We start from the raw sequence: 144,179 nt of genomic DNA, 5'->3' as shown, positions 1-144,179 counted from the left end.
GTTGTTGTTTGTCTCTTTAATTTAAAAAAATATGGCATTGAAATTTTTTTGTCAAAAGTTATATTTCTGTGGTTAAGGGCTGATGTGAATTTGATGATTGTTGGTTGTAGGTCCCAATTCTGTTTCAAATATACGGCTAGTAATTAACACTCCACGCCAAGCATTCTTTTATGTATATTGTATAACAATGCATATGGACTGCATAAGTTTACATAGAAGATTTTAAAGTTGAGGAAGATTTACAATAAAGGAAGTAGTACTGTGTTTTTATCTTGGTGTTATGTCATTGATATAATGTATGTTAACAATGGATTACTACATGATACCAACGTTTTGTTTTAGATGCGTGAATGAATTGAAATTAAAACATATCGTACATCAAAATAGGCGTGTCTGCTGCATGGCCCTGTATGATAGTGTGCAAGGCCATGCAGCAATGTTTTTGGCAAGGTACATAATGACATGTTTTAAGATGGACATAAAGATTAACTTTCTTGCCTTCTTGTTCACTTAAATTAAACTTTCAACTGCCGTGCTTAGTCTTGGATACAAAAAAAAATCAACTTTGTTTTTGTACCGCTGCTATGTAACAATATTTTTGACCAACATTGTCAGAGTGCTTTTTCTGAAATAATCTTATTTTTCATGTTATTACAAGTTAATGTTGCAACAATTCTTTGTGGCGAAAACTGTTTGTCTTTGCATCTGGATAAGTCATTTACTTGTGTTCTTTTCATAGAAAATTAGATGGAAGTATTGATGCACTGGCAGCTGATTCGTATGCAAACCAACAATTGGATGGTGACATGAGCACTTCAGAATCGCTTCTCATCCATCGTGGACATGTGGTGTTCTTTCAGTGCACTTGTAGAAATACTACCTCTGGCATTCAATCAGTTTTAAGTGTCTGGGTCTATCAGTACCATCACGAAAGCAAGTGCTTCAAAAAATTCAGTCATGAATCCAAAGATGCTTTGGTAACAGCTATTTTAGGAACATGTAATATTCTTTCTTCAGCAAAAGTTGCCTGCCATGTAACCGGTGTAATGGAGCCATGTGTACTTTTGAGTTGCAACGTTGACGGATTGTCTTGCTACAAAATTTTCCAGCTCAAAAACTTGGTTTCATTAATTGAAGTATTAGATTCTGAAAGAACTGCTGTCTCTCATTCTAAAATTAATCAATGTTTTCTTGTGGATGGTCCTTCATTACTCTGCATAAATAGCAGTGATAGTGAAGTTATGTATATGACAAAATATGCTAACACAGTCTTGATAAAAAGTTGTTTTCCTTACGTTAAAAGTAAAGTATTTTTGTTGGAAACTGAAAGTTGTGATAATGACACAAAGTTCACATTTATCGGCCAGAAATGTCTTGAAAAAGCCAGTTCAGAAACTTGCTTGACTTCTGTAGAAGAAAGTGGTTTACATGAAGGTTGGGCTTATTGGAACGTTGTAATCAACATCGTACTTCGAACTATATCCGTAAAGTATTCTAAACATTACTCCCAGCTTCCTGCTGTTTATGCGCCAATCACAACAGCAGTGTATTCAACTCAAGCATCCAGTACAGGTAATTGTTGAATAAGTTACCTATGCAGTGTAAATATCTTCAGAAAGGTTATAAATAAATTGTAAATTTCTGTAAATAAATACAGTGTATGTTTGTAGGAAGCATGCAAGTGTTTAAGCAACAATGATTTTAAAATTTTTTACTGTCAAAAACCTTCCATCACAACAATGCATTTCAAGATATGAATGCGCACAATATTTATGAATGTGGTTGTTTTAAGTGTTTTAAACAGATTGAGAATAATGTCACTTCTTCGATGTGACGATTTGTTTCAGGTCATGATTTTTTGCTTGCAACGACTTATGGTCAACTTGTGGAAATAAGTGATGGAAAAGTATCCAATGTTTGTGATATTCCGTTTCCCGGTTGTTCGGCTATTCATGTTGTTGGTGGCGAAGGTTTTGAAGTTGCTGTTTTGGCAATCCAAACTTCAAAATGCTCATGTGTTGTTAATTTAAGAAGCTTCACAGTAAGTGGAACATATTTTAAAGATGCAGGTATCAATGTTGTGAAGCATTGTACACCAAGTTAAAAAAATACCATGTTGTTTAATTTATTGTTCTAGTAACTACAGGTTGCTATTATTTTGAAATTATTACGCATTGGCCTACACTTTACAACCTTGTAAAAATTTTCATATGTGCTTTTGCAATACTGTATTTAGAAAATCGATTCCATAAATACAGTATTGCAAAAGCACATATGAAAATTTTTAACCCTAACCCTGTATTTATGGAATCGATTTTCTAAATACAGTATAACTCGCCACCTCTAGGGGAAAGTAAAAGTTGACGACTTAGCCGAACTGGTACAAATCATGTGAAAAACACAACAAAAACGTAGCGATAACAGGTAGTTTTATTTTAGTCCAAAATAATCCAAAATTGCTTTTTCATAGGTAGTGATTGTTTTATTAATTAACCATCTATTTTGTTATTTACTTAATTTCTTGCGTTCTTTCTGTGGCTTCTGACCAGGCTATCACAAAATGTTGAAATGATTACCATCTTTTTATTTCCGACGTTTCATCAGTCCAACAACACAAGTCTTGACTGACGAAACGCCGGAAATAAAAAGCTAGTTTTTTTGAGTCCATGTCATCATTGGCTTATTCCCGATGAGTAACTGAGCTTTCTCAGAGTTTCTCCAAAATACTTCCCAGACAACAATTTTCTGTCTGGGTTGTTTCTGTGACAGTTTTCCTACTGTGCATCTGTTTCAGTGTACTCAACAAACCAACCAGCAATTTAAACGGCGGCGTAAAGCTCACAATTAACAAGTTTATTCAACTTTGAGCTGACTGACTGAAACATTGACCGAGAACGACTTCGGAAAATTGACTTAAAGTACACAAAATAGAAAAGTTAGATTGGCGACCTTTAAAAAGTGACTAGTTATGCAAATCGATGACTTTGGCGAATTCTGCGTACTAAATAGTTACCATTGTTATTCTAGATTGCAAAAGTGTGGAATTCTGTAACGCATGTAGCCTCTGGAACCTTGTTGTCTGATTGTCAAGTTGTAGAAACTGTTGCAGTATTTCACTCAAACCTTGAAGAGAATGTCGTGAGTGTTTCTTGCGTTACGTTGTATGTAAAAGTTAAGAATCTGAACACATTGCCTTTAGATTTACAGCAGAAATGCTACATTATTTTATACAATTTCACCATTTTAAAAATTTTGGTGCACATTGCAATACATTGCTGAAGGCAATATGCTTTTTTGCCAAAATGTTATGCTGTCAGAAAGCCTGTGACGATGTGAAACTCGATTTTTTTTGGTTTAACGCCCTTGTCTTGAATGTGCAGCTTTGATTTACAATACTTTGTGTTCAGATCGATCAAACTCTTCACACATTGGTGTCAGATTTGAAAGATATTTCGAAGAAAAAGGTCCTCACAGGTTTGTGTTGTCAGTTTCCCAGAAAAAAGGTTTTTATTTTAATCTTTTCAATGTCTGATGACGTTAAAACTATATAAAAGGAACATTTTTTTCCAAATTGCGATGGAACGTTAAATAAATATCGGAATGGCCCGTTTCGGTGAGTCCGATTCGGAGAGTTCCCTATTCGGAGACAGCCTTTTTCGGCGAGTTCCCTATTCGGAGATTTTTTGAAATTTTTTTTGAAAATTATTGAGTACCGTAGCCTAATTATCATTGCCGCTTTTACATCGTTTTAACGTCGCTAAACGTTCAAATCGTGCAGAAAAAACACTGCAAAAAAACTTCGCTCTGTCAATCTTGATAATCGGCCCTGCGTCAAGAGCCTCTACAAGTAGTTATGCGAAACTACCAGAAATAACCTATCAAGGCTTTGTCAGTCCGAGGATAAAGATTCAAAACCAACCAACCAACGATAAAAAATCTGCTGAGAATGAGAAGCGTCACCAAAGTCAATTCTGAAGCAACGTTTTCGGTACTTGGGTTTTTCGTCTTCCCAACTTTATCTGATGGAAAGTATTAAGTTTTATTGTATTGATTTCCTCAAATCCTCAGACTCAACGTTCCGATTAAAAAGCCTCGATGATCATCACATGGACACTGAGTGTGATTTGTTTACTTCTCCTAGCCATGATGGCAGCCCTGCAGAGAAATCGCCGGCGTTGATGAAGGTGATCGAAAGTTTCGGTCATTCCGTGGACAGGCAAAGACGGATGGTAAATGAGCTGAGGTAAATAGAATTTATTTCTTCAGCTCTTCATCGATGCACGGATATTTTCGATATCTTTTAACACTTAGAGTGGCATTAGTGTGGAGCTGAGTGACATATTACACCATCAACTGTCGCCTAGTGGAGCGGAAGTTCTGCTTGTATAAGGGCAAAGATCGGCTGCTCTCGTAGTTCTTTGGTATAATTCTGGCAAACATTGCAAATTCCGGTTTGGCAAAAATGTAACTTCGTCCCTACAACACGCTTCAGCGATTATATGAACATGATTTATGAAAAGTTATGTTGTTTTCGTGTCTTGGATGATGACACCAAAGACTGGCTGCTCTCGACTCCAGAAGCTCATACGACGAAGAAGAAGAATGGAAAAGTTTTATAACCGGAATTTAAATAGCTCTTAAGAAGTTGATAAATCTCAATTTATTATACTTCGTGGATCACCACTGAAGCACTTGATTGTATTTTCAGACGAACATTATCACAGCACGATCAAGTATTGTCTTCTGCCACTCAGGCTCTTGTTGAAATGAACAGTAACTTGAAGTCTACAGAAAAATCAGAGGATAACTGCTTGGAGGTATGGATTGATTGATTATAGGAATCTTTACTCGGAGTTCGACTGAAAAAGCCTTTTGAGAATCATGGCAGTTTCACATACATGCAAGTGGTTTTAATAAACAATGACGCAGACCAGGGAACTTAGATTGACGGAATAAAGCTTTCGCTTGTTGAATAATAATTGTTGTCGGTGAATTATTGTGGCTTCTTGGTGCCAGAGCTGACCTTGGATTGCGTTGCTTGAGCGTTCACTCCGAGAGTCGAACTATTGTTTCTTGATCTTGTCACTTCTTTGCTCTCAATGTCGTTCTCCGGACCGACTGCGCCACAGTGAATGAAATGAAGCAGTTGCAATATAATTTCTCATATCATAGATATAATCCTTCAATTTTGAATCACTTTGGATGACCCGTCACATACAGATGACACCTCGCATGGGACATTAATCGAGTTTCATTTGCGTCTAGTACTCTAGTTTATTTGCTTTTTGAAGGCCTCGCTATCAACTGAATTAGTGTAAAACAACGAAATCAAACTTCGTTTATTTCTTTTTTAAATATGGAGGTTGCTTTCCGGTAATATAACTGATGTTGTTCTAGCTGAATGCAACATAGTTTATATCTTGTTTTCTGTACCGTAATAAAACGTTTTTCTTTATGTTTGTACCAAAAGCAAAAGATCTCGTTTTCATTACCTATAGCTTGCGTTTTTAGAGATACCACCCCTCAGATTTGGTTGATCTCTTCAGTGCCGAGCCCTATGTTCATCCTGCAGTTGGAAATGATTCCCTGCGTTCTGAGTCGTTCCTTCATCTCAATGGTACCTGGCAGCGAGTAATTGAAGGGCAATGGGTAATTGGGTTCAATCTAACCAACTGTGGCAAAAGGTATCTTGGCTTTGGGGTTTGTTTTTTACAAATTAAACCCCGAAAACTCTTTCATTGAATTATAATTTTTTTTATGCAGCCTGTATCTGCCAGTTCAAATGTGCCGTTGGCGTGTCAAGCCAATGTTTTACTTGCACAGTAGCCTGCACTGGTATGCTTTGGTTAAACCTACAAGGTTTTTGGTAGTTTCATCATGCGAGTAAACTAAAAGAGTCAATGATTATATCGCTTTAGTGTTGAGTTTTTATCTTTTACTTTTTTACTGCAGGTGGTTCCGCCACTTTTCTGTTCTCATGCACCCGTGCTCACACTGTGAGGTCACAGACGGTTTGTCGAAGCCCCAAACTATCACCACCAAATACTTCAACCTGTCAGATTTATTGAAGTTATCTTGCAAACCTGAGGATGGCACGGGAACGTCAGATGGTTTTGGTCCCGGCGAAGACTTTATCGTTACAGCTCGAATGAAGCTTCCGCTATTCAACATTGCATCACACGTTCAACCATCATACTCGGTAGCCATATTGGCGACAGCACAAGAGAAGCAGTCACAACAGAGCAACGAAAAGTGTCTGATACTTCAAGCCGAAAATGTACATCTTACCGCCACAGGAACAGCTACTAATGCTTTTGCACTTGATCTTCAATGTTTTGATGGTGTAAGTTCAGGTGAGATATCTTTATTGAAACAATTAAGGTGCGTCGGTGAACACAGAGATTTTGTCGCTTTCTTTGTACGTAGGCTACATGCAACCAGGGCTGTGGAATCGGGCGAAAAATATACGACTCCGACTCCTCGATTTATAACTGGCCTACTCCGACTTCAGTGTTGCCAGATTTTTTTTGGCATTTTAGTCCACAACCTGCCTACAACTTCAGTTTAATACTCGAAGCTGATCAGGCTGAACCATATAGTGTGGTGCTGATTTGTCAGCGTCGGCAAAAGATCATGTTCAATAATCGGCATGTGATTACGAAAACTGAAATTTTGAATAGCGTAATTGGGTTTACTTTTAAATTTTAAGTGATTCGTCATAGTAATAACCCACCTGAGTTAGTGAAACCACAAACTGTGCGACATGAAAGTCGCCATCATCATGTGCTGGTCGATTAGAACTTTGTCGTCCATAAACCATATGCAAGCTTTTGCTTCTTGAGCGGCAGTCTAAGCTGTAAATAACTGATATTTTTCAGTTACCGTATATCATAATTTTGTCTCATTACGGTTTCTAACATCAGACGAATGGTTACAAGACTACACTGCCATGCTTTCTTGCCACGACTACGCCAGTGCCACCAATCTATCATCCACTAACAGTGACGTTGAGAACCTTTGCGAGGTACCAGACCCTGTTTGATGTTGAAGAAAGCCTTTGATCAGAGGTTGCTAACCTTTAGATAAAGTTATAAGCGAACAAAAATAATGTGTGTTTTAAATACGTAGCCCTGTAGGCTATCCATCGTTCCTCAGCGCCAGTGCAGTAGCCTATTAACCGAGTACATTATTATCCTTAATCTCCATTTGCTGAGTGCCCAGCAGAAACAAGATTCAGTACCGCTTTTAAAAAGTTGTTGGTATGACTGGATAGGGCATCGAACCGAACCCATGCCTACTGATTCCGAAGCGGGAACAATAACCTGTAAGCCAACGAAACTAGTTGTTTGTACATCTAGGTTGCCTTGAAGTCGATGGGATTTGAACGCTGCCAATCATTGTACATTTGCAAACGTGTTGGATCCTTACATCTTGTTCAGGTTGAACTAAAAGCACTTGAAAGGCAGCAAGCTGTGATTTATATATCATGCAAGTGAGTTGTGTGAAAAGGACTTTGTCTTGATAGTTGTGTTACAAGCTCTATCACGGCCAGGGTTTCTGGTCTTGACACCCAAGATGTTGTTTATTTAGGACACAATTCGAAGAGTCGTTGGTGCTAAGCTGCCTTCGAGAACAATTCCCGAACCAGATGAATATCAAACGGAAGCACGATTTCGATGAACAACGATCGGTTACTCCAAACAATCAATCGGTCGTGATTCTGTGAAGAGATTTTATTAAATTCTTTGCTGATAATAAGCGTGATAATCACATCAAAAGGCTTCAATGGCACTTTGGCGTGCTCAGGGAAACAGGTTGAGCAAGAACAAAAAAGGTCGTGTTTTGTTCAAATAACATACGTCGCCCTCGACTGTTAAAGCAGGAGTGAAGAAAGCGGTATCATGCAATATTTCAGTCTAGATTTTGACGCAATGCAAGTTACATTTTGCCTTGAGCACATGTTGTTTACGTTCCGAGTGTTAAATTTCCAACACTGTACAAATATCATTGTTTTGAGAAGTCAACACCGGTATGCGAGTGTACTCCTCTCGACCTTTCAATTGCATCATTTGTTCGCAGACAGTAACACTTACGTACGCTGTATAAAATACACAAGCAATGGAGAAAAAGGCATTTGAGTTCAGTAGTTGAAAGGCTTTCGGCATCGTAATATTGTTTGCGATGAAGTGCATGAGCTTGGTTGGTTGCTTTTGTTCAATCCACTGTTGTGGATACAGAAACCAGAGTTGCGAAAACAATCGATAAGAAGTTCACTGTTGAGTCGGTAAATAACTTATATATTGTTACCAATCTAATGGTACACAATATGTAAATTCACCACATAGAGTGTTTGGTAACTTTTAGATCCACAAAAAAGCATCGGACATACGACGATATGATTATAGGCGCATTAACAAATAAAAAATTAAACGGGCAATTGTAGAATCAGTGCAGTCAGGGATTGATTTATAAGGCTTCTCAGGCATGATAAAAGTAACGAAGCAAAAAAAGTCACCGATCACTACTAGGGTGTTGCAGGTGTCCCAAAGTGCTTGAAACCTTTTTTCCTGCGGTGGTTTTATGTAAACACCCCTGAGAAGTTTTTTTAAAGATAACGGATAAAGTTCACCACTTTATTTTTCTGCGAAAGGTAAAGGCAAATAAGTACATCAGAGAAAAGTTTGCTGGCAAGAGAAGCAAATAAAAAAGAAAACCACAAATCAAATAACAGTTTCAAGTAAAATGAACGACGGTGAATGCAGAAGATCCTTTTGCATGCTTAACATTCTCATTGCTGCTACTATGAATGGCAACTAAAGTGGAATCCAAAATACATGCCAATACGTTCATTTTAATTACGTTTTCTTCAAACTTGTTAGACGCATGGCCATTTTAGAGATGAAAATTCGTCATATTCTTTTGCTAAAGGAAAATTTGATCCAGATGAGCTGAAATTTGAACTGAGGTGTTTTTTCATGAAACCACCGCAGGAAAAAAAGGTGGGAGTGATCGGACCAAGTTTAGTTTTTTTCGAGGGGTTCTACAACACCCTCATCACTACTGGCATACACTCGGACAACAAACGTTCAGTACTAAAAAAAAATAAATCAAGTTTAAATTTGTTGGCAAGGTATCAAGTGATCACATTATGACGTCAAGATCACATATAACGCGTTGGCAATGCAGCATTGTACTATTTTCTTAAGCGATAACCTTGCAGTGTTGCCATATATGCGACACATTATTCATGATGTTGAATTGTCTTCTCCAGTCCACCGCTCCGATAGCTCCCACAATCTTTCTGCGTCTTTTTTATTTAAAGCGCGGCGCTTGAGTCTTGTCTCGCTGCAATTGCTGTTGTCATAAAAGTAAGGGTATGAGCCTCGAGAAGATAAGATGTGGCCCTAACGAGAGTAGGGTGGTCAGTTCCTCTCTTTCGACCGCCTTTCCTTGAGCAACTATACCAACCCAATCTATTACAACCTGGGTAGACATGAACGCAGCATAAGCCCGGTTCGTGTTATTGTAAAGTGAGGTCGCCTTAGCCGCTCTACGCCATCCCACAGCACTAAAGTAATGAATGTAAAAAACAGGCAACGTTAAACAAAGTTCACATTTGTGCAACGACTGACCCAGGATGAAGTTCATGGAACAAAAAATACCGACAGATGTTGCACAAACAACGCAGTGCACGTCATAGCTGTGGTGGTAAATCAAAAGCATTACGGTATTCATAATTCAAAATCAGTCTCTCAACTTTTCAGAATCGATGTTTACGACAAGCAATTCATCTTACCCATTAGTTAAATAAACAAAAAACTGTACATAAAGATTACTAAGTGAATTCTTTGTGTTTAAAAATACCTGAAATATTTGCCGGAGACACCATCTAACTCTGGAGCAATGGCACAGTACAGAGTCGTTTGAGCTCCTTTCCTTGGTGGGATTTCTATGGTGTGTTTCCCAATAGCGTAGAAGAATCTTACCATGGACTTCCACATACACGACATGTGATTAAGGTCATCCATATGTCTTCCCAGCTCTGTGCTGACCACGCCAGGATGAAGAGCATTGCAAGTGACCCCCGTACCTTCAAAACACAACACACTTTGCAATTTCAAACCCACCACGCTTTTACGTACGTTTACATTGGGGGATCAAATACGACACACAAAATACCTAGAAGTGTCAATTCTTAATTCGGATATTTTGATGGTTTGTTACGAGGTTTAAAACTGATTACTTCAGGACAGCCAATAAAAAGGCAAACAAAAAAGTGACCTTTCTTGTGTGGCGGACAACGCAGTTTTGCATCTCTATATAATCCAGAAGTCCTACTTTACATGAGCAGGTAGGCTACTCATCATGCAGCATTACTTACTATACCCGAGCGGATGTTTTACAATCACTTGTTTAACAAAACTATATCGCAATGTCAGAAAAGATAAGATATTCAGACCCAGCTGCAAAATTTTTTGTAAATAGCTACCGTACCTTGTAACCTGTCGCTCAGTTCTCTACAATGCAATACATTTGCCAGTTTGCTAGCACAGTAAGCATACACTGAATGGTAGCTTTTTTCCTGCATCATATCGTCCCATTTCATTTGCCCTTGTGCGTGAGCGACAGAAGATACAATGACTATCCGGCTTGGAGCACTTTTCTGCAAAACAACAGTGATATAATATATGAAGTTTACCACCTAACTAAGCATCATATGAATGATATGAATACATCATATGAATATCACATATATATACATCATATATGAAGCATCATATGAATCTAAAATCTGACGTTACGAACACAAATTTTAATAGAAGTTTATTAACGATAAAAGTTGAATCTCGAAATCTTATCTTACATAAAATTTGGTGAAGGATTTGATCTGTGCAAACAGCAGGTGACAATCATAACCAACAATTTTGTAAGAAATTGTTAAAACGATATGACTATGATGACAAAGTTTTTTAAAACAGTGATTAAGTTTATGTTCTCCTCACAGTTTTTTGATTGCTTATAATAAAAACCCACTCATATACAATTATACAATATTCATATCAAATCGATATTAAGAAAACGTTTTGAGATATATACAAGATTATCAAATGATAAAACACATGCATCAAACAGAAACGCTAATTGTGATGCAAATAATCTCAATGAAATAAATTAAAGCCTTTGCAAGCTTTTTCATTGATAGTATGATTTCATGCGTTTTAAGAAAACTTAACAAAAAGTCGATTAAGAAACCAATAGAATCCACTCTGCAAGAGGGTTGTGCCAGTTAAGTGACAATAACAACTAGAATAAAGTTAACGCAAGATTAACAGTGCCTTTGCGATCATATCCACAACCAAGCCTAAAAACCCAACGCACACTATCGGGCATGCTGGAAAGATACTAATGCCTTGATGACGCAGTACACTGTGATGCATCTAAATGAGAGCGGGACGCGAAATTTTTTTCCCACGAACTTTCTGTCTCGTTTGCATATTTCTGTAAGTGTAGCCATTACTGGTTATCGCGTGGCTGGTTTTTTTTCGCTGAGATTTTTCGGTCATTTCTCCGAAATGACTTGAAAAAAGTCGGTCATTTTTTATTTATTTCGGTAAATTTTTCTGATGAAAATATTTCCTTTCAAGTAGCTGATACAAACCAAAATTTGCACTTCCTGACCAGCTACAACATGAAGTTTCGCTGAGAAACGTTGTCGTGTTATATCTAAGAAAAGTTAGAACAAGACAAACGTTTCTTCAACGTTCATCAGCGAAACTCAACCTTGCAACACCCGACCGCAGACATCTTATATTGCACAACGGAAAGGAATAAAAACAAGAATGACCAAATAAAAAAACACGTTATGCTCCAATGGTTCGCATTTACAAAGTGATTTAACTCGTCAACAATTTCACCGCTCACGTTGTAGCGTGCTCGCTTCGCGTTGCCGTGCCAGTGCGCGTGTGCCGCGTCATAATTGAATGTTTTGTATGATGCAGCATTCAACCTCAAACGCATAAGTTTATCTGCAGTTGAACAACGCAAGCGATTTCTTGCTGGAGTTCGCAACCGAGAAAGCAAACTGAATCCACGCTCTGCGGTTGCGATCTCTTCATTAAAAGTTAGCAAAGAATTAGCAAAAGCTGCCAAACTTGGCCAATCTATGCCACGCTTCGCAGCTATTGTTAAAACTTTCCGCCAATTGTCACCAGGTTCGCAATTACACATTACTTCAAATTTAAAGTTTTTAATGGAGTGGAGTACGACGTTGCAAAAACCATCACACAAAATCACTATCTATCGATGTGGAGTCAAACATTTCACAGAGGTTATCACCAGCTCAAAAGTTAACAACATTATGCAACATTGCAACATGCTGGGATAATTTCCCGACTGACAGATCAAACTTTTCCACGACTCGAAGAAAAGATTTGAAAACACAGTGGCATTTCTAGAAAGTTGAAGTCTTTGAGTGTGTTACTTTCATGTTTGCGTTTATCACAAGCAATGAGACATTGGATCAACGTACAAAGGTTTACTTCATTGTTTATCGAGGTCTGGTCAATAACATATCGAAAGGGTTGACCACCCGCTCAAAAATTGATAATATAATTATGCATCATGCTGAGAAAATGTCCCGATTGACAGAACGGACCGATCAATCTCTACCAAGCGGTTTGACCTTTCCAAGGCAACGCAACATTGCGTCACTCTTGAAAGCACCACGTCAGTCACGTTTGGGAAAATTAATGTTACTTCTGTATTTGCATTATCACATATAATAAGACATTGGATCAACGTTCAAACACTAAGTGTATGTCTTGTATTTCCGATTGACAAAAAATCGTGGAGTGGCGCAAGAAGCTTCTTTGCAATCACTGAAATCGATTTGCGCGCGTTGACTACATATTTTTTCGGACATTTTGACCGAATTGACTACAATTTGCTAAAAAATCGGTCAATGACCGATAAATGACCGAAAAATAAAACCCAGCGCGCGTAACTGTTTTTACCGATTTTCGCCTCCAGGTCCAAATCTAAACATTGAACTTGAAAAAATACGTAGCCTACTAGAGACACACCTAGTCTATTCAAGTTTAAAAAAGTTGAGAAAAGAAATTGATTGTGGTCACTAGTCTCAAAGTAAGATTTTCCGAATTGATTAAGAATTAACCCTACCCAATTGCCATAAGTTTACTTTTTTTTGAAAAGCTTTTGTGCACCGCAAAAAGCAATGTAGGCCAAAAGAAAAAAAAAATGACTTCGATGGGCGTCGAACCGATTTCCTCACGATTATGAGGCAAAAGGCGAAACCACTGAACCAAACGCACTAACGAAAAATATTTGCATTCACACGGTATAAATACAAACTCTATGCGAAGTAGCAAAAAGTTCGTGGGAAAAAAAATTTCGCGAGCGGGACGTAGGTTAACCGTAAGTTGTCTAGCAGTAGTTATTAGTGATGCAAGCCGCGCCGTGTCGCGTGCGCGGCCGCTTATGACTTTTTCGCCGCGTGCCGCGCCGCGTAGAAAGTTGAAATGAAACAGCCGCGCCGCGCCGTTTGCCGCGTGAACTTTCAAGAAATTAAACTTTCGTAAACTATCAACTTTTCAAGAAAATCAGTTATGAAACTTCAAATTGAAATTGGAAACACGAATCAGTTTTTTTTTCGGAAACCCTAAGCTGGAAAGCTCAAAGCTATGCTGCAAATGGCTTGCAGTTGACAGGGTTTTTGAGGCTGGCTTGTGAGGAAGCTGTACGAGTGTTTTTGGTTAATAGCCTAGCTGATAAGCTCAGTTACCAGGCTATAGGCCTAGCGCAACTACCGCATTAGTTACTGTAACAGTTAGCCTAGTGAGTTCAGGCTATAAGTTTTACTCTTGACATCTTGTCTGTCTGTGTAGTGTGTAGTTCATACAGCCACTGACATTAAAATTGCATTATTGCTTACAAAAACTGTTCAAAAGTCCTGATACTGGATCCAGGAACATTCTATTTGAAAAAGCATGATGTCTTAGAACTTAAATGCATTGCTGGTAAGAGAATATGATCTGGTTAGCCTAGTCATTATAGTGCACAACTGTACTGGTAGGTAGGTTACTGGTACCAGTTATATGCCCTGGGTACTTTTTGCCATAATTGACTTTCTAAAAAATAACGCGTAAAACATTTTTTGAAAATTTTGTAATTTGCGGTGTGCGGTGCGGTGCAGTGTTAAAGTTCCAGATAAATTGCGGTGTGCGGATAGGTGATTCAGTTGCGGTGCGGTGTGCGGATAAAAATTTTGGGTTCGCTGCATCTCTAGTAGTTATCACAACTAAATAGGAAAGGAGTTGGAAAAGGCGCACGGAACATAAAAGCTGAATAGCCAAGTCCAAATGGTTCATATTTCAAGCGGTTGAAAACATATAACTGACCGTCACAGCCCGCTCAACGCATCAAAGAAAACGTTTTAAAAACACATACTTAAGACAGAATCAACTAGAAAACCTTCGGGTTTATTGATGGCTAGTCACCAGAGCTGCAAGAATATTACTTGGATATGTTTTAGACACAGTACTACCAGTGAGCATTTTGATTACATACGAAAAAAACTCGATTTTCATACATGTAGAGGTCTTTAGAGGCTACGAAAAGGAATCAACGATGCAAGTCAAGACCCAGACAGCAAAATCCGTCATTTTATGTAATAACGAAGGGTTTTGCTGCCTGGGGAAACTCTTTAACGTGGACAATCTTTCATACAAATTACTACTCAACCAAAGGAAACTTGTTTCCAAATCAATATCACAAACTGTAGCCTACCCTAGAAAAATGATAAAACAGCCATGCAGTGAACACGCAGAAAATGTTAAGTCGCCACAAATTTACTTTCCAATAATTACCTTCAATAAATCCAACAGCAAATTTGTGAGAAGAAAATGTCCAATATGGTTCACTCCTAATTGCATTTCAAAGCCATCTTCGGTTTTCCAAGGTGGACACATCATTATCCCTAACATTCATTTAATGATGATGAGCTGTTGCATAACGTTTGCTATAAGGCAATACAGGAATCTTCCAGCAACGTTATATTATTTGTGTAATACTCGCTGCTACTTTATTAGAGAAGGGTTTTAACCTTTGTACACAGGGAAAGTGTAAATAAAGCTAGGTAGGACAACGCCAATGTGACAAAAAATTAGTGAAGCCTACTTCTTCAAAAACAGACACTGCATAGGCTTACAAACATGGCAAGCCGCAACACACCTGCGTTGTTTATAAGAATATCCAATCTATCTTCTGACTCGTTGATTCCTAGAGCAAAACGTCGAACAGAAGACAAGGAAGCAAGGTCCAGTTTCCTGATGTCCAGTTGGGCGTCTTTTACTTCTTTTAATATCTAAGTAGCAAGAAAAGTGGTATCTATGATTACAACATAAACCAAACTAGAAACATAACTTGGTTTTGATCAACTCAAGCTCGTGCTTGAAAGAAAGTTTAACATTACAAAAAATTCACACAAGCACTAACTTCTGGTATCACTTGCAGTAACTGCAGAAAGGATTCAGCAAACAGATCTATCTAGAGTTCAAAAATGAAAACCACGGAAGAGATTAACTAGGCAGAACGAACAAACTAAAATCAAGCATTTAACCAATGCAATGGTTTAAGCCTAATCGCTTTAAAGCTCGGGTCGATTCACGATTGAACTCTTGTTTTACCTTTTGCTTAGCTTCTTCAGCTCTTGAAATATCACGACAAGCCATGATGATTTTAGCTCCCCTGCTAGCTAAATCCAATGCGGTCTCATAACCGATGCCCGAATTGGCTCCAGTTATAATCACAGTCTTCCCATCTAACCTCACGTCGCATTGAACCATGCCGTTGACAGCTGACTTTTTACCTGTGGTTAAATTATTATAAAAAATAAACAACTTATCCATAAAGAGGATATTTTGGAACCGGTACAAATGAGACTCTCAGTTTGAGACTAATTTGTCAAAAACAATGAGACTCATTCGTTAAAAAACCGCGTCATACGATATACGTCATATAGCGTCATACGATTTCTTGAAGTTCTCGGGTCCCTTAAATCATCCCGGGTCCAAACCTGGTAATTTTTTTTTCGGTCATTGACCGATTTTTTAGCAAAATGTCCGAAAAAAAAAAAATGTAGTTAATTTGGTCAAAATGTCCGAAAAAAACTTTTTTCTCAGCGAAACTTAATGTTGTAGCTGGTCAGGAAGTGCAAATTTTGGTTTGTATCAGCTACTTGAAAGGAAATATTTTCAGCAGAAAAAATGACCGAAATAAATAAAAAATGACCGAATTTTTTCAAGTCATTTCGAACAAATGACCAAAAAGTCTGAGCGATAAAAAACCCAGGTCCAAACGTACCCGATGGAGCCCTCTGTCAACGCTACTGTGTATTGGCAACAAAGAGAATGCTCCTCCTACAGAAATCAAACAGCGTCATGGTTTCAATTTAAATGACGTCAGCTTTTAAGCTCAGCATTATGTAATGTGGGCGTAAAAATGAGTTTGAAGAAGTGTTTTCTTCAACAGGAAAGAATACACCTACTTACTCTAGTATAAGCAGCTTGGTCACCACCGACAATTTTTAGCTGTTTTAACTGAAGGTACAGGCTCGCTTGTGTCTTTGATTGAGAGAAAGTGAAGTTATTTCAAAACAATATTGCCCTGGGTGCGATGCACACAACTTTGACATTAGGCTTACGCATAAGTACAGTAGCTTGTGGTATAAGACTGAAAATAACTAATTAGCAACTCACCAGTCATTTTCACGTGAACTTCACATCTGCACCAACCAATCACGTGAAACCATTAATTAACTCATGTAACTACCCAATAAAGAACCTAAACAAAAGGGTTATTATTTTTCATACAAGACGTTTCTTTTTCTACCCATGGATGGATAAATGTTCCACCGGTATCTTTTGATTTTTTCTTTTCTTTCCAGCTACCAAGGTACCGGTATAATGTTTTATAGATGATCAAGCAAATAAGATAAGCTTTCATAAACTGTACGGATCAGCCTCAAAACAAAACCTCAATTACAAAATGTGACAATAAAGTTCTGAAGCTTGTCAATAAATGCAAAGCAATTGAACAAATTTAGATAAAAAAAAAACACTCACTCCGCTTAAAACTGATTTTTCAAACATGACAGCTAGTGCATCGTGAAACACAACATATTGAATGCAAATGCCCGCATTGGGGTCACTAGAGCGACAACAAAACTGTTCAAAATGAGCGTGAGTTTCACAGATATTATAAATACTTCAATAAATCACTTCTACAACAGTGGGATGGCGCAGCGGATAAGGCGCTCGCTTTCCAATCATGCAATCCTGGTTCGACTCCCGGCTTAAGCAGGTTGTTGAAAATACCGCTCACCTCCACCCAGGGTGTATTAAATTGGGTGGGCGTAGTTGCTAAAGTAAAGGCAGCCGAGAGAAAGGAACTGGCCACCCTACTCTCGTTGGTGCCGAAGGCTTAGTACAATGAGAACCTTATCTTCTCATACCCCACACTTGAATCAAGCATTACCCTTTACCCTTTTTTGCATAATGTTTTCTTGTTTCAGTCCATTAACAAGGTCGGTGGGTTAAGCCAAATAGAATCACTTGGCAACATAATGCGGTTACTTATATTCGGCACGAGCACAGATTGCAAAAGAAATTAAATGGAGAAAATGTAGCACGAACTCAGTATCGCAAGACACAACAGATCGAGTAGTCTTCAAGGCACATATCATGATGGTGGAAATTTGTGAAAAGTATAGATAAAAATAAACATTGCAGAACCAGTATCGCTTGCTCAACATTAGCACGGGACAACCTGGGACACGCCACTACCTTGTTGCTCTTTAGGTGATGAACAATTTTCAACACAAACTTAAATGCAGTGGAAATCACCAATACAGGCCAGCATTATATCAGCAACGACAAATTGGCTACCTTTTTAGGTGCAGTTACGAAGGCACGTCTGCTTCGGTAGCAAATCATTAAATGTTCTATTTAAAAGCAAAATAATCAAAGCGAGTGCGATATGGCTCAACATCATTAAATACTATCCTAAAAGTATGAATGGTGTATTGAATTGACACAAACGCACCGTCATAAGGACACCACACAAGCACCAGTTAGTACAGTTTTAAAATAAAAAATTTAGAACTTAACAAATTAAAAATATTGCAGCGTTACAAAACTGCTAAAATTACTAAATACTCTACGTCAAAACACGGAAGAAAACATGGAAACTTGTCAGAGGGCATAACTTTTTGTTCACAGTTTTGCATTCCCCAACTTCTCAGTCCACATCTCTGATAAATTCCACAATCTTTTTTCAGCCCCATCTTCCACGATATTCATCTTTACCTTTGCTTCTTCGCAATTCCTGAAACATTGTAAGCAGAGTTTATTATTGTTTAAAACTTGATAGCCTCAAAAGGGCTGTGAAGGGGTAATGAGGTCACGGAACCAAAATACCAGTTTGTTCGAATATTTTCAGCCGATTTCAACCAGATTTGTAGCCAGGAAGTGCAGGCGTCTGGTCAGCAGTCTAAACTTTTAGCGTAAGTAAAATGTAAGAAGGAGCGTACATTACCCTTTATGACATCACACCTGACACCAACTAGAAAAAGGAATGACACTTTTTCTACTCACGTGTAATATTTCCCCGACTCATTTGCCAACTCCGGAGAGATAGCACAGTAGAGGGTTGTTTGCGCCCCTTGCTTGGGGGTGAGGTACGGAACGAATCGATCAAAGGCATTGTACACCTTGAAGAGAAATCTCCAGAAAAAGTTAAAGTGACCGAGATTGTCAATGTGCCGAAAGAGATCAGTTTTAATAATCCCGGGATGAACAGCGTAGCATGTAACTCCGGTACCTGAAAAAAAGTTACACTTTTCATCAAAACAAGGATTTCGTCCCAAAATAAAACTATTTTCTTAGGTCAATTGAAATTACTGTGTGAAGCTTTTAATTTAAAACTTGACAAACATGAGTTCAGCTCATTTTCAGCTGCGAGAGCAATTCTCAAACTCTATTAGTCAGCCGTACATCCCAGCCAGCAAACCAGTCCTTTTTATAGACATTTAAAAAAAGTGTCTGCAGACGGTTTGCTGACTGGATCAGCGAAGAACATGGCCAATGCTCCTTTTTTTCGCTCAGACTTTTCGGTCATTTGTCCGAAATGACTTGAAAAAAGTCGGTCATTTTTTATTTATTTTGGTCATTTTTTCTGATGAAAATATTTCCTTTCAAGTAGCTGATACAAACCAAAATTTGCACTTCCTGACTAGCTACAACATTAAGTTTCGCTGAGAAACGTTGTCGTGTTTTATCTGAGAAAAAAGTTTTTTTCGGACATTTTGACCAAATTAACTATATTTTTTTTCGGACATTAGACTAGGTGGCCAGTTTCCCCACAACACATGAATGCATAGCACAATAAAACATAACAACGATCAACATGTGGGGTAGCTAAGTGTGAACCAAGATTGCATGGTTATTGATTACACGTCCAGTGCATTATCTGATCTGCCATCCTACCGCAAATAAGCAATTTAAAACGCAAGGGAGTTGTGCAGATGCAATTTCGCTCATGGCATTAGCATTACCTTGAAGTCTTTCGCTCAATTCTCTGCAGTGCAGTAGGTTGGCAAGTTTACTTGCTGAGTATGCAAAGGCTGCATTGTAGTTCTTCTCATGCATCATGTCATCCCATTGCATCGTTCCTTTCACATAGGCTATCGACGATAAGATTACAATACGACTCGGGGAGCTTTTCTATAAGTTTTGAAATATACTGATTAGTGATTATTGGTTAGGCCTATTGGTCAATGCAAAAGCTGTGCGGATGAATACAAAAAAGTATACGCGATCTACGATGTCTCATCTGAAATCTTTGTGTAAATCAATTTATTCCCACTCGAGTGAGTTTAACTTTAACCGTACACATTCAGCTAAAAACGATTTAGATCTGAATTGTTTTCTTTTGATTCGGTTCAAATAATATTTATAATTGAAGATAATCTAGCGAATTGAAATCTTTTTTTTTAGCAGCACAAGGTTAAATTTATTGTATTACAAGACATGTAGCAAAGTCGTATCTATCAACCATTGTGGGTTTGACAATCGTCGAAAGATATTTCTTCATTTTCTTTTATTTACGGTGTTGCAAAACTAAAATATATAGAGCTACAATACCAAGTCACCTTTGCGTGAATGATGAATTAAGGAAAGTGTCTCATTAAATTATCACATGTAAGTTCAGCTCAACCATTTCCAGCTAGCACAACTAAGCAGGAATTGTACACCAGGGTTTGAGGTTCAAACATTTATCTCAACCGTCGAGCAACACCCCAACCAGCAAAGCGTCATTTTTACATAAATTCATAGTCTGTACATGTTGAATCAACAGTAGGCTAACAATGACCTCTGAGCTGACATCCAAGCAAGGAGACAATGTCAATAGCAACTACCGGACACTCAATGCAATCGTCCGCTTGTTTGTCTATGATACACAATGTCAAACCAAAGTTGCATAATTCGGTTGTTTCAAGTTTATTTAAACGTTGTTTTACGTATATTTAATGTTAACCAAACCATTAATGCATTCCAAAAACTACGTTCATAAATTTCATGCAAAAATTCAATCAATGCAGTCTAATGAACTACATTGTTGCTAATGGAATACAAACAAACGTTCTACTGCATTTAAAACAAAGAAAAGTACATAGCTTGACTGGGTAGGTAACTACGCAATAGCAAAAAACTTAAACCTGTTTTGCACGTGATAATCTGACCATTCTTGGAAAAACAGAGGATAATTTCCTTTAAAAATGTTTTAATGAGTGTTAATTTACACGCAATAGTACTGCTGTTAATGAACAACAAGCAAGGGTGCAAGCTACCTTTAATAAGTCCAGCAATAAGTTGGTCAGAAGGAAATGTCCAATGTGGTTCACACCTAAATGCATCTCATAGCCGTCTTCTGTTTTGTTCGGGGGAGACAACATGATTCCTGGGGGTAAAGCTTGCTTCATTAAAGAGCATCAGACTACGAAATGATAAAACCATGAAATAATTCCAGCAATAGAATATTTCGCATAGATTTTACTGTTGCACAATCGCTTGTTATAAGAACAAAGCCCAAATAGACTCATGTGACCAATATTACATACGAGGAGCAATTAACACAAAACAAGCTTACTCATTTGTTGTCAATAACACATGATTATTGTTTTTGCACATATAACGTAAACAGCACAATACCTGCATTGTTTATAAGAATATCCAATCTATCTTCTGACTCGTTGATTTCTTGAGCAAAATGGCGAACAGAAGACAAGGAAGCAAGGTCAAGTTTCCTGATGTCCAGTTGGGCGTCTTTTACTTCCTTCAAGATCTAAACAATAAGAAACGCGGTATTAATGATTACAACGTAAAACAAACGGTGTACAAAGACACGACATAAAATGCAAGCAGCATTGTGAAACGGTTGTTATGAAAATATGTACAATTGTACATCGAAGTCACCAATCACAAGAATAAGATGAAAGCAGACGCAAACATGACAAGTGGAAAGTCTACCTTTTCTTTCGCTTCTTCTGTTTTTGGAATATCACGACAAGCCATAATGATTTTTGCTCCCCTGCCAGCTAAATCCAATGCGGTTTCATAACCGATTCCTGAGTTGGCCCCAGTTATAATCACAGTCTTTCCATCTAACCTCACGTCGCATTCGACCATTCTAATGACGCCGGGACTGATATCTGCATGTTAAAAATACAAACTATTTTCAATTATATCGAAATAGAAACCACACAGCTGCCTGCAAGTCGCTACTTCTTGCTACAATTGAAAAGTGTAACATTTTTCTTCTTCGTTTGAGTTTATGGGGACGAGCGTCTATCCTTCTACCACCCCAGGTTAAGGATGTTTTCAGACTACAATAAACATAATTTTGTAAAGCAGCACATAGTTTTCATACAAATAATTACATTTATTTTACAAAAAATGTAACAAATGAAGGCGAGGCCTTATCAGAAGAGGGAGTGCCCCCTGTTAGTTGCATGTGTGGTCTGGTGAGGTTGTTAGGTCAATCAGATAGTGAAAACACACAAATTGGCGTAGGATAATATCGATGAGAAGGTTCATTGCAAACAAAAAGCTTTTGACAGGCAATAGCAAAAGACACGCAACATAAATTAATGAAAGAACACCACTATCAGGTGTGGTCAACTAGCTTAAATAGTCCTTTTAACATTAAAATAACCTCTACAGATACAGACGTTGATGAGTCAGTGAAAATAACTTAGAAAAGCTAAGTCAGTTTTGAAAGCTATCGCAACAATGCAACATGAATGAAACATAACAACCCCTGAAGCATGAAAATCCCGAAGTAACGAGCAGAGTCCATTTTTTAATTGCTGCCATGATGTATCATGTGGCTTAAGATCATTGATAACAAATGAACCACTTAACCAAGGTAACAGATTAAAAACAGCATTAAGTTTATAAACAAACATTACCTTTCATTGTGAGAGCCATCGCTATAATTTCTCAGAAATCGGGATTTTGAATGAATTTAGCTATAAACTCATTTTATGAACAAATTTAATAGCACTACCAACCTAAACAGTAGGATGAAATCATTACATAATCAGCAGTTCATACCTTTGCACACAGATTTAATAATATGCAGATAAACGAAACACTCTACAGGAAAATGATTATTTTTATTGGTTGGAGAAAAGGTAGTTTTAAAATTTAACACACTATGCTACTCTACGCAAGTACGTAATGAGTTCATCAAAAGTATTGATATAAATTGAGGGGGTAGCTGTGCAAACGTTTATTTAGCAGCCCAGTGGAAAAATGCGTCATTTTTGTGTTGATTCAAGGTCAGCAAACGTTAAATCAATGTAAAAATAACGGATTTCAATAATATCTCTATCTGTACTTAATCACAGTTTGACTGATCATTCTTATGTGTTACAATTATACAATTACATGCTATTTTGGATATAATTTGCACCAAAAATATCAGTTTGCTCATTGTGACATAATGACACACAGTGACTAGAACACAAGAATAAATGAAATGTGCAGCAGAGCAGAGTACAAACAAATTTATAGCACAATGCCCCTTGTATATTGATAGTAGGTGATTAGTGATTACATGAACAACAAACTTTCCTCAGTTACAAATGTTACTACAGACGAGCAGAGTACAGGTTAAGTGCAGTTTTAAGATTTTTAAGTGCAACTTTAAGGTTTCAGTGCAGTACTAAGGTCGTCATTATCCCTTTATCCTTCTTCAGTACATGAGACCTGGCGTTTGTCCCCGCTAGCAGGGGTCTGAAAAATTGAACAGGAAGAACAGCGAAACGTTTTGCTTCAAAAGAGCTAATTCAATTTTCTGCGCAAATTGTTGCCGACCGTATAAATAGTTCCATTGATAGATGGTTGTAGCACAAATAACACATTGGGTAATACCATAAACAGAAAACGTGTACATACTGTACAAATTAAATCAGTAAAAGTATTTTGATGACAGAAATATTGCAAGTCGATAAGATTACAGGGTGCGTGACTGTTGTCCTGAAGCAGCAAGAGATCTTTCCACTTTCGAATCCGAGCAAAATGTCATGCTTAACAATGCCACTGTGAGGCGGGCAGTATGCTTAAACAAATGATGAAGATGGTAAAAAAAAACCTAGTTCGAAACTTGAATGGCATCAAAATAATCATAATAATAATTTTTCTATAATTACCGTGACGTTACACAAGCCTCCATGGGGACCTTAAAGTTCACGAACTCCTTTTGGTTACGTCAGTGAATGCAAGAAAATTATTGGTATTGGACACTTGAAAGACATGTTGGTAGATGAATGAATTTGTGTGGTACCCCAATGTTTACAAAATTACTATTTGGACGATAAGTTTCACAGAAGTAGCTTATCTAGCAAATGATGTTTTAAGTCCAAACACCATAATTTATCGCATATAACGTTGTTCATCATCATCAATGGGTCGAAACACCAACCCAGAACCGCACTTTTCCAGCTGGGACAAGTTGAGCTTTTTATATCGTTTCAACGTTGTCATAATAAGACTTTAACGTCCTTCGAGATTTGGATTCGTAACTTTGGTTTCAACAAAAAAGCACTTACAACTGTCTTTCCAGCAAACAAATTTAGACGGTTTTAAAACAACAAAGCTTGAATAATATGCCACCCCATCAGCGCAATGTACAATAAGCGTTTACAGCAGAGAACATTAAGATACACTATTGCACTACTTACTTAATAACTCAAGAGCAATGCAACATCAAGAATGCGAAAAGCTAAATCTAATAAATTCCATGCAATATCTAAGATGCTTCATCGTAATATTAATCAATTAACGACAGGAGAGAAACGGTATAAGCTTAAATGTCATTTTCTTCTTTTTTCTCATCTTTTTCTTTGGTCCATTCTTCAGATAGTTCCCACAACCTCTTTGCGTCTTCTCTGCTAAGAGCGTGACTTCGAAGACTGCTTTCCGCGCAATTGCTGAAGAAAGGAAAAGAAGATGCAAAGGTTCTAATGTGTTACTTTGCGTGGGCGTGAGGAGGACAAATACATCGTCATAACCACAAATGAAGGACTGAATATGTCGCAAAACAACCCATCAAAAAAGGTAATATCAAGAGGACTGCTTCTAATTCCTGGTCACCACAAAATTAGAGAAAAATGCGAATGAACTTCGTTAGTCAAATGCCTACGTCACTTGTTAAAGATGAAAATTTGACTTACGAGTAATATTTTCCAGATTCATTGGCCAGCTGAGGGGCGATGGCGCAGTATATGGTCGTCTGTGCACCTTGCTTCGGAGTTATGTAAAGAAAATACTTCGAAACCGCCAGCATCATTTTGGCAATCATCTTCCAGAAGAAGCCCATGTGGTTTGGTTCATGCATGTGGCGGGCGAGGTCAGTGCGGATGACACCGGGATGGAGCACGTAACAAGTGACGCCACTTCCTACAAATGATGTCAGTCATGGTATGACTTGGGAACATTATTTTTAAAGCAAATCACGTGATAATTCTCATGATTCAGAAGCTAAACCTATGGATTTTAGATCATGCAGATGCGAAACTACGTCCGCTTTGAACATATCCGCAATACTAGAAGGGTTACGTTGTTTTCTGATTTACAAAGTGATGTACTCTTGTGGATTATATAAGAGGAGTGGAGTTGGTTTGAAAGTAATTTAAGGTAATTTAGGTTCTATTGAGGGGTGAAAAATTGTTGCCGAAAAGCGAAGTTGCGCGTCCCGTTATATAATATCCCTAGCTATTATAATAGCTAGGAATATTATATTACGGGACGTTAATCACGAGAAAACCGAAGAATTTTCGAGAATTTGGAGATATTATTTGGATACGGTAGCCTAGGCGGTTTTTGTGTTTACCTTCCCATACCCATGCAAAAGATTAGGCAATTAACTTAACCTATAACACTGGTCAACAAGAAATTTTTACAAGATAAACTAACTATCATTTCCAAGTAATTCTGGTGCCCAAGTATTATAAGTAATTCAATCCTAATACGCAGCCAGTGCTATGCTTGGTCAAAATTAGTATACAGTATATTGTTTTTGGAAGCTTAAAATGTATAAGGTAGCTTTCAAGTTGTTGTATATTTTTGTTATTACTTTAGCATAGCTGGAAAGAGCGATAGCAACTTTGCACAAGTATGAGTGCTAGACCAATGATTGAACACCGAAATAAATTTTTGCTTCATATGTGGAGAGTAGGTACACATTTATCTTCTGATTCTGTAAAGCTGTCCACCAGCCACAAGCTTGCCTGGGCTAATAAAGTTAATTTATTACGTTTTAAGGAAGCGATTGCCAGATTCGCCACAAAATAAATATACACAGTATATAATACAACTGCAAAAAAATGTACGTTTTAATGGGAAGGCTATAATCTGTTGTCGCAAACAAAGCATTGATTTTATTTTGCGTTTGCTTCAATTTCGTTGGCGGAAATATATCGAATCGGATTCGATGTAGGCCTAACTAGCCAAAGCTCAAAGCTCGTTTATTTTTCCGGAGACCCAGCATGGCCTACCAGAGTTGCTTTCTGGCGGTCAAATTCTCGCGTCCGGCAGCCAAAACAAAAAATCCGTTAAAAAATGTGTTGATAAAAATCCGGTTAATTGATATCGTGTTTTCACTCGGTGAAGAACAACGCAAACAAGAACCTAAAATATATTTGCAGTATTTAAATCCACCGATTTCCACGTAGGATAGGTGTAGAGCTAGTCTTCAAGTTTTTGAAGGTCGACAGTGACGCTCATACTTTGCCTTGTTGGTGAAAAAATATTGCCAATGCGAGTGAAGCGAATAAAATTTCGAATACCAACGGAATGGAGACATGTTGCCTTGTGAAAGCCGGCCTAACATGGCCTACCGGCACGATAGTTTCGAAGGCCATTTGACGTTTCATGACTGTTTATTTTTATTTTGCTGAGACTTTTTCGCTAACACTTTACTTGCTTACTATTTGAATACTGCTTTTTTGGCTGAGAGTTTATTTAATTAACCCCTATTGTTAATCATGAAATACCGTTTGATAAGTTTTTTTTTCTTTAGTTAAGACTTTTTCGCTGACACTTTACTTGGTTAACCTCTATTATAAGCTAACTCCTTTGAATAAACAGAAGCCGCTGTGAAATTTTAGAATTCTCCGAAAAAGGCTCTCTCCGAACTGGGATTTTTCCCAATCGGCTTCTCCGAATAGTAGCAGACCACCGTCTAATCATTGTGAGGTGTGCAATAAAATGTTCAGTCCAAAACACGAATTGTTGCTAGAACACACCACACACTAACCTTCCAATCTTTCACTCAGTTCTCTACAATGCAAGACGTTGGCAAGCTTACTCGCCCCATAAGCATACATGCAATTGTAATTCTTCTCAGACATGATGTCATTCCACACTATCTGTCCTTGGGAGTAAGCCAGTGATGAGACAATCACAATGCGACTTGGTGCGCTTTTCTGAAAGGCAGCAACACTGAAATGCAACCGGACTGTTTCGCGTAACTGTTTAGTGCACACAGCAACAATTCTTTTTTTTTACATACTGGCGCCCTCGCATAGAGCTGTTGATTAATATTAATAATATTTTGACAATTTTTGAAAAATTTACAGTTAACACAAACCAAAAAGTAGTGATTTACGTTAAGTAAAAAATATCATTGTATGTATTGTACATATGTTTATACAACCGCACCTTCAATAAATCCAGCAGCAAATTTGTGAGAAGAAAATGCCCAATATGGTTCACTCCTAATTGCATTTCAAATCCATCTTCGGTTTTCCAGTAAGGGCACATCATAACGCCTGATTTAAAATAAAAAACGCGTAAATTAATAGCCTACTTTCTGTTACATGTGTATTAGTTAAGAACTACCATGAAAGAAAGATGCAATGTGAAAAAAATAAATCGAAAAAAACTTGGACAAAATTCCTAACTCTCGTGCTGACATTGCACCAAATTACGTTCACTAAAAGTGTAACCACGAATGACGTATTTGCCAAACTTGGTGTCCGACGCTGCTTTACTTCCGTGTAGTTTCAACGAATATATACGATATCATGTGCTGTTTGAAATTCTATAGTTTCGTCCTTTTTGCTGACAAGGCAATGATGAATTTATGGTTAAACGTGCTTTGACACTGTCTATAAAAGGCTTTCAGTTAATGCTACTTAGTATTTTCCATTTAGAAGCATTACTAAAAAGTTTGAACTGCTTAACAAGTTATTGTATTCATTGTTAACATTATATTTTGTGCAATATATTTGCTTCGCAGTACATGTTCCAGTAAATCAAATTCCAAACCAATTTTGATAGAAAACTTACTAAAAAGTTACAGTAGAATAAAATTAGGAAAATCTAGTCCTAGATTGTACATCAGGCTAATCATTAAGAACTTCCTCTTCACTCAGCAACATCATCTAATCATTTTAAAGAGTGAAAGGGATTGCTCATTGCAAAGGATTATGGATGCATGTTGTGTTTTTGTTCTTAATTACTTCTTCAAGTGTAAAACCTGCACCCACAGAATTGGTGGACCTCACTGATTTTAGAATAACAACATACGCAGCTCTACAATATAACGGTTTCATTGATACATACAAAAGTAAGTTTATGTTATCATTAGTTTGCAATTAAGTCTTGTATGGAAAAAGCTGAACCATTGAAAACTAACCTTTTTACCTTAAATTGGCACTTGCTCTATTTGAAAAGTCCATATAACTTTTACTGATAGTGATAAATTAGTTTGTTTTTTATTGATTCCAACTAGAAGGAACCCACAATATACGGTACCTGCATTATTTATAAGAATATCCAACCGATCTTCTGACTTGTAAATTTCTTCAGCAAAATGTCGAACTGAAGATAAGGAAGCGAGATCAAGCTTTTGAATAGTCACTTGTGCACCTTCCACTTCTTCCAATATCTGTATAATGTATTTTAATAAAAAAAAGGATATTTAATGTCTATTCTATATATTTTTGCTTTGACATGTAGCCTACCTTAGTATATATATATATAATTGGTGCAAGATTTTATGTTTTAAATTAACTACAATCACCAACATTCTTATTCATTGTTGATACTTGCAGTTAACCCAGTAACTTTTTATGACAGCTTTTAATCTTGCACACAGTACACATGTATTTACCACATAAAAGATTGATTTGCGATTTTAACTTTTGCATGCTTTATCACATATTATTAACATACAATATAACTGAAAATGATCTTGCATATCAATGGTCAACATCTGACAACCGAATCATGTCGAACTCACTTAAGATTATCATAAAATAAATGTAAAAGAGTGAAGACCTTTTGCCTAGCTTCTTCTGTTTTTGAAATATCGCGACAAGCCATGATGACTTTTGCTCCTCTGCTAGCTAAATCCAATGCGGTTTCATAACCAATGCCTGAGTTGGCTCCAGTTATAATCACAGTCTTTCCATCTAACCTCACGTCGCATTCGACCATTCTAATGACGCTGGGTTTTATGTCTGAAAGTTGTGAAATGTGAATGCCATATGTAAATGCTGAAACACCTGAGATTTTCTTGCCAATGCCATTGACAGCAATAGCTTAGAATTATATTTGCACAATATAATTAAAAAGCTTCTTAGACAAGTATTAACAGAATGGTAACTGTAAATGCATTGCATATATATACAGGGTCATCAATATTTAGCGTTACAATCTATTTCATCCATCGAGGTTCTGGCTAAAGAGTCGAGAGTGTCGTATGGGACCATGTCAACTTTACTCCGAAAGGACCTGAAGATGTCTCCATTCAAGCATGCCAAGAAACAACAACTTTCTGCTCAAGTTGTTGATAAACAACTCCAAAGATCCTAGATTCTTCTTTCCTGCATTCAGGATGGCATGCTACCAATCTCGTTTTCAGTGATAAGAAATTTGATGTTGAACATTACTTTAACACCCAAAACGATCGGGTTTGGTCGAGAGATGGGGATGAAGCATCTTGAGTGGTGACAAGGAAACAATGTGCCGCCTCAGTGATGGTCTGGGCAGCCGTGACAGAGTCCGGTAAAAGACCCCTCTTTTTTGTTGACCAGGGGGTGAAATTGAACCAGCAAAACTATCGAGATGACATCCTCATTGGCGCATTGTTGCACTGGGCCCAGAAGCACTTCAAAAAACGTCCCTGTTTTTTTCAGCAGGACTCTACACCATCACATGGGGCTAAAAAGACTCAGGAGTGGCTTTCCGAGAATGTCCCGCAGTTCATTCCCAAAAGAGGAATGGCCCCCATCTTCCCCCAATCTGAATCTCCTTGGTCATACCTTGAGAGCAAGGTCTCGGCCACTCACCATCAAAGTTTGGAAGCTCTGAAGGTGAAACTGCAGAAGGAGTGGGCCAAAGTCCCTCAGAAAGTAATTCGTGACACATGCAAGGCTTTTCCTAAACGTCTTCAACTAGTTATTGACGCAGATGGAGGACATATTGAATAATATTTTGTGTATTATCTCTCTATTGCTTTTTCCGCAATAATACATTTGCAAAAATTCTAAATTTTCTTTCATTTCATAAATCCAACCAATTTAAGTTGTAACGATAAATACTGATGACCCTGTATATATATATACATTGTAGCCAACATTTTCACACAAACATAGTAAAAGCGGTGTTGTTGCAGCACTTTCCAAAATGGAAGATATTGATAGAATAATAATAAGAAATGGCTTGAGAAAATTAATCTTAACAATTGAAGATACCAAGGATAGAGATAAGTGGTGGAGTTACTGCAGATAACTGATCAAGTTTGACGATTCAGGATGAAAACCAGACTTTTTAAAGCAACACGAGGAGACAGTAAAAATACTCAAAATCAGCCAAAAATGTAGCATCACAATTAAAAACTAATATCGCTTAATAAGGAGGAATACCGAGAGAAGCAGAGAAAACTATATATGTGTTTCGTCGACTTAGAAAAGGCATTTGACAGAGTACCAAGGAAAATGATGGAGTGGGCAATGAGGAAAAGAGGTATACCGGAGGTATTAGTGAGAGCTGTGATGTCTATGTATGAGGATGCAAGAACAAAAGTGAGAGTTGGATCAAATTATTCAAATGAGTTTTTTGTGAAGGTTGGTGTACACCAAGGATCAGTTTTGTCACCTCTGATATTTGCTACTGTGGTTGACGTTGTAACTGAAGGAGTAAGGGAGGGCTTATTGAGTGAAATTTTGTATGCAGACGACCTGGTCTTGACAAGTAATAGTATGGAGGGACTGGAGAGAAAGTTTGAGAAATGGAAAGAAGCATTTGAAACCAAGGGTATGAAGGTGAATCTTGAAAAAACAAAAGTGATGGTGAGTGGAGCAGAAGGAACAGTTGTTAAGAGCAAAGTAGATCTCTGTGGAATATGTGGCAAGAGAGTGATGAGAAATTCAATGCAATGCAAGGAATGTGGAAAGTGGGTACATGCAAGATGTGCTAATGTCAAGACCAAGAGAGCCGCAACAAGATTGGCGAAGTGTTTTGTTTGTGGGAAATGCAGTAAAGGAAGGAATGAAGTGGAAGGCCATGCCCATGATGATGAGTTCTGCCATGGCATTGAAACAGTGACAGACTTCTGTTATCTGGGTGATCGGATAAATGGAAGTGGTGGATGTGAAGCAGCGGTGACAACAAGGGCAAGATTGGGCTGGGCAAAGTTCAGGGAATGTGGGGAAATGTTGTATGGCAGAAAATTCTCACTAAGGATGAAAGGGAAAGTATATCGGAGCTGTGTGCGGCCTGCAATGCTATATGGTAGCGAGACATGGATATTGAGAGAGAGTGAACTGGCAATCCTGAGAAGAACGGAAAGGTCAATGGTGAGAGCAATGTGTGGGGTGAAAACGAGAAGGGAAAAAAGGACTGAAGAATTGTTGGATATGCTAGAGATGAGAGAGACCATAGACCAACTGGCAAGGGCAAATGGAGTAAGATAGTATGGACATGTGATAAGGAGGGAGGAAGGAAGTTTTCTTAGAAAGGCACTAGATCTAAAGGTGGATGGGAAGAGGAAACGCGGTCGTCCAAGAAGAACGTGGAAACAACAAGTGAAGGATGAATTTAAAAAAGTCGGACTGAAGGAGGAAGATGCAAGGGACAGGGTGAAATGGAGAAAAGGGATTAAAACAATTGCTGCGCGGAAACAATCGGCCACCCTCACTAGTGGGGAACAAACCGACGATGGATTATGATGATCGCTTAACAAAGTTAACATTAACATGAATTAAACTTGATTCATGATAGCTGAAACTTCCATAGTTAGTTTAGTCATAGATGAATAGCTAAAATGTTTGTGCACATTATGGTAGGCACAATGGCCATGTGCATTCTACAGAAGCCCAACTTCCCATGCCAAACTGGCTACAAAAGGGTTTAGTTAGAACTTGCACTATCAATCATCATGCTCACTACACCAGTGGTTCCCAACCTGGGGTGCACGGACCCCTTGGGGGTCCGTGAGAAAGCATTTGGGGGTCCGTGATTACCGTGATGAAATTTGGAGAAAAAAAAAAAACGAAAAGCGATCTTTTTACTTTCATTTCTCTCATTAAATTTGCTTACGTTGAAAAAGTTTCGGCATGACACTTTGGGTCACTTTAATATTCAAATACTGCTGACATTTCTTGAACAATTCATTCATTTTCTTATTTGAGCAACTGTTTGACCTGATATTTAGGGTATGGGATGGAAGACGTTTTTTCCATCTTTCATCTTGAGATTTTCTTCCATTCCATCTTAGAAATCTTCCATTCCATTCCATCTCAGAAATCTCTTCCATCTTCACATTTTGTGATCTCCGCGTTGAATATGCCACAAATAAACTTAAAAACCATAGGCTAAATTTAAGCTAAAAATTTAACATCAGTATTTTCCTAAGGATTACGTACCGTTTGAATTATTGTTTGAACGTACCGTTCGAATTGTTTCAGCAAGCAACGTAATATTTTGTATGTCTTTATAAAGCGTTAGAAAATTAATGATGGAATTGGGATGGAATGATGGAAGATTGTCTTTCATCCCATCATCAAGATCTTTCATTCCTTTCCATTTTCTATCCTAAAATTTGTCTTCCATCCCATTCCCTGCTGATATTTGCCGCAGGAGTCATAGCGGCAATGCAATATGACACAGCACAGTAGTTGAGTAGCATAATTATTACAATAGTCAATAGTAGCCTATGCTAATTGAGTTTCAGGCAAAATTTAGGTAGGGGTCCGCAGAATTAATAATTTGTCTAAAGGGGGCCGTGACAACAAAAAGGTTGGGAACCACTGCACTAGACATTGTGATGGTTCTCTTCTAATCAACCAGACAGCTCACCATGTAATGTAATTGCCTTTATAATACAGTAGCTAAGACAAGCCTAGTGTAAATAAGTTAAGGCTATCGTATCCTATCATTACAAATAGATACAAGTTTAAAATGTTTGTTGTATCCAACAGAGGAGTACAAGTTTTGGCCCATGGGCAGCAAACTATAATTTTGTCCCACAAAAAGGTTCGTATTTTAAAGTGTGGCCCACAGTGAAACTTCAGTGCCGTTATGCTATTGTTTCAAACAACAAGGTTTACTAGAGTAAATTTAAAACAACTTATCTTTTCTGATGGGCTGAGAGGGAGGTAGCTGGTAGACATGAGATAGAGGTTGATATGGTTGCTTAGTGATTTATTGCATGCAAATTCTCATTGGTTGGTTTGGTTTTTTGAATTTTTATCCTCGGACTGACAAAGCCTTGATAGACTATTTCTGGTATTTTCGCATACCTGTAGAGCATTGGTTCTTAACTTTTTTACGGCATGCCTCCCTTTGGCAATGATTACTTGCATTGCACCCCTTCCTCTATTTGAACAAGTGTAGTACCAAGAGCAATTTTATTTTGGTGTATTCATTGATCACATACATGTTTGTGACATACTGTACTGTACACTTACTTATACTTAAGATTCACAACTAGATGTTTAATGCGAGGTTTCACTCATAAGATTGTGCAATGTAGTTTAAGTCTTCAACTCACAGCCTCTCATTTGTAGTGACAGCACCTTTAGTAGAAAATGTAACAAAGGTATGTGGATCTAAGCACTGTTAGTATTTCAATATCTTGAGTTGAGAGCGAGACAAGAGAGTAAACAGAAGGTTAGATTCAGGTTTTCAAAGCCTTACTTGGCAGTGGGGCAAACCTTCAAGACAAAAACTTATTTGTGGTCTTTTAAAAATATATTTGATAGATTTCCAGGGTTTTATCTATACCTGGAAACTATTTTATGACACTTGGTTTCAAAACATATAAATGAGTTGTTGCTTGATTTGTCCACTCAAACTAATCATCAACCAGTGCAGCATCTAAGCGACTGAAACTCACTACATTTTCTTGTTCAACTCGACTTTTCCAGAGCTAGAGTTTGAATACCGTATATGCCAAACTTTCAATGGGCTTGTTTTTTTGAACAACCACTTGTGTGGAAAAGCCAACTTTGCGATCAGATTGCATGTCCTCACAGTTACACAGACGATTGAAAAAAAATGACTGCAAAGAGCTCCAGCTACAACCCTCCGGGTTTGGTAAATTTAAGCACTTTGTTAAAGGAAGTGGCTATTTTTACACAATGAGGTGTTGCCAGAGTTAGGATTAAAGGTAAGAAGGGTTAAGGTAAGGGCTAGAGTTAGGAATAAGTTTATGGTTTTGATATTTGCCCAAGACTAAAAACATTTCCAAATACAAGTTTTTGTTTTTAACAGCTTTAAACTTTGCTCAAATTAGGGCAGAATTCTGGCAACAATATTCAGGCTATTCTTACACTATATAGTGTAAATATAGCCACAGCCAGGGTTGGAAAAAATCATGATTTTTTTAAAAAAATCAAAAAAATCGGATTTTTTTGATTTAAATCGGATTTTTTTGATTTAAATCAGATTTTTTTGATTTTTTTTATATAAAAAAGCGTCGAGTCTACTTGGGGGAAGAGATCATTTTAGTAAGATAGCAGAATTATTTTTAACCCCTTGATTGATTGAAAGGCTTTGCTTTGCAAGTGTTTAATCATTTTTATTATCATATTGTAGGCTAGCCTGTCTAGTGTCTATTGCACGGTACTACGACAGTTTATCGAACGACAGTTTATTAAACGACAATTAATTGAACTACAGTTTATCGAAACGACGGTTAATCGAACAACAGTTTATCGAACGACAATTTATCGAATGACAGTTAATCGAAACCTAACCCTTACCAGTTACCCCTAGCCCCTAACCATTATCCCCTAACCCCTGAGTATTCCATTGCATATGTGCTTCGTCGTTCGATAAACTGTCGTTTCGATAAACAGTCGTTTCAATGAACTGTCGTTTCGATGAATTGTCGTTCGATGAACTGTCTTTCGATAAACTGTCGTTCAATGAACTGTCGTCCGATAAATTGTCTTTCGATAAATTGTCGCGTCAGGTTATGGCACATATTTTTAAGTAGGTGTGATATGTTGCTTTATACTAAATCATAATGTGCATATCGAGATTGAGGTATGTCTCAGACTGTCATCTCACTACACTAAAATCTTTTCTTACGTTTGAGCACACATTACTTTGCTTTTTTGCTCAACTGATGCATAGCCTACAACCAGACTTTTTGCAAAGAAAGTTTAACTGTGTAATATAATTATGTTACCGACGTATCATACCAAAACAATAAAAGTTCAGATGACACAAAATTGCAGTTTATTTTGCATTGAGAAGTTTGTACATAAGTACAAGCTCGCCAGCTTTTGCAGTGCCCAATCGATTTCGAACTTCTGATTAAACCAGACCAAAAGTGGAAAAAACTTGCTCAAAAACTATGTTTAGTGAACAACACTGTTTGTGAACTGCCAAGTAAACGAAGTTGCCTTTCAAAACATGCATAGCCTATAGCCTTAAGTATTTAAATATAACTTTTGTATTACAGAGAAGCAGTGAAACATTTGTTGATGTATCTATTTTTATTTTAGCAAATAAAAAATTATTTGATTTTTTTAATTGATTTTTTTGATTTTTATTGTTTGATTTAAATCATGATTTAAATCAATGATTTAAATCATTTGATTTAAATCAGCCAACCCTGGCCACAGCCTTGATATTTCAGGACACTCTTTTTTTGGTTTACTGCAGACAAAGTTTTGGATGCTAAGGCTTTGCGATAAATATCGCAATGAATAGCTAAACCTAACCTACCATACTAGCACTAAACAGATCTTTTATTTTGCGTATACCGAAGCCAGATTGCAGAGCAAACGCAATAAAAGCTCTGTCTGCATATAACCCTAACAGTAATTTCTAGCTTCCTTTTCCAAATAAATGTAAACTGTAAAAAATAGTAGCTACCGGTACAGGACATTGAGACCACTCTACACTGCAAAAGGATAAAGTATGCCTGGAGAGCTCGCGGCCCCTATGAAAAGTGGTTGATGCTACCTTAAGGCGGGCGTGTCCTCCACTCAGGTTAAGAACCACTGCTGTAGAGGCTCTTGACACACGGCTGACTACTGAGGTTGGCAGAGTGAAGGTTTTTATTTGTTGAAGTGTTGTTGCTGGGGACTCATTTCATTCACTAGGCGCTGTTGAATTGAGAGCAGTCCTTGAAATGTGTTGCTCAAGCGCACACCATGAGAGCCGAACCAGCACCATGTGATCTTGAGTAGGGTGCGTAACCACTGTGCTAACAAGGCGGACGATCATGGAATCAGTATCAGATCCAAAAGGAAAGTGTACCCTCAACCTCTCCTTCCAAAAAAAAAACGAGGTGTAAAATACATTTTTTGAAACTTTTCTCACTTGCTTCCCTTGCTATAATAATTACGGTACACGAGTGCGTACTGAATTAGGTAAAAGGCAGATGTTAATAAGGGGTCCTAAAGTGTGGCATGAGGTCCCAGGTGATCTCAAAGGTCTTTCTCCAACTTCTTTTAAAAGAAACTTTAAACACTACCTTCTTGATTTAAACGCCACTGTTGAATAATAACTGTTTTGTCTATATAATTATAAATACCGTACATTATTCTATTTGCTCATCTCTTTGGTATACGTTGCTTTTTATCTTTTTTACTGATTAAAATTGTCGATTGATATCTCTTAAACTCCACTCACAATTAATTCATTCAGTAGCACGGTAAACCTGCTTAGTTTGTTTGCTTTTTTTTTTTTTTTTTTTTGCATAATGAAAACATGTGTATCTGTATCACCAAATGCTTGATTTTCTTTTTTGTATGTGTGTTTGTGTATTTACTGTATATATGTTATTTAGGCCTACATCACCAAGCTTGAGGTGGCTGCTGACTAGATGACCGTTTGGTCTTTTCGCAGTCTCCTCGTCATATGACACACAACCGATTATTATTGTATACTTTGTATTCTTTTCATGTTTGTGTTTGTGACAAATAAACGAACTGAACTACACTACATTCAACCATTTATTACTCGTTGTATGGTAATCTAATATTTCAGCTTATTCACCACCATTGCAAGAAATTTGCCAAACACCATGATACAGTTTAGTTGATGAATAGTACTGAATTCTTTTTGGTTTCAGCAATTCATCACACAGTGTGTGATGAATTGCTGACACACATTACGCCGATTCCGCAATCTGCAACTGAAATCTGAATGGATTGGTTTGTTCCACTTTTTATGCAGTGCTGCCAGGTCTGAAAAAGTGAATTTCTCCATAAATCAATCAAGTTTATTTGAGTAGCCTACGTATGGCTTCTCGATTGACTTGATCTTTATCATCGAACAGGGAAAGCTCTCTTTGAGAGCTTAATCTTGGCAATTTGGCATACTTTTAGAAGCTTTGAACCACTGACGTAAGACAGGTCACTGTAATTGACAAAGTGAAGTTTTTGATTGTTGCTGGGGAATTATTCCATCCGTTAGGTGCCGCTGAATGGAGAGCCGTCTTCAGAATGCGTTGCTCAAGCGTGCACTCCGAGAGTCGAACCAACGCCGCTTGATTTTGAAGTTTTTTGTTTACGAAGTCATGCGCTAGACAACTGAGACAAAACAAAACATGTCTGCAGCTAATTGAGCGGGTGGACTACAGGTGGAAAATGAATGATTGGCGATTGGCGTTTGTTTTGTTGCGAGTATAAATAGCTTGCACACATTCATTAAGCAAGGTCAAATAGTACAAACGATCACGTAGAATCTGCGGATACTGCAATTTGAAAGAAATTCAATCAGCTTTCCATTCCGATCCATCAGTTCCAATGGTTTAAGGAGCGTTCAAATATTACGTAACGCTATCGAGGGGGAGGGGGGGGTTATGAAAAGCGTTACGTTAGCGTCACATCGGGGGGGGGAGGGTTCAAGCAAAACGTTAAGTAACGCTTAGGAGTAGCCTACGGTACGGTAGTTTATTTGTGCTGGCTGGTATCGTCGTTTGGATACTAAATTAAGCTGAAATCATATCCAACATCACCTATTCAGCACCAAAAAAATCTCTATCAAATATCAACTGCGGTACTGTAATTCCCGTAATTCCATACAGGTTCTAAGTGCTGAAAACCTCGCATTGCGAAATTGCAAGGCAGCATTCTTACATCACAAAGCTTGCTTTGATGTGAGTGAACAACATCAGAGTTGCCAGATGGCCTTTTTTTAGACCAAATTCCAAAAATCTGGCCTTTTTAAATTGCAGTTGGCTTAAAAAAATTGATGCAAATCTGGCCTTTTATGGCTGCAAATTTTGACCAGTTTAGAAAGTTTTATTTTATGTAAATTGCAAATAAAAGTATCACATAAAATATATCACAATCACACTGAAGTTTAAACGCCCTTGCTGCAAGAGTTTATTAATTTCAAAAGTTTTTCCTATTTTTAATCACCCGGAATAAAGTTTATACTGTATTTGAATAAAACCACAGGACTTCACTTAAGGATCGCAGCAGCACATGATTTTTTTTTTCTTTCATTAATATTACTGAACATCAGCCTATCTTGTTTCAACGTAATTTGCCGATGCTTGACATTTGTCACATTAAGAACTGGGAAGCAGCTGACTCGATGACTGATATAGTCTTTCGCTGCTTCCTGTCTGTTGTGGTATTTAGATAGCTATGGTACTATTTTATTCGTATTGTTTATAATTGTACCGTACTATTGTCGCAACAGACGAAATAAAAGGTTTCTCTCTCTCTCTCTCTCTCTCTCTCTCTCTCTCTCTCTCTCACATTATCACATAATTAAGCCTGAACTATATCCGTTTTAATTACTAAGTAGAGACATAGAGAGTAGAGAATGTGATGTTAGCTGTGGACAGGGTGGTTCTGTTGAGTTGAACCGGGTTTCGGGACTATTGCCAAGTAGCCTAATTAGTGAAGTCTCTTAGCTTAGTCAGTACATAGTACCAACAGCATAGTAAGGTGTAAGCAACTGATTCTGTAAACCATCTAAAAACTTCATAGACCTGCTGATTATAGGGTAGCCTACCGGTAATAGTAATAATAGAACGAACCAATTTTATCAGAAGCAGTTATATTTTAATCATTTTTTTGAAAAGTTGAGGTAGGCTAATAGGCTATAGCCTATTCTCCAAGTATTGAAAATGAGTAAGTATCAGTGACGATCGGTAAGGGAAAGCAGTGCTTACCTGAGCGAAAACTATGCAAAATATAATGACTGAATTCTAGGTTTAACTTCTTATTATTTTTATCACGTCTATTTTAACTTGAAAATTACTGTATTCGTGACTAGAATTACTCGTAACGCTTGTGAGTAGTCTAAGTCTTCACCAAACCGCATGTCTTGCCTATAAATGCCAATTAACGCAAACGCTTCTGTGAGAAACAACCACTGAGGCTCCAGGGAAGCAACTATATGCCTATCAAACTTGCTTTCCCCAGGTTCAAAAATGTCAAAAAACGCTTTCGTTTTATCCAATCCTCACCCGTTTTGCAAAACGTCACCAGCTGCTTAGCCAATCAGATGTGTTATGGTTAGAGCTGCTTTACCAGTGACGTCAATGCGTACATTCGCTAGATTATCTCGTCAGAATGGTCTCTCGTCATGGTACACAGCGTAGCATCATAATGGCGAAAAGATTGTTGCTGTTTTTTTATGTCTCCTCGCCATGTACTTTAGCCTACTAGCTTTCATAGTCATGCCTTTGTCCTATTTACAGCGTTGATATAACGTTATTTCGCCAATGAACGTTCAGGTGCGGATGCAATGCTTAGTTCGTTAAGCTTCTATACGCAGGAGGCAAACTTATTCAGCTTTTTGTACAAATTGCTTGCGGTTGTAATGTTTAAGCCTAATAAGTGTTAGTTTTTGTAGTGCAGGCCTAACTGAATATCTGAGAACGAACATTCATGACGAATTAAATATTTAGACAACTATTCCATGTCTAACACTGGATTTTGGTCCTGCAACGTTAAAATTAAGATTGTTCATGAATTCTAAACATTAAATGGATGTATGATCAGATCACGACATAGGAGAAGCACAATTTGACAGATTTTTATTTTTGATTTGTTTTGGAAATGCTCTCAGAGCGCACCAAATTGAAAGTGTTTTTCAAAAATTTCTGGGGGAGGCCCCCCAGACCCCCCGCTGGAAGTGTTGCCTTCGGCAACACGCCTTCGGGCTTCGCCCGACGGTTACGCCCTTCGTGCCTACTACCTTGCTGCAGCATATTTCCAAGTTGCTTTCCCAACGGTTTAAGCCACCGAACGTCACTGGTAAGTATACAGTAAGTAAGGCATAGCCTACTGATGATGAATTAAAGTGATAATGGTTTCTAGTTTTTCTGCTACTACAGTAAGTGTTTATTAAACAGATTATGCAAACGAACCGGTCATTATGCTCTGACAGTGTTAAATTATTTTCTGTTATGCTTGATCGTTAAATGGCATTTACAAAAAAATATTTTAATTAAGTTGTAACAGAAGAGGTTAGGCTAATACTAAACAGTAGAATTATGATAACTGCACTGCAGATATGGCTGATGACGAATACGAGACAGCAGTCGGTACAAAGTTGTTAGCGTTTATTTAGCCTTAATAGAAGTAAATAAAAAATTTGGCCTTTTTTTATTATGAATTTGGCCTTTATAGCTTGAGTATCTGGTAACCTATACAACATCATGCTGAGCATCACGCAGACCGTTCAGAAGAACGTGGCGAGCATTGCACAACATGTCTGCAATAGAACAACGACCTAATTGTGACCTTGATCGCCGGTGACAGCACAAAATATTACATCATTGTAAGCATTGCACTACCATTATGAAACTACGGACTGTAGCAGCCTTATATATAAATGACCCCATTCGAAGATGCTTAGCTTTCCTTGCGGTTTCTTTTGCGCTTTTGTGATGTTTCTTTCAATATATACTAACCAAACAATGAAAGGTTTGGATCGAAACATTTTGGACGGTGGGCTACTAAACGTTTTCAGTAGGTACATGGCAAAACGGGCTTTGTAATGGAAAAGCGTCACGTGGGGGAAGGTTGACAAAAACGTTACGTTGGCGTCACATGGGGGAGGGGGGGTCAAAAATTCGGAAAAACAGCGTTGCGTAATATTTGAACGCTCCCTTACTCATTGAAATATTTACGCGGCGGGCGTGAGGATAGTTCTTTTCCTCACGCATGATTATGAAACGTAATAAAAATGAATGAAATGTCAAGACTGTGAATTCGTGAAAGCGACGACAATGTGCGCTTAGTGCTCCAAAGAAATCCTTGTGAGTTGCATTTAGTTTCGCATAATTACCGAGGGTTTGAAACACTGACGCAGACCCGGTCGTCCACATTGAAAAAGTGAAGTTTCCTCTTGTTGTTTGTGAATTATTTCATCCACTTAAGTGAAGAGGTGTTCTTGAAAAGCCTTGCTGAAGCGCATACCCCGAGAGTCGAACCAGCGCTGCTTCATCTTGCCGATTCTTTATTTATAGTCGGGCTCTCACACAACTTAATCTAACGCTTCAAGTCAGACATACTCTCATTCTATCTAAGCAAAAAGTTGTAGAATAAACTTCAAGATTTTGCACTTGAAGATTCAATTTCCCTTTCTCCGGTTTTGTCCTACCCATCAAGCATCAATCGTGATGGAAAGAACTACCGTAATACTTTCATAGTTTTAACTTTATTGCAAAAGCGACAGTTTCTACTTCCATTGCATACTAAGCCTATACATTATAATAAACGAACATTATAATATAACAAACGAACAACTTTCACAGTTCAGGATTTCTCTCCAGTGTCACAATGCAGATTTATCATTAGCTTTATTTACTTCTTTCAATTCGACATCAATTCTTTCTTTAGCTCGATATATCTGCAATAAAAGTTATTTTATTAGTGCACGAGGTAAAGCGTAAATAGATTGCAGTAAACGGTTAACCAATTGCTTCATTAACAAGGTTGCTTTGAGTGCTTCCCAGTCAGCAGATTATATCCTTTGTTACGTTGCTTTCATGTATTATAGCTGCGTCTTTCTTGCGTAAGCTTAGCTATAGTAGTAAAGATACCCAGACAGCAAATCAACCGTTTTCTACATTGATTCAACCTGTAATTAATGTAAAAAACGGTGAATTTGCTGTCTGAACAATGCGTTCATGTCTCACACAAAATCAAAAATTGAAAAAACTTAAAGTACAGCTATAAACCATATAAGCCTACTAAATTCTATTTAAAGCAAGTTTATCGACACTGGAAACAATGGTTCAAGCACAAAAATGACAACTTGCTTGTTCGTACCTTAGATTGAATGTAAAATGATCCACCATCTGCTTTGTTGTTTACTTTCATTAGATGCTCGTAGTTCTGAAAAATAAATGAGGTTTCTTACGAGTTCATTTGTGTACACTACAAAAGTTTTCTTCTGCTTCGGTAACGTAAGTTACATGGTTGGTAGCAGATTCAGAGGCATTTGGTCTTGAGTTCTCTCAATTAAAAAAAAATTTTTTTGGAGCTGGTATACAAGTCCCCCCCCTGGTAACAAATGACAAAAACAGGACTCAACCAAAAAGAAAATTTTTTAAATTAACATTGAATTTGGTGCGTTCAGAGAGCATTTTCAGCACAAATTCTGAACATGAACAGAACTGACAAAAATAATGTTGTCGGAATGGAGAAGAATACAAAATAGATATTTATTTGACAGCGCATTGAATGAAAGACTTAATAATATCAAACATTAAGTTGCATTTCTAAAGTCATATACTTCAGTTCACTTTTTATTTCCGACCATCAAAACGAACAATATTACTTGCCATAACACAGCAGGAGTGTGAAAAAACGCAAAAGTTAAAGTGTGCTCGAGATGGAAATGATTTACTTCATGCAAGGATTAGGCACGGTCGCAACACCTTGAGAAATGTACAAGCGAATTAAAAACAAACAGGTGAAAGTTAAAACAAAAAACAATAGCAAAGCAACTCGATAATAAACAAGAAAAGAAAGTCGATTGCTATGTTGGTCGGCTGTACGTTTATCCGCCGTACTACTTAGTAAAAACGAAAATGTTTCCAACACCTCGACTACAGAAGAAAAATTCATCTATAGCATAATTCGATTCTTCTTGTTTGTGCAATAAATTTTTGAATTACATCGTCGTAGAAAGCTTGCTTTTGCTTCAGTTCTAGCAAAAGTTGTTTCCAACGCTGATCACCTCAAACTCTAATCCAACAAGCTAAAACTTGCTATTGCCTGGGATTCCCCCAATGACGCGCCAAGGTGTGCAGATCAGCGAGTGCACAGCCTGGCTGACCTAAAACCATTGCTGTTTTCGCTGCCTTGTGACGTCATTTTTCTTAATTGTTTATTTTAAATAGCACTCGCCAAGCTGTCAGTGCACACCCAGCTTAAAGGTAATGACCGAAAAAAATTAAAGGCAATGACCTCAAACGTTGGAGTATTAAAATTAGAAGGGGACGAGTTTTGCAATTGAAAAGAAAGCAATCAGCATGCAGCAAGATGTTAGAATATCATGAAACTAAAGAACATCGACAACCGATGGAAATTTTCTTTTTTTCTGGATTTCTTGGGGTGTGCAGTGCACACCTTGAACACCCTGAACATACGCCACTGATTATGATGTGCTCACAATAACAAAATAAACAGCAGATAGGCTACAAATGAAACGATATCTTTCCTTAGCAATTAGTTTCCATTAGAAAGGACTTCTTGATGATTGAATTTTCTCAAATCAGGACCAATACAGTTTGTTTTCCTCTCTCTGGCAACGACGCTAATTTACGCTGTCATGAAAATACAACAAGTAGCAAGAAAAGAGTTTTTTTTTATCAATTTTGTTGTATTGATGGTAAACGTCATGTCACTGGTAAATCATATGTAGGCTATTTAAAAAAAACAATTTCATAAAAATCGCAACAAAATATAGCTTATTTAATGCATTTCTTACATGGACTCTTATCAGTGCTGAGGTGAATCGAAGATCGATTCACTTTCTTCTGATCTTTATTCTTTCAAAGAAACTTGCTGCAGATAACTTGTTCAACAAAGTACAATAACAGAATTGAAATATCTTACCCTGAAGCTGTAAAGGGGTGACAAACCTTTTTGCGGTCGCGGGCCACTTTGCCAATTACACAGGAGTTATCGGGCCACACAACTTAGCGCTTGTCAAAATTCCAAGACGTCATAGATTGGACTCAACCAAAAATACAAGGTGAAGTTGGTGAATAGTGTTTTCACAACTTTACCTTATAGCTTTCCTATTTTCTAATTTTAAACCCTGAAAGTTAATGTTTAGGCCTTAGGGCAAGAAAATAGCAAAGGAAAGGTGTAGGCTACCACTACCAGTGAAGGCATAAAACAGCTTGGAGATGTCTTTTGTCTTTAATGCATGAATGATTGTCAAATTGTTTTGCGGCCGCACAAAATTCTTTGACGGGCCGCAGGTTCGTCACCTCTGCTGTAAACTAACGAACAAGTTGGCTCAAAAGAACAGTTAAACAACGTTGAATATCAATAATGGTCTTTCCAATTGCTCTGCAACGTAAGCTACAGTAGCCTACGTCATTACTGCTGCCAGCGATTTCAAAGCAAACTCTTCTTTCATATTATTCTCATTGCTCAAACCGAGTCATTGGGAATCAACAAGTAATTAAGTTTGATGTTGCTCAAGAAATATCAAATGTGGAATGAATTTTTTAGCTTGCGAAAACTGTATTCGTGAGATCATTTGATAGAGAAACGTGGCATTGGACAATGGACATATTGAAAAGCTAAAAGCAACTCCAAAGGCAGTAAGCTTCACTGCTCACAGATTCGTAAATTATGTGCTTCCTGCTATGTGCATTGTGCACATACTTGCTATTTATTTCAAATTTGTTTCGAAGCCGATTAAAATTAATTGTTTTTGGCAAAATATTGATCTTTAGAAAAAGCGTCAAGATTTCGTCTAAGCGTTTACTTTTGCTAAATTAATGCTGGACAATTGCACAACATCGCATCGTTTTTACGCCAACAGGATATACAATAAGGTAAAACCAAAACAGAAGTAGGCTAATGGCTAATGCTTGAAAGACAACCCTTCAAGTTGGAATGTCTTCATCGGAACTGTCATTTGTGTCTTCGGATATTGATCTTCGGTATGCTGGAGGAGGTGTTCGTGGAGGAAACGGGAGTCCACCAACATCAAGAGGATCTATTTAAGAAGGGAGTTGGCTTGTTGTGTGAGGAGGACCTGCTAAACAACACCAATAATTCCAATTTGAAATAATCATCTGTTTTAAATGTGAATCTTTATGTGTGTGGCTTTCTTGCAGGTTTGCTGGGTATGGTGTTAGACTTAAATTAGTAGATCTGAGTTTGAAACCTTTTAAGGTCACACAAAAAAAATCACACAAATCTTAGAAGTTGGCTATAAACATTTAAATAAATCTTTTTCTAATCTAAGATTGTAAATAACTATTTCAATTAATTTTACCTGAATCGGATACTACGTCATTATATTCTGGTAATGGAACAACCACAGGGGGACGATGTTGTCCAGTTATTATATTTGCCTCAACATCTCCTGTCGGTCCAGTTCTGAAGAACACTGGAGCTTCCTGCAAAAATTAGGGTGATTTTTTGTTAAAATAGTTTACTTTATGACGTGATTATCTGTAATATTATAAGTCTTAAATTTGTATGAAAATTCAAATTTTGTACAAACATTTTTGCAAAAGAGCTTTGTCAGTTTGTCAGTTTAATAAATAGGGGAACAAATGGCTACTACCATTGGGTGACCTGTGTTATCACCTTTTCTGAGAGTAGTAAAGAAATAACCTCTTAGCTCTAGAGTAGGCTGTAACAAATAGCCTAAAGCTCAAACCGATCGGCTTTTGTTATGCTTGATTGGTTTTAAATCTCTATCCTCGGACTGACAAAGCCTTGATTGGTTGATCCTGGCAGTTTCGCATACTTGTAAAGGCTTTTGACGCAGGGCCGGTTACCGAGATTGGCAGAGTGAAATTTTGTTGAAATCTTATTGCTGGGGAATTATTCCATTCACTAGGTGCCGCTGAATGGAGAGCAGTCCAGAAGTGCGTTGCTCAAGCTCATACTCCGAGAGTCGAACCAGCGCCGCGTGATCTTGAGCCGGGAGCGTAACCACTGAGCTAACGGGGCGGACATGTATTGATTTGTTACGTATTGTTATGCTTGTATTGATACTAATAAAAGATGACAATGAAATAAAAGAAGGTACAGAAACGAATTTCATGACTCTAGGATTTAGCAGGACCGTCGACAGCATAATATGGGCCCGGCACTATGGAGTAAGTTACTAAGGTATGGTAGGCTACTATCTTCTTCAACTTCTAAAGACCTATTTAGGGTGCAAAACTAAAAGCTACCAAACCATTGTAGTGAAGGGCTAAGCCAGCTAAAATAATATAAAACGCATTTTGCTGAAATGTAACGTTTTGAGTTAGAGTTTGTGGTTTAAGTATAAAGCGTGACATTGGTCACAAAATTATTGCACTAATAATTTCATTGTGAAATGTTTTACCTGAACAACATTGACATCAGGTTTCGAGCAGCACCGGAAAAGAGCTTGTCCACAAACAATGGCGCTTGCTATGGATGTGACTGCATCAATGAGACCAAACGCCAAAGAAATACCCGCAAGAACAGTTACAAGCTTCTGAAAAAGTTAAGAGAAATATCATAAGTAATGAAGCAGTAGAAGCAATAATGATCAGGTCCGTGTGACATCATCTTGGGCTCCCTCTAAATCCACAAGTAGTTAATGGTGAGTCCCATTCTTAGATTCAAACATCGGAGATGAGGGGGGCGAGAAGTAGGCCTATAAGGTTCTTAATGAACTGAGCCTTCGGCACTAACGACAATAGCGTGGCCAGTTCAAGGGAGTATTATTTATTTTATAAACTCCAACAATATAACATAGATTTACTGGTTTCGTTGATTTAAAATAGTTATTCCAAATGATGATCGGCAAACCAAAACCACTCATGCAGCTTAAGCTATGCAATGTCGAGCTTTTGTAGCAGTGTTGGCACTTTTGTTATTTTAAATAGCCAAAAAACGTTGGACCAAATAAATAAGGGTGGGGCCGTAAAAAGAAGAGGGCCTCTCGACTGGAAGCTTTAGAAGCGGTAAATGCAGCCTTATGTGATTAAAAAACTTCAAGTAAACTGCAATGAGTGGGCCCCCGCCCGGTCGAGAGGTACAGGGGCGGTTAAAACAGCCATGATAATGATAAAGTCTTTGAAATAAATGCCTCTCAACATCAATCTGAAATAAATTGCCAGTCAGACACACATTAGCAATCAACATAAACTAAACGGAAAAAGGAAATACTAAACTGTTTTGGAGTTTTTCACTGCTTGGTTGGGCAACACAGTAAATTACAAAGACAATAATGTTACCAAGGCCGTGTTTACCGTCCCTCGTACTCTCCGGCCAAGGGGCAAACGACTAATTAAGAACCTCACTCATTTAGCGGATCTAATGTTGTTTAACTGTTCACAAAATAAAAAGATAAGCTTATTACAGTACAGTAGCTCGATACTCAATAGCTAATTAAATCATGAAAGCCCGTATTTAATGCTTTCCAACCCCCCGACTAGGGGCCTACTTCAAACTAGAGGCCAACTCATATTTAGTTCGTGCAGCATTTTTCTGCTTGTAATTTTACAAAAATTTTTTCCATTTTTGTAATATTTTTCACTCGCTTCGCTCGTTCAATCACATTTCGTTCATCTCGTCGATACTAGGCAAGCATAGTTGGGGATTAAGGGAGTGAAAAGTTTTTTGTGTCTAAAAAAAAAACTAACAAAATGTTTTAACAAAACGTTGTGAAACTAAATGTGGTTTCGAACCTTTGAAACCGTTTGTTTAATCAATTAATAATTTTCAAACGTTTCGTGCATATGCACGCATTGACGCATGCAGCCTTTTCCACACGGTCCTTTCCAATTTGCGATGCGCAGACAGCTTTGCACGTGGCACTACCAGCGCAATACAACATCCTTGCTGGTTTCTATTCCTTTGCAGGTTGAATTAATTATTATCCTTGTTTTGGCGCACTTCAAACATAGAAAGTCAAGCACTCATTCATCATCATGTTTTTTTGTCTCGTCGAGGTCGCGCCAGGCAATCATAATATTCTGGAGCCTTATGATTGATTGAGAGTTACGATTGCCTGGTGCGACCTAGACGAGACGAAAAAACATGATGATTAAAAGAATGCAAATGAGACTTAACATCATTTCCGATTGAAATCTCCAAAACAACAAGATTAATGTTTCTTACATTAAAAATTTTGTTGATTAAAATAAAATCATGTTTTATTTCTTATTGGGTCAATAACATTTGAACGACCCTTTCTTGCGATCGCAAGCGCTTGCGCCAAGAAGACACCCTTTGCATTGGCCACTAGAGGGCTGATATTAAAATAAAGCTGTTTGAGGCAAAATATTTCGAAGCATTTCGTTTCGATGTCAAAACCACGTCTTTTGATTTTGTTTCGTATCCAAACTAAAAGAACTTTACATTGCTGTAAATTCAAATTGTGAATTTTCTAAGGAATCGTTCAGCTGTTGAAACGTTTAGCACACAAGTAACTTATTTCAAAATACTAGATTTTGTTCCCACACATAAGTTGTTGCATTGATTTGGTTTCAAATTATATTGGTCGTAAAGACATTTTCTTTCGACAAAAATAAAGTTATTTCAGATAAACCCTTTGGTAAACTCCACTAAAGATTTGAACAAATAAATTGATTCATCGTGGGAATCTCTGTCGATAATGCGAAAACCTCTTCCGGAGCTTAATCCTGATAGATTTGCGTACTTGTGGAGGCTTTGAACCACTGGCTCATGGTCGGTCACCAAGGGTTACGTCGGCTCGTTATTTGTTCAAATACCTTACAGAATTGCAACCGAACTTTTAACGTTAGGACTAGACTTATTAGGTTGCTCAGTTATTCAAGATCTCATTGCTAGCTTTCATACAAAAACCTACATGTTTGAAGACGACGGATAGCCATCATCATCCCAAAGAACAATACAAAAATTATTTTGGCTACACATGTGAGCAACCGAGTATGGTGAAGTCAGTGTTGAAAATCTTAGACATTATATTTGAAAATTAATCGATTCATCAGACTAGTGTAGATTTAATTTATATTATTAGATTAATTGTTATTGTTATGTGCGCAAATCTGTATGACGTGATCGAGCCATGTGATTGACGTTGCAAGTAAAAGCACACGCTTCATTCATATAAAAGCGTGTGAGATCTCAGTTTTAGTCAGATTCAGAAATTGATCGCTGTGTAAAAACGTTTCATATATTTGTTGTATTTCTGTACACTTTCAACCATGCATACAAAGCTTCAAGTGACTCCAATGGTTTTGAACGCACTTGCTTTGGTATTTATCATCGGGGTTTTCACTTTACTATTCTGGATGGAAGTAAGTTTCATTCGATATTATGAAGACCATCGCTAAATTTAAGTTAAACACTCTAATTTAGTTTAAGTATATCATGTATTTATTTACACCAAACTTTGCAATAGAGCAAAATTGATAGCAAAACATAAAGGAGATGGAACAACTATTGATGTAACACAGAAAAGACTGTTGCAAAATATTTTACACACTTAAAACCTTTGGTAGAGAGTTTGCTTTGTTGAACTATAGAGAAATAAAACAGAGTAACCTTAGCGGGTTTAACATAATGTATTACAAACAAAAATACAACGTAATTAAAATAAACTCAAACGTTTCTGAAACGTCCGTGTGTCCTCCTCAGGAAGTACTTAAATCTGCAATATACAAAAAATGAAAATTGTAAGATAAATTTGACTTTACACTGTAACGACACTCCAGACTGAAAAGCACAAATTGAACAAGTGATATAAGAATGATTACGTGTAAATTATACGGTGGAAAACAGATTACATGAGGTGTAGGCTAAACTACAAAACTGCAAGCCTTTGACAAACAATCAGAACACACACAAAAGGAACGATGAGCCACAGGTGAATAACTGCCAGTTGAGAGACGGATTATTACGTTTGGGTTTATTTTAAGTATGTTGTATTTTTGTGTGTAATACATTATGTTAAACCCGCTAAGGTTAGTCTGCTTTATTTCTCTACAGTTTAACTTAGAACCATATAAAAAAAATGTTAATTTAACGATTAAGTTTGAACACTTCTTTATTACTATGTCGAATTCGGGTCTCTGGTCAAAAAAACAAAACAAAAAACAAACAAAACAACCGTAAAGTGATCCTGTGTAACAAAAACAATATCAATATCAAAAACAAAAACAAAAACTATATCAATATCAAAAGCATTTCCTGGCATAGTTTGGCGGTTTTGATAATTGTTTGTGAATTACTAAAATACAAAAGCTTTGGTAGAGAGTTTGCTTTGTTGAACCATAGACAAACAAAACAAAGTAACCTTAGCAGGTTTAACATGTTTTATTACACAGAGATATAGTAACATAATTAAAAAAAAATAATCAACTCAAACGCTTTCGACACGTACGTGTGTCCTTATCAGGAATTACTTAAATCTACAATATACATAAAATAAAAATTATGAGATAAATTTGACTTTGCACTGTATAGGCCTAACTGTAACGACACTCCGGACTGAAAAGCACAAACTGAACAAGTGATACAAGAATGATTACTAGTAAATTATTCGGCGGGGAACTGATCGCATGAGGTGTAAAGTACAGGCATATGAGTATGACAAACGATTACAACACACACAGAAGGAACGATGAGCCACAGGCAAATAACTGCCAGTTGAGAGACGGATTATTATGTTTGGTTCTTAAGGCTTCCATGGTCTTAGTCTGAAATAATTTAGATTTGCCTCAAGAGATGATTTTAAATTGGTCGATCGAGACATTGTCAGTGCACGTTACATTAGAGGAAATGTGTTTTGTTTCATGTGATCTGTTTCTCATCGTATAATTTACTCGTAATCATTCTTGTATCACTTGTTCAGTTTGTGCTTTTCAGTCTGGAGTGTCGTTACAGTTATAGTGCATAGTTAGATTTATCTTATAATTTTCATTTTATGTATATTGTAGATTTAAGTAATTCCTGATGAGGACACACGTACGTGTCAAAAACCTTTAAGTTGATTATTGTTTTTAATTATGTTATTATATCTCTGTGTAATAAAACATGTTAAACCTGCTAAGGTTACTTTATTTTGTTTGTATATACAAAAGTAGCTTACTCTATTTATTCTTGTTGTTTCAGATATGCTTTAAGCCCGTAAATTCAAAAAACACAGATGAGTTTAGAATACAGTATGTTGGTCTAGGCCTTGTCGCAAACCAAATTTCAAGCAGTTTTTTTGGATCACATCAATTTAAAGTACCTTGTAAGTATTTCATTGTTTTCACTTTCAAAAGTAATGAATTCTTTTTTATTAAATAATTGTGAATTACTTTTCAATTAATAAAATCCGCTCAAGTCTGCAAACGTCTTTGGTTCTTATAAAATTGCCTGGCACAACTGGCTGCATCAATTTGAAACGTGGCTTGTCTTTCGTAAAACATTCTAAATATTTTGTAGAAGAGCTGAAACATAGGCTACTTGGCAGCTTTTATTTCTTTGCCGGAAAACTTTAACTGTTAATTGTTCAGTGAGCCAACGAGAGTGGTTCGTACGCACCTCGGCTGCTTTTCTGATTGCTGGCGGCATTACCATATTATTGGGAGTCGTTTGTCTCATCATTGCCTTCGGAGGCAAAGTCAATAACCGACATGGAAGAGACAGAACAGCTTCGCCTGTCGCAACAGTGCTTCTCGTATTTGGAGGTGAGCTATTAGGAGACTATATTGTAGAACAAAATGCCTAAAGTAGCTGGGCGCATCCCCAGCCCAACAATCTAAATTAAACATTGCGAGTTATTCAAATGAGGGTTGCCGGTACTCCAACTTCTTCGATCGTTGTATGCTACTAGTGTCGTTTTTGCTGATCACATGCCACATCGGTAGACGATTAAGCCACGTTGTCGATAGAACATATTATATCAGACTTCAGATTAAAAAGTTGGCCATTTTGAAATATTTCTCCATAAATTTATGGAAAACTGAAAAAGCTTCAAGTATTATAAGAGGCGTAATTGATAGGGACAGGAATTGTTTAATTCGACAAGCTAAATTTTAAAATCAGCCCCTGCTTGTATTTTGCCTGAAAATAAAGAGTTTGTAAATAAATATTTTCAAATAAACTTGTTACTAACACTTTCCCATCCAAAAAGCATTAGTTGAGCTACACGACCACGCCAATTATGGAGGATTTGAATTACTTTTTTGTACAAGATTGTCATGCAAACGTATGCATAACCGATTACATTTTGTTTTTGCAGCTCTACTTGTTCTTTCCGGTACGTTGACTTACACCGTGGTGCAAAAAGACACTGTTCACAACCCACTCGCACGTTTTCGACAAGTCCACGGCTCCGCAGCGTCCAGCTCAATGAGTATCAACTTAAAAACTCCTGTTTTGGACAAAGATATGGATTTGAATTTGACTGACAATGTTAATGCTGCGCAGTCTGACTCCAGCAATGTCGCAGGACCTTTTTCATTTAGCAACACATTAAACAATGTTTTTTCTAATGGTGGTTCAAACTCTGCACAAAACCATTTGAAGTTTTTGAAACATAAAAATGACATATATGGATCAACCAATGTTTTTAATCCCATAAAAAACACTTTTGGTGATGTTTTCCATGACGGATCCAAAAGTAATGTGTTTAGTAACGGATTATATAAAGGTAGAGGTAAGCGTCACATTTCAAACTTGCTGCGAGAAATTTTAAGAACTAACGGTACCGCTATTCGCCAACTTATTTATTATTTCTCACGTGTTTATGATAATGATGAAGTAAGCGTAAACCAAAAAACATTGGTTTTTTTGAATCATACAAATAATGCATAAGGATCAAGCAGTGTTTTTGAGAATGCAGAAACCTCTTTTGGTGATATTTTCCAAAACGAAACCAATGGTAATGTTTAATGGGATTATATAAGGGCAGAAGTAAGCGTGCTACCTCAGGCCTGAAGCCATCTGTAATCTCATTGTCTGAACCAGGTTTCGGAAAATCGTTTTATTTTTGCTTGTATAAGGAATTGTATACCTCTTTGTAAATTAATGCAGTATCTAATTACATTTGTTTATACAATTAACTACAGAATTTGAAGATCTGGGTTGAAGAAGTACTTCATTCCAAAACACGTCGTTTAAGATAAAGCAAGTTAAAGTTTTTTCAACGTTGTTTAATATTTTATTTCTTTCCAAACACCAGCGTGTGTTATGGTGAAATTAAGTCGTTTTTAAAATCAAATTGCCGCGCGGACGGGCATTGACCATCACGCAACATATTTTTGGTGATGACTTAACTTCAACAAAATGTGACGTAAGTAGTTTTACAATTCAGGTTTTTATTTGTTCTTTAGTCATTTCATCTCAAATTGTTTGCTGTGCATTTTAAGACGAAAGGGAGCCTACCACAAGATGTTGACAAACCAATAGTGACAAGACAAAGAATTGAATAAAAACTTACAATGTACCGTATATTGTTAATTTATTTGACTTTGTGATTATATTATACCGATGACGTTTTGTTGGTTGTCCCTTCCAATAGATTGTAGGCTAATGGGCTGCTTCCATCCGAAGAACGACAAATACTTTGACCTAATGATGACATCACGATTTTTGTTCCATCAATTGTATTTTTACCTTATGTTTCAACGATGAAAGAAAAATACATTGTTTGTTGTCTTGGACTATCAATGTTTTTGTCAATTAATCGCGAATACTCTGCAAATGATGTCAGCGCCAAGTTATTTGTTGCATGTGCTACTGTAAATAAATTCGGACCATACACAAAACCGCTATGTTTTGAGTACTTGTCAGTGGGGGCTCGTCCATAATGAATGTAGAAGCTGCAGCCCCCACTGTTTTTATAGAAGAAAGCAGTTTAAGTATTATTCCATTGATCTGGCTAAATTAATTAATTGGCTTGCTGTAACTATGTTTTCCATCCTTTACTATTCGAAAAAATGCGTTGTTTCTATGAAAACATGGGCTGCATTGCATCCCAATAAGCCCTCTGAATGACGTGTGCTTATTGTGACGTAATTTGAACAAAGTAAGACACTGCCCAGCAATACACTGAGTATATAGTTGGTGGACTGCAAGTCACACAGTCCCATCTGTAATGAGAAAAGTAATGTGAAAAATAAAATAAAGTAGTGGAAAAGACAATCACATTGTTCATGATTAAAAAAATAAAACAAAGAAGTGGGAAAGACAATCACATTGTTTGTGATTGAACAATAGACAAATTATTCTTCTTCTTGCGTTTGCGGCCGTTGCAGGTCACATTGTTAAATCCAGGCACAGCAGTCAATGGATTGTGTGTTCATCGAGCGTTTAGGCCCACATATCTATCCTGGGGTCCGTATGAGCCACATACACAAGTTGGTGAGTCGGTGAGGCCCAATTGGAACATATTACTATTGAAACGGCCCACCCCAGTCGGCAAGCGATTGAGCTTTACCCATTCCTTCCGTGGTTGTTTTGCTCCAGATGGTATTTTGGTATTGGCAAGGACTGTGATATGAATTGGTCTCGTGACTTCTTTCCATTCTATTGAAAGGCTGAGTTGGTAATTACATCACACACTAATGACAAGCGACTTGCCTCAAGCTTAAATATAATTCTTATTTGAAAAGTTTTATTATGAATATAGCTTGCTTGTTTTGTTGACACTTGACTTTGTCATTGGTAACTAATACAGGTTAGCTGGGTTTATTTTTTCGCTGAGACTTTTCGGTCATTTGTCCGAAATGACTTGAAAAAATTCGGTCATTTTTATTTATTTCGGTCATTTTTAGTCATTTTTGGTCATATATAGTCAATTGACTATATATTTTTTCGGACATTTTGACCGAATTGACTATATTTTTTTCGGTCATTTTGCTAAAAAATCGATCAATGACCGATAAATGACCGAAAATAAAAACCCAGCAGGTTAGTGAGAGATTGTTAGCTAAACTATCTTTTAAAATTCTAATAAAATCATCTTCGACCAATAAACATATCAAATCAAGATTGCAGCCCCTCCATTACAAATGATCAAGAGCCGCCACTGGTACCGTGTGTTGTTATAATTTATTAAAATTCATCACACTCTCAACTTAAAGAGCCATTGGTTTAGTTTGGTTAAAGTATCACTCTTCTAAACTGAAGGTTATTTTTCGACCTGCCCGACTGTAGAATGAACACATAACTTCATTCACTTAAAGAGGTGCAGAAAGTAGGCTAAGCTGCAATCTGCTTTTGAAAAAGTAATTTTCAAGTCACGAGCAGTCGACGAACATGCACCGTTGAAAGACACGCAAAAGCTTCAAAAATGTTAAATGAGAACTATTGTATTAAATTAGGGCTATCATGTGCCCTCTTTTATGAGGATTTCTCCTCTTTTTTCAAGAAAAATTGATTGTCCTCCGAGGACACTCAAAAATGCTCAAATGTTCTTTTTTTTGCATTATCAGTTTTCTTGCTTATATTTCAACAGGATTTCATTTTTTAGGCTATATTTTACGTGTCTCACAATTTTATAACAAAGTTATTCTTTTAGCTAAAATCCTTGATTTAGTTTATTTTTAAACAACCTAGATTCAACGCTTGTAGACGCCAAGTGCAAAAGAGATCGTGGCACATGGATATTTACGGCCTACTGTAGATGCAAACGTAAAACAAATTTCATCTATGATGCAGCCACAATGGTGCAAGGAAAAAATACAGCTTCTTAGTTGAGTCCGTGTTTAGAGTATTAACGATTGTGTACAATTTCGGGCAAGCAATTTCGTGATTTTGTTAAAGCTGATCCTTCCTTACTGAAAAAGTTAAGGAAACTATAAAAATATTTATTAGCTGAATCTAATTAATAAATTGCCCCCCCTCCTTTTTTTTCAGTGTAACTTTTCATGCATAGGCCAATCCAGTAGGGGAAGGTCAGGTTAGTTGACTCACCACTAACCTCTAACCAGTCATGCGTGAAGGCGCGAAAGTAATTCCATTGGTTACGTCATTTAATGCCAGCCCTAAAAAGTTCACATGTCTGACGAGTTGTGCGAGAAAGTATGTTTTTGACTAGAGAAAGTATGTTAACTTGTTCAACAAAGTCAGGGATATTAGAACACCGGGATTGCTGACTTAGCAAATTTCGATAAAGCGATGGACACTAGAAGGGTCAGCGCTGTTAACGCCCGAGAACGAAAAAGGCGAAAGCGCGAGTCAATTACGCTGTTGAGAAGTCGCCTTTTCTAGATATCTGTTGTATTTCTGTTTGATTAACTTAGATACACCACACTTTAATAGATTACACGCAGTAGGCCTACCATATTTTCATCGCCTAAAAAGAGGACACGTTTCGCCAGCGAGTAAAATACAAGTAGAATGTTACGTATGAAAATTTTTTTACATCCTTTTGGATAATTATTATAGACCTATGCAGTAAAAGTTACAGCAAAAAAAAAACATACCAGTTTGTTTGTTTCTCGAAAGCCGATTTGTTAGATTTGTGTGACAAAATGAAAATGTGATGTGATAATGTCATAAAAATGTGACAAATCTGGCAGTATCTGCAGGTAGTCACGCCTTACGTTTTCAGAAAAAAAGGATCAGCTTTGACGAAATCATAAAATTACTTGCACAAAATATACAGTACGGTAATTGAAGTTGTATACAGCTGTTAATGAGATGCTTAGGACAGACTTAACTAAAAGGCTGTTACTAGTATCGATGCCACAATTTATTTTGAAATAGGCTACATGTCAATGTCATGCATAGTGCACTTTGGATTTTTGTTCCATTTGCTTCACTTGATAAATTAGCCAAACTATTAAGTTGGTAGGCCTAATCAGCAACGTTTACAAGCGCTGAATCAATACAAAATAGATCTGGGTAAAATAATAATTTATTGTAAAAGTGTGAGAACCTCAAAATGTAAATATATCTAACCCTTTTGCAAGTTTTTGCGTTCTTTAATGTTTCATTTCTTTGTGATTTACTTCACTTTTTAATTTTTTTTTTTTTTAATTTGTCCAATTTTTCATTTTCATAAATTGGTTGATCAGATCTCGTCAATGAGAAAATTTCCTCACAAGTGGATTTGCAGTTCCACTCGCACTCATCGCTGACCATTATTTGGCTTTTAAGACAATCGCAAAGCAATGTAGTACCGTATATTTCAATGAACATCTAAGATCGTTTAGAGCAGCAGATCAAATAGTAGGCTACGTCAACGTTTTTTTTGAAAATCTATAAATCAGAATGTTGCATTGGTACAGAAATGGTTGGAAATTGCGAAAAGGTCACATAACAATAGAATCCTGTTGAAAATATGAGCAAAAAAACTGAAAATGTAAAAAAAGAGGACATTTGAGCATTTTTGGTTGTCCTCGGAGGACAATTTATTTTTCTTCAAAAAAGAGGACAAATCCTCTTAAAAGAGGACATATGGTAGCCCTAACACACAGACCACTTTATTGTCCTAACTTTCTCTCAGCTAATCTATTTCATGGCTCTAGTCTGGTAACAGTCGCACGTATTACAAAACCATAGTGAAATATAACAATGGTTTCTATGACAAAACACTGCAATATACCTGCTGTGAAGCAAGTCTCGTGACTGTATGACAGAAAAAGAAATCCAGTCGTTGCTTTGCAGCTGTGTACAGTAGAGAATCTAACGATGTAGGATAGTGTGATAGTTTCAGCGTTTTAGTACCAATAGGCTACACTGGCAGTTAAGATTCAATTGGCTAGTTATATAGAACATAGTCAGTTAAGTTTAGTATTGTTACAGACTTCGAAGAATATCGGTAGTTGGCGTTACTTTAAATGTAGGCTACATTTTGTACTTTACACGATTGCTGGACTACTGTCAGTATGTTGATACATTTTAGTACGGCATCGGTTCTGGTAGGTCACAGTTTGAATTGAATAAACAAGAGGCAAGCTTGGAGTCAACATTTTAAACTGTAAAAAAGCGTTGTTAAAAGAGGTGTAAGATTTTAACGCTTAAATCTAAAATAGCTACAACAACTGCATGGGACTATTAGGCTATAGGTTCTCGTACGTCGTACCTACTAGTCTGTAAATATTGTCGGATTTTATAATTTAGGAATGCTAAAAGTTTCTATAATCTGTCACAGTGTAAGTTGATTTTAAGTTAATTAAGTTATCTGCAAATTTATTCCGTTCATCGCTCATTTTTAAAATCTTGTCGCGATGGTGAACACGTGCTGTGTACCGGGATGTAGCAGTGGCTACAAGTCGAGCAAAGAAGACAAGCCCGCTTTATTTAAATTCCCTGCAGATCCGGATATTCGAAGAAAATGGGTTGCAGCTATTCCACGCAAAAACTGGACTTTAAGTAAAAATCATAGAGTTTGCGATAAGCATTTTCATGCTAATGACTTTCAAACAGTTTCCTTTGATAAAAAGAAAAGACGAAAAGTAAAGCGAGAAACCACCGAATTAGATCGAAAACGGCTAAAACCTACTGTAATTCCAAAAGTGTTTCCAGGACTTCCTAAATATTTATCATCAGCTCAAACTATCAAACGATCGTCTACGTCCACTGCAGCCGAAAGAGCCGAGAAACAAAACGCAAAAATAGAAAAAGAAAATATGGAGTTTTTAGCAGTCGATGAAATCAAAGACTTTTTTGCACTTAAGAATGAACTTCAAAAAGTAACACTGCTTTTTGGATATGTTTTCAAAACTGAAGAAAACCAAATTTCTTTTTACCTGATTGACAATGACTAAGTTGATTGACTAAGTTGAAAGAAGCCCCAAAATTGCTTGCTTCAGTGCTTGTATTTGACAACCTGACTGTTTCGGCCTTTTCGTCATCTTCTCGCTTGCCTCAAAGTACTTATCAACACTTGCTGCAAGGCAAAAACATCAAAAGCTTTTCTGGTTTGAGCAATCTATTAGCGCACTGCCAGGGATCTCTGAAGTACGGGATGACTCACTTGTTTTTGCCCCGGACACTAGTAGGGTAGATTTTCGAAACCCTGCAAACTTGTTAATGCTCTCTTAAATTAATGTTCTAAGAGGTCAATACATAACGCTGATCCACCACATTTATTTTTTGATGTTTTGAGGGCAACTTAACTCACTTCGTCAGACCACATTTTAGAGATTATCACAAGTAGCCTATATTACCAATAAACGGTAGCAAAGTTGGCTTCCAAATACAATTTACAGCAATAATGATGTAACAGTGAATGCGTGAAAGGGAAAGTTTCTTCAAATACCGGTACTACACTAAAACTAGACCGTTTTAATTTGATAATGACATTTAACACATCCAACCTTTTTGGAGCAAAAGGCCACGTTTCTTTAATAAAAATAGTAAGGTGGTGTGGATAATGGATAGCCTGAACATAACAATGCTTGGACATTTCCGAAAAGGTACAAACAGTTATTGTAACTGTTCACCGGATTCGTATCCCAGTCGGGTCAGGCCAGAGACTTCAAGTATGAACATACATCAAATATCACAAGCATACAAAGTACAAACAACAGAATTCAACGTAACACGTGGGTCAAGCAATCTACCCACTATTGTGGCTCTGCTTAAACTGATGATTGCAAAGGATCCGACATTAGTTTGCCAGACAGAACATACTGGAAACTGTGTTTATCTTGCAAATGCCGAGTTAATTCAGGGAGTGCCCCCATAGTTTGTATGCACGCTGTGAAGGTTTCGGTTGTAAGTCCAGATCTATGAGATGCTTGCCATTCTTTTAAGAATTGTGTTGCTTCTTGCAAGTATGCCAATGCTGCATGATTTTCACCATCTACTACCTTCAATCCTTCATCGCCATATACCTTTGGTCTCTTTTTCTTAAATCTACCAAAACATAACCAGAATTATTTTGTGTATAATATACTTTAGTAGACACTAATAGGGATATACCAGACCTGGATTTTGAGTTCTGGCCAGATTGAAAAAATGCTTTTAAAACCATAACTATTGTGTGACTGTTCTTAGCGACAGTACCTATTTAATTCAGAAACAAGACTTACCTTTATATGGTGCTTTTACTGACATGATTTTCCATAATTATGTTGTTCACAAATTTCACGTACCGAGCAGTCTGCATGAATGGAGGGTAGGTGCTGGGATAGTATTTCAAACCTCTGGCAGTGGATTTACTGAATACACCTGGAAGGTACATTATGGTATAATATACTTTCATTCATGAAGCTCTTTTGAATTGTTCACATCAACAAACTTAATGGATAAGGAATTTAATGATTACTAATTAATAATTATATAGTCATTCAATAATTAATCATGCAGTAAAAAGAGCACAAACCTATTCATATAACCAGAGGTTGTCATTTACCAAGAAGGCTTGACATTAAGCTGCTATCTTACAAAACTTAAGGCTTCACAGTAACCGCTATTTTAACTAACAATACATTAAATTATGTCTATGTACAATATAAAGTTTGTTATAAGCTTATAATTATTAGTGAAATAAACAGGTAACCAAGGTATAACAAACATATCTACTTACCTAGAGCTTGTTGAGAAGTTCGTGCTATACTGCTTGGATTTAATGATACTTTCTTCAAGCTGTGGGCTATTTTCAGAGTCTTATTTTCTTCCAGAGCATAGGCCTACAGCTTCTTGATGTTTGAGAATTCAGCACAACAGGCTTCACCCAATATTTGTTCATGGCCAACAGTGGGAAGATACATTATTTTCCTGTTAAGAAAGTTGTTGTACATGTTTTTGAAGTTGTGTGTAAAGTCGAATAAAATAAACAAACGTTCTCCATTCCGTGTTGGGTGATCAATGCTGTGTGACAAATTCCCATCACAAGGTCCACAAAAAGCTTTCTAAAATATATATATATAATATACATACACCAGTAGTTAGTACAGTTTATAAATTACCATAACACAACAAACTAACTCACACAGAGAAAAAGAGCATTAAAATTATGCTTATAACTGTTATCATCGGATGATGCTATGTATGCACCAGACATTAAAAGCAGTGCAACACACTGCTTTGACAAAACCAAAATGCCAAACCACACTGGAATCATACCATATAAACACCACACTCTAGAGGATAGAAATTCTAGATGCAATTAAACTTTTTAACTCCACATTTGTTATTTAAAACTCCAAATCTTTTCACATACTGTATGATATATACATTATGTATATATACAAATGCAGTGTCACTAACAAGCTCACTTTTGCACAAAGCCGGAAGCAAATGTGAGTTGCTCATAGGTTTTTGTAAAGAAAAAATGTTACCAAGTTAAATCATTTTTATCAAAAAATTTCAAGCTCTACATTGAGATTAAAGACAAAGAGTATGGTGAGATTAGCAACAACTAACTGTCATTAGCTGCCAAAGCAAGCTAATTTCTTGCACACCAAAAATGTCAATTGCCTAAACAACAATTTCTTAAATGCTGCACATGTATCAATATAAGAACATATTTTAGCTTACCTGTTGCAAACATGATTATCTGCACATACAGCTACATGCTTTAACTTCCATACTATCAGTAATAATTACTGATGCCAGCAACTGTGGAGCATCAACAAAGTTCCCTGAGCATTTCATGTAATGAAATTGCATACAATTGTCTTTCTTTATTGCAATGTACCCACTTATCAATGATTCATTCTTTATTTTCTGCTGGAATGATGCAAAATCATTAAATGTTTTCTGTTGTAACAGATCTTCACTCATTTTTGTTATTGCTGCATTTTCTAAGTTAAGTCTTGCAGATGCAGGTCGAGATGGGAGCCCAGGTGTAGATAAATACTTAGGAAGACACAGAAAAACATGTGGAACAGCCATAGGTTTAAAACGTATCCGTTGCAGTTTATCAGATTTGCGAGTAATCTTTCGACTCTTTTTTGTATCATGAGAAGTGGTAATGAAATCATCATTATTGAAATGTTTTGCACACAATCTATGTTTTTCTGTTGGATTCCAATCTCGACGAGGAATTGCTCTAATCCACTTTTGTTGTAGAATTTTACCAGCTGGAAATTTGAACTGGATTTTTTCAGTGGTGGTTGGTTTAGTTGTTTTATATCCAGTTTTACATTTTGGAATACAGCAAGTAAACACCATGGTATCTAAACACTTGCATAACAGCACTATCCTTAGTTGTATATATTTATTTAGACATTAAGCAAAAATTATTAACCTAATAAAATCATGTAAAGTAACTGATAGGCTAGTGATATAACGTACATTGAAGGCAGTGGCTATTTGACCGGCTCCGGTCTTTTAATCTGAAATACTATTTGACTGGTTATGACGTAGGCTATTCTTTTTCTCTTTCAAAGCAAAGGACTTTTTTCTCTTTTCAAGACAAAAATTCCTAAGGTATGTAGCCTGATAGGTAAAAGGCAACATTGCTGATCAAAAGTTTACAAAATTATTAGGAAGTTTACCAGAACTGGAGAAACGGTACGGTACCCACCCCAACACATGTTTATTGCTGATGTAAAAGGGATGACCATGACTACAATCTATGCTTAAAATAACCTGTTTGTACCAGCTAGTGAAGTAATAATAGTACTTGCCACTGAAACAGCTAGACACAGATTTAAGTTAGCCTGAAAATCATAAGCTTAAAAGTCATCTCTCAGTCAGTAGGGTAGCAATTAGTCTTCAGCTAAGTCTCTTAAAACGAGAACCACCACGTTATTGCTTGTACTCATATGTAAGGAATACCATCTGTTATAATAAAGTTACACATCATGAGGATTCATCACTTGCTTGCAAAAAACAGACCACTACCGACCTCAAAAAATCACATTCATAATTCTCAAAAACGTGTGAGTTTTTTTTACCCTACTAGTGGCCACTAAAACACCGAAAATTCTCCAGTGAGCGGTCCTGGTATTCTGAGGTCCCTGGCGCACTGCAAAGCTGTGGCTGATAAGAGCACTTCCACTAGTGCTGCTTTTATTGATGTAGCTGTTTGCGCATTACAATTAGACTACATCAGCGTCGTGGCTGAAAGAGGTGAAAATGTAGCAAATGCTGCATTATTTTATTTCATAATTGAACAGTTGCAACTGCTGTTTAAACCAAAAGAAGGTCGGCGATATTCTGCTACAATAATAACAATGGCCTTTTTGTGGCAATTGACCAGTACATCGCTATATAAAAAATTGAAAACTGTTTTTCTTTTGCCATCCTTGAGCACGCTTCGCTCATATTCCAGTGGACGTACCGTTGAGTCTGGCCAACTAGACCTTCCATACTTGAAGCAACGGATTTCTGATTTGACAGAGCACGAAAAGTTTGTCACTCTCTTAATTGATGAAGTCTACACAGCACGCAGAGTCGAATACAGCAATGGAGCTTTTGTAGGAATCACTGAAGATGGAGCTCCTGCTAAAACGGATCTTACATTTATGATTCAATCTTCATGCTCAAAATTTCGTGATGTTGTATGTCTGATTCCTGTAAACAAACTGGACACAAAACTACTGCACTTTTGGTTTAACAAAGTGATGGCGGCCCTTAATGATTTAGTATTTGTGGTTGCAGTTTCTACAGACAATCATGTTTGCAACAGGTAGGCTGTGTTTTTTCTATTAAGTTACTGGTTGCAAGACTGTGTTTCATCATTTTCAGCATTCGTGAGTTATTGTAAACTAAAATTGCTTTGTAGCAATAGGCTGTATTTTGGCATTCGCATGTGGTTTGTTTTAAACAAAATAACGTTTGTAAAATTAATACTTGTTTACAGTCCTTTTCCTCGGATTTTACAAGCGCCGCTGCTTGCACGCATAGTGCAATGTCGTAGCGTTGATAAATTGTTAGCAATTTTTATCAGATCTGAATTCCAGATCTGGCGCTCTGTATGAAAATGTGTTATCACAGTTGTGTTCTTGCTCTTTCGGTCTACATCTTGTAAGACTCAAATCTTGTTTTATGTTAGGTTGTTCTACTTCACCTACAGCAAGTTCCACTCTGTGTATCAAGGTTTATTTCTAGTATCTTGGTTTTTATTTTTAGTAGTTTGCACGAAGTTAAATAGCCTACAACATTACCGTGCACAAATACGAGAGTTTTAACAAATAATCATGTAGTTATTGTGGGAAAGAGCCAAGCAGGATCTTTTGGAAGTACGGTACTTATTCTTATGTATTTTCTTTGTCGTTATAGAAAGATGATGGTTGATTTGTGTGGAGGGGTACTCAAACCATTTATCGATCATCCTACAAGGTCTGGCGAAAAACTTTTTCTTCTGTTTGATTTCACGCACAACTTCAAGAACATTTTCAACAATTTTATGTCTAAATGCTACATGACGATACCAAATGCAGGTTTTGAAAGTGTATTTGGAGAGTCGTGCCATGCCAACTTCAACCACATTAAACGTCTTTACGCAATTGAAGAACACAAATGTTTAAAAGTTGCCCACACCTTGAAGAAAGTTTCGCTAAATCCAAGCAATGTGTCACGAACATCTCCGCAACATGCTTTGTGTAAGTCGCTTTTAAAACAGTTTTAATTTGCAATAGAATACCTAACGTACAGCATTCAATTCCGTTTAACTATTTGTTTTCCGTAGAGAAGATGGTGCATGTGTTTCATGAAACAGTAAAACATGTGCTAATTTTTGTTGATTAGCCTAACTCTTATCGGTTACAACTACAAGTCACATGTAAGAAGTACCTGTATGCGTTTGTATACGATGACACCTGCTGCTGATCGCAGAACTAGAATTTGTGCAACTTTTACTGACTGTAAATTTTTTGTTTAGTCTTGTTTTAATTTAAAAATTATTACTTTTCAGGTGTATTCAGTGAGCCAACAATCACTGCCTTGGAGTATTATGCGAAAGACAATCCAGACTTTTTGGGGACTGCTCGATTTTTAAAATTTGTACTAGAGATTTGGAAAATAATGTCCTTGAAAACGCCGAGCAAATGTGAGTTTGAAAGTGACAGTACGGTTTTAGTTTTTGCTAGTACATATATATCTTACGCTTGCAAAGTTCAATCTGCTAGCAGTAGAAATGGTTGATTACTGTAGTTAAAACGTCCACCTCATGTATGGAATGCCCAAAGTTCAATTCTCAGACTAAAAGCTCTGGCATGACAGAAAACGTATCTGTGTTATGATTTTACATTATGTTGTGTGTCTGTTTGTTTGACCTCTGCAGTTATTGTTTCATGTAATGACCTGCACAATGTTAAGCACCATCGCTTCCACTAAATTTAGCTTAATTTGAAGAATTATTTCAAAATGATAAAGTTTAACTGAAAACTATTAATTTATTGCAAACTCAAAGCCTCAATCATTTGTCTCTTTGACCTCTTTTGACTTGTCTGTTTACGTGGAAAATATCAGGAGTGGTTGATTTTTGTTAATACTTATTATAAGTTGAGTTTCAAGACTTTTATACTTATATATTGTGTAAACAATATTATGTTGATGTTTTTGTATGCAGGCTACAGAAAAAGGGATGCCGCTTGCGAGCCTTTTCAACTGACGCAAAGCGAGTCGGACAGCAGGTTCACTTTTCTGAACACGGCTGCCAATATTTTGATATCTTGGAAGCAATCAGACAAAGCAGGACTAACTAAAGAAACTTTCTTAGCATGCATTCAAACTATTCAAGCAATGGTGTCTCTGGTTCAGCATTTAATACTCCACCACGACTTTCTCTACGTTCTCCCTGGAAAGATTTGCTCCGATCCGATTGAGGGAAGATTTGGGTGGTACCGCCAAGTTAATGGTGGCAATTTTTTCATGTCCATAAATCAACTTTTTCAAGCTGAGAAAAAAATCCGTTGCTTAAGCCTAATCGAAAAAGAGTCCATTTTCAAGAAATCTAACCTTGCTCTTCAAAGTGAAAATACACCGTTACATGAGGACTATGTTGAAATTACGGAAGACAATTGGCTTTTGGAATTTTTTAAAACTGCAACCATAGACAAAATTTCCGAAACAGATTCTTCCATCACATACTACGTGAGTGGATACATTGCCAGAAGTGTATCACGGACAAGGAAATGCACCCCGTGCAAAGATGTGTTATTTCAAGAAAACACTGATCCATCCATAACCGACGAATGCTTAAAAAGTAATCCAAATGAACTACTTGCGATGGCAAATCGTGGCGGATTATCGGTACCAACAGAATACTGTTTTACTCTCTGTAGCTTTGCGAACCAGCTGTATGCCGCAGTAATAGCAGATGAGCTCATTCGGAAAAAGCTGCTTGCTACCAGCAATCAGCGAGGTTCATTTGTTGCAGCTGCTGCCAATTTGCAAAGGACTCAGAGTCTTACAATGTTTTATTTTCGCAAACATGTACTTCAGGCCATAACAATTTCGATTTAATTTTAAGAGTCTCATTTAATTGCTTTGCGAAAAATGAACTGACACGGTTGAATCGTGTGGAAATTGAACCACCAGCAAAAATGTCTCGTACTATTCGCAAACTGAACTCCAAAAGTGCTAAATAAACTAAATGAACATTACCCCATTTTGTGTTTCAATTCAACGCTGTTTATCTATTTGCTGTTTAAATTAATATTCTTTTATATTTATGCACTTTTGCATTTGTAGCAATGTGTTTTATCTCCTATCGATGTAATAAATTGTAGGAATATTCATCTAAATTGTGAATACCGTACTTAACATTCATTTCTCTGATGTTTAAATTGCTGAATTTAATGTTGTATACTGCTTTATTAATTTTGTTTTATCTGGTGTGAGACTTGAACCAGTGCCATTCAATCATGATCTTGAAAAGCAAGCGTTGAACCAGCCAGTCACTAAATGCATGTTGAGGAACATTTATTCTTCCTTAAATGCAATGCAACATAGTCTGATGCAGTAACCCTCCTATTGTCCACTTCAAAACAGAGTCAGCAATCCCGTTGTTCTAGATATCCCTGAACAAAGTACAATAAAAAAATAAAAATACCTTAGCCTGAAGCTGTAAACTACAAGTTGGCTTAAAAGAACGGTTAAACAACGTTGAATATCAATAATGGACTTTGTAATTGCTCTGCAAGGTACAGTACAGTAGCCTACGCCATTACTGCTGCCAGCGATTTCAAAACAAACTTTTCTTTCATATTATTCTCATTGCTCAAACCGAGTCATTGGAAATCAACAAGTAATCCAGCTTGATGTTGCTCAAGAAATATGAAATGTACAATGAAATTTTTAGCTTGCGAAAACTGTATTCCTAACATCATTTGACAGAGGAACATAACATTGGACATATCGAAAAACTAAAAGCAACTCCAAAGACAGCAAACTTCACTGCTCACAGATTTGTAAGCAATGTGAACATACTTACTACTTATTGCAAATTTGTTTCGAAGCCGATTAAAATTAATTGTTTTTGGCAAAATATTAATCGTTAGAAAAAGCGTCAAGATTTTGTCTAAGCGTCTACTTTTGTTAAATTAATTCTGGACAATTGCAAAACATCGTATCGGCTTTACGTCAACAGGATATACAATAATGAAAAACCAAAAAAAAGTAGGCTAATGCTTGGAAGATAACTCTTCAAGTTGGAATGCCTTCATCGGAACTGTCATTTGTGTCTTCGGATATTGATCTTCGGTATGCTGGAGGAGGTGTTCGTGGAGGAAACGGGAGTCCACCAACATCCATAAGATCTGTTTGAGAAGGGAGTTGGCTTGTTGTGTGAGGAGGACCTGCTAAACAACATCAATAATTCTAAGTTGAAATAATCATCTGTTTTAAATGTGAATCTTTATGTGTGGGGCTTTCTTGCTGGTCTGCTGGTTATGGTGTTGTACTTCAAGTTAGTAAGTTAGATCTGGTTCGAAACCCTTTTAGGTCATACAATAAAAACCATTCACACAAATCTTGGAAGTTGGCTATAAACATTTAAATAAAGCTTTTTTCTGATCTTAGATAGTAAATAACTGTTTCAATTAATTTTACCTGAATCGGATACTACGTCATTATATTCTGGTAACGGAACAACCACAGGGGGACGATGTTGTCCAGTTATTATATTTGCCTCAACATCTCCTGTCGGTCCAGTTCTGAAGAACACTGGAGCTTCCTGCAAAAATTAGGGTGATTTTTTGTTAAAATAGTTGACTTTACGACGTGATTATCTATAATATTATAAGCCATAAATTTGTAAGAAAATTCAAATTTTGTACAAACATTTTTGAAAAAGAGCTTCTCCACTTTGTCGGTTTAATGAATAGGGGAACAAATGGCTACTATCATTGGGTGACCTGTGTTGTCACCTTTTCTGAGAGTAGTAAAGAAATAGCCTCTTAGCTCCACAGTATAACAAATAAAGCTTAAAACAGATCGGATTTTGTTATGCTTGTATTGATAATGTTTTTGTCGTGTCCAGGCTTGCGCCCGGTGGTTGAAAATTTAGATTAAGTGGAAAGCAAGGAAGCCAATCTTCGTGTCCACCTTCAGGCATGTCTTTAAGTGTCCTGCCACAGCCACATGCTCTTGGGCGGTGTCGAACCGGCCTCCTTTCGATTTCCGTTCCAGGGCTCTCACCACTGGACTATGTAGCAGACGTATTGATAAGTTTAGTATTAATAAGTATTGATAATAATAAAAGATGATAAAGAAACAAAAGAAGGTACAGAAACGAATTTCATAATTCAAGGACTTGGCAGGACCGTTGACAGGATAATTTGGGCCCCGTACTAAGGTACTATCAAGTTATCCTCTTCAACTTCCAAAGACCTATATTCAGGGTGCAAAACTAGAAGGCTACCAAACCTTTGTAGTGAAGTAAGCCAGCTGAAATAATATAAAATGCATTTTTCTGAAATGTAACCTTAGAGTTTGTGTTTTAAGTATAAAGCGTGACATTGGTCACAAAATTATTGCACTAATAATTTCATTGAGAAATATTTTACCTGAACAACATTGACATCAGGTTTCGAGCAGCACCGGAAAAGAGCTTGACCGCAAACAATGGCGCTCGCTATGGATATGACGGCATCAATTAGACCGAACGCCAAAGAAATACCCGCAAGAACAGTTACAAGCTTCTGAAAATATTAAGAGAAATATCATAAGTAATGAAGCAGTAGATGTAATAATGATAAGGTCTGTGGGAGCACTATCTTGCGCCCCCTCTTCGAAATCCACAAGTAGGTCATGGTGAGTCCCATTCTTAGATTCAAACATCGGGGGACAAGAAGATAAGGTTCTGAATGAACTGAGCCTTCGGCACTTAGGACAATAGGGTGGCCAGTTCAAGGGTAGTATTATTTCTTTTATAAACTCTAACAAAATAGCGTAGATTTACTGGTTTCGTTGATTTAAAATAGTCATTCCAAGTGATGATCGGCAATCCAAAACCTATCGTGCAGCTAAAGCTATGAAATATCGAGCTATTGGCACTTTTGTTATTTCAAATAGTCAAAAAACGTTGGACCAAATAAATATGGGTGGGCCCCTAAAAAGAAGTGGGATTCTCGGCTGGGGGCTTTAGAAGCGGTAAATACAGCCTTATGTGATTTAAGCTATTGAATAACAAGCTTTTGTAGCAGTGGTTGCACACTTTTTCTTTTAAATTTCAAATGGCCAAAAAACATTAAATAAACTGAAATGAGTGGGCCCCGGCCCGGTCGAGAGGTACAGGGGGAGGTTAAAACGGCCCTGATAATGATAAAGTCTTTGAAATGAATGCCTCTCAACATCAATCTGAAAGAAATTTCCAGTCAGACACATATCATCTATCGCCCGCGGACCCCAGTTTGGGAACCTTTAGATTCTATCAGAATAAACTAAACGGAAAAAGGAAATACTAAACTGTTTTAGAGTTTTTCACTGCTTGGTTGGGCAACACAGTAAATTGCAAAGACAACAGTGTAACCAGGGCCGTGGTTACCGCCCCTCGTACCCCCGGCCAGAGGGGCAACGGCTAATTAGGAACCCCACTTATTTAGTCGATCTAATGTTTTTTAACTGTCCACAGAATAAAACGATATTACAGTAGCTCGATAATCAATAGCTAATTAAATCATGAAAGGCCGTTGTTACGGCCAATCTCTGTACAAATCAAACGTCATATAAAACCGTTCAGGTCTACTGAATCTTACGTCATGGAAAATGCTAGAAAATGTGCCAAAATTGCACCATCGTTCATGGACTTGTGTCAAACCTGTTTAAACCTGTTTCAGTTTGAAACCTGTTCAAACAACAAATATTGCATCAGCCTCTGGAGCAGGTGTTTGAATGACTTCATAATTGTCTTGCATTATTGCGTCACAGTACTGCATACGTGAATTTGAGATATTGATATCTATTCTGGTCATTCGTGAAATGGTTGCTTGAGAGTTAGTCGCACATTTAACTGTTTGCTTAGTGCTTGCTAGCTGGACAAAAGTTCCGTCTTTTATCCAATTAATCTGTTCTGTAGTGACAGTTTTTAGAGGTGTACGGCGTTGCATCTCGATTTCGATAGCCGCGGGCTAATTTTTACAGAAATACAATTCTCGAATAGACGTTTCCTGAAGAGTGTTTCTTGTTCGGTCATTGCATGCAGACGAAAGGATTTGGGAATTTTACGTTACAATTTTCCCACGAAGAGATTATGGTTTACCGCTGTGACCATAAAAAATAAAAGACGATTTTGTTAGCTGGTAGGCCAAGAAGCACTTGAAGGCATAAAAAAATAAAGGACGAAATTTGTTGGTTGGTAGTCTACACTCTTACAGAAGCAAAGAAAAGTAAAGACATTTCTTCTCAGTTTGGTACTGAAGAAAAATAACTTTGACTTTCATTGGCAAGAAAGAAGATTAAAGGCAATCCATCTGTGCTTGAAGATTGAAGTGGAAGAATCCAAGCAAGTTTTGTGGACTTTAGGACTTCATACTCGTACAGCTACGGTATCGTGCATTTAAATTCTTTTTTGTATTTTTACGGTCTTTACAGTTAAGTTTTATAACTTAATTTTGTGTGTTTGTGTAACTTAATTTTTTAATTGTTAAATTTAGCCCCAACATTTAATATGTCTAGACTCGGTGGCGACAGGGACTCGGCCGCCGTCGACTCGACTGAGTTTAAGCCTGATGATGTTCTTTGCGGTCGGGCAGGCCATTCTGGGGAGGGACCCATTAACGATGAGGCTAAGTCAGTTCGAGAGGCCCGGCATCTTAGACGGGATATTTTGACTCAAATTGGGGAACTTTCTGTAGCCCTAGGTTCTTTGAGTGATAAGCAGGAACTGTTAATTTTTAGATCTAAGTTCTCTACTTTGGAAGAGGATTTACGGCATTTCCATGCTCTTTTGACTAAAATTTTTAACTCTGCAATCTTGGCAGAACTTCGTGATAGGGTAGATCCCGAATTTAACTCGTTGAAAAATAATTTCGAACAAAAAGTAAGTGAGTTCTCAGATATGTTGGATGCTGACATACATCCTGAGGATAGCGCCTCAAATGTAAGCACTAGGATGTCCGAGAGCTCGTCACGGATAGTTGCACAAATTAACCTATAGTTAAGACGAGAGGAGCTCCAGATCCAAGCTGAGGCCGAAGCAAGAGCTGCTGAGGCCATCGCAAGAGCTGAGGCCATACGAGCTGAGGCTGCCGCGAGAGCTGAGGCCGACGCGAGAGCTGCTGAGGCCGCACGAGCAGAGGCTGCCGCAAGAGCTGAGGCCGAAGCGAGAGCTGCTGAGGCCGCACGAGCAGAGGCTGCCGCAAGAGCTGAGGCCGAAGCGAGAGCTGCTGAGGCCGCCGCGAAAGCCGAAGCTAGAGCTGCTGAGTTCGCACTCAAAGACGCTCAGTTGAGGGCCGAACAACGTAAAGAGGCAGTTTTAGCTGAATATCGTTCTGAGTTGGGCTCCCGGCGTAGCTCTAGGAAGGGCTCTTCTAGGCATTCCAGAAGTGAACATCAATCGCAGTTTAATTTACCTAACCTTTTCCAGACGCCTGTTCAATCTGTAAGTGGACCTGTACAATCCACATGTTTTCCAGCTGTTTCAGGAGGTCTCGGGGCCGCGGCTAAGGGTCTTCCGAAGGCTGTAGAGCCAAGGTCTGCAAATTACAACCGAACTCCTCCCCCAGAGCGTACAGGTCACGGGGCCGCCATTAGCAGTAATGCTTTGCCTCCTTCAAAGTTTTCTGCGCCGCCAGTTGTTGATCGCCCAGCTACACGTAATTTGGGTGGTTGTGAGAGGCGTATCGTGTCTCCTGATTTTAACGTGTGTGAGGATCGTGATCGGGCTGAGCATGTGACTGAGCCCACTCAGCCCCTTAAGGGATATAGTTTGTCTCCTCCCGCTAAATCGTGTTCTCAACAACAGGATTGCTTTTTTGAATACCAAAATAGTAGGACGTTTTTTGATAAGGCGGCCTTGATTGGTTACGATGGTAATAATATGCCATTTATCTTCTTTAAAAATCGTGTTACGGCCTTGATGGCAGCTTCGCCCTTTAAGGGAACTCGTTTAACTTTGTTACAAGCAGCTTGTGTTAGAACAGCTGCGCAAACGATTGCTAATTTGGTTTCCGACACTCCTGGCTTGTCAGAGGAAGACAGGATAGAAATGTCGTTAGCTCGCTTGTCCCAGCGTTTTGGGGTTCGTGGAGGTCTTTTCGCCGAACCGGAAATTAGAAAGTATCGCTATATGGTAGCAAATTGAATTCAATCTCTTCCAGTGATTTGAAAGAGTTTAAAGATGAATTGTCGCAGTGTCTGCTTTACGCGCAAGCTTATGGTCAGCGTGACAAATTGGAAGGACGTTTTGTTTTGGATTTGGCTAAGCGACTCCCGTTTGATGCTAAGCAGCGTTATCTTGACTTTTTAGGTGATCAGTATGGTGGCACTGATGAGCCTACTTTTCAGAGTTTGTTCGGTTTTGTTGTACGGGAGGAAACGCGCAAGTCGACTGATTTTAGCATTATGCTAATGGGCGATTCTGGTGAGTCGCAGCATTTTAAAAAGTTTGGCAAAGGAAAATTGCCTTCTTGTCCGGTTAGGCAGACGTCGGTAAAACCCCATGATAATGTGATTTCAGGGAGTTCGCAGTACTCGACTGCTGTTGGCGCACCGCGCAGTGGTGTGGCCAGACGTAGTGACATACCGGCATGTTTTTATTGTTCGTCACGTGGTCAAGTTGAATATCATTTTTTGTCTAATTGTAAAGAATTTTTGCGCTTGACACCTAAAGATCGGAGAGATGTCATTGTGAAAGCTGGCAAATGCTTGAATTGTTTGCGCCAGCATATGGTTAGGGATTGCGTTCATGCAAACAACTGTCGTAAGTGTGGTCCTAACAACGATAGGAAACACTATTTTCTTCTGCATGATTTTTATGTGACGTCACGTGATTCTCTGGATTCGGTCGGTAAAGATGATGCTGGTGCCAGAGTTCCTGTGCGTAATGTTAAGATTGGAAATGTTAAAGCAGCCTTTAACCGCATTACTGCTGCTCGTGTTTTGAATCCTATGACTGGCAAATCGAAGTTGGTGTATTGTCAGCATGATCCTGGTTCGCAGTTGACGTTTGTTTCGAGTGATTTGGTCTGCGAGCTTGGCATTAAACCGTATGACAAAGTGTCGTTTAAAATGGATACTCTGGCTGGTCAGAAACCTACTTGTGCTGAACTTGTTAAACTCAACATTCAGTCGTTAGAGACGAATGAACTGTTTTGTGATATAACTTCGGTGGTTAACCCAGCTTGGGCTGACGATGTTAAAACTTTACCGCATAAACAAGATTTAAGTGGTTTCCGTCATTTTCATGACGTGAATATGTTTCATTGAATGATTGTAGTACTGTAGATGTACTGATTGGCAACGACAACGCTTATTTGATGTGGGCAAAAGAAGAGCGTGTTGGTGAGCAGGGCCGGATTTAGCTGATGGGGGGCCCGGGGCACTTTTAGATCGGGGGGCCCCCGTGCAAAAAATTTTTTCGCGCCTACGGCGCGAAAAACCACCTCTACGTCTACAGTAGCATCAGTCCAGTAGGGCAAGGGCAGGTTAGTTGATACAGAAGGTTAGTTGATACACCACTAAAAACGGATTCCAGAAAACGGATTTTGTACAAATACCGCCACCAACTGGTGAAGAATAATGATTGAGTGGTGACATGATGATTTCGCTGTTATCCAATTTCAAGTTTGTAAAATAATGCAAAATGTTCAAAAATTGAGTTTTTTTGTAAATTATTTCAAATTTACAATTCAGTTAATTCTTGAGTGTTTGAAAAACGGTAAAAGATTAACTTATTGGCGACAGGCAGTATATAGGTGTATAGTATCATTGCATAAATCAAATCATTTTAACCGACTTAGTTAGATTGATGGCAGACACATTTTTGATAAAAGTAAGGAAAAGGTTAGTTGATACATTTTAGCCAAGGCTAGTTGATACACTGTATCAACTAAACTGCATTCATACATTCAGTGACCTGCAATATTTCAACCATATTTTCAGGTAAAATAGGCCTACATGTGAAACTCTGTAAATTGGTTTGGAATTAGTTGTTGAACTTTTGAGCTGTGTGTAAATGAAGCTGCAGAACCTGTGAACTTGACAATATCACAGAATTAGGCTAACAAGGCCTCTTTGACAACATGCCCCAGTTTTATAAAAGAAAAACTGATCGATGCAGTGGCGTAGCCAAGAATTTTGAAAAGAGGGGGTTTTGACTGCCGGCGGGCGAAGCCCGACGGCGTCTTTGCCAAAGGCGACACCCAGCGACGGGGGTCTGGGGGGCCTCCCCCAGAAAATTTGAAAAAATTACTTTGATATTCGTGCATTTTGAGAGCATTTTCAACAAAGATGTGGGTATAAATATTCCTGTAAAATGGTGCTGTCCGGTGGCATAGCAAAAAGATAAGATCATGTTTTCTTGGGCATTTTTTGGTAATAAAGCTGTCTCTATGTTTTCTTGTTAATTCCTGGCTGAGATATTTGAATGTTTGGTATTGGCAAAACTCGCTCTTTTGATGCAGTTTCGTTTAAAATTAGGCAAACTTTGTTTTAGAGACATAGAGACTGAAAGCACCATTCTCAATCTCGTGACGTCACACGAGTGCCAAAGGGAGTTGTAACCCCCCAAACCTCTCCCCCCCTCCCTTGGCTACACCACTGGATGCTACAGATCAACTGAAGACTCTCTTACTGTACGTTGTAGGCCTACGTAAACCCTGGCTGTCATAAGAATTGACAATTATGTCAATTTCCAAATCTGTATAACAGATTGACGTTAGGAAGAACATCCGGATGTAAAATATCTTTATCACATTTTACACTAGATAACACTATAAGACTGCAGCACTGTCATGGATTTTGGTTAACTCTGACCTGGCAATATGGTTCTACTATCTACACTACAGTAGTTTGAGTATAAATATTTCAAAAGTAGCCTATAAAGTATATTATATTCTCAGTATAATTGAGGCGTATTTTGATCGTATCAACTAGAAGTTCCATGTATCAACTAACCTCATAGGTGTATCAACTAACCTTCCTGGAAGGTTAGTTGATACAAACCGGAGATGTATGTTTGAATGAGTCTGAACTGATAACCAGTGACATCAAACAGACTAAACTTGGGGGAAAGTTAGCCCAACAAACGAAGTTTCTTTAGCACCATAAATGGTGTTTCTATATCCAACAGTTTTAGTAAAATCTCACTAAATGTGAAAATTGTATCAACTAACCTGCCTTTGCCCTACTGCACAGCATTTTGCAGAAACTTTAAAAGCCAAAAGGAAAAAAATAACACAAAATCACATTTTTTTCACATAGGGGGGCCCTTCAAAAGTCGGGGGGCCCGGGGCAACTGCCCCCTCTGCCCCCCCCTAAATCCGGGCCTGTTGGTGAGAATCGTAGTGAACCGCATGCTTTACTCACTCCTCTCGGTTGGTTGGCTTGTGGTGGTAAGTCACCCTTAGTTGAAAGCGTTGCTAAAGTGTGCAGAGTGCAAACGTCTTCAGAGTCGGATGTCATCTCTAGCTTTCAACGTAAAATTGAGTCTCGTGATATGGAAATAGCAGACCTGAATAAAGTCATTCAGGATTTGACTTTGCAAAATGAAACCTGTGAATTGTCTCGCAATGACATTTTGGCTAGAGAACTTGTTGAACCGAATATTAAGTTGAAAGATGGTTGATTTGAGATACCTGTTCCGTTGAAGGAAGATATTGATTTACCTAACAATTTTGTGTTGGCGTCAGATAGAGCTGCTGCTTTAAGGAAGAAGGCTTTAAAACAACCTGAACTTCGTGATTTCCTTACTGACACCATGAAAGATCTTAAATCTAATGGCTATATTGAGCGTGCTGGTGAAGCAGGAAATGTCAAGGGATTTGAATGGTATTTACCATACTTTGTGACGTCACAATTAAAAAAGCGCATTGTTTACGATGGCAAGTCTGAATTTCGAGGAACTTGTGTTAATGATGTAATGTTTTTGGGTCCTGACTTGTTAAACCCTCTGGCAAATCTCTTGGCCAGATTTCGGCTTGAAAGATTTGGTTTCGTGGCCGATATGACCAAGTACTTTTTTCACATTTTGGACTCTTCAATACGTAAGCCCAATTTCATTGAACTGCTTACGTACACCAGCAGTGCTGTTCGGATCGTGAACGAACGCCCTTTGGTTCCTTTGAGTGACGACCCTAGGGATTTTACTGTCATCACCCCTGCCTCACTTTTGACCCCATACTTAGACCCATACTGTGCTGTTGGGCAACCACATGATCGTGACCAACTAAGAAGGGATTATCGGTTCAATTTGTCACTTTCTCAGCAGTTTTGGAGCAAATGGATCGATTTTTACTTGCCAGGTCTTCAGGGCCGGAAAAAATGGCTGAAAATGGCCGAGAATTTGGAGCCTGGTCAACTTGTAGTGGTGGGTTCTCTCCAAGACATTGGTAAACGTGGGAAGTATCAACTTGGGAGGGTGCATGAGGTAGTTCCACAAATTAGGAAAGGGAAGCCTGTGGTTCGTAGAGCCAAAGTTGCCGTCTGCAACTATGATGAGAGTACGGGGAAAGTGAAAGTAGACTACGTGTTGAGGGATATTTCGTGCCTCGCCCCCGTAAAGAACACCTAAGTGTTAGGGTTTGAGCTTGGTTTTGTCTGCGGTGGCCGACCCTTGTCTGAGCCCGGAACAGTCGGTTATTATCGCAACCATTGTATATAGCGTCATTTTAGCGTGTACCTATGGTACCAATTTCATGTATCGTCGTGTATTATTCTTATTGTTGTTCATTCTTTGCATGCCCTTTGTATTTACGTATTAACTTAAACGTGAGTGATTTAAACAATTTGTGTATCATGTGTTTTTATTCATTGGCTCACGATTGTCCTTCAATTCTTTTTTAGTTATGCCATGTTAGACTGTCATAACTAAGGGCCGCTATGTTACGGCCAATCTCTGTACAAATCAAACGTCATATAAAACCGTTCAGGTCTACTGAATCTTACGTCATGGAAGTTGCTAGAAAATGTGCTAAAATTGCACCATCGTTCATGGACTTGTGTCAAACCTGTTTAAACCTGTTTCAGTTTGAAACCTGTTCAAACATGAAATATTGCATCAGCCTCTGGAGCAGGTGTTTGAATGACTTCATAATTGTCTTGCATTATTGCGTCACAGTACTGCATACGTGAATTTGAGATATTGATATCTATTCTGGTCATTCGTGAAATGGTTGCTTGAGAGTTAGTCGCACATTTAACTGTTTGCTTAGTGCTTGCTAGCTGGACAAAAGTTCCGTCTTTTATCCAATTAATCTGTTCTGTAGTGACAGTTTTTAGAGGTGTACGGCGTTGCATCTCGATTTCGATAGCCGCGGGCTAATTTTTACAGAAATACAATTCTCGAATAGACGTTTCCTGAAGAGTGTTTCTTGTTCGGTCATTGCATGCAGACGAAAGGATTTGGGAATCTTACGTTACAATTTTCCCACGAAGAGATTATGGTTTACCGCTGTGACCAGCCGTATTTACTTCTTTCCATACCCCAGACTGGTGGCCTACTTCTAAATAGGGGCCCACTCATATTCATTTCGTGAAGCGTTTTTCGGCTTGTAATTTTACAATTTTTTTTCCATTTTTGTAAAATTGTTTCACTCGCTTCGCTCGTTCAACCACACTTCGTTCATCTCTGAAATATTGGGCAAGCAAAGTTGGGGATTAAGGGAGTGCAAAGTTTTTTGTGTCAAAAAAAACTAACAAGCAATATTTCGAAGTAAACACTGCCCACTCAAATAGCCTAGTTAATTGATAATAATTAAATTGACAAATTTCAATATGAATCGAGATAGGTTATGAAGCGAAAATGTTATCTGTGAAGGTGGGGACACCTCAGGTAAAACTTTCGAAGTATTTTTTAAGAACAATCGCTAAAGGTAGGGGCCCACACTAATGGACTTAGGGTAAGACGAGATGGTGTTCACACGGCCCTGAATGTAGCAATAGCTACAACCAAGAACAAGTGCAACTAGGCCTACAAGTAAGAATAATAAAGTAGGCTACTCTACAGAAAGTAGGCTACACAATGATATGAATCAACAATACAAACAAATTTAGTTTCAAATCGATTTTTACTTTACGATTTTTACTTTAAAGAAAACAAGTTTTACTTTAAATTTACAGTAGACACGTCACACCTGTGTGCCTTCTTACCGCTTCATTGCACTCCAACGCCTCACTGTCCGGTTTGCTCGCAGCTTTGTTAGTTGCTGAGGCATTGGAACAAGACTCTGTTGCGTACCCCGTGACGTCAGGAGCAATGAGAGATGACAAAGCGATTGATAAGCCCAAAGATATCAGGCTGAAAACGCCAAAGATGATAATCTGGTACAAAAGACATCAATCCATCTTCAATTAAAATGGAAAAAACTAATGTGAAAACAATTTGCAGGCAATTTAATGGAAGTCTCGGTAACTAGGCCTTCCTCAGTGCTTCATAGCCTTTACAAGTGTGCGAAGCTAATAGGATTTGAATATTCAACAAATGCGTAGGCTATTACTCACCGTTAGTTGCCTTTTGCTGTTTATTGCAACCGAACCTGTTACTGCGGTCATCAAATACTGAAAAAAAAGAAGATCTATTGCAGGCTTGTGACGCCCAGATTTAGAGCCGAGTGAAATAAAATTATACGGTAGATAAGGAAATATTACAAAAGTAGTATAATAATGTGGAGTAGGCTGTTCACCATAAGATAAAATTTCGCTTAAAGTTTATTCTTTTAATCTAAAAGATTTGACTGTTTACAGTGAGTGTTATGTCAAGTCAAATGAAAACAGTCGTCACGTTCTTGGACCAATTGAAAACCGATACATTTCGGGATTAAAAACTTCACATATTTTCATGGAAAGCTAAACATAAGAAGCCTATGACTGTAGACCAGCGATTCTCAACCAGTGGGCCATGGCTCACTGGTGGGCCATAGAAGCATTTTGATGTGGGCCACAGACATATTTGAAAAATTGAAAGATTTATTGAAACATTTTGTTTCATTTTTGTCACTATAGTCAATTTTACACTTGTGTGTTTGTTTAGTTACAATGAATGATGCTGCTGTTTTTAGCTACAAAGTGGCAATCATCATTCTAATTATTTAACATGCAGCTTACATCAACTCAGTTTTACAACACTTTGTGATGCAATAGACTAGTTTGCGGTTACAATTAAGCCATCTTTATAAGCGGTAGCCTTGTTGAACTTCTGCAGATCCGCTTTTTAGTACGTGCAGCATTTTATTTTGTGGATTATTTTGGGGAGGAATTGACAATACTTGAAGCTTTAAGTTTGATGAAAATTACATTCAGTATATACATCAATTTTTGATAACAGAGAAGAAAAAGGACAATGTGTATTAAGTCGTAAAGTTCTTAGTCACCATTCATTGAGGCCATCAAAACTGAAACTTCACCTGGAAAAAGTTCATCTTAATTACAAGTATGAAGATATGAATTTTTTTAACGAAAAGAAGACAGTGTGAAGCGTCAGCGCCTGGATTCAACAAGGAGATTCCAGCAACATCCCAAAGGCAATGTTCTGCTGCTTTTGTTTATAAACCTTTTTTGTAATTTTTTTCTTCCATAAAAACTGAATGGGCCACAGAACTTTTATGCAAACAAAAATGGGCCACGAAAGAAAAAAGGTTGAGAATCACTGCTGTAGACCTACATCCTACGGCTGAACGTCTTGAAGTAGTTAATGAAAAGCTTAAAATCTATTGAATTTTGTTAAACAAAAACAACTCACGATTGCTCCAGTCCAAATTGGCATTGCGGATCGAAGATAAAAAGGAAGATAAGCCCCATCAACCCCTTCACTAATCCCAAAACCACAAACTAGCTCTAGGATGCCACATACGATCTGGCCGCCACTGAGCTACACATACGTTCACGTAGGATAATTATAATTCACTCTAGTGTAATGCCAACAATTTTTAAATATATTGTATACATAAAATAAACATAAAACATAATATAAGTTTCCACAAACATGATAGCTTAAATATAAGTATAAATTTGTTGAAAAATGATAGCTTAAATTTTCTATTAAACCTATTCAAAAATTCAAAAAATTCAAAAAAAAAAAAAAAAAAAAAAAAAAAAAGAAAAAAGATTTTTAGAGAAATACAGTAAACTAAAAGGAAAAACATCTTACAAATTGTGTTCAGGAACAAAACGAAACGTATTTTTTCCGGTACTCATGAACGTAAACGGCTTGATTGGTAAATTGTTTTGCACAGTTTCAAATTTTCGAGAAAACAAAATTGCTTTTTTTTTAAATGAAGCAATACGAATAGAAAAAGTTTTACGTAGAAACAACATAAACTATTTCAAAATAGAAGCAACAACAAAGGCCAATACTGGGTTTAGACTACATGGTCTTAGTAGACCAAATAAGTTTACTGAGATACAGATTATACTTGACAGATTGTGAAATAAACAAATCAATAGAACTATATTGTATATCAAGATTCATTCTGTAGTTAAACTTACTTTTGTTGCAATACCTGACTTGAAGATTGTGTTTGCTGGGAAAGTAGTGCTCACTAGCGCTGATGGTGCCGGAGTGAGGTTTGAAAAAAAGTTACCACTATCATTTTGCCCAACGTTTCTGAAAATTAACACTGAAAAGTTGACTGTTGATTATGTTTCTTCAAACATTTATTTGGTAACTTTGAAGGTGAATCAATGAAGATGCCAAATCAGAAAGTATAATGACGTTTTATCGACGCAATATCACATCGTGTTCATATATCTAAAATAAGGTTTTGCAAGTATGACGTTAAGTTGCGTTTCGTTTCTGCGTTTCTGCAATGCTTGCATTGCGTTTCTGCAACTATTTTCATTTTCTGACGTTAAGTTTGTATGACGTTAAGATTGCGGTATTGTAAACTATTAATTAAAACGTAATCTACAAGAGACCCCACAAGGCGATGAACATTTTACACCGAAAACACCGGAGGCAGGCACCAACTATTGGAGGTGTCTTTGTGATGTGTGGTAGAGAGATATGTTTCCCACAAACCAGGTCGAATGTTCAAACCAGCATCATTTTTGCTTATTTTGTGCTACAATGTGGATCGTCGCCCTTTAGCTAGACCTGCCCTGCCACCTCACAAAAAAACTTTTATTGTTACACCACTGGTTATCATAGAATCAATGGATTTATTTTAGAAATTCATATTGTTAAAATACAAATGCTATTTTTCTGTTGCATAACCTACCTTGGTGCGTCTGAATTCCTTCCTTCAACATGAGGAACTTCCATGTTGGAATTTTCACTGATGGCCACAATATCATCAGTATTGACACGCGGTAACATTACCACTCGGTTGGGACTGGTAACTGTTGACGTTTCAGTCAAATTGTTACCACTTTCAGAAGTTCTGTGATTAGATACTGGCGCTGAGGTTTCATCGGAATCGGATTCATCCTCTAAGGATTCTGCACTGATTCTTGAAGTTAAAGTGGTTGGAGTTTCTTCACTGGAACTCTCTTGAGTTTTACACCTTTTATTTTTTTGTATCATTAAGCTTATTGTCTGAATGCTATTGTTATTATCATTATCGTGATTATTATCAACACTGCCTAATCGAGCTTCCAAATCATCTGAATTATCTGACGTTTCATCTTTTCGATGATTTTCTAACGACATTCCTCTTGCATATGTTCTTCAAACTTGTTTTCAGATAATTCTTTGATTGTTTGGTAACGTTTTTGTAATTGAATATAGAATACCGCAAGAGAATAATTCATTATTATCCTAGTTACCTGCGGAAGATCAAGTAAGAAGTGAGTTAAAGTTTTTATAACAGGAATAGGCTACATGTAAACTGCTGTTCGTGCGGTGTGTCTAAAAATCGTGTACGGTAAACAGTTGAACAAAACTTTATTTGACTTAAATTGAATACAAACTTTAATATCGTCCTTACATTGTCTTAATTTACGTATTTGCACTGATGGTAAAACCTTGAAGTCTTGAATTTTACCTAAGTTGTACTCATTCATAGAAACACTTGATGTACTCTACTTAACCAGTCAGCTACTGCAAGTGTATGAGCTACAATACGTTGCTGGGCACCTGATTCTTAAATAGGAATTAAAGGCTGCTTTATATTTACTTGTTTGTCTTCATTTTAGTAATGTATTTGCATATTTTCTTACATTGATAAGACGTATGACAATGTAAACGTAGAGTAGAGAAAGTTGTTTGTTTGAATAAACTTGAGAACTTTCCTCCTATAAAAGCGCGTGATATTTAAAAAGCAAAATCATTTCTAACTTAGTTAGCACAAGTAAAAATTAATGTAATAGTTCTGATGAAAAGGAAACATTTAAAGCTTTTAATCTTCCGAATTTTATACACTAAGATTGGCTGCAGTCTATTAATAAAATTTAGCTCTGACCCGGGAAATATTATGTAGCCTACGTAGGCTAATCGTAAGACTAAAAATGGCAAAGAGGGGAGTTAATTCTTTCAAATCAAAAAAAAAACCACAAGCACGCCAGATTGCTGTATTTATTTTCTGTTTAGGCCTACCTAATCAATGAGAGAAAAACACAACAAACACAGACTTGATTTGGCATAAAATCTTCAACGTAGCCTAATATTTAGCCTACCAAGCTTTTACTTACAATAGATCACAAATTTCTCACTTGGTTTTGGCTTCATTATCAAAACAAAACATTTTTTGACATAGTTTTAAATGACATAGAATAGATTTTATAATTTGTTGAATCTAGATTGTCTTGATACCGCAGTCAAGAAATCGATGGACAATAAATGCAAGGACAAACCAAAAGACGTTAATTCAACCACTTAGTTTTTGGTATTACCAAAAACGATTTGTTAGACGATTTGGTAAAGACGATTTGTTACTCGCTAGGCCAACATTGTAGAGCGTAGCCCACCTCAGCCAGAGACGTAGCCACGTGCCACGGGGGACGATCGCTCCCATTCCAACATTTTATCTTGTTTCCCCAAACACAATATGTTTTAATACTAACTTATTACATTTGAATTCATGTTGAATGATGTTTCCCCCCCAACAGTTGCTTTTGCCTCTTTTTCTTTCTAACTACGTCATTGACCTCACGTAACAATCGATTTCTCATAGATAGGCAACTGATCTGATGCGGTGTCTCATTTTGAGGACACAATAGCTGTAAGCTATACAGTGAAACTACCAACTGCCTGCAAAATTTCATAAAGTTTATGATCTTGATATGCCAGCCTTAGCGTACATCTCGATGTAAGTTAGTATGTGTATGGCTCAGGGGTACCTTGTTTAAAAATCCCTGCTATGGCTTTTCCGATGGGTTGATTTCGGCTCCCATAGGACATGATTTCGGTACCCGATTAGATCGTAAGCCTACCAAAGGCCTTATCTCCTTCTTGGCACTCGGTACTGATTCAGAGCATTAATCCACTCGGCTTCGCTTATGTACGAATGCATTGACTGCTTTGCAAGTGCTGACATCAACGCCAATCTGCGATAGATACAGAGCTATATAAAAAGACCAATTATTATTTATTAGCAGACATGAATAGCTTTTAATTGCGATTGCAAGAAATGGCAAAAAAAAATCAACAAGCAATCCATGTCACACAACTCCGCTGGTACAAATAAGGACGTCATTCCTGACGGGACAGCATGCAAAGTTTGGTTTGAATCATGGAGTGGTTCTGGTTAGATCAAGCAACCTCAGCTACCGTATATAAATTTAGAGTCCACAGGAAAATCAGACAGTGGAACTTGGCTGGTCAGATTCGAGGAGGTTTTACTACTTGGTTACATAGTGCAAGAATTTTTTGAAAAGTAAGTTGGGGTAAAATGGTTGGAACGCCTGGTCAATCTAATACAAAAATAAAGAGCCCAAAATGTAGATTCTAAACTCATGTTCAGCAATGCTAAGCTCATGCTGAAGATGAATTTAGTATCTCCATTTTGGACTTTTTATTTTTTGGTTAAACGTTGGAGTAATTGCGGACTTACATTCGTCATTCCACGTTTACAGTGAAAAAATACGCGCAGCAAGCTATAGGGGATCTGAAAAACGAATCCCCCACCTCCTGCTATTAGTACACATACACAAAAATTTGCCTTCTTCAGCTGTTACAAAAAGGCGCTGAATTACCTAGCCATCTCAACGGTATGCTCTCCCGCATCATTTGCATGTCTGCGTTCAGTCACAGGTCACGTGACAGTAAAATATCTCGTTGAGCAGACAAGCGAAAATATCAATGAGTCTCAACCGACGACGGCCATCTTGAGCTCAATCCAAGTCGATGTGTGAAGAAAATTGAGAAACTAAAGTCACGGTTTCAATCGTTTGCAAAGGGCGATAGCAGCATCTTTAGTACAATCCTTCCAACTTACTAAGATAACCCAGGAGAAAAATACTCAAGAAATAAATAAACTGATCAAGAACCTGCACGGGGTTCAGTGAGCTCACTCACTTCGTCCCCGAGTTTGCAAAACATGGCCATGTGGAAAAGTGAAATTTGATAAGAGAAGGGGTAGGCTTGGTACGAGGAGCTTCTTCTGTTCGTCAAGAACGCAACAAAAACATCTTGCTACAAAACTATCTAGAAACGCGCAACAGGGTGAATTGGTGAAATTAGGAAACGCAATCCCAGTCCGTCATAGCTGTAATCTTCGCATTTTTGGGTCCGATAATAGCGATTCCAGGTGGCCCAACGTTCTCCAAGTCTCTGCAAAGCGAAGATAATACAATTACAAGAAAAACTGATTTAAATAATGTAATGCACCAAAGTAATCGTAACGAAGGATCAAACCTATTTTGTCTACCACTTACAACATAACCAAAGACTTCATTTTTCAGTCAGTGCTTGCAACCAATCTGATACGTTGAAAGCAGAGGCTCATACGAGGCTCAGCGTACATCGGTAAGCATCGCGTCGTAAAGCTTATACAAATGTGACGTCAGCCAAGTCGAAAGCATTATTCTGAACTTGGATTAATGGGTGTCAACCTTTTCGTACTCACAGACACTTTCAATCCCTTTTAAAGAAATTTTTTGCTTTTCCGCATTGTTTGTTTATGGTTAAAAAATCAACTTCCAAACTTCCAAGGGTAAGTCAATTTTTAAAAGCCCTAAGTATTTTATGGATTCTCATGCCGCATTGTTGGTTATACTCTCCTGTGAGAGGATGCTGTGCTCGATTCGACCGCGATCGACTCACTTTGCGGCCTTCACAAGATCGTCCTTTGTGACGCTGAGGAGTCTGTCGCGGTGCATTTGTCTCGTTTCGTTCGACAATCCATCCATGAAGTATCCCATGCCTCTGTTGCATGGCGACACTGGGGCGTCGATCTGGTCAAGAAACATATTCAAACATAAAACGATTAGATTGAAATGCAGAGTAAATCTTGTGACCACTTTCAAAAGAGGTTAGAGGACCAAACGATACCATTTCAAAAAGTGTATAGAGAAATAGCGATTAGATTTTCACATTCAAGCGCACATTTATGATTTGTCTTGTAGAATATATGGAAAGTAAAAACAGAAATATGAGTTTCGTCTTCCCGTTTATCCCAGCGATTTCTAAGGTGACTTTCATGATATGGGAGGAATATGATACTAAACTTTTGCGTACCGTTTGGAAGACAGCCAGTGTGGCCTCGTCAAGGTCTTGCTGGGAAAACAACCCTCTCGAGAGCCACCGGACGCTATCGTGAAACGTTTCTATTGTCTTGAGGTTGTTTGGGTCGCGGTAGGAATAAAAGCGGAAAATTCCGTCTAATCCGTGCTTTGCTCCGCCTCCGTAAGCTCCGCCTTTTTCTCTACACCAAATAAAAAAAAACTGTAAGAAACCAAATGAAGATACAAAAGTTGTGGTCTCACGACGCGCAGCTGAACGTTGGAGCTAAGATGAAAACGTATTCATTGTGTTATTCAAATCATTCATTCTAAATCAAGGGTAACTGTTGTTTTTCAAGATTTAACTGGACTGGGTGTCGAACCAGGATCACATGATTGAAAGCCAAACCACGTATCCACACACAAATCTAAATATTTCTTAAGGTCACAAAACATTTTTTTTTCACCAAACCGTTGATTTAGTGAAGCGTTTTTAATCCAATGAGAAAGTGATTGGTGTTAGGCCACTTGGGTTGCTATGCTATGCAATACAACAGCTCTCTAACCAAACTACACATTACCAAGAAAAGTGTTTGTTTTGTTTGTCGTATCCAGGCTTACACATGGTGGTTGAAGATTTAAATTAAGTGGACGACAAGACAATGAAGCCAATCTTCGTGTCCATCTTCAGACATGACCTAGTTTCTTGTGAAAGACTCAGCCGCATGCTTTTGAGCGGTGTCGAACCGGCACCTTTTCCAGTACCGACAAGAGAAGTGTTAGCATTCAACAACGCATGGAGTTTTTAGACAAAAATACTGCATGGAGCATTAATGGAAATTTATGATTCTCCGGCAGTATATAAAGAATCTGAGAATTACCGGATTTCTCTGTGCAAGTACTTTGTGGTGAGGAGCCTGGCCACGATCCTCAAGGCTGGAGACTGGGCTGTGACGTAGGTGGCAGAAGTTGGGAGACACAAAGAGGTGAAGTTGACTTGAGTAGGGAGCTGGTAGAAGGTTCTGCAGGATAAAATAAAGAGAAAGTACGATTTTTAACTTGGAATTAGAACCGGACCTTAAATTTTCTTATGGCGTATTTGTATAAAAAAGTTGTCTTTATCTAAAAATGAAAAACTGCTTAGCACAAGGAGGATTGCATAAACCCTTCCTCAGTCCAGGAATAAACATCCTTCGGCCTAACTGGAGATTATGCAGAGTGACTTACAATTTCACATCAGTACCAACCCATTATAAAACAACACTAATCACAAATCCTTTTTGCTTGTCAAGAACAAAGTGGTTGGCCAGCATGAACCACAACAATGTGCCGTCGTATGATTGCTATGGTTGGCACTTAGCTTACTAGAGTAAAGACTATCACGCGATTGGTAGGTTTTGAATCTTTATCCTCGGACTGACAAATCCTTGATTGGATATTCCTGGTAGTTTCGCATACTTGTAGAGGCTTTTGACGCAGGGCCGGTTACTGACATTGACAGAGTGAAGTTTTCCGAATGTTGAAGTGTTGTTACCGGGGAATTATTCCATTCACTAGGTGCCGCTGAATGGAGAACAGTCCTGAAATGCGTTGCTCAAGCGCTCACCCCGAGAGTCGAACTTCCGCCGCGTGATCTTGAGCCGGGCGCGTAACCACTCAGCTAACGGGACTGTTAAAACTACACCATCGAAACAAAAGAACCTTTTTACTACAAACACTGACATCCACGAGATGGTTAGATTGGCGTCACTTTTACTAAACCTTCGACATAGAATGAAGGAACATCGAGCTTTACAGCTATTCATTCTACTCACAAGCAACATTGGCGTGTGTGAAACTACTTTTATCAAGTAAAAGCTTAATATGTTAAATGAGTTACTTTTTTGTGGTTGGGGTCTTATGTTCAAACTTTACCCATCTGATTGGTCGGCCAAGACCGTCGCGAGGTTCAGCGGAATATTCGATTTCCTTCTTATCAATCAGGTTATCTGAGCAATAGACGACAGTAATGGTGAGGTGATTTTGTAGATGATCGTGAAATCTAGCTGATTTGTTTAAGGCAGTGGTTCCCCAGGCTAAAACTCCGTCATTTTTACATTGATTCAAAGTCTGCAGACGTTGAATCAATGTAAAAAAGACGGATTATGCTGTCTGGGAAACAAAATTTGTCTTGTCACTCCTTTCAACACGTCATCAGGATTTCATGAACAATTTTGCAAAAGTACGCTTAAATATGAACAACTGCTTTAAACTAAAACACACGGTTTTACAAAGCACTGCTCTTCGATAAAATCTTTCTCAATCTAAGCAAGAATAGACTAACTGATTAGCAACCACTTTTCATCTCAGAACTGAAATAAACTGCTTTTGGTTTTAATAATTTTTTCACACCTTTTAATATCACTTCTTGTCAGTATATGTTTAGACGTGTTCAAAATACAACATGTCCTTACTTAATAAACTTGGAGCAACATTTCGATTTGGCTTTGCTTGAAGGAAACGGTCCAGCTGGAACGCAGCCGTCGGAAGTGCGTCACGAGTTGCGTGAAGCATAGAACGTCCATTACAATCACGTGAGTGCGTCATGACGTGCTGACGCAAAACGTAACTGGAAATCTCTTTCAATCTGTCTCTTACGTCAGAAATATTGTCGGTTTCAGCTAATCTTTGCATGAGCTTGACTTGAGATAAACCTGAAAGTAATTGAGCAAGAAGATTATTTATCGGCAAATCCAATATGCAATGAGGTTGTGAGAAGGTATGGACATTGGACAAGAAGAGTGTAGGGAAGTTTTTGACTAATTTTTTCCGCCGTTTGTCTGAGGAAAGTGGGGCTCTGCCCTTCATCACCTTTGAAACAATGGTATGGACCAGTCCGCCAAGAGTCGAAAAGTCTTTGTTTTGCATGGATTGGAATGGATATTCACTTCACGTTTTGAACGCATTATTATTTTTTTTGGTAAAAAAATTATAAATCTATGGCCAATAGTCACGCTGTAGATCAATGAACGTGAAGGGTGAAACATTGAGATTGACAGCGCCCCAGACAGCAAAAGCCGTCATTTTTTACATTGATTCAACGTCTACAGACGTTGCAAATTAAACTCAAGTTAAAGGCTTGTCAAGCTGTGGGAGTGGATTACCTGAAAATATTTCATCATAAGCGGCTCCCGGGGTCAGGGATTGGGCGGCAGTGCGCATGGCAAACAAATGACCGCGAGATGACACGCTATTGGCCATGTCTTGAGCGCTTTGACGAATCAGTGTTCGAAGACGGGAGCTATCATTTAAATTCACTCTGAAATGAAAAACATTCCCGTAAGCGTGAGAAAAAGTTCATATAGTGAAAAATTAACAGCAACGTTAAAATCCGAACTATTGAAACTTAGTCATTGAATTAGCATATCACAATTGTGCATCATGCCATTCCAGATGGCTTGCTGATCAAGGTAGAAAGCAGGATGTTCGCCAAGTGTTTAAGTCTTTAGCAGGCAAAATATTTCGGGCGAACCAGAAATTTCGGAAAGTCATCGAATAAGAAAAACAGCGTGGATAAAAAAAACTTTTGATCGTTCTTATAATATTAAAAATACCCACCCGTTAAATAATTCCTCCCAAAGTTCAAACATCTTCTCTACATTTCTATCCAAACAATGCGAGGACACCTTCACGTAGGTCTCAGTTTCCACGGGGTCATGCACGGTAGATGTCGCCACGGAGGCACTCAAACCGCCAGTGTAGCGATCTTCCAACTGTGAAAAATTGACGTAATCCGTTTCCTTGGTACCCATCCTGGAAGAAAAATACCTTTGGTCAAGTCCAGATTTTTGCCTAATGGAGAAAATTGTTTAGTTGAACAATTGCTGCGCGGAAACAATCGGCCACCCCCACTAGTGGGGAACAAACCGACGATGGATTATGATGATGATGATGAAGCCAACACTTTAGTACGGTGCGTAAGTTGTGTCTTGTCAACGCAAAATTTCAGTGGTAGTCGAACCGATGCCCTTCCGAACGCCGGGCGATAGTTTCGTTTAAATTTCTTTACTTTTTTATCTGTCACAAAGCTCAGGACAAAATTAAGAGGAAATAGAAAACTAAATGGCGGATTGACTGTGACAATCTTAATCTTCAGACTGAGAAAGTCCTTTATGGAAGCGCTACCTTCTGCATATTTGAAGCTTGGAACAGCCGAACAATGGCCAGCTACCGAAGATGACAGTTTGAAGTTTCTTGAGGGTTGTCAAAGTGCTGCTGCCTGTCAGCTACTCCATTCGGTGGAGAGCTATCCATTCGGGAGAGAGCTGTCCTTGTGTGGGCTGTTCAATCGCACAAGCCAAGATTGGAACTAGCATCGTTTGATCTTCTATTCGCTTAGCTCGCAGAGCTCGGTGATTATTCTAGAAGTTATTAGATCACAATGCCAGAGCTTATATCGCCACATGGTTCACTCACTGAGTTAACACGTCACAGAACAAGGGAACATATGGCTTCAAATCTTCCCGCAACTCATCAATGGGAATGATGCTCGTGAAGTAAGTCACGCCATTGGTTGGTTGCTCTGACGTCACGATCACATGCGGGTTATCTGAGGTTATAATGTTTGTTTTCAAATATGAAAAAGAGCAAAAATACATCATCTTCTGGCAACATCGGGTGATGTAAATATAAATCTTTTGCCGTAAAATTAAGCGTCTCCACACAGTACAAACTTTTGTTGAGTCAAAGTTTTTTTACAATTAACAGAATTTATTGTAGATGCCTAGGTGGTCTCAATAAAACATAGATCAGGACACATCTTCTTTACGTTGGATTAAATCTGACCACGTTACATTAATGTACTGGCAGAAGAAGTCGATCTCGTTCCGATGCTCACCCATAAGTTTCCACTGCCCTGCGGTGACAACGTATTCCTCCTGCTTCTGAGGAATGTCCTCAACTCTCAAGGTAGGGAGGGAAGATAAATCCTCCACTTCATGCTGGTTTGCAAGTAGCTCCTTGCCCTGAAAGCAAGAGCTGTTGGTTTATATCCCTGCTGGTGAATTAGTCACTTTGTGCATTGATTCAACGTCTGCGGATGTTGAATTAATGTAAAAACTGGTTGATTTTCTGAGTAGGAGAAAACACTGTTTTCGTCAATGACCACTGACCGCTCTAAGAACACAAACACAGAAACGTCTTGATATTTCGTGCGACCGACCTGTTTGAAAATTTGTTCTTTTTCTCCCTTCGATAGTTCATGAATGTGCCTGTTCAGATTCTTTTGCTCAATTTCCTCAGCCTTCGATTTGTACTTTTCATCTGGTACCATTGTCATGGTGACACGGTGGGAGTTTTTCTTGAACATAATTAAATGATAAAGTTAATAATAACAATAACATAATTGCTCCATGCTCACTGTCAATAGGTCCGGTTCGTTTTGTTGTATATTTACAGATTTCATTCACTTTTTGTTCTGACATGAAATGGCGACATGCTGGGGTATAAAACAAATAAAATATTTTCGCTCACTAAATTACGATTTCGACATCTTATTTTTTTGTTAATAATTATGTGCATGGTCCAAACGTTGCCCGTAGTAAGGTAAATATGAAGTGAAGTTACTGTCCATTTTCCAACACTCCTATCCAGCCCTTGCATGTTATGTAAACTGAACAATGATTGATTCAGTTTTATTGCAACAAGAAAAAAATGTTATGGACATATGGTAAGTAGGAAGAAGAGTTTCTCACAAACGCAATGGATCTAAAAGTGAATAGGAAGAAAACGTGGACGTCCAATACAAGCGTAGACATAACGGATGAAGATAAAATACAAAGCGTTAGACTGAAGGAGGAAAATGCGGTACACCGATGGAACTGAAGGAAAGGGGGCAAAAAAAATGCTGCAAGGAGTGATTTGGCCTCTTCCAATAGTGGAAGAACGTCCCGGTGATGACGCAAAGAAAAGAGAGGCTTGACGGTACGGTACCTTGAAGTATTCCCTGCATTTCTTCTTCAGATAATCAGGATCTTCCTCCAGAGCTTCCCTAAAGGTTTTCACCAAAGCATCCACATGGAGCGACTCCAAAGGATCAGCACCGTGCTGCCAGAGAGGCATGATGTTCTGAGGAAACATGTATGATGATGATGAATATAAGGGTGATGTGTTTCCTTCTTACAAACACGTGAGCATACAAAAACTTTAGCTTTTACGAATGTAAAAAATAGCAGCTTGTACGTTAAAAAATAGTAAATTACACATGTTTTTGTTTCATTTTTGTTGTCGTATCCAGGCTTACACTCAGTGTTTGAGCATTTTCAATTAAGTCCACGGGAAGGCAAGGAAGCCAATCTTCGTGTCCACTTTCAGGTATGCTTTTCAGCGTTCGTTCAAAGACACAGCCGCACGCCCCTAAGCGGTGTCGAACCAGGGCAAAGCAGTCGACAATTATGACCTAGCTATGGCATGTATTGTGACGACAATAACCTTATAACGACACAGAAAAAAACACAAAACTTCAAGCCACAGACCTCGGATAAAAGCAGCATTCATGACAGAGCTTCTAACACAAAATAGTTTCTGCAACTATTGCAAAGATTGGCTTAACCTAAATTTATAACCACTGGGCGTAAGCCTGAATGCAACAAAAGTTGAAGCAATATGTCTTTGTTCACACAACGCCTTTTTACAAATGCCTAGCTATCACAAAAGAACATGCAGCAGAAATGGTGAGCGTGGCAAAGGACAAGAGTGATCCCGGATGTCTAAATCAGCCTCACGGCGTTGTTGCATCAACGAAAAACTGACTAATTTTCGTTAAGTGGAAAAGAGTGTTCTTCCTGGCAGTCCAGTACAAGGCTGAGTACTCGCTAAACAGCGAGCAATTGCGATTTGCTGACTATAACGTTGTGGCTTTCACGCTAGCCATTTCTACACAGCAAAATCCATCACTTTGACATTGATTCAACGTTTGCAGATGTTGAATCAATGTAAAATGACGGATTTTGTTGTCTGGGTTAAGACTACCTTAATTTCGTTAAGAAAAGTCCAGTGTCTTTGGCAAAAGACTTACAAAGGTCAAACCAAGCCCGAAGTTGCTGCTTTGATGCTTGTTATGGAGCTCAATGCGATGCAGTAAAGATTCGATGCGTTCCTCAGAAAACCCATTGCTGCACAGATACAATGGATATCATTTAAGTTTCATGTCGTAGGTAAGAGACAAGAGACATGTTTTCAAAAAAAATGTCTTTGGAGCTTTAGAATGTCAAAAAAAACCTGGTTACTCAACAAAGTCGTGTTCATTTCTTAGAAATCGGTTAGCAACCAAGATATAACATAATGTATTTTCGTCAGTCTAACCATAACCATCAACAATACGACTAGCCAAAAAATCCATTGGTGCACAAGCACAATAAAAGTCCAACAGGATTGAATTCTTTCGCGTACATATTATTTCTAAACATACAAAATTTCTTCAGCCTACCACAACTACCCAGAAATCCGACTGGATTTATCACTTTGCAAAACGTTGCGAACAATCTGAGCAAAATTTCTAAAAATAACACTTTCTTCTCTTTCAAAATTGCTTTCATAGGTAAGTATGTAGTATTGTAGTAACTTAAATTGTAAATAAAGGCCTTGGTCCCATAGTAAAGAAATGAACCTCTAAAAACTCACGCTATGACGCCATCCATCGTCGTCCTGATGATCGCTTCTATCTTGGGAGCGTCCACTGGGGCTAAGCCCTGGAGTCCAACGCTGAATATAGCTTGCTTGATGTGGTTATGGTAGCCTAAAGTCACCAAAATGAAGTTTCAGCTTATGTAGAGCACAAGCAAAAAAGATGACTGGATTTACTGCAGTATCAATACTACCAGGACGAAGAACCAAAACTCATGTTTACTGTTAGATAAAGGAATATACTTTTAGTGACATTTTCAAAAAGCGTGCTTACCTGTGCTGGGAGAATAGTCTGACCCGAGCCCAGATTCTATCAAGGCTTTATAAAATGGTGAAGCAGGCCCATCGATTAGCAATGTGCACAACACAGAAGCCACCATACCTTCGTACACGTCAGAAACGCTGAAACGTCATTGTGATGTTCAAATCGCTACCACATTTGAAACAGTCAACTTTTTTTCATTTCTCCAACTTACTACCAAGATTTGAAAGTTTCAAATCGATGTAAGACTTTTGTAGCACAAACCTTCAGAATTCTACATAAATTGACGTTAGTTTTCGTTATTTTTGCAAATTCTGCGTCCGTTGCAGGCGTTGGTCATATTAGTCCATCAGAACTTGTTTATTGATGACGAAATTTACTTAATGTATTCTGACGCCTTCGGTTACACTGCCACTGTACCACAGTATAATTTGACAAGAATGAACTTACAAATATCAACGCATAATGGTGCAGCAGCACGCACAAAACTCACTCGGACAGGAGGTAGTTGACGGAAAGGGTGGCCTGCTTGTCAGGGTTGGCCGCCATTGGGTCTGGGGGGCCGCTTATGGACGCCGATCTCTGCGGAACGACCAGAACATTAGTTTACAATAAACAGCATTTTGCAAAGCCAAAAAAGGAACTCAAGTTAAAATCCTATAAGTTGTTGAGAACAATATTTTTACCAAATAGCGATAAATCTCTTTTTTGCTTGCGAAACATGTCCCAATCACAAATACAACAAAGTGAAAACAGAGAGAAAATCTGACGGGGCGCATATGTTCTACTGTCCAACAAAGATAAATAAAACTGTCCATCGCACATACTGGTTGCTTCCATCTGGATTGTGGGGGTACATCAGTGTCTGGATCGATTTTTTCAAATTTCTTCATGACCTGCTCATTGATTTGCTTTAGATGGGGCTCCAGAGGAAGATCTCCGTATGTGATAAATCTACAATGGTGATGCTAAGTGTTGATAGTATTCTCAAAGTAGTTGTAATGTTGTCTAAAATGTCTCAAGATTGGCAAATCATTATCTAGTTTACTTCAACAGTTCGGCTGGTTTAGAGCTTGATTTGTGAGCATATAAATGACGAGATCAAGGAGCGCTGATTAACTCTCGGGGTGTCCACTTGAACAACACACAAGTTCTTCATCTAGTGGCACCTAATGGATAAAACAAACATCAACAAGTGAAAAATTCACTCTGTGAGTTTTGGTAGCCGGATCTGGGTCAGTGGTTCAAAGCCTCTACAAGAATGTAAAACTAACTAAGTTTTCAAAAAAAAGTGTTTCATCTTGAAAATAAAGATTTCCACACACAGTTTAGTCACATGAAACGTTCAAGGTACTAACTTTGCGTTGCTGGGGTGGTAGTGCGATGCATGAAAGTTTTTCAAATCTTCCCATGTTAAGTTTGGGATGTCTGCAGGGCGTCCCCCACTGCACACAGCATACGTGTGGTCTGGTAGTAAATGGTTTTGTATGGCTGTGCCGTATAAGTAGTTGGGATCAGACTGTGGAAATACATGATGCATAAGAGTTTGTAGCTTGAAGTAAGGTTTTCAAGGAACATATAGCATTGCAGCAAGTGAAGCGGTAGTTACATGATAAGTGATTAGTAGCAACACCAACAGCTATATTCATGTAAGTACCATCATTCCTTTCATTTCGTTAAACACAACCCCTTTGAAAACTATCGGAGACGAAGGATCCTCTACATTTGCGTGTTCAAGTCTCCAGCCTTCCTGCGTGCACAATTAGATAAGTTAAAACATAGCACAAGTTATCAGACATTTGTTTAGCGAAGACAAGAAACAGTTTATTCAGCATTACACATACAGTAACAACTTGTAAACGTAAAAACATAAACTATAAGTTAGTTAGGACGTAACGATAAAAACATCAAATTAACTAGTTAGCAAACTAACTTTCTCGTCATCTAGTCAATCAGGAAGCCGCTATCTCATTTAATAACTAAAGCATGATGGCTTATCAGAGAAGGATAAACAAGCAAGTAGGGAATAAGTGAAATTTTGTGTTCCATCAGACTGCCAATATAAGGACTGGGGTACAATTTTAGTTGAATTCACGACGATTCGTTCACTTTTGTATGTTTTTCAAACAGATTTAGCTTGATTAGTCAGGTTATCGTACTTACAAGCTTTCCGATTTAATTTAAGAAGATTATGTTTTTCAATTACATTTGAAGCTGACAATAGACCACATTTGAAACAAGTTCCACTTCAATGAAAGCATTTTTTCTAAACTTAATGATATTGAAAATGCAAAATAATACAAATAAACCTGGAGAAAATCCATTTTCCTTATTCTTGGAAAGAAAACTGAATCAAGGTAGACTGACATCAAATTTTTAAAATCCTTCGACGTTTTGTGACCGTTGATAATTTCAGCATGTTGGGTTGAGAAGGGATACATTGTGTAATCAGACCCTAAAAAAAGTTTTAATAGAGAAGTACAAAAATCGCAAAGCTTTAAGAGAGGGTAGGGATTTTTTCTGACTCTACATAATCACTGGGCATTTACTAAGACTGTACAGTACACACATATCAATGTTATGTCAATGATAGCCATAAAGACTCATGCCACTACACTGTGTACTGCAGTAGTGTGTACACTGCCATTAAACTACAAAACAATCCACTTTTGACAAGCAATCATTATTATGATGTAGGTTTGGGTGTTACACAACTGCACAGTATGCTGTAAGTACTGTAACTAACCTGTAAGAGCATTCATAAAACTAGACATAGAACGGTTCAGCATCTTGAAGAAAGGGTCTCTAACAGGAAACTTAAGCGAACCACAGAGTGCAACATGCTCTAAAACATGAGCCACACCACTGCTGTTCATTGGAGTCGTTCGAAGTAAAATACTAAAAAACAATCACAAATAGTTGAATCTTAAAGTAAAAATACATGTTCTAGGTTTTAAAATCTTTAAAAAGTTAACAGGTTTAAAATCATTCACAAAACCAATTACCAATTTACCATACATATTACATGTACAAGTTGCAACTTTAATGTTTTTAAACATCCTCGTATAGATTAACTAGATAGATGAATAGTCTTTATTGGCAACAAACAACCGACACCAGATTCTGTCAGTATGCAATGGTAAACATACTTAAATACATTATTCCTGTCATCACGAGCTAAATGTAGATGTGAACTTCCAGTTTTCATGTGAATAAGCTCTACTGCTTGTATTGAAAACTCTGGTATTTCAGCAACCTAAATATAAAAATAACATGTGTCACTTTATTTCAATAAAGCTTACACTTTATATTTTGAAAACAACACAAGCTAAATAAGCCACTTTTGTGGTGACGAAAGCTTTATCAATAAAATATAGAAGTTTCGAATCGGACTGATTTTATTTACTTATACATTAAATTCTTTCAAAAGTTTCAAAAACAGATTGAATATTGTTGCAGTTTATGTACCGGTACCAATGACATTCTGTGAAGCTAAACAGAGAAAATATTATTATAGATATATATATAAGTAAGATAACATACACTACGAAGACATACTCGATCTACTCGGTATCCATGAATTTCATCACCTGGTAGGTAATTTGGTGATTTGAATGATGACAATGCCCTTTGATGTATATATGATGATGATGACGTTGATGATGACAATGCCCTTGGACGAAAGTATCTAAAATGTAAATGAAATCTTTAGGATCTGTAGTATATATAGTAAAAGTTTTACTGCAATTTTCTACATCACTAACCCATAGAAATAGCCGGCCATTCAAGCTACATTTGTACAACACTTCAAAAGTTTATAATAACCAGCATCATCAGATAGTAAATCACATTTGACATTCAGCCCACATGTAGCTTTTGTACGGCCCGCAACATCATTCAAAACTTTGAAGTAAAGTTCATGTCTTATGTTATTGAATGAACATTGTTGCGAGTCGCCTCTGCATTGTCACTAGGCTACTTCATTTGGCCTGCACATGTATAAAGGTTGCCCATCTCTGGTCTAAAGCATACAGTAAGTATATTAAAAATGTTGATAAAAACAATTTATATTTTTATTAACAAAAGCAACAAACACGAGAAATCATTATTCTAAAGTTTATGGTAGCCTGACATTAAAATATATACTGTAACTAGACAGGCCTCCAAGCTCATTTATTTTTCTGTCAACTAAGCAATAAGCATGGCCTACCAGAGATTCATCCCAGGGGCCAAAATAAAAAATTGGGTTTTTAAAAATCCGTTAATTAATATCGTGTTTGGCGTTCCGTTCATTCAGGTAAGAACAATGCAAACAAGGCCCTGAAACATATTTGCAGTTGTACTTAAATGCACTGCTTCCCAAGTAAGTGTACATAGCTAGTCTTCTAGTTTTTATAGATCAATGCTCAGATTGTGAAACTTTTGTCAACTTTATTTCTTGTCGACGTGTGACAGGTTTTGCCTTGTTCCACATACAAATGCAAATAGAGAAAAAAAGGAGGCTTAGTTACAGAGGCCATTTAACAACTTTTTAGAGGCCATGGCCGCCAGGAGCTTCAAGGCCTGCTAAATTACAGAATACAATTGAAATTACTATTACACTTTTACTTTTCATTAAAGCAGCTTTGAACTTCAAATAGACCTATGTATAAAAAGTATTCATAACATCAAGCAAAGAAAGTCTAATTTCTATATTAGATACCGGTACGGTACATCCCTATTTTTTTGCTCAAATAGGATAATATGTTGAAAGCTTTGTGAAATATTTAACTTCATGTTAGGTTCTGTTCCATTCAATTATCAGCCATTCGTTTCTGATACAGCATGTTTAAGTGCCTATCTGGGGTTTTTTTTGGTCAATGACCGATGTTTTAGCAAAATGTCTGAAAAAAATATAGTAAATTCGGTCAAAATGTCCGAAAAAATATATAGTCAATTCGGTCAAAATGTCCGAAAATTTTTTTGTTTGTATCAACTACTTCAAAGGAAATATTTTCATCAGAAAAAATGACCAAATTTTTCAAGTCATTTCAGACAAATGACCGAAAAGTCTCAGCAAAAAAAAAAAAAACCCAGGTGCTTATAATAATATCAACTCATGACAACCCAGTAGATTTTACGATTTGATATTGGATTGAAACCAATATTTGTAGACTATTGATGCTAAGTTTACCACAACATATCGTAGCCTATATCATATTGGCACATAATCTAAATCAATATCCTTAGATGCAACAAGAAATCGAAAAGTAGGTACAACTGCTAACCTGGCTACTCCCAACAGCTTCATGCTTTTGAATGGAGAGACGTTTTAATTTATATTGTACACAAATACTTTTAATGGTCAGTTTAAAACCAATGAAGACAGCGTTTACTATTCTTCCCTACAAGTAATATCAACCTTGGCCAACAGAACTGAAATAAATGCTTCACTTCATCACATACAAAATCAGTTTTGTTAAATTCAATTCATTTTTGTTGTTGTTGGAATGCTACGGTATAAGAAAGGATATTTCGGAAACAAAATACAGCAACAAAAGGAGAATTTGGCAAAATCATATATAATGATTGAAGACGTGCATGCAAAGGTCTAATTCTCAGGTATATGTATCAATGAATATAATTATAGCACAGCCACCAAACCTGATAATTCAAATATGTAGCCTACTGGAATGGGCTAGGTACAGTACCAGATGAATTATTGGTAGTTGAAAGACCACATTTAGTAATTTTCATACGGCTGCAACAAAAAAATTAGCGTAAAGAAATAATAACACTAGTCATCGTGCTGCTTGTGCAATCAGAACATTATTTGTCTGGAAGTCTGCTCCAAATCTCAATTCAGTTTACACTTATGGTTATTTGTTATTATGCAACACAGAAAGCACAGAAGGGCAAAGCAAATCATGCGTAGCTTCTATTCAGAGTTACCAAATATAAATTGCTAAATTGCAAACTAAATAATGCCGTACCTTCTGTCCAACGGGTGTTGATTTTCACGTCGTTCGTGTGATGTAGCTCCTACAAGTTCGATGAAATAGGCCATTTTTGAGTTCCCTTACGTCTCTTCTCATGCTTGTAGTTGTGGAGCTTGTCTATTCCCTGTAGGTGTAGAATTTGGAATGATATTGGGTAATTAATCACATTCTTACCATCGGACATTGGTATCCATAGACTTAGACTATGTAGTTTTTCACTTTGTTTGCGTTACACATCTGCTACATGCGGCACTGCAACCAATGTACCGTATTGTGATTAAAATACTTTGAGCAATAGGCTACACCTGTAATCAAAATAGGGCCCTCTTAAGCTGATGCAACCAGCGTATAGGATTATTACTGTAGGATTATTGTAAGGATTATAACTGTAGGAATAAAAAGAGTACGAGTAGGCCTGTAGGCTTGTAGGGACCCGCGATGCAATTTCCATTGTTTTTAACGTTGTGTGATTTTCTATCCCACGGTCTTAAAATTTGCAGGGAGTGATTGTAGGGACCAGCGATGCAATTTCCATTGTTTTTAATGTTCTACAAAATATAATTCTCCCATAACATTTACGTTTCTAAAAAAAACTCACTTGTTGTGCACAAAAATAATTTTGATAAATCATTTTCTACTTAAATAACCTCTCACCCTCAGCTTTACCGGGTGATGCTGTTCAATGGCTATTCATCGCTTTCAATCTCCTCCGCTTTAACAAAACGTTATATCCGCAGTTCACCTATGCGACGGAATCTCACCAGGAGTTCACCCGAGTTTGTAAACATTGTTGGAATTTGCCAATTTTAAATTACGTAACTGTTTGCTTTTTCCTTTTTCTGAAAGTGCTTTATATACCTCTGCAAAAAACAATTTAATCTGAGACTCATAATATATGATACTTTACGATAATTGCCTCTACCCAGTGATCGATTTCGAGTAATGGGTAGTACCAAATTTAAGTCATAAGTAGAGTAGACAACCGGAAACAGACATTGCAGTCAGCTGCAGCGTGGGTCAGGTGAACGTCGGAAGGCGTACACCGATGCATAGCGCTCAAGTCCGCTTTCCCGCAATGCAGGATAAAGATAATAAAAAAAAAAAAAAAAAAACATAACTTTACTCATAAGATAACTTTTCAAATTCAAAATCTAAATTCAATTCGAACTCACGAATAAAAGAACTTGAGACTCATTGCGTTACCTTTGTACCATCGAAGCTTTGTTACGCCAGCAGCGGTTCTGCTGTCATCAGGGGTTAATAAACAATAAAAAACCGAAGAACCCCAGCTGTCATCAGGGGGTTATATAAACTTTAAATCAATACAAAACCAAAAACCCCTGCAGGCTGATTGTTGGTTCAATGGTAGGCTTCAGTTCCTTTTTTAAAGTGGTCCTCTTTTCCACAAAAACAGCACAGTGGTAGCTTACTAATGTAAAATTTAAATTAAAGCCGAGGTGTAGCCTTCGCAATGCGCTGAAACAAACATTCGAAATTACAGTTGGCTACCGGTAAGAGGTATCTGTATCACTGCCTCTGGCTAGTCTACTGTTAGCTAGCTATGCTTAATGCGCATAAATTTGAACAAAAAAAAAATACGCCTCCTTTAAATAAACCTTTTCTACAGCTTTTGAACAACTTGCAAGTCTGTTAGGCGGTTGCATATGCAAAAATGTTACGGGGTTATATTGCCACAGATTTGGATTCAATGAACGAAATTTAGCAAATAGAGGTTTCTTTGTTTAGCCATTCACTGCAAGCCGACTACGGCTATTTCCGCATTAGCGCTAAATAGACTCCCTACGACATCATTATATTGTGGCCTATATTTATGAAAAAGAAAATTTTTTCAAGTGCACTCCCACAAGAGCTTTATAGCCCAACTTGCGAGCAGAGTTTGACACATTTAACTTCATGTTTTGAATTTTGAGAATGTTTTAAGTTTTGGCATAACATGCATTATTTTTTAACTGCATACTGCCGCTAATTTCATAAAAAATATTTTTGAGTTCGTGATTGTTATTGTCACAGACCTACTCAAATTATAAGCAAGTTATACCCTATTCGTAAATTTTGTCGATTTTATTTTTATAAGAGTTTTGTTGGCTGAGATGCACCGGAAAGATGTGATGAAATCAGATTCGTTCGCACGACATTTTTTGAATAAAGAATATCCGCAGCACTCAAGACTTTAAGATCATGCAATGCGTTCTATATTTAGCCTTCAATAACACAAAAATTGAAGCAATAAAAACACGTTTGTATGAATGATTTGTAAAAACGATTAAAGACTTTTTAATTGGATATGTGTGCTTAATGTTGATAAAAGTATTATTTTTGTAATTATTTCCTGACTTTTTAAAGAACTTTTATTTATTTGTATTAAATTTACAAGAATAAACAAGAAAATGCAAAAAAAGACTAAACTTTGAAAATATCAAATACACCTAGTTCTGTAGCGTTAAAATGAGGTCCAGGGAATACGTTTGAAGCCAAGATGATTTTTAAGAGTCCTGCAATATCTTTAAAGAATCTCAGCATATTCTTTTGCTAAAATACGTTGCATTCAATTCACAGGCAAACCTGCTTTTGAAAATTACATATTTTTCAGTGATTTTATAAGCATGTCTCCTTCTTTAAAGTATTTTTTTTCAATTATAAGAGGTGCTTTTTAGAGGTGTCCTGTTTTGGGCCTTACAAATCTCATTGGGACCGGGCTTATGTTACCCTCTCAGTCAGAGGCAGATTCAGCAAGTAGCCTTAGAGGGAGTGATTCCAACACAACACTATGATGTGTAGGTCTGCATTCATATGGCCTTGCAAATACACCATTAATAAAGTTACTTTTCTGTGTTTTAGGAGGGTGATCATCCCAATTACCCCCCTTCCAATTGGATCCACCCCTGCTCTCAACGACCCTGGGCTTGCGTGATGCGAAGATCAAAGTAGCCTTGGTCACTAATCCAATGGACTATCTCTGTATCATGGATTTCTCATCAGTTACTCAACAAATCAATGTAGTATTGTTATTGATATGACGATATCTTATTTCATAGTTTTAATCAACGAAACAAAAAGTTAAAAATGTGAACTAAAATCTGATGCAAACATGCACTAACGAAATTGGTGGTAGATTGAACTTACAACTACGTTATGATATGGCATTGGGACATAGTCAAGCAGATTCATATAAATAAGGGAAGATTTTGTTGGTTTGAGAGGGGGGTACGGGCCTATGAGAGGGGGGTACGGAGGGTACGGCGTACCCTTGAGGGCCCAGGCCTGTGTTTGTTGGGGGCCCGAAATTGTGGTATAGTTTAGTTTAGTTAGTTATGTATAGTTTACGCGCAAAATTTTTTGGTTAAAACCATCTTCAACGACTGATTTCAAGCATAAAAGTTGTTATTCTTTAGTCCTGGGGGGCCCGTAATCTAGCAAAAGGGCCCAGAAAGGTAATTGAGTGCCTTTTGAGTAAATTAGGGGCCCAAAGTGGTAATTTAATGCTTTACGTGCAAAAATGTTCTGCTAAAAGCACCCTAAATTAAATCATAAGAGTTAGTTATTTTCCTGTCCTGGAAGGGGGAGTGGTACAGTGTAGCAAAAGCAGGTTTGAGAAAAACTCAGGCAAAAATCCCTGGTGTTTTTTTTGTGTTTTTCAAAAACTATTTGACAGAAGTAGTTTCACGCTTATTTCACTTCAAAATGAATTTCGGAGTTAGAGCAGGAGCCGGAGAGTACTTTCGGAGCAGGACCGGAGCCGGAGTCAAAAAAAGTTCTCTCGTTCACCTCTGCTAGTGCTGGGCATGTGGTGAATGCAAAAGTCAATGAAGAAAGTTTAGGATTGGTCAGATGATTAACTTGATTATGTTTTATTAAGATGTTATGTTTGAGCCTTGGTAGAGAGCTTGGCTTTGTACCAGATACATATAACACTCAGTAACGTTAATGGATTTAACATTAAATACACAAAAAAAAAACATGGAAAAACTACTAAATTCAACGTTTTCGACATGACATACCGGAAGTGTCCTCTTCAGAAATAAAGCTACATCTAAGAGAAATAAAAAAAATGAATTTAAAAATTTTACATTAAAGATGTACAATAAGCGACACCTCTCAACAGCAGTACAGCACCATCAATAACTGACACACGAATTCAATGCAGGATACAAAAATTGGCGAGGGTCAGATCACATGATATGCACAACACAAAATAATAGTTTTATTGCAGCCTGATACTATTATTGCGCACAGATGTCCAATTCTGCAGTAAAATGTTGTGTGATGTGCAATACGCCTAAGCAATCATCACACTTTTTGCCCAAGACAAAGGGGGCCCGGAGTGAGAGGGGGGCCCGGAATGACTCTTCGTACCCCTAGTGAAAACTTCTCTCAGAGGCCCTGTAGGTAGGTTAAGGCTACTTGATTTGAATTAGAAACTAGTTCCACTATATTTAATAGCTACAGACCTCAGCTGCATAAGGTAGCTTGCAATAACTTAGTCTGTGATTCAGTTGTTGAACTTTCCAAGTCCAGGGATATCTAAAGAAGGGGATACGAAGGCTTTTATTACGCCTGACAATAGAAGGGCTTTTGTTTATCGTAAATAATCTGTGTTTATCGTAAAATGACACTTGGCACCGATAGTAGTTTAATAAATCTTGTTATGATAATTTGCATTGCGCTATTAGAATCAGCCCTGGATATTCACAGCATGCTCATGGTTGCTTGTTAATTCAACTACTTATATACTTGCGTTACATCTAGCCTGCTGCAAAAGCTTTGTTGAAAAAAACAGCTTACTGATAACTTTTCAACTGTCTGTGTAAACAAGTATTCTTTAAATATGCTTTACGTAACATTTGATAACTGTCTTCTGTAGCTGAGTGTACCAGCTGCACTACAAAACTTTCTACGATTTTATAAAGAACTACATGTTTAAAGCACTAGAAACTACAGCCCTGGTAGTGTCATGAGAATAAGGTAATCGCTGTGAGCCTTCATATCCCCTTCTCTAGATATCCCTGTCCAAGTCCTTTTTGTTTTCTAGTTTAAGCCATTTGTTGCTTTTTATTGGTACCATATATGCCCTTTGCCCAGCGTATCACTTCACTAACCAGTAACCATGTTAACGTTTCATAGTGGGACGATTGTAGGCTTTATTATTCTATCTGTAATTTTGCTTTTTGCACTGATTTGGATAGGCCTATCCTCATCCAATAAAAAATACTTTATTGAACCAATCTTTTCCAAATTGACATGATTCTTTCGCCTTGTTAGCTCAGTGGGCGCCCGACTACTGCAAGACCACGCGTCGTTGGCTCGGCTCTCGGGGTATGCGCTTGAGCAACGCATTTCAGGACTGCCTTTCATTCAACGGAACCTAATGGATGGAATAATTTCCCGGCAACAAAATTTCAACAACAATCGGAAAAATTCACTCTGCCAATTTCAGTAACCAGATCTGCGTGAAAAGCCTCTGAAAGTATATGAAGCTACCAAGAATAACCTATCAAAGGCTTTGTCAGTCCGAGGATAAAGATTCAAACCATTCATCTTCACCGTTCTGGGTTTTAGGATGTTTCTTAGATAGTTAAATAATAATTTATTCATAAAAATAACAATGACTAAAGTGTGAAATGAACACATGAAAGATGCTCCAGTGGAGTACAGGTATCTAGAAAGCCAATAGCTTCTTTATGATACAACCCAGACATCACAATCCGTTATTTTACATTTACAACGTCAGCAGACGTTGAATCAATGCAAAAATAGCGGACTTTGATGTCTGAGAATGCTATATCTAATAAAAGTGCAAATAAATAACGGTAGAACACACTGTACCGAATGAATTAATGATTGGTGAAATCGTTAAATTAAAAATAAAGCTTTCAAGAGTTGTTGAATAATTGAGTAATTTATAGAATCAGGAACAACATTTAAATTAAAAAGCGCTTCACAACTAAATAATTAACTACAAAATCATTACAAAAATATTTCAATATAAAGAAGCAATGTAACAGCATGAACAAATCGTTCTCGGTAAACAACGAACGAGGGGAACAGAAAGTCCAGAAGTAAAAGTTTGGATTTTTCATCAGCTTTTGCTGTAATTTACTGTTGTGACACAGCAAATAAGAAAAACGATTTGCACAAAATACTCTAGTAGGAATAGAAACTTAACATTTTTATTTAAAAAAATGAGAGAAGAAGTAGGGTTAGGGTTACTATGAAAACCATGTTTCAATTTAGAGTATAGTCGACAGACAAGCCAATAAAAACATTTCAATTTTCTCAGACACTTTTAATACCCCTTCAAAACTGACACAGCTTACAATGGTTTGTTGTTTGACGTAATGATAATATTCACGATGGCATACAAACAACATATTGTTCAAAAACCTTTATTACAAGCTACAACACAATCAAAGTAAGTTTCAATGACAAATAAATTAAATTATGATGACATAATTTATTTTTAAGTGATGTTGTCACAGTAAAGATGCAAATACAAATCTTTATCAAACGCTTTGCCAGAATTGAAATTTTCATATTTGCTACAAAATTTTACTCAGCTAGCAGTTGAATAATTTACCTTTTTTACATCACCGAAACGTCGCCAGACTTTGAAGCAACGTAAAAAAGTCACCTTCTGCTAACGCTGTACATCACAAGGCAATAATCATTTAGCTTTGATATGGTGTCGTTTAAACAATTAAATAATCTCATGTATGCCCGTTTTCAATACAAAACAAATTGCACGATGGAAAACATATTTTTATAAATGTTTCGTGGTCATTTTTTCTAGCACTAATTTTTTCAAAATTTGTTTGTTTAGCTTCGGACTTCTAGAGGCGATTCACAAACTTTTGATTGCTGAACATAAGATGCCAGTTTTGCACGGGATTTCTTTTCACGTTTCAGTTCAGTTTTCAAAGTTTCGATTTGGGCGTGTGCCCGAACTCTTGCTTTCCGTTCTTCTATGAAATCTTCACGATAAATTTCCGCCTAGAGAAAAAGAACAGGTTAGTCTTAAAATAATTAATAATTTTTCATATTCATATTGAATGAAAACATTGCAGTCCAGTTAGCAAATCAATCATTTTTAATGCTGCTTCTACGTCTACAAACGCTAAATTAGTACAAAACATCAAATATTTTTTGCATTGCTTCAATGTCTGCAGACGTAGAATCAATCAATAAAAAACTTACTGATTTTCTTACTGCGAGGTTATACAACGTTTTTGTATTCTTGTCACAGTCGACTTTGATGTAATAAAGAGCCAGATTTAAACAGGCAGAGCAGTGTTGACATGAGATTCTAGGGCAGGATTACTCAACTAACGTTAACAAAGGTCCAATTTGACAAGTTGGATATTTTTAGCGGTCCGATGGATGAGTAATTTCACACGCAACCACGAAAGTTAAACTATCAGAACAGTACCAAACCTTTTTTTAGGTAAAATGTAACTCGACTTGGATTTGTGAGGAAGTGGTGGGGGTCTGGGGGACAAAGCATTTAAGGACTTTGGACTTGAGGCCGCAATGATTTTAGGGATTCGGAACCTGTTTAGAGGGCCCGAAACGGTAAAGAAAACGCCGCATATTTTCTATAGTGCATTTTAGTGCTGTCTTGTTTTGCGGCCCGAGATTGACAACAGTACCAGGCCTTGTAAGCATCTCAACGGCCCTGAACCGGCACCCCTGATCGTCATAATTTTACATCACATTAATCAACATAAAAGTCTATTATTACTTCACAAAAAGATCACTCGCCTGTTGCTGCGCTAAATCGAAATGTCTTCTTTGTATTATGATAATTACCGGTGTTATTTAACATAATTTACATGTCAATAGCCGGGGATTTTTGTTAAAATGTTCTTAAGCAAATTTTGAAGCACGGAGGATCTACGTATATTGATGTATGTTTCGAGATGACAAGTATTCATGACAATTTACATCTAGTGGCGTAAGCGCATTTATTATAAAATTGTTTGAGCCCAAAAAAGGAGTTTATTTTAAGAAAAAATGGTTTCTGTTGCTGCAAAATGCTTAGTCGCTTCTAGACCACGAGAGACGTCGTTTTTGAAATGCTATGCAGAACCATGCAATGTATTTATAGCGCTTGACAAAAATAGACGGTCACGTCTTTGTGCAAGTCTGAAAGCAACATTTCGCTTTGTTCTATTCCTGTATCAAAACAAGGACCAACAACCACTAGGAAAACTCTAGCTCAAGATGTTGACTTCAAAGTTACAAAAAACATCAAGTTTCTGTAATAACCACAATCAAACCTAAGTTTCACAATTTTACGTTAGATTTCTAAACTTATCTTTATGTATGTAGCTTATTATACAGGGACGTAGTCACGGGAAAAAAGGTAATTCACACCTCCTCCCGAAATATTTTGAATGAACATTTCACTTTCCGTTACAGCATCATTTGACAGAATTTTACCATGAATTATGTTGAAAGTACTCTCAGAATGCGCAATTTTAATTTATCTTTTTTAAAAATTTCTGGGGAAAGCCCCCCCCAGATCCCTTCTGGGTACTTTGCTTTCGCCGATTCGTTATCGGGCTCATTGACATGCGCAATAATACTGACTTGTCACCCCAGCCCCCTTCGAAATTTTTGGCTGGCTGCGCCCCTGCTTATGTAATATTTTTGTGTATATTAACGTAAAACAGAGAAAGTTTCTATCGAAAAACGTGCCATCGAACCTATTTTGTCCCGGCTCCTTTTCTGACAGGAATTTTTGGGTACAATTCTGCTCACAGCTAAGATGGTCGTTTTCTCTTAGAAACGAGTATAATATATTAAATTAAAGCGATGGGAGTCATCATTGTCATTATTATCTATAAAGTTCTCTTAGCATAACGTTGAGAAAGTAATTTGTCATTGCTTTCATTCTGTTGAGGTGCTTTGGTGCTTTTTCTTTTAGATGGCATTTAACTTACCAAGAGCCTGTTAGAACTACTCAACTACTTATCCACCATTGATCATCCGTACATATTGGGGTTCAATAATTCGTTCGTATTTAACGATAGATTATTATCGGAATTAAAATTAAAAAGAAGGCCTCAAGAATTTACTTGGTGTGAAAGCAGCTTCAGTTGGTCGCATGACTCAGCAGCTAGGTTGATAAGTGAAGTCTTATCACAGTTTTTGTCTTCTTTTGCTTTTAAGCGATCTTTTTCTTCTTTTACTTTTTCCATATTTTCTTCTAAGGTTTTCACTGTTTTTTGATGTCCTTCTTGCATCATTTGAAATTGGACAGCCCAAGAGCGATTGGCTGCGAGTAACTATAGCAACAAAATGTCATGAAACGAAATTTCATAAAAATATGTTCTTGAGTTTGTTAATTAAAAGCGAATTAATAATTAGTTAAAATACACTTAAAATATGGAGTAAACAACTTAAAATAAAGTTGGTTTTTAATGCCTTGGCTAAAGCTTTCATGCACTTCAGCCCAAATATAATAAAAATTCAGCAGAGATGAGTGACAAACGCCTAATACAAAATAATTTATGTCATCAGACAGTTTGATTAAAATCTTATCAGTTGAGCTTTAGAGTGTCCATATTGAAAGTAAATTTCAAATTTAACAAATCAAACGCATAAATGCTTTCAATACGTTGTTTAACGAAGACTAATTTTAGAGAAAATAATAAGCTCGAGTTCTTCAAAAGCGATAACGATATCGCCCACTTTAAACCCTCGAATATCTTTCTACGTATAATTAATTGAATCGTAGATTCATAATGATTTTATTGCACTATTTCGTCGCAGTTTGAGCAATTCTGAGAAGCCACTAAAGAAGCTGCTTTGGCTGGTCTTGCGGTCGGTTTCTATTATTAGAAGATCATTTGTTTATTATTTTTGTAAATTCCTCAACCACTATTCGGCTAAGTAGCCTGTAGGAGGTTTAAAATGACGTCGGTTTGACACTTATCTAGAACTTGCGGCTTGGCAAAACACTGTCCTTGAAAGAGGACACTCCGGAGAGCAATCATCCCCACAATGTTGTCTTACCCCTTAAAAAGGAATATGTTTGTAATACTTTTATAACGCTTTTAATAACATTGAATAACATGTTAAATGATGTTTCATAAATGTTTGGCTGCATTCAGTAGCTATATTTTTAAACAAACCCTTTTTTTCAAACATTAAGTATTTGTCCCCAAGTGTTTTTGCCCCTCAAAATTTTATTTCCAGCCACATTATTGTCATGCAGGAAAGGACTTCGCAAAAATCATGTTACTCGTAAGTTTAAGATTTTTAATTTTGAAAAATATTTGATCAAGCTCTCGGCAGAATTGGCACAAAGGTGACAATTGACTGATTGGTTTGACACAGTTTTAAAAAAAGTGATAAAATTTTCAAATTTCCACTCGGAGTGCCACAGACAGTTGAAGTGCGAAATATTTCTTTGTTTGTGTATTGCAAGACTCTATGTTGCGTCTGGTAAAAACAAGCCTTATTCTTGATTGCCCTACTTACTTCTGAGCGTTCGTTCTCGAGCTGAAGCATCCTAGAAAGCAGTTTGTCGACGATCCGTTGCGTGATCATGCAATCCGGTCCGCAGTTTTGTAAAAGTTTTTGGGAATCCTGGAACGAAAGTTGAGTTTATTCAACGCTCTCTGTCTATTTTTATCGCGTTACCATTGTCATAAGAATGCTTTTAAAGCAGGCACCAGAAAGTACTTAATAAACTGCACCATATTAAACAATATTCAAGGACCTACTTTTAATAAAGACACTTTCATATGCTGATGAAGCTACTCGGTCTATAAGCTTCTATAAAACTGATGGCATTTGGCTCGTGCATATGTAAATTAGAATAATATTAAACTGTATCGGAGTATCAGAAAAACATATTTGCTACAACGGAGACTCGGTCAAGATTTGTTTTAAAAATCAATTAACGACACAAGACAAATAGGCTACACCTACTAGTCATTTCAAACTTGAAACAATGCGCCAAGGTTTTTGCCATTTTTGAAGATTAATTGCTGTAGGTTATTCTAATTACACTGATAGGAACACAAGTTAATAGCTTGCATTATAAAGTGAAGAAAACGAACTTACAGTTTTTGACCTATGTGCATAAAGAAACAGAACAGGTACTGCCGACGAAAATAACACTTAATAACAAGTATCAGCTTAAATCTACTATAGTTTTCGATATGAACCTGCCTACCTGGTATACAGAAATGAACACAACGGCTTTTTTTAAACCACTGTAATTGTGTTTATCTTTACACTTAGATCATAATTAGGTACTAGCCATGAAACAATCCAAAACTGTCTAACAGAAGAATCGGTAAAAACTCGTGGAAGTTATTCGCACGCGATGGTTTCGATACCCTCATCTGTGTCGTGCCGGACAGACCTATGCGTGACAAATGTGAAGTACCTTCAAAGGTTGCCTGTAATTGCATCACTGAAACTGCAATGAGGAATTCTACACTTCCATCAACACAGGGCCAAAAGCCAAAGATTTTTTAACTTTTTTTCGCTTCGACACTTTGCAACAAATTAATCAACAGAAAAGTTGTTAATGTTGGAAAGTTGTCTTTAATGGTGGAATGGTTTGTATTTTTTTTTTTTTTTAATAAACTGTGATTTGCACGAAGTTGTTACGAAACGTTTCGTAAATAACTGACGTCACTTTGCGAATTCAAAATAGCACCGTCATTGCTTGAAAGATTTAATAAAGATATTTTAATTTTGAAATGTCAAATGTTTGCTCATCAAAATTTTTGTTGTGTTGCTACAGTAGCCCATGAGATTTGAACATGTTGTGTATGTAAAAGAATACATTTAAGACTTCTTTAAAAATAGGCTTTTGAATGAGCGTGGTAGGCCTAGCCCTAGGCCTATGAGAAAAATACACAAGTAATCGCCCGAGACCCTGACTATTTTTATAATAGTCACTTTTATAATATAATATTTGCTATATTTAATAGTATAATTACTTTTTAATCAGTAAATATCTTTCAATTTAACATAAAATTTTATGTCACTAAATGCTACTATATGTAATGGCTCAGAAAATGTTTTGCAAACTAATTTGTTTTCATTTTGAGTCAAAAAATTCATTTAAATTTTAAAACGCTATTTTATTTATAAAACCCCACAAATTTTAAATAGTTTCATAAAAACATTTCAATTTTTCCAGGTATGCATAAAAAACTTCTTTTGTGAAAAAGTATTAACGTAAGTTATTTGAGTAGGCCTCCAGTCGTTTAACTGATGCTCTTTACGTGCATCCGTAAGTCATTAGCAGGGCCGGATTTAGCTGATGGGGGGCCCGGGGCACTTTTAGATCGGGGGGCCCCCTGCAAAAAAATTTTTCGCGCTTACGCGCGAAAAACCATCTCTACGTATACAGTAGCATCAGTCCAGTACTGCACAGCATTTTGCAGAAACTTTAAAGGCCAAAAGGAAAAAAATACCACAAAATCACCTTTTTTTCCATATAGGGGGCCCTTCAAAAGTCGGGGGGCCCGGGGCAACTGCCCCCTCTGCCCCCCCCTAAATCCGGGCCTGGTCATTAGAAGAGTAGGCCTATACATTTTCTTAATGCTAGGTGCGAGTTGTGAGCTGAGTAACAGTTTCAAATTATATCAAGAAAGAACTAGCCACTCAGCAGAAAAATAAACTTCTGTTGTCACATGATGCGGACGAAATTTAACACACGAATGTTGGTCACAGCGGTAAACCATAATCTCTTCTTGGGAAAATTTTAACATAAAGTTCCCGAATCCGTTCGTCTGTATATAATGACCGAAGAAACACACACTTGAACTTCTTTTCAAACAGTGTATTTCTGTAAAATTAGCCCACGGCTACCGAAAACGAGGGGGTGCAACGCCTTACACCACTGAAAAACTGTCACTACAGAACAGATTACTTGGATAAAAGACGGAACCTTTGTCCAGCTAGCAAGCACTAAGCCAACAGTTAAATGTGCGGCCAACTTTCAAACAATCATTTTACGAATGACCAGAATAGATAGCAATATCTCAAATTCACGTATGCAGTACTGTGACGCAATAATGAAAGACAATTATGAAGTCATTCCAACAGGTGTTTAAAGCTGATGTAATATTTCCTGTTTAAACATGCCCAAACAGGCCCAAACAGGTTTGACACAATTCTTATGAACGCTGGTGCAATTTTGGCTCATGTTTTAGGAATTTCCATGACGTAATATTCAGTAGACTTGAACGGTTTTTATATGACGTTTGATTTGGTGAAAATTGTCGGGAACAAATGTGTCCATCAGTAACAGTTTGTTAATTTATTTGCAATAACGGTTACAGCTGATTTCGAACAGAAAACAATTCACAAGAAGAACCAATAGTTGTGTGGTAGATTGTGACATACAACACCCCCAATTGGTGTTGCATTTACGCACCACAAATATCATAAAAACAATTTTACGCTAATAAACAATACGAAAATAGCCAAACAATTAACAATTACATCTGCTCATTCTCAGAATTTGTTGTTGCATGCTCACAAAATTACATCTTATTCGCAGACCTATATGACATTGTGATAATAAGCGACGCTTTTTCACCCTAAAGAAATATAACAAGAAAACAAATCAATAGCTTTTTTTCCCTAAAGTCTGAACCTTAATTCATTTGTCCAGGCAAACACTCACAATAGTATTTTAATAAAATTTAAAATTTAATTTATGTCGTGGAACCGGTTTTCGTTCATTAGAACTCTTCAGCACAACTGGATCGAAACAAAATTACTTGAAACAAAAATTAACCTACAAAATAAAAGAAAGGAGAAAATTTATTTTGTAGGCTAATTTTTGTTTCAAGTAATTTTGTTTCGATCCAGTTGTGCTGAAGAGTTCTAATGAACGAGAACCGGTTCCACGACATAAATTAAATTTTAAATTTTATTAAAATACTATTGTGAGTGTTTGCCTGGACAAATGAATTAAGGTTCAGACTTTAGGGAAAAAAAGCTATTGATTTGTTTTCTTAGTGATTGCTTTCTGTAGTAGGTAGATCGCCCATTTGAGGAAGTATCACCTTTTCTAGTTAGTTCTTCCCACTAAAGAAATATATTTAAAAAATTAATCAACTCACTTTGCCTTTGGAAGCAGTGGAGAGGCAACAGGATCGACTTGGTTGACACTTAGAGCTTCTTGAATTCCAGTCTTCTTTTAGAGACGAAGGCAATGACGAAGACATTTGGGTTTCAGAAACCACATCGGGAAAAATATCGTCTGTTCTTGCTAAACTTGTACAAGAACTTGACTTTCTTGCACTTAGAAAACTCATCTCTTGCTCAAAATTCATTTCAAAGCAGCTGTCGTGTTTTTATTTTGACTGTAGTGTAGTCGTTTATAACCGTACACTGCTTGACTGCGACACATTAAATATTATAAATAGGCAGTCTAGTTCCTTTTTTCTTTGTTACGTAATAGTCTGTTTTCTACTGCACCACTTGCAGCACAAGGCTATTTACATATTGTGTTACGTAAGGGTATTTCATTAATAATTCCCTGGGAATTTAAATATTTCAAATTTTTATAAAATTAAAAAAAATACTGTGAAAAACTTTGAACAATGATAGCTCAGTGCTGATCTAAAATTTAAATTTGTGAAAGCAAAAGCAGAACTCAAGAAATTTTACAATCAGTAAAAGCTATTTTTTATGCCTATCGCAGCAAAATGCTAATTAATCATTTTGTTCATGTTTACATTACTATGGAAAACCGCAACTACTCCAGATTACTCCAAATATAAATCTGGTTATAAACAATTTTTAAAGGGACAAAAGTTTTAACACAACTTTTTCAACCTTCACTTGTAGGCTACGTGAATTAGAAAAATGTTGGAAAGTTCTTAATTTTTTTCTGTAAACGCATAAATCTATAATGTCTGAAGTAGAAGGAATAAGAAAGCTGGTGCCTGTTGACGTACTCTAACTGAAAGAAAAAACGTCACAATAAAAAAAACGTTGGAATTTTTCATCATCACCGGTGGCATCAGGCTTTACATGTTATCGTTGCGGTCGCTCCTACAGTAGTATAAGAAGGATTAAAAATGACGTGATTTTTATACTGTTATCTTCGTTCCGAAGTAGGCTACTGCCGTATAGCTAAAATTTATACTGATATAAAAATGATTCATTAATCAAAACAGCTTAAAGAATTCGTTCTTTTTCAATGAATTTCATCAAGAAAAAATTTTCAACTCAAAAAAAAGTGATTGATTTTGGTTGCAATAATTCAATGTGCCTACACATTATTTTCAATTAATTAAAATAAAAAGAGCTGAAACTTCAACGTTAGGAATTGTCTTAAACTTTCTAGGTTGTCCGGAAAAACTTTGCAATTTTTTTAAAGGCGAAATCGAGGTAGCCTAAATAAAAAATTATAAATTATTGTTAAGGAATCAGTCAAAGGTTTAACCACAGAACAAAAACAAAGAAAATTTCAACTATTAGCCTACTGATAGTTTCACTAGATTTCAACCTCATTTGGTAAATTTGCTGTGTGAACAAGATTTTTAAAACACACGACTGCTTATCTTACGCAAAAACGTTAATCGGTCTATGAAATCGGTATAAACCTACCTGGCTTTGGAGTTACGCTACTGGATACAGATAGAATTATTATTTTGGAAACTATCTATCTATTCTATGGGGTTAAACCGCCCTAAAAATTTCATCAACCTCGGAACAAAGCAAAGTTCATTGTACAAGAAAGTACAGTAGGAAGGGTATTATTGTTTGTAACACAAGGTCCTCTTTCTAACAGTCTCATCGGCTTCGTGTCTTCTTGTTAGTGTAACTACTGCAAAACATAGACTAGGACAGGTCTATACAAATAGTAGCTGTGGTGCATTACAGTTCACTGTTAAAAAACAAAAATGGTAATAGCAAAACTTACATTTGCATTGAAAAGCACACTTTAGGAATGCCATTCGACATTTTTTAGAATTTTTTTCATTCATTTAACTCTTTTGCGCCCAGCATCATTTTAAAATGATTTGCAGCTTAATGCGAAACGCCCAGCATCATTTTTAAATGATTTGAGGTTTAACATAAAACGCCCAGCATCATTTTAAAATGATGCTGTTTGATGCGTGATATAAAACTTAGCAGAATAATCTATAAATTTACTGGTCCCTTGTAAAATGCTTATTTTATTGATATTCTTGCGTTTTAAAAAAAAATTTTGCTCAAATTTGACAAAGTGTGGTTACTTTAGCCAACAGTTAAAAGAAAAGTATGTAGGCTACTAAAGGAACAAGGCATGTTTGATTTTTCCTTGACTCTTCATATCATTAGGAAGTCCACTGAAAAAAAAATCTTTTTAGGTTCTACAGAAAAGGTGGGAGTATTTTTTTTGTAAGATGCTTCATTTTCACAAAATTTTTAACAAAAAAAAAGTTAAAAAAGTACACATTTTGAAAATACTGCATCTTCAAATATGTTGTATTAGGAAAGTAGGTTCTAACATTTATAGTCAGAACTTGAAATTATCTCTCCAATGAGATATTTCACGTCAAAATACACAATCGGTGTCACGCGTGTCAACTCGTTAAAGTTAGAGAAAAAATAGCAAAAATGCCTGGGTTTTGCGGTCAAACCGTGCAAAATTGCTGGGCGCGAAAGAGTTAAAAAATGATCTAAAGTAGTTAAATCTTGTACGACTTCTTTCATCGTTTTCATAATTTTTGTTAAAAAGGTTCATCGGCTTTTTACCCAGGTAGGCTATTCTTAATTTAAATGCTAGGCTTCTGTTTGCTGACATATCTCTGCAATAACCGCATGATTAAAAATAGATCTGCAACGACTGAAAGCTCTGTGGAAAAAGCGTATACCGTTCCTGGTTTCCGCATTGAAACTTCAGTGGGTTGTGTACAAAGAGGCAAGTAGCGGATATCCAACTGTTTCGTAGAGCAGAAACGAAACTATTCAAACTTTCTCAGTCCCAAAAGAAACTGGAACACGATCTAGCCAGGAAGCTTTGCAGCATTCGAAACAATCAATCACTGTGTTTGAAAAGTGGCTTAAAGTTTTTAAAGCATTTAGAAAAAGTAGGTCGTTCTGCAAAGTTATCTAACAATTGAAGAAACTTCAAGAGCAAGCGGTGCTGGTTCGGCTCTCCAGGTGTGCGCTTGAGCAACGTAGGGGCAACGCACGTCAAGAACTGCTCTACATTCAGCGGCACTTAGCGGGTAGAATAACTCACAGACAACTATAGGCTACTTCAACAATCGAAAACTTTACTCTGTCAGTCTCAGTGACCGAGCCTGCGTGAGTAGTTCAAAGCCTCTACAACAGGGCTACTCAACTGGCGGACCGCGATCCTAATCCGGACCTTCTGGTTGCTGATGGTGGACCTTGAGCTTTTGGAAGAATAACCTTATTGCCACGTTTCAGGGCTTCTTTAAACAGATTTATACTAGGAGGAAACAATTTTTACTGTGATTATCCTAGTTGCTGGGGGTCTTCGACTCCCCAACACTTTCTCATAAATCCAATTCGAGCTACATTTTACCTAAAAAAGTGCTTTGGTACAGATATTTTAACTTTCGTAATTGCGTGTGAAATAAATTATTCACCGGACCGTTAAAATATTCAACTTGTCAAACTGGACTTTTGTTAATATTAGTTGAGTGACCCTGCTCTACAAGTAGGCTATGCAAAACTGCCAGGATTGAGCTTTCAAAGACTCGTTCTCAGTCCGAGGATAAAAATTCAATCAATCAATTGCAAAGGTTACCAAACTTTTCTCATCTAGAGGATTCTATAAACTTTATTCCAGCATTGTCTTCCCACTGTAACGCGAAGAAGTTTCGCAAAAGGGTCGTCTTCGAAACCGCATTTACTTCGACTTTTCAATTGCCGGCTTGAGTTGATAAAAGTAAAAACTTTTACATTCTATTTGTAAAAATTTGCTTGGAAGTTGTGAGTAGCTTTTAAGAAATCGAAAGTTCTTTTTAAGGTCATGTAGAAGTTGCTAAAGAAAGATATATTGCGCAAGATTTATAGACATCACTATAGCATTAGCCTATGCATGCTAAAAGATCCCGATTCGGTTTGAGTAAAAAAGCACATCACAAACTAGATTGAAACATTAGCATTAGCCTATATGCATCAATCATTTTATCTACATGTACCCTACATTGTATTAATGATTAGCCTAACCTATGTAACAAGTGCCGTAATCTAATGGTAGGGACTAGGGCCTATAATTTATTTATTGTTGTTCTGCAATAGCTAAGATTATTTTGCGAAAGGTAGGTAGACTAGATAGGCTTATACCTAACTTACTCCTTTTCATTGGCGGTGAGATGGCGCAGCAGACATGTCGTTGGCTTTTTGACAATGTAAACCTGATTGGACACCCGGCTTAAGCTGGGTGTTGAAGAACACCGCTCACCTATACCTAGGGTAATAAATTGTGGGGGAGGGTAGCTGATAAAGAAAAGGCGACCGAGAGAAAACAAATGTGAGAATATCGATATCTCTTAGGCTATTCTCCGCAGCTCTGCAACTGAGTAGGCCTGTGGAACCACTACGTCGATGTCATCACATTATTATCAAATATAGGCGTATTATGATTGCACATTATTACCAATTCTCAAGAGAGAACACAATAGGCATCCCTTTTCGAGTCCTTAAAGGCCTACTGTAGGTAAGTAAAAGGCCTATGACCCGACCTGAGATGAAATTCTGACCTAGAGCCGAAGACTATAACCACTTTGGCGTCTTGGCCACTTCGAGTTGGTTATGGCATCACGTAACTGACTCTCTGAAGGCTATTTGCGCTCAAGAGTGTTGACTGCAACCGATAACGTAACTGCAATGTGTTTATACGCCAGAAGCGATAACAAATTAAGCTTAGCCTATATTATTTAATTGAAATTTTTATGGCGAAATTAATTCTAGAGGCCATAGGCTACCAATTATTTCATTCATTTTCACCGAAAGGGAACATTCCACTTCTCGGTTACGCTTCTACAAAAACAATGTGATTTGTAAATGTTTAAAATTTATGATGTAGTCTCCAGAGGCCAAAAATTTATTAATTCTTTAAAGATGGCTTATGCGAGTGCAAAGTGTGTCAACCTGTAGTTTTTTAAGCTAATTTGTATTCAATCATTGGCATTTAAAAACTGTAACCGAAAAATTAGATTGCCCCAATCACCCTGCAGTCAAATAAGCAGTTTTTACTGCTTTTTTAAAAATAATATTGCATGGCCAATCTATAGCCTACTACATAATGACTGCTTTATCTCCGAGCAAGTCCCATTTATTTGGGCTGTTTTGTGGGCTACGTTGTATTTTCTTGAACTACGAATTGAAACGAAAGTTACTTGTTTTCTTTCACAAGTTGCCACTAATTAAAATTCCCGCTTGATATTCGTGGAACTTCGGAGACTCTTTAGCGACGTATACCGACTGCACTTTCTCAATGCGAGGCACCACACAAGATCTCAGCAGCACAGAGTCTAGCAAGCTATTTGTAGAAAAACATACTGGCGTACTCAGTTTCAACGCATATTCCTTATTTTGGTAACAAATTAGCTGCGAGCATCGCAAAACTTTGAGTGACCTTGTACCACCATGCCAGACAGCAAATCAGTCGCTTTTTAACTTATTCAACACCTGCAGACGTCTGTAGCATATGCTACTAGAAGCCATAGCAAACAATTGAAACAACATGTGGGCTATTCCATACAAAATCTTTCGGAACCGAGTAGGCTACTTCCTTTCTATTTCATAATAAGTTCCATATCCGGACCTCAGGTTTCATTGTCAAGTTTCCCTTGATAAGGAACCGTCATTTATGAAATGATCTCGATAGAAACAGTCATCAAAGTTGCCTGTCTGCTGCATGCATTCTATTCGTGGCCTACAAAAATAGGTGGCCTGGAGTGCACAAGCCTTCAGAATTAAAGTCGATTGTAGGTAAAAGTGCACTTGGGTTCTACATTTGCCTAAAATGCCGTTTCAACATTTTTTGGTGTTCAATATTGTTTTAGTGCTTTTTTTTTTTTTATCTTGCGATCTAAATTTTAGCATATTGATCGTTGATTAAGCAGGCTAATACCCACCAATCAAAACTACTGAATCTACATATAAAGAACTCTGTACAGTGTACAAGGTTTGAACTAATAGTTGCGTTTACACATTGCTTGATAAAATGCTAATTCTTTTCTCACATTAAAGCTTATAATCAAGGAAAAACATTTAAACAATGGAATAAAATCACTTGAAAAAACATTTCAGGCAAATAATATGACCGAAGGAACATACTTATCTGCAATCGACTTTAGCATTCAGTTCTGAAAGCTTGTGTACGGTCTCCGGGCCCCATCTATATCAATAATTGCACACATCCGTTCATTTATGCAACGAAGAATTTAATGTAAGTATGACAACTTAACAAAATGATGAGCACAAAAGCAAATTCTATTTTTGGTTAAGATCAAGACGGTTATAGTTTGGTCGTAAACATGATTATCTAAACAGCGCGTAGTTCAAGATGGTGCTGAAGAACTTTGTATCTGCTGGGGGTTACTTGTACGGGGCTATGACGTAACAGAGATCTACAGAAAGACAAAACATACGAAGTCACGTCATTTTGTGGTAGTCAAGCTTGCTATTGCTTTATCACAAGGGTCTCCAAATGATTACTCCCTAAATGCGTTGTTCCAATATATCAGTAACCCAAGGCTTCGGGGATTGTTATCGGAGCCGTGGTATTGCGTCACGTCATATAAGGGAGAGGGTAAAGAAAAGCAATAAAATGTGGTGACATAATCATTGAGCACCCTTTAAACCATCAAAGCATGAAAAATTAATTAGATTTGTGATTGTAATGGTTAATTTATGGATGTACAACAACTTTTTACTTGGTCGACAAAATCAATGATACCTTCCAAAGCACACAAGTCTTGCAGCACATGAAAACGAAATAACGACACCGCATCACTTTAACATGCAGTGGGTACCGATAAAAAAAACTTTACAAACAAGAGTAGCGCCAGCAAGCAAATCAATCATCTTTCACAATGATTCAACGCTTGTAGCCTTTATCGTAGAGTGTTGGAAACTGCAGAACAAGAACACTGAAGTCAGTTTTGCAGCCAATGAACACTACTTCACGATTTCTTTGTTAGAAAAAGCGAAATAGTTGGCCACTTTTGACTCGGACAATACTATGCACTTGTTTACGGAAGTATATGTCTCTGCTTTATAAGTCTATGCTTGTCAGTGCAGTGGTGATAACACAGTTACTCTGCACAAGTGAAATCATTGGAATAAATTATTGATGACACAACACAGCACATTTTGGTCTATGATTTCAGTGATAGTACGGAAATAGACATTAGACCAATGTAAGTGAAAACACCATTGCATCGTGTTTATACAAATACAGTACAGGATTGGGACACAAGCACCATATGAGACTGTTCACATCACGTGAGATTTTGGTCTATGATTTCAGTGATAGTACGGAAATAGACATTACACCAATGTAAGTGAAAACACCATTGCATCGTATTTATACAAATACAGGACTGGGACACAAGCACCATATGAGACTGTTCTGTGCAGCAAAATACAGGAGCAAGAAGTTTTTTTTAACACTGATGTATAAAAAAAAGTTAAATCTAAGAGTAGCGAAACACATCAGTGAATAAAATTTGACGCTTTCACGCTGTTTTCACTAACTTTAAACGTTTGCTGCCTGGGATAAGAATACCACAAAAAAAATAACAAATATGTCACAATCACAGCTAACCAGTTTCAACAAAAATGTCATCACTGTTTATGTGACACAATGTAACATGTTTGCAACATTTCATACAGTTGATTTATTGCAAAAACACAACAACAGCACTAATCTAATTGAACCCGATGGTGACTTCTTGGCCCAAAACTTTCAAAAGAGATCCCATTGGTGTCTTCTTCAAGCCCACGGCTTCGACTTTGTTCTGGACCTTGTTACGTAAGTTTCGCATCCTCAGTGAAGCGTGAAGCAAGATTACTGAAAAAATAATGGTAGATTGCAACACAACAACAGCTTTGGTGAATTAGAGCAACATCAATTTGAAAAATCATGTTAGTAAGAAAGTTAAAATCTAACGTCAAAAGACTTTCCCACATGTGGTTCTAATTGAAACAATCTTCAGAGAATACAGATCTCAAAAGCAAATTTAACCTCATTCTGCATATGCTTATATATTATATATCAGGGGTGTTCAAAGTCCGGCTCTCCCCTGTTGTTGCACAATGTGTTATTTTTGGCCCACAGACATCATACAAATTGAACTTGCATTTTTTCAAAAATTAATAAAACAGTATTTTATCACCGACAGAGGTCAGGCGAGAAAAGTTAATATTATAGTTGTGTCATAATCGCGAAATCAACTATTATTGCCTGGAGAGGAAAGGAAATCAGTAGCTTTCGAGATTTTGCCCGAAATGTAAAGAATTATTATATATAATTGCTACTTCCAGCTCAAATGCAACTAATTGAGCTTCTCTGCGAAGCTGGCAGCAACATCTTTCTCTGGTGCCTTTTTACCAGCAGCTGAATAAAAACAAATTTCCAGAAATACAAAAGTTTGCAAAGAAAATGTTGAGCTTGTTCGGTTGAACATATTTGTGTGAGCTGACGTTCTCGGTTACAAACTTGAAGAAGAAAGCTGAGCGACTCCTACCTACGTGATATTTTACACTTGTCTATCACTAACTTCGATCCAGACCTTCCCTAGTTATTAAAATTAATACGTCAGTTTCACGTTAACACAGCTGTTTGTTTGCAATGTTTCAGGAAGTGTTAATTTCTTATGGAAAAGCAAATAACTTATAGAGCTATAAGGGCATAGCCAGCACAAAATTTCAAGGGGGACAAATCAGTATTATTGCACATGTTAGTGAGCCCTTGAACAAATTGGCGAAAGCAAAGCACCCAGAGGGGCGTCTTGAAGACCCCCTTATAAAATATTGAAAAAAATACCTTAAAATTGCGCATTTGAGACCACTCTCAGCCTACATCCATAGTAAAACTCTGTCAAATGATGCTGTAACGAATGGTGAAGTGTTTATTGAAAATATTTGGGAGGAGGTAATTGCCTCCCTGAGCCTAACCTTATCATATCCTAAGATATGTAGGAGAGGTGTGGGACTGATGGGAAATGGGAACCGAAGGGACAGCGTGATATCTTGCCCCTTAGTTAATAATTATTATCCGCGATATTGATTTTGAATTCGAGATGTGTATCTCCAGTTCAAAAAGTAGGATTAAAAAAAATCTGTAAAACATAATAGAAATAACAATGCTTGACAGTAATTAAGTTGTTTTGAATTAGTGATGTAAGAAGCATGGTTTGCGATAGTAGAGAGTTTGTATTATTTCAACAGTATTGAAAGCAGAAGAATATTTCATTAAAGTTGCGGATTGCGGGACCAATGGGACAAACCGTTTTTTTCAAACAATGGAGATGTTGCCTCAATTTCTTGAAAACATTTTACAAAAAAATCATTCTTGTTACAACCAATTTTGCAGCTTGTTACAACCAAGTGGCATTTTACGTTTTTCAGACAATGTTTCTTCTGCAATTTGCATAGTCATAAGTCACTCTACACAAGGATATTGCGATTGCTTCAGAACATTGGGAAAAGAACATGACGATTCATGCTGATTTGTCACTTTTAGTGAAAATAAACTAATTGCCGTTCGTTACAATCAATTTCTTGTACTTTTTTATGCAATTTTGGGTATGTCCGTCGGTCCCATAACACTGTCCCATGGGATAATCAATAGCATTGATAAAATTTGGAACAACTCAAAAAGTAATTATAACATTTTGATTATTTTTGCATAATACCTCGTAAATCTGCAGATCTACAAACTATGAAAAAATCGAAGATGCTATATTTATGTTGGAGTCAATATCATCACCAGTCGTTATCTCCGCCTGCGGCAGATTGCGCATCAACATGGCTTATTTGCTTCCAAGAGTGGCGATTTTGAGCCAACTCGCCCAGTGTCGTCAAGTGGAGTCCGGTCCATGATTGAATGTTATCTTGCCATCGTTTTGGTTGTCTAGCCACGTTTTCTTTTTCCTTCTACTTTGCCTTCTGTTCTGTGCAAACTTTGCTGATTCCGAATTGTGATCTTTTAGTGTGGCCGAACAGTTTTAAAACTTTTGATTTTATTATTGCTGCAATTGGATGTAGTTTTGTCATAGTTAGAAGATCTTCTATTTTTGTGTGATCAAGTAACCTTTTGTTGGTCATGCTTCAGCAAGTCAATAATCAGTCAATATCAGCAAATGAAAAAATCTGTCCCATGAATCCCGCACTTCCCCTCTACAACAAAATGCTTAAACCTGCATATTCCTTTGTTGTATGAAATTGTCATTAAATAATACACAATATTACTGTAGTGTATATGCATCTTTCTTTAAATGTAAAATAAGGTTGTCAGATGCTGTTGGCCTGGGGGCACTTCCACATTATCAAATCTGGCAGGCCTAGAAACAAGTTTGGACACTCCTGCTCTATATCTACAGAAGGGTTGGTGAGAAAAAAGAATTTTGATGCCTGTTGAACACATCAGAGAAAGGGAATTCTACATGGCTTTCACTTTAAAATCGATTTGATTATATTTTGAGCACCACAATGCTTGTTGCTTATGAGTTTGTTGGTGATGTTCCATGGAGTATGCAATATCAAAACCATACATCTGTTTTGACTGTGTGTAGTTGTAATGGCATTAGCTAATTTGGTTTTCAATCAAACTTTTACCTATCAATTACAGTGTTAAAAAGAACAGTGTAACAAATGTACGAAAACTTAAAAAGTCTGATGATAACTTACAGAGCAAAGGCAAAGCTATGCTGAATATAAACACAACAATCGAACCAAGCATATACATAGCCAAGGTGGCACAAGCAACAATGCCTGTCATGACCAAAGCTGGATGGTCTCGCTTGAAGTTCTGCATGGCTCCTCTGCAAAGTAAATTTAGTTTGGTAAACAATCGGCAAAACTTTTGAAGCAGAGAAGTAATGTATATCCAGAAGCTGAATGGCAATATGGCATGAAAGTAAATTATTTACAGTACAAACACATTTATAAGGTCACTAGATAAAAATATAGACTAAAAAAATAAATATACACAGTATAAATATCAAATATGGTTGCTAAGGCCCCATTCAAACGAAAATGGAAGAGTCATACTACTCGTGTTTCACAATGATTGGATTTATCAGTGAAGTAAAAGTAGATTCTGCTGTACAAAGTTTTACTGTTTGTGACCCTTTGCTTCTTATATAAATATTTCGATTGTTTTTTTTTCAGCAAAATTGCAGAAGATTAAAACACAAGAAAAATTTGGTCCTACAGATGTTGCATCAATGTAAAGAATGCCAATATTTCATATGAATCAACAGAATACCAACCTGTTTTGAGACATAAACAACAAACCGGCAAGCAATCCAGAAATGAGACCCCCACCTAGTAATGTCTCAAGCGGTCGGATGTACCTGCATGAAAAGAAATATTCTATAGGCTACCTAACAAGAAGTATATATTGTATATTGTAGATAGTCAATTCTCATTTTAGTAGGAAAAATATTAATTAATGTATGTCTCGGTAAGAAAGGTAGGTGGTTTAGTTAACAATCCACAGTCGAGTTAAATCTTTTTATTTCAAATTAATTAACATTGAGGAATGAGGATAGAAGGAAGTTTTCTGGGAAAGACATTGACTTTGAAGGTAAATGGGAAGAGTAAACGAGGACGCCTATTCAATTCAATTTTATTTTTCATTGCTGGCACAAACTTTTAGAGAATGATAAAGTAAACACACAAATTTGACATCAACAAAAAGGAAATACGACAAAACCAAAAGGTTTAAAATATGCATTGATAAAACAGTGTTTAAAATGGTGTAAAAAGAATATAAAAAGGAACAGGTGATGAATGAGACAGACAGGGTCAGACTGAAGGAATAAGATGCGATGGACAGAATAAAATGGAGAATATAAGTGAAGACAATAACTGCAAGGAAAGAATTGGCTATTCCTGGCTTGGGCTACTAATGGGAACAAAACTAAATTTGAATGATGCTAATGAAATACATGAAACCCTACTTACTATGAACAAACTATAGCCTACCCTACTAATGATTTGAAGACTAAAATAGATAATTATCAACTAAACCACAATGATAAAACATGGCAGTTTGCTAAATTGGCCACATGCTAAGTCTGTGTGGAGCATTGATACAGTGAAAGATACCATAAGCAGAACCAAAAAGACACTTCACTGAAACTGACTGAGTCGAGCCTGTCACATAATTTAGCTTACTGATAAGCTAATAATTTAAGCACAAAAACTTATTTTAATAACACGTTTACTAGGGTGTACGGTTTTTTACAACCTATGGTGAAACCATTGTTTTTTGTCGGAAAATAAGTAGTTATGACCACATGTGAAATACTTTTTCTTAACTCCATGGTTTCGAGGTCCCAACTTCCACTTTTCTACATTCAAACAAACCTTATCTACAGTGTGTAACAAAAAAATAAACGCATCTCTTGATTTTTATTAACTGATATATTTTTTTGCTTCTGCTTCAAAGGCACCAAACCCAATATGTTAGCAAGTGCACCAATAACTTCTGTCCATTTTTTATTATTACGAGAACATGTAAGTTGAGTACCGTACTGAGCACACAAAAAAGTAGATACATTTTTGGTACACACTGTATGAAACCATCAACACTACTACAATGTCCAATGTACTCCTTTGATGCTTGTCTACAGCAAAATTTTGAAATATCAATCAGAAAACAAACATTTTAAACACTACTATCACACAAAAAGCACATAATCACATCAGAAACGAACAAGATTGAAATTTATTGCAGCAACATTCAGGGCTGTGGAGCCGGAGCTGTGGAGCCAAGCATTTTCTCTGGAGCTGGAGCCTTTTTGAAATGTCTGTGGAGCCGGAGTTACAAAAATTTTATCTGCTCCAGCTTCAGGGTTGGGTAGCCTAATCTTGATTAGCTTAAAATCAAGTAGTAATACTTATAAACTGATAACATGAAGCTGCAAAATTACTACCGTACTTTAGTGTGCTTATCCCTTTAAACAGAATTTTATATATAATACTACAATGCAAATTACTAAACCGTTGTGTCCTACTGTGGTAAATGCTACAAACAATAAACATACTTAATGGAGCCGAAGCTGGAGCAATTTTTTTAAAATTTGCAGCTAGAGCTGGGCGATATTACGATACGATATTTTTTCGGCAGCGATATTTATTCACAAAGCTCCGATTTTATCGTTTATAAATGTACTGAAATTATAGCAACATTTTCGCATGCGCAGTGACACAGACATACGCGCCGACTCCCGGGGAGGGCGGGGGGCCGGTGCCCCCCGTAAATTTGTGGTTGAGGGGCAACAAAAATGGCTATTACAAGTGGTGTTTTAAAGATAAAATACTTTGCGAGAGATTTAGATCATTTAAACGGACTTAGAGAATGCCAAAAGCGAAAAACAGCCTGCGTTGCTCTTGCCCGCAAAACAGCGGCTGATCACATGGCTTTCTCTGGAACGTGAATTACTACCGAGATGCGCACCGTACGCACGCTCAGTCACACATTGCTTGATCTTCCCGCGCATGAGGAGCAACTTCAAAGTCCAAACGCGTGGTAGCAAAAATGCGAATGCGAGGTTGAATAATTATTCTCATTTCACGAGTTATCCAAACGTCCGTTAGATTTTTTGTGACTTCAAACATGAAATTGATTTTAGCAAACTCTATCGAGTTGAAACTACGACACACCGAACAATTACGTGAATACAGCTTGGAAATCATACCGTATGGAAATTTCAAAGTAGAGCGTAGAGTAACTTACGCTGCTGGAATAGTCACCTAACTATTCATTGCAGTATTACGTAAACCAGCTAAATTAGACGATCTATTTTCAACGAGGTCTTCCCGCTGTGAGATTCAATTATGATTCCACAGAACGCATTGTTTTGTTCGCAATGTGTGAGAATGAAATCGAAAACCAATAAAAGAAAAGGTGGTTAATGATCTTGGTCGCGTCTCTTATCGCTATTATCACCTAGCCAACCTGACATCATTGTTTTATGCGACCGCTAAGGTTTGACATCGACTTCAACGATCATGGAATGTTACGTAATAAGAACGATTACATCGTACACGCAAAAATAAAAAAAATTGATCTCTTAAAACAGCTCTTTTGTCTAGTGAGCTTTGCATATTGCTCAACAAGTGCATAAAGTTTAGAATTGACAAGAAATCATTAAATTTGAAAGTTAAGTTTGAAGCTTTGCAAATAAACGTATTCAAAACTTTTCCTTCGGCCGACGCCATTTCATCTTCCGTAATCTACGTCGGCAATGATTTTGCCGCAGCAAAAATGCGTTAATTTTGAAATCTGCCGATCTGGGGACAACAGCTTGTCCCGTGTATAAGTTGAACCTGGCTTTTTGAGGTGAAAATCACTTGCGAAAATCTCGACCTATACGGGATTCGATAAAAGACTATAAAGACTTTCGATAAAAAACATAAGAGAAAACACTTCGCTGTTAACGCTTTGAAGGTAAGTAATTAGCAAAACGAAGTTAATAAAACTGATAGCGGGTTTCCACTCTGCTTGAGATCATGATTCTTTGCGTTTTATTTCGATAACTTCACTGTCTTGGTCGTTGTTATTCACTCGCACGAAAAGGAAATGAATCGGCTTGTTTTCTAACTGTTCCGATTATGAGCTAATAATATCAAAATTATTACGACTAGGCGTACTGTATGCGCAAAACTAATCGTTTCAAGCAGCGGTTCTAATAAATTCGGTTTGCGACCTAGGTGTCAATATAAACAAGACGGTAAGCTTAATCAAAGACTATTTTAATTGAGTAAAATAGCGTTATGGTTATGACGTCATCACCTTTCTCGCCCCCCAAGGTTTTTTGAAAAGTCGGCGCCTATGGACACAGACATCGCATGCACAGACAACCCAGTGTGTGTGCATTGTTTACGCATTGCGAGCAGTCTGACATTGCATGCGCAGACAACCAGTGGCCGAGTGGTTAGCGCGTTGGGATCGCAGTCGAGAGCCTGCATGTTCGACTCCAGCCACCCGCACTTGCTGTTGTTTCTCTGGGCAAGAAACTTTACGATAATTGCCTCTACCCAGTGATCGATTTCGAGTAATGGGTAATACCAAATTTAAGTCATAAGTAGAGTAGACAACCGGAAACAAACAGTGTCGTCGGCTGCAGCGTGGGCCAAGTGTACGTCGGAAGGCGTACACCGATGCATAGCGCTCAAGTCCGCTTTCCCGCAATGCAGGATAAAGATATGAAAAACAAACAAACAACCCTTAAGCGTGTGTACATTGTTTGGAAATGTTTACGTATTACAAGCAGTCTTTGTGATTACGCAATCCTGCTGATTGATTCCCACGTGTTGCGTTGTTGCAAAGGATGAAGTCCGGTAAATACGATAGGAAACTTGCAAGCTGACTGAATTTGCATAGCGTAGCGGCCGTAGCATAGTGTAGCGGCCATAGCCTACGGTAGCTACAGCTAGGTAGATACTTTATTTTGTTTTGCTACTCACAGCTGCATCTCTATTTTGCATCAAAAACTATCAACAAGGATAGCTGCATCTGTACATGGTGGTGAGCTAATGCACTGACTTTTCCTACACTTGCACATGCTGACATTTTTGTCATGTTGTTCATTTCAGTACCAGTGCTCAGTATGTTTTTCATGCAGTTATAGAAAGCCGTGCTTTGCATTCGCCGTAAAATATCAAAACTTGGATAATATGGTTTTATTTTTGATAATACCGTATCGAAATTATTTTACCAAGATCGCCCAGCTCTATTTGCAGCTTCCGAGCTATTGCATAATGCCGGGCTTGATGGCTCCAAAGCTAGAGCCAGAGCTATTTGATAAATGCTTGATGGCGCTGGAGCCAAAGCCAATGCTCTCTTACAGTGGCTCCACAGCCCTGGCAACATGCTGCAAGTAATCAGTGCATCATCGAAATAAGATAACCTCTTATTCTGTCATCAACCTCATTATTTTTTTCCTGTGCCTGCAGTGCAATGAGTGCATATCATTACTATCCTTTACTTTTCCTTCAGTAGGCTAATGCATTTTTTCACAAAACCAATTGCTCTTTCATTTGACATCTGGTTGATTTTTAATGAATGCCAGATGTTTGGGGTAGCGAGTGATAAACATGGTGAACATTGCATGGTAATGTCATAAAAAGAGGCAAGTTTCTTTTTACTTCTCTACAACTTTGGGTTGTTTCTTTATTTAATGGGTTGGTAGTTATTTTATGGACATTCGGCTGCTAGTAACTGAAGTTGCCATTTTACAGAGTTACAAAACTACCGTACCATAAAATATTCTGTGAATGAATTGAATATTATAAGGAAAAGTGTAATGATATGCTGCAAGTACAATAGCTGTTTTCTTTGGTGCTGGTTTAGGATCGGCCGCCTTGGTTAGTGACGTCACGAAAATCTGTGACGTCATGCAAAAAACGCAACTACTTTTAGGAAGGGTGCAAAAATGCGGAATAGAAGTAAAAGCGGAATGACTATTAATTTTTAAATATTTGTAGGCATTATTATTGATCTAGCGCTAACTTAAACTGTTACTATTTTGTACCAATTCTCAGCAATTCATTTTTACAATAAAAAAACTTGCTTTATTAACGTAACAACTTTCACGTTTATATGTTATCTACAAAACGAGCAATCGTGGTTCAGTATAAACCGCCCACAGTTTGCTGTGATCGATGAATAGTGCCTCCACCAAATATGCTGTAGCTTTCTCATTTCTGCTCGGATTTTAACAATTTTCCTATCGTTGGATGGCATTATGCTTCATCTACCCGAATGGATTAATTGCCCATCTAAAGTAGGCATTATATTTATGTAGCGCTAACTTAAACTTTACTATTTTGTACCAATTCTCAGCAATTCAATTTTTACAATAAAAATACCAAACCAACACAAATTAAAAGAGTATGTCTTGCTTTATTAACCTAACAACTTTCACGTTTATATGTTATCTACAAAACGAGAAATCGTTGTTCAAACGTAACCGCTCGACGAAGCTTTTTACCAAAACAATGCAAACACAAAGCGATCAGTTTCGAGTGTTCATTACAAGCCGCCCACAGTTTGATGCGATCGGTGAATAGTGCCTCCACCAAAGATGCTGTAGCTTTCTCATTTCTGCTCGGATTCTAACAATTTTACTATCGTTGGATGGCATTATGCTTCATCTACCCGAATGGATTAATTGCCAATCTAAAGTAGGCACTATATTTATGTAGCGCTAACTTAAACTTTACTATTTTGTACCAATTCTCAGCAATTCATTTTTTACAATAAAAATACCAAACTAACACAAATTAAAAGAATATGTCTTTCTTCATTCATATGTTAACTTTCACATTTATATCTAATCCACAAAACGAGCAATCGTTGTTCAAACGTAACCGCTCGACGAAGCGTTTTACCAAAACAATGCAAACACAAAGCGATCAGTTTCGAGTGTTCATTACAAGCCGCCCACAGTTTGATGCGATCGGTGAATAGTGCCTCCACCAAATATGCTGTAGCTTTCTCATTTCTGCTTGGATTTGAGAAATTTTACCATCGTTGGAAAGCACGATACTGCATCTATCCGAATTCATTGGTTGCAAGTTTAAAGTATGCATTATATTGATCTAGCGCTAACTTAAACTTTACTATTTTGTACCAATTCTCAGCAATTCATTTTTTACAATAAAAATAATTTGATAAAATAACAATAAAGGTAATTTGTGTTGGTTTGGTATTTTTATTGTAAAAATTGAATTGCTGAGAATTGGTACAAAATAGTAAAGTTTAAGTTAGCGCTAAAAAAATATAGTGCCTACTTTAGATTGGCAATTAATTCATTCGGGTAGATGAAGCATAATGCCATCCAACGATAGGAAAATTGTTAAAATCCGAGCAGAAATGAGAAAGCTACAGCATATTTGGTGGAGGCAGTATTCATCGATCACAGCAAACTGTGGGCGGCGTATACTGAACCACGATCGAATCGCCTTGAAAAATGCATTGGAAAAAAGCTTCGTCGAGCGGTTACGTTTGAACAACGATTGCTCGTTTTGTGGATTAGATATAAATGTGAAAGTTAACATATGAATAAAGAAAGACATATTCTTTTAATTTGTGTTGGTTTGGTATTTTTATTGTAAAAAATGAATTGCTGAGAATTGGTACAAAATAGTAAAGTTTAAGTTAGCGCTACATAAATATAATCCCTACTTTAGATTGGCAATTAATCCATTCGAGTAGATGAAGCATAATGCCATCCAACGATAGTAAAATTGTTAGAATCCGAGCAGAAATGAGAAAGCTACAGCATATTTGGTGGAGGCACTATTCATCGATCACAGCAAACTGTGGGCGGCTTATGCTGAACCACGATCGAATCGCCTTGAAAAATGCATTGGAAAAAAGCTTCGTCGAGCGGTTACGTTTGAACAACGATTTCTCGTTTTGTAGATAACATATAAACGTGAAAGTTGTTAGGTTAATAAAGCAAGACATACTCTTTTAATTTGTGTTGGTTTGGTATTTTTATTGTAAAAATTGAATTGCTGAGAATTGGTACAAAATAGTAAAGTTTAAGTTAGCGCTACATAAATATAATGCCTACTTTAGATGGGCAATTAATCCATTCGGGTAGATGAAGCATAATGCCATCCAACGATAGAAAAATTGTTAAAATCCGAGCAGAAATGAGAAAGCTACAGCATATTTGGTGGAGGCAGTATTCATCGATCATAGCAAACTGTGGGCGGTTTATACTGAACCACGATTGCATTGTTTTGTAGATAACATATAAACGTGAAAGTTGTTACGTTAATAAAGCAAGTATTTTTATTGTAAAAATGAATTGCTGAGAATTGGTACAAAATAGTAACAGTTTAAGTTAGCGCTAGATCAATAATAATGCCTACAAATATTTAAAAATCAATAGTCATTCCGCTTTTAATGCTATAGTACTTGGGACCCCAAGCATGGGGTAAGGTTCCTTCAGAAATTAAATGTTTGTCTCCCTTTTCATTCAAAAAGCAATATCAAACGCACTTGGTCGGTTGTTACTCTTGTCTACTACTTGCTAAATGCAACTCTGTTGTGTATTTTTCAGTGAAATTGATCTGACATGTCTGACAACTTTTGGGATCTAATTTGTGTTTTGTTTGATTTCTCTGTTTTTTTTTGTTTTTTTTTATGTTATGTTCATATACAATCTTCTCATGTTTTGGCTTGCATTTACTAACCCCATATTGCGATTGTAACCTTATTCAACGTTTCATTATTTTCTCTAGTGTTTTCAGTATAATTGTCATTGGTAGTATTTTTTTTGTAAAATACGGTACTGCCGCCGGGGTGGAAGCTGACTTGGTGACCTCATAAGGTCTTTCGCTTCCTTCCTCTCTCACTTCTATGTAATGTACCAATGTATTTGTCGTGATAATTTGAGAAAAAAAATAAACCAGTGATTGATTGATTTTACTTCTATTCCCCATTTTTGCACCCTTCCTAAAAGTAGTTGCGTTTTTTTGCATGACGTCACAGATTTTCGTGACGTCACTAACCAAGGCGGCCGATCCTAAACCAGCACCTTTTTTTTAATATATAATTAATCTATAAAACTCTTAGTTTCAGAGACTACCGAGTAACTCATTCTACGTCACAAAACGGCTGGAATGGGAAGCTGCACATCCCGGCCCATTTTGCTGCACATCCCGGCACATTTTGAGTGACCCGTTTGAGTTGACTACCTACCAGCTAACAGTGCTGGACCCTGTCATCGACAATCTGTAAACCAAACAGTTCAAGATATGTTATTCCTAATAACATTGAAGCAAGGCTAAAGTATCTTTGGCTTGGGAATGAGAGATTAATTATTGAACTTGCAATTATAGTGCAAGTCGACCCCCTGTCGTTTTCATAAAGCTGACTTGGACACTTTTAGGGCCCTTGCAGCCAATGTTTGGGGCCCTTCCAGCCCCATAGCTCTTTGAACCCCAGGCTAGTGACCACTGTGGCACACTTTTTTATATCTAACTCTTTATGTTACTCATACCAACTGCAAAAAGCTTCAAAGTCCTTTTTAGTGGTTAAAATTCCCATCACCGGTACCATGATTTTACACCAAATTTCTTTCTTGAGTTGGGACCTTGAATTGTTGGAGTAGGAAAAAAATATTTGAGATAATGAGTTTTCAGCTTAGGCTATTTCCCAACAAAAAAATTGGTTTTGTTGGAAAATTTGAAAAAAAATTTTGAAACCGTACACCCTAATGTTTACATCTACAAGTAAAAATAAGAAACTTACATCACCAGGAAAAATGCTGAAAGTGCAACCACCATGTAATTTGTTTGGTAATATAAAAGATTTTGTACAATGCGATTGTTCCATCGTTCTTTGTTCTGATATTCTGGCATACCAAACCGGGCACTTGCTAACATGAAGTCATCAATGTTACGAAATGGTGGAAGCTGAATGTCATCGTTACCCATTTTACTCAGATTGTGCACAAGTTGTTTGAACAAAGCAACTAACTTTTAAACATATCCCATCCAAAATCTGTAACAAACTCAAACATGATTCTATGCGTGCACCTGTACCTTACCCTAACCCTCAGCCCTCGAAATTAGATTCCATCTACGACGGCAAAAACATTGCCGTCGCCAAATCAGCAAACCTTGGATTGCGGCGGCAATTGCCGTATGCTTTAAAGATTAAACAAACGAAATTGTATGCGCTTATTCTTCGTGTTTCATACGGCGGTAGCGGAGAGCATCACACAAGCTATTTTATGCGCTGACAATGCTCTTGTGAACTGTAAAAAGTTTGCAACCTTGTAAATACTGGCTTAATTGTTACGAAAAAGTTATTCTTTCATCGAATGCTTATTGTTTACCGGTGTCGTTGCGAATATAAATCATCGTGAAAGAAAATACAGTTAAAAAGTGGAATTTACCGGCTATAGGTTATTAAACAGAGGGAACAGAAGGAAAAGTTAGTGTGGTATTTTGCAAAATTTATAAACAATTTTATGACGGAAACAAATCGGAATTAGAAAAGCTACGGGGTCAAGTTAAAAAAGTAGAACAAAATTGGATAAATGGTTCTTCGGCAGTAAAATAATGCTTCCGATTATATGGCATCGCGCGTTCACGAACGGGCAGTTTTGCGTCTTCAAGTATTCCAGTGACGACGCGACAACCTCATCCTCCGATATAGCATCTGATGATTCCGATTCTAACTAGTTCTTTATCCAACAGACTTTGTGTTGCTCGCACGCAGTATCCCAATTGTGCCGAAATTATGTGAGTGTATACGTAAATCGAGCCAATCTTCTCGCAGGGAGCTAATAATTTGTTACCGGTACCTGTTTGAGCAATTAACGTTATTTTATGATGGTTCAACGTCGCTAGATGTCGAAAAACAAACGTAAATTTCTTCTTGGGCATTGTTGTTACCCAGGCAGCAAAATTCGTTATTTTTGCATTGATTTTGCGTCTGTAGACGTTGAATCGATGTAGAAATGATGGTTTTGCTGTCTGGGTGCGCAATATAACCAGCCTGGAAAATTATATCGATTTGTGCTGACTCGAACGTTGAATCAACCCAAAATTAACTTACTTTCCCCCTGAGTTATTTGACGTGAATTAACGCAACAGCGTGCGTATTGCGTTGCTCGCTGTATCGCTACTTTTAGTATTATTACATCACAACAAATCAAACGATGCGGTCGTGATCGACTACTCTAGTATATTTTTCCTTTCTCGTTTTACATGTTTTGGTACAGTTTTGTCGTAATAAACGTTCACAGCAATTGCCGACGCAATTTCAACTTTTGCCGTTTGGCCTTGGCAAAGTTTTTGCCTAGTAAAAATATGCTATAAAATATAATATTTTTGAAGACTGCGTGAGTGTTCACAGCAAGTAAAGTGATCCGAGGTGAGGTCTTGGTACGATGTTTCTGCTAATTAAACTCCCGCTGCGAGTAAATAACACAGGAAGAAATTTTGAACAATTTTTGTCCTAATTAAGTGCTCGTTTTGCGGCGGCATTTTTATTGCCGTAGCAGAATGGCCATTATGACGTTTACGGCGGCATTTACCACGGCAATTGCCGAGTGCCGCCGCTAATTTCGAGGACTGAACCCTATGCACCTTTGTGAATATAGCCTCTGAGACTTACTCCAATACAGGTGCAACCTAGTTCGTACCCTCAGTTCGTACCCTGAAAAAATCGAGAGAAACAATTAAAAAAGCCGAAGTCGCTGATCACAGTTTAATAGCACAAAGCCGAACTCGCTGATCGGAGTTTCTGCAAAAAAACTCAAGGGTTAGGGTTAGCGAAAACTGCGGAAAAATAAAACTGCGGAAAAAGTAGTTGCGGAAACTGCGATCAGCGAGGGTTAGAGCATAGATTACTCTATGGTTAGGGTAAAGGTTAGCGAAAACTGCGGAAAAATGTTTGCGGAAACTGCGATCAGCGAGGGTTAGAGCATAGATTACTCTATGGTTAGGGTAAAGGTTAGCAAAAACTGCGGAAACTGTGATCAGCGAAGGTTAGGGTTAGAGCATAGATTAGTCTATGGTTAGGGTTAGCGGAAACTGCGTTAAAATGTTTGCGGAAACTGCGATGAGCGAGGGTTAGCGTTATGGTTACGGTTAGCGGAAACTGCAATCAGCGACTTCGGCTTTGTGCTACACTATCTTTCTCTCGATCTTTTCAAGGGGAAAATTTTAAAATGTTTGCGGAAACTGCGATCAGCAACTTTGGCTTTTTTTAATTTTTTTTCTCGACCTTTTCAGGGTACGAACTGAGGGTACGAACTGTTCAGGGTACGAACTAGGTTGCATCCCTCCAATACTACACGTTCATCATCATTATAATCGTTCTTCGTATTGAGGGTCGGATACAATGGGTCATTGTTCTTGACCATGACCTGTTTGCACTGCATTTTCTTAATTTTATTCATTTGGTGAAATAGTGATATTGTCCAAATCATTCTTGGTCTGTCTTTGTTTCTTTTACCGTTATTTTCCCTTCTATTAATGATCTTTGTAATGAGTTTTGCCTTATTGTATGTTCGAAATACATCAATTTTCTTCTTTTGATTATTTGAAAAGAATTTTACATTAATCTTATTGTATTTTGTACCTATTATAACTAGTAAACAATAAATACCATTAATACTACAAAAAAGTGCTCAATGCCAAGCAAAAAGGTAAGCAGAGCAGTGCTTCCACTTCTGACAATTGATAAATCCTCTTTAATTTCCTTTTTTGTCCTAAAAAATCCCTTTTTTCTCAGTCGGAAATCCTTCAAAATTTCCTTGATAGGCGATGTTATTTTTGACGTTATTTGAGCTAAAAAAGGTGCCAATACAACTTTAAAGTTTTTAATCTCATTCTCACCCATGGCCACCTAAAGATACGGCCTGATTTGTCACATTTTGCAGAAATTTCCAGGTTCTTCTAACTTTGGGCGAACGTTTAAATAATTTTTTCTAAAAATTAGATTTTTACGCTTTCTTTATTCTTTTCCCTAGATGACACAATAGGTTTTAACATCCTCACATGCAGTGTTGTACGCGTCATTGAAATATATTGACGGCGTCAGCGTGAATTGCCTAAAAACTTGACAGCGTAAAGTACTGCGTAAGCTCTTAAAGAAATTGACGGCGTCAGCGCTAATTTCTAGCGCTATTTTTTGCCAGCGTCTTATAAAACGGAAATATCTCAACCAAGTTTAGGCTAACAATAGCTATAAATAAAGAGCAGGTAGGCCTATTATGTTTTGAGAATGTATTGTAATTAGCTACTTAACTTATTAGTAGGACCATTTTATTTGACCCAGCCTAAAAAAAAAATTTCTGACTTTATTTTTATCAAATTTTGACTTTATTTTGAACTAACGAAATTGCTTATTTATAGAGGGTACAGTTCTTTCTTGAATTGATACCACTTACCAAAACATAATGATGTGTCGATTTCAGACCCAAACGTAATACTTTGTCGAAAAGTCAAGGTGTTTTATGGATTAAGTTATAAAAAGTTCGTTGTGTTTTATAGCGATAGGAAAATCTCCACAAATCTAACTTTTGCTGAAGACAGAAGACGATTTAGCTTGCTTAGGCATTTTTGTACTACAGAATGTCATTAGGCTAGGCTATTCCTAAAATCAAAACTGTTGATCTTCGAAAAGACCATATTTGTGAAGAGGGAGTGTTTCATAAAAATTATATAACGACGTAACAATGAATAAACAAAGGACAATTTGCGATAAAAGTTACTGCTGATCCGTGGTCATTGTGACATATTCCTGCTTTTATGGGTTAATGGTTTAATTGTGTCGCAGTTCCTGATTTGCAATGCTTCCACAAGGATTTTGACAAAAATTACTCTCTAGAAACACAGATTTAAGTTTGTTAAAAGCCATAATTTGACAAATTTTGACTTTATTATCAATTTTGACTTTATTTTGACCTATAAACTTCTTAGAAACAGTCCCTTAGGTGCTGAAAACAACTTTATTCTTTGATTTGTGGATAAACGAAGTCCTTAAAAAATTTTGACTTTATTGACTTTTGCGGGCCTTGCTTATTAGTTATTTCCTTGCAGAAAAACAAGCATTTCAAAATGTTTGTCTGACAATCTGCTGCGTTTGGGACGCGTATTGTCCTTTCCAAGTGAAAACATGCGTTCCATAGCAGCGCTGGTTGGTATTGGTGTGTTGTATTTCAAAAACAAGTTGAAAACGTTTAGGCTACTCGAAAAGGTATCACTGTTCCAAGCGTGCTGTGATAGTTTAGCATGTATAAATATTTTAGCGAGGTCCACTGCACCAATATCGCTCTTTTCAGGGGAAGAAAGCTCTTGAAATAAAGTATCTTCAACGTCCGCGATGCCATTCATGGATTTTTCGCTTTCTGTCTCTGATCCCTCGTTCTCAATACATGTGTGATCACCATTTGGCGAACTTCTTCCGCGTGTATTCCAGGGAGCCATTCCAACCAACGCAAAAGCCGGTAATTCGGATGAGTCGCGTTGGCCAGAATACATTGTGAAACTCTTATTGTGTAACGAGATTTTTCATGAAAAAAAAATGACGCATAGCGCTTGACGCTTAAAATCGGCAAAATAGTTGACGGCGCTATCACTTCCGTCAACTGAAAAATAAATTGACGGCGCTAGCCTCAGCGTCAACAAAAAGTTGACGCCGTCAAATTGACGGCGTCAACGTACAACACTGCTCACATGTTGAAAAACAAAGAAAATTCGATTTCGAAGATTTTAGTCAGACTGTTAATTTTCAATAACAGTCTGATTTTGCGTTTTTCAACTTACTTTTTCTCATTTGCTACTGCTTCCCCAAGGCAACAAAAAAGTTTTATGTCATTAGGAAACAGCAAAAAGTAAAAACATCTCAAAAAATGTCAGTCAAGCACTAGCAGTAGATGTAATCAAAATCTGCAAAATGTGACAAATCAGGCCGCATCTCCAGGTGGCCATGTCTCACCTAAGTTACGTTTTAACCTGAAAGAACAGAAAATCAGTGAATTGAAGAAGTGGTACGGTAGGCTTCTCAAATTGCTACAAAAAACAACACCTTGCAGGCAGTAGCATGGCTGATTTAGTTGACAAACCCAATCTAATACCATAAATTTGACATATTAATGTCCAGTGGGCAGTGGCATTATGGCAGGGAATATAACTACACCACACAAGAAGTATCTCAACACATTCACACCTGCTGTAGTATAAACACCACATGATTACATCATAGGAGCACAGTAGCCTAACACTCAGCAGTTAATACTCTTAACACTCAGACTCAGTTATTAAAAACATTAGCCTACTAATTGTGAACAGTGAACACTGGCACTGCATATGTAGCCTAAGTGGTGAAACAAAAAGGCAAAATGAGCCAAATTATCTCATTTAGGCTACAGAGGAACAACAGTCATTGGAACAGACTGAATAGGTGATAATCTTGATACAAAATTAAATTTCTAAGACTGACTCTGCATCAGCGTTGCCCTTGCTGTTCATGAAATTTATTACCGACTGGTAGGCTACTTCAAAAGTATGACCTGAATAAAGGTTGTCATTTTAGTTATTACAAGAAATTACACATATTTCATAACTTTATGAATCAGAACATACTGTTGAGTAGGCCTGCTGTAGGATGGAATCTGAGCATGATTTTATTTCAATGTCATTAGATTTAGTGTCAATATTTCTTTCGAACATTGCCGAGACCCCTACAGTGTTTCTTGCCGAATTCAAGTTAGCTTGATGCTTTTCTGTGGCAGCGTACCGAATTAACCCTGTTTTGGTACAGTACACAAAAGTGCCACAAACTTTGCAATATGGTTTGCTGTGTTTATTCAATATCCAGCCTGAAAACCGCTTGTCAGTTTGCCATCCTTTAACAAATTTAATTTTGTATGCAGTTTTGGTTTTATTTGATGCACTAACTTTATCAACTCTACATCTTTTTTCTCTCTCTTCATCAGTAACATATTCACAATCATCTGAAGCTGATGAAAATTCAGGCCTAGGCCTATTCATGCCTATTGTTTATAGCTCAATATGTCGAAGCAACGTTGTTTTACTATAGTACGCTACACATATTTTACAATAACATGGTTTACTTCCTTTGTTCACTGTCCAGCCAAAAAACTGCTTGTCAGTTAGTCGGTTCTGGGACATTTACCACCTGGAGTCCTGGACATCATTTACCAATTACGGTTCCGGTACCACTCTAATCTTTCCCACCCAGACTCCTAACTTCTTCCTAACACTGAAAATGTACAGGTGGTAAATGTCCAGTAACGAATTACCGTATCCAATATCCATCCATTAAGAAATTTATTTTTTGTGTCTAGTTTGGTTTTCCTTGATGTGCTAACTTGTTCAACTCTATAGGCTATCTCTTTTTTCTCCTTGTCAGTACTAACATCTTCACAATCATCTGAGACTGATGAAAAACTTTAAGATACTAGGCCTATTCATGATACTGACTCGGTCTGACTGTGTACACTATACATATCCTACACACAGCCTAGCTAGCTCTAGTATTATCACGCCGTAGTAGATTAGCATAGGCTATAACTAACTTTTCTAAACCGGAAGGATACCACCAGCCTAAGCTTATCATGCCACTGTACGTCGAAGCTCACTAAACTTTGTCATTGCTATTCAAATTGAACCGTAAATCAACGGACTACCAAATTTTAACTAAAAGAATTAAAACTAACTCACTCAGTGAACTTACGTCTAAACTCCAATTCCCAAAATGCTGAGAATAGAAATCAACCAAGAGAGAATCGACGGAAAGACGAGAATGGGTGAAAAAGGAGAGAATGAGAGGGTTTCCAGATGGCGAGTGGCGACGGAAACCAGCTGATCATCGTTATTCCAGTCGTTTTTAGAACTTTTTAAAGGGAATATGAATAAAATTTTCTTTAAAATTGCTAAAAAGAACAAATCCCTTTTTAAGACAAAATTTCCTTGTAAAATTGTTAAAAATCCTTCTTTTCTTCAAATCCCTTTTTTATCCTTCAAAGCGTTGAAAAATCCCGATTTCGGGATAAAATCCTTCAAAGTGGAAGCACTGAAGCAGAGTGAAGTAAATCAAATAGTTATTAGTCTCTAAACCAGTGTTTCCCAAACTTTTTCAGTTCACGAACCACTTTTAATGGAAGTTACGTTGTACTACCCACAATGAGATATGACATCTTTATTATGGCATCTTTACTACTGGCATACGTACTGAAATAGGCTAGTTAATGCGACACAGCACATCTAATTGCTACTTATTTGGTACATTGTTGCATAATTTTTACGTAGCCTAATGATAATGCAATAATTTCCCGATCTAATAGAAAACAGGGTGCACAATTTATGAAAATGGAAAGTGAACAAATGAAGTGAAGATAAGAGTAGCGATGGCGCAATACTGTTCAAGACCAAACTGCGGCTTGTGAGATCCATAGTAATGTCGGTATTGTTTAGAAAATTTTAACATTCAGTAACATTTAGAAATGCTTCGCGATCCACCTGAAATAGCTTCGCGACCCACCAATGGGTCACGAACCACCGGTTGGGAAGCACTGCTCTAAACCCTTGACAGCCTGTTTCACTCTAAAGGAGGATCATCAGAAGGTCCTTATTAAAATACAATCTATTTGACCTTCTGATGATCCTCCTTTTCTATTTCTATTCTATTTGAATAATTATTCAAATACAATATACTTCTATTTGAATAAGGACCTTCTACAAAATATTTATTATTTGAGGTGTTGCGACGACCATGCCATATTTTAAACTGATTGTCCTGCTTTGATTGGTATCATGAAGTTATAACGTCCTCGTTTTGTCGCTTTTATCTTTTTATAGACATCTGCTATGTTTGTCATGTACGGTATTGTATTTTTTTGTTGTGATGGTCAGAAATAAAAACAAAACTGAACTGAACTTTATAAAAATGCAATAAATTTCAACTTTTTAAAGGCAGCTAAACCAGCTGACTGTCAGTACTATTGCCAGACTCCAGTTTGCTCACGACACCATTTCAACCTCCAAAATTATACCATTTCATCTAGAATTACACCAACGCACTAAATTTTCTCCGAAAAATACAGAAGTGTTAGAAAAGTATTGGGAATAACAAAAATTTACATAACAAAGAATAAAAATTTACATGTACACATTTACATGTACAACACAGCCAATACAGTATGATAGTTAGGTGGGTGGAGAAGCTAGAAGGTTAAAATAACATAAGAATAGCCATGCCTAAGACCTTAAGTTTTTGCATAAATATTTTTACGATTAATTATATTGCTTGGTTTTGAATTTTTATTTTCGGACTGACAAAACCTTGATAGGTTATTCCTGGTAGTTACGCATACTTGTAGAGGCTTTTGACGCAGAGCTGGTTACAGAAATTGACAGAGTGAGGTTTACGATTGTTGAAGTGTTGTTGCAGGGGAATTATTCCATCCATTAGTTGTCGCTGAATAGAGAGCAGTCCTTGGAATGCATTGCTCAAGCGCACACCCCGAAAGTCGAACCAGTACCGCTTGACCTTGAAGCTTCTTCGTTCACGAAGTGACGCTCTAACCAACTGAGCTATCTGGGCGGACAACTGAACTATCGGGACGAACTACTTATGGTGTAGTGTAGCATATACAATTAGCCGATAAAACATAGATCAGCAATAAACAAACCTTCAGAACTCAGCAGACAAGCAAAACTCAAAGCAGCCGGGCAATAGGTCAGCAAGGATTACGGACAAACAGTTTTATAAATGCAGCAAAACAATAAAATAAATTCATTGCAACAAAGCAGCGAATATTTTCCAAATTCCACCAAATCTGTGACGCTGTGGAATAAAATTTGTTCAACACCAAGCGGTTTTAAATGGCAACATTTTTTTCAAAATTGGTGTCGTAGAACACCATCTGGCAACGCTGACTGTAAGCATCATCAAGAAATAGTTAGATAGTTAGGCTACCTTCAATTTCAAGAAGTTGAAATTTATTGCATTTTATAAATGTTTTTAGATTCCTGATGAGAGCTTAAGTTAAACCGAAAACGTTCGACTGTTAAAACTATTTGTAAATATGTAAAATATATTGTTATAATGCTCAACCCTGTTGTATTGTTGTGTCTTGCCTGTCTTTGGTACAAGAAAGCAAACTCTCCCCTGAAACTAAATTACGGTACGTAAATACGGCACCTTCTAAAATTGAGATTTTTTTTAATTGACTCAGTGGCGCATATGATATGTCTTGGGTTGGTAATCCGGAGA

The 144,179-nt window shown here is 37.3% G+C and overlaps 10 protein-coding genes across 11 annotated transcripts in view; 3 read left to right on the top strand and 7 right to left on the bottom strand.

The window, feature by feature from the left end:
• LOC145779341 (MIP18 family protein galla-2-like) overlaps positions 1-1,107 on the top strand; it is a 3,844-nt gene extending 2,737 nt beyond the window's left edge. Inside the window, exon 2 of the mRNA XM_082590903.1 lies at positions 1-1,107. This exon is cut by the window's left edge and continues 933 nt beyond it. The gene's annotated coding sequence lies outside the window, so the exon portion shown is untranslated.
• On the top strand, positions 807-7,726 carry LOC145779338 (uncharacterized). Of its 2 annotated transcripts, none has more exons than XM_082590901.1 (11): positions 807-1,572; positions 1,848-2,041; positions 3,028-3,138; positions 3,408-3,474; positions 4,069-4,243; positions 4,709-4,817; positions 5,512-5,684; positions 5,953-6,353; positions 6,924-7,024; positions 7,359-7,492; positions 7,591-7,726. In XM_082590901.1, the coding sequence occupies exons 1-11, from the start codon at positions 807-809 to the stop codon at positions 7,724-7,726; spliced, it is 2,367 nt and encodes a 788-aa protein (XP_082447027.1). The 2 variants fall into 2 exon arrangements, with proteins under 2 accessions (XP_082447027.1, XP_082447026.1); XM_082590900.1 differs by having other exon boundaries at positions 6,879-7,024.
• LOC145779340 (retinol dehydrogenase 12-like) lies at positions 7,716-16,860 on the bottom strand. Its single transcript, XM_082590902.1, has 7 exons — positions 16,776-16,860; positions 15,705-15,886; positions 15,250-15,382; positions 14,886-14,995; positions 10,495-10,663; positions 9,865-10,090; positions 7,716-9,354 (listed from the first exon to the last, which is right to left on the bottom strand). The coding sequence occupies exons 1-7, from the start codon at positions 16,780-16,782 to the stop codon at positions 9,246-9,248; spliced, it is 936 nt and encodes a 311-aa protein (XP_082447028.1). The 5' UTR covers positions 16,783-16,860; the 3' UTR covers positions 7,716-9,245.
• LOC145779337 (retinol dehydrogenase 12-like) lies at positions 16,861-22,650 on the bottom strand. Its single transcript, XM_082590899.1, has 7 exons — positions 22,547-22,650; positions 21,606-21,787; positions 21,288-21,420; positions 20,927-21,036; positions 19,631-19,799; positions 18,672-18,897; positions 16,861-18,402 (listed from the first exon to the last, which is right to left on the bottom strand). Exons 1-7 carry the CDS (start codon positions 22,563-22,565, stop codon positions 18,291-18,293), a joined length of 951 nt encoding a protein of 316 aa, XP_082447025.1. The 5' UTR covers positions 22,566-22,650; the 3' UTR covers positions 16,861-18,290.
• Positions 22,649-33,022, bottom strand: LOC145779336 (retinol dehydrogenase 14-like). Its single transcript, XM_082590898.1, has 7 exons — positions 32,906-33,022; positions 28,926-29,107; positions 28,401-28,533; positions 27,303-27,412; positions 26,899-27,067; positions 24,815-25,040; positions 22,649-24,571 (listed from the first exon to the last, which is right to left on the bottom strand). Exons 1-7 carry the CDS (start codon positions 32,910-32,912, stop codon positions 24,448-24,450), a joined length of 951 nt encoding a protein of 316 aa, XP_082447024.1. The 5' UTR covers positions 32,913-33,022; the 3' UTR covers positions 22,649-24,447.
• Positions 33,023-58,416: 25,394 nt separating this feature from the next.
• On the top strand, positions 58,417-58,956 carry LOC145779729 (THAP domain-containing protein 1 A-like). The gene has a single exon (XM_082591366.1). It carries the CDS (start codon positions 58,417-58,419, stop codon positions 58,954-58,956), a length of 540 nt encoding a protein of 179 aa, XP_082447492.1.
• Positions 58,957-67,370: 8,414 nt separating this feature from the next.
• On the bottom strand, positions 67,371-82,334 carry LOC145779728 (uncharacterized). Its single transcript, XM_082591365.1, has 8 exons — positions 81,904-82,334; positions 81,173-81,290; positions 80,427-80,555; positions 79,190-79,246; positions 78,839-79,009; positions 69,097-69,231; positions 68,141-68,264; positions 67,371-67,887 (listed from the first exon to the last, which is right to left on the bottom strand). The coding sequence occupies exons 1-8, from the start codon at positions 82,332-82,334 to the stop codon at positions 67,736-67,738; spliced, it is 1,317 nt and encodes a 438-aa protein (XP_082447491.1). The 3' UTR covers positions 67,371-67,735.
• Positions 82,335-84,209: 1,875 nt separating this feature from the next.
• On the bottom strand, positions 84,210-99,612 carry LOC145779243 (presequence protease, mitochondrial-like). Its single transcript, XM_082590784.1, has 24 exons — positions 99,476-99,612; positions 97,767-97,896; positions 97,358-97,464; positions 96,955-97,106; positions 96,518-96,663; positions 95,866-95,958; positions 95,567-95,727; positions 95,036-95,162; positions 94,702-94,790; positions 94,221-94,348; positions 93,944-94,058; positions 93,339-93,435; positions 92,255-92,389; positions 91,485-91,622; positions 91,161-91,287; positions 90,740-90,872; positions 89,882-90,076; positions 89,428-89,582; positions 88,738-88,977; positions 88,164-88,272; positions 87,166-87,306; positions 86,301-86,487; positions 85,887-86,017; positions 84,210-85,394 (listed from the first exon to the last, which is right to left on the bottom strand). The coding sequence occupies exons 1-24, from the start codon at positions 99,496-99,498 to the stop codon at positions 85,301-85,303; spliced, it is 3,153 nt and encodes a 1,050-aa protein (XP_082446910.1). The 5' UTR covers positions 99,499-99,612; the 3' UTR covers positions 84,210-85,300.
• Positions 99,613-106,747: 7,135 nt separating this feature from the next.
• Positions 106,748-114,519, bottom strand: LOC145779727 (uncharacterized). Its single transcript, XM_082591364.1, has 4 exons — positions 114,307-114,519; positions 110,690-110,797; positions 109,282-109,491; positions 106,748-107,194 (listed from the first exon to the last, which is right to left on the bottom strand). The coding sequence occupies exons 1-4, from the start codon at positions 114,517-114,519 to the stop codon at positions 107,021-107,023; spliced, it is 705 nt and encodes a 234-aa protein (XP_082447490.1). The 3' UTR covers positions 106,748-107,020.
• Positions 114,520-120,585: 6,066 nt separating this feature from the next.
• Positions 120,586-141,649, bottom strand: LOC145779558 (PRA1 family protein 2-like). Its single transcript, XM_082591174.1, has 5 exons — positions 141,639-141,649; positions 134,673-134,924; positions 125,662-125,745; positions 125,078-125,211; positions 120,586-122,237 (listed from the first exon to the last, which is right to left on the bottom strand). Exons 2-5 carry the CDS (start codon positions 134,855-134,857, stop codon positions 122,095-122,097), a joined length of 546 nt encoding a protein of 181 aa, XP_082447300.1. The 5' UTR covers positions 134,858-134,924; positions 141,639-141,649; the 3' UTR covers positions 120,586-122,094.
• Positions 141,650-144,179: the final 2,530 nt, after the last annotated feature.

The sequence above is a fragment of the Aplidium turbinatum genome, chromosome 11, assembly GCF_918807975.1.
Source record: "Aplidium turbinatum chromosome 11, kaAplTurb1.1, whole genome shotgun sequence".
NCBI classification, from domain to species: domain Eukaryota; kingdom Metazoa; phylum Chordata; class Ascidiacea; order Aplousobranchia; family Polyclinidae; genus Aplidium; species Aplidium turbinatum.
This window is presented reverse-complemented; position numbering and strand designations above follow the sequence as displayed.

What these genes read in the sequence shown, in the direction of transcription:
- LOC145779338 (XM_082590900.1), top strand. Translation starts at nt 807, where the DNA reads ATGAGCACTTCAGAATCGCTTCTCATCCATCGTGGACATGTGGTGTTC. An exon ending in CAGAGGATAACTGCTTGGAG is followed by an intron (nt 4,818 to 5,511) that starts GTATGGATTGAT and finishes TTGCGTTTTTAG; the next exon opens with AGATACCACCCCTCAGATTT. An exon ending in ACGTTGAGAACCTTTGCGAG is followed by an intron (nt 7,025 to 7,358) that starts GTACCAGACCCT and finishes TTGTACATCTAG; the next exon opens with GTTGCCTTGAAGTCGATGGG.
- LOC145779340 (XM_082590902.1), bottom strand. An exon ending in TGCTGTTGGATTTATTGAAG is followed by an intron (nt 10,664 to 14,885) that starts GTAATTATTGGA and finishes GTTGTTTTGCAG; the next exon opens with AAAAGTGCTCCAAGCCGGAT. An exon ending in GTCTCCGGCAAATATTTCAG is followed by an intron (nt 9,355 to 9,864) that starts GTATTTTTAAAC and finishes TTATGACAACAG; the next exon opens with CAATTGCAGCGAGACAAGAC.
- LOC145779337 (XM_082590899.1), bottom strand. An exon ending in CAGAAGAAGCGAAAGAAAAG is followed by an intron (nt 21,421 to 21,605) that starts GTAGACTTTCCA and finishes CTTATTGTTTAG; the next exon opens with ATCTTGAAGGAAGTAAAAGA. An exon ending in GAGTCGGGGAAATATTACAC is followed by an intron (nt 18,403 to 18,671) that starts GTGAGTAGAAAA and finishes ACAATGTTTCAG; the next exon opens with GAATTGCGAAGAAGCAAAGG.
- LOC145779336 (XM_082590898.1), bottom strand. An exon ending in CAGAAGAAGCTAGGCAAAAG is followed by an intron (nt 28,534 to 28,925) that starts GTCTTCACTCTT and finishes TACATTATACAG; the next exon opens with ATATTGGAAGAAGTGGAAGG. An exon ending in TGCTGCTGGATTTATTGAAG is followed by an intron (nt 27,068 to 27,302) that starts GTGCGGTTGTAT and finishes GCTGCCTTTCAG; the next exon opens with AAAAGCGCACCAAGTCGCAT.
- LOC145779729 (XM_082591366.1), top strand. Translation starts at nt 58,417, where the DNA reads ATGGTGAACACGTGCTGTGTACCGGGATGTAGCAGTGGCTACAAGTCG.
- LOC145779728 (XM_082591365.1), bottom strand. Translation starts at nt 82,334, where the DNA reads ATGTCGTTAGAAAATCATCGAAAAGATGAAACGTCAGATAATTCAGAT. An exon ending in CTGATGTCAATGTTGTTCAG is followed by an intron (nt 68,265 to 69,096) that starts GTAAAATATTTC and finishes TAATTTTTGCAG; the next exon opens with GAAGCTCCAGTGTTCTTCAG. An exon ending in TGACGTAGTATCCGATTCAG is followed by an intron (nt 67,888 to 68,140) that starts GTAAAATTAATT and finishes GTTGTTTAGCAG; the next exon opens with GTCCTCCTCACACAACAAGC.
- LOC145779243 (XM_082590784.1), bottom strand. Translation starts at nt 99,498, where the DNA reads ATGAAGCTGTTGGGAGTAGCCAG. An exon ending in AGACTATTCTCCCAGCACAG is followed by an intron (nt 94,059 to 94,220) that starts GTAAGCACGCTT and finishes TGGTGACTTTAG; the next exon opens with GCTACCATAACCACATCAAG. An exon ending in ACGATGGATGGCGTCATAGC is followed by an intron (nt 93,436 to 93,943) that starts GTGAGTTTTTAG and finishes GTATCTGTGCAG; the next exon opens with CAATGGGTTTTCTGAGGAAC.
- LOC145779727 (XM_082591364.1), bottom strand. Translation starts at nt 114,519, where the DNA reads ATGAATTTTGAGCAAGAGATGAGTTTTCTAAGTGCAAGAAAGTCAAGT. An exon ending in CCACTGCTTCCAAAGGCAAA is followed by an intron (nt 110,798 to 114,306) that starts GTGAGTTGATTA and finishes CTTTCGTTCCAG; the next exon opens with GATTCCCAAAAACTTTTACA. An exon ending in TCGAGAACGAACGCTCAGAA is followed by an intron (nt 109,492 to 110,689) that starts GTAAGTAGGGCA and finishes TTGTTGCTATAG; the next exon opens with TTACTCGCAGCCAATCGCTC.
- LOC145779558 (XM_082591174.1), bottom strand. Translation starts at nt 134,857, where the DNA reads ATGGGTAACGATGACATTCAGCTTCCACCATTTCGTAACATTGATGAC. An exon ending in TCAGCATTTTTCCTGGTGAT is followed by an intron (nt 125,746 to 134,672) that starts GTAAGTTTCTTA and finishes CTTTTCATGCAG; the next exon opens with GTACATCCGACCGCTTGAGA. An exon ending in CATAGCTTTGCCTTTGCTCT is followed by an intron (nt 122,238 to 125,077) that starts GTAAGTTATCAT and finishes TTATTTTTTCAG; the next exon opens with TAATCTTGCTTCACGCTTCA.